The 104413-nt window shown below is 18.9% G+C and overlaps 14 protein-coding genes across 14 annotated transcripts; 3 read left to right on the top strand and 11 right to left on the bottom strand.

The window, feature by feature from the left end:
• Window positions 1-10626: 10626 nt before the first annotated feature.
• MKS88_003485 (uncharacterized protein) lies at window positions 10627-11445 on the top strand (the record flags this gene model as incomplete). Its single annotated transcript, XM_067216580.1, has 2 exons — window positions 10627-10695; window positions 10828-11445. 2 exons carry the CDS (start codon window positions 10627-10629, stop codon window positions 11443-11445), a joined length of 687 nt encoding a protein of 228 aa, XP_067073213.1.
• Window positions 11446-16569: 5124 nt separating this feature from the next.
• On the top strand, window positions 16570-18425 carry MKS88_003484 (PIR protein; the record flags this gene model as incomplete). Its single annotated transcript, XM_067216578.1, has 3 exons — window positions 16570-16578; window positions 16740-18056; window positions 18225-18425. 3 exons carry the CDS (start codon window positions 16570-16572, stop codon window positions 18423-18425), a joined length of 1527 nt encoding a protein of 508 aa, XP_067073212.1.
• A 7585-nt stretch (window positions 18426-26010) lies between these two features.
• MKS88_003483 (uncharacterized protein) lies at window positions 26011-26878 on the top strand (the record flags this gene model as incomplete). Its single annotated transcript, XM_067216577.1, has 2 exons — window positions 26011-26097; window positions 26225-26878. 2 exons carry the CDS (start codon window positions 26011-26013, stop codon window positions 26876-26878), a joined length of 741 nt encoding a protein of 246 aa, XP_067073211.1.
• Window positions 26879-31213: 4335 nt separating this feature from the next.
• On the bottom strand, window positions 31214-32055 carry MKS88_003482 (uncharacterized protein; the record flags this gene model as incomplete). The annotated part of the gene is made up of 2 exons (XM_067216576.1): window positions 31214-31843; window positions 31969-32055. 2 exons carry the CDS (start codon window positions 32053-32055, stop codon window positions 31214-31216), a joined length of 717 nt encoding a protein of 238 aa, XP_067073210.1.
• A 3554-nt stretch (window positions 32056-35609) lies between these two features.
• MKS88_003481 (uncharacterized protein) lies at window positions 35610-36474 on the bottom strand (the record flags this gene model as incomplete). Its single annotated transcript, XM_067216575.1, has 2 exons — window positions 35610-36263; window positions 36388-36474. 2 exons carry the CDS (start codon window positions 36472-36474, stop codon window positions 35610-35612), a joined length of 741 nt encoding a protein of 246 aa, XP_067073209.1.
• Window positions 36475-39983: 3509 nt separating this feature from the next.
• MKS88_003480 (uncharacterized protein) lies at window positions 39984-40996 on the bottom strand (the record flags this gene model as incomplete). Its single annotated transcript, XM_067216574.1, has 2 exons — window positions 39984-40781; window positions 40910-40996. 2 exons carry the CDS (start codon window positions 40994-40996, stop codon window positions 39984-39986), a joined length of 885 nt encoding a protein of 294 aa, XP_067073208.1.
• An 11103-nt stretch (window positions 40997-52099) lies between these two features.
• Window positions 52100-52973, bottom strand: MKS88_003479 (uncharacterized protein; the record flags this gene model as incomplete). The annotated part of the gene is made up of 2 exons (XM_067216573.1): window positions 52100-52771; window positions 52899-52973. 2 exons carry the CDS (start codon window positions 52971-52973, stop codon window positions 52100-52102), a joined length of 747 nt encoding a protein of 248 aa, XP_067073207.1.
• Window positions 52974-56425: 3452 nt separating this feature from the next.
• MKS88_003478 (uncharacterized protein) lies at window positions 56426-57486 on the bottom strand (the record flags this gene model as incomplete). Its single annotated transcript, XM_067216572.1, has 2 exons — window positions 56426-57277; window positions 57439-57486. The coding sequence occupies 2 exons, from the start codon at window positions 57484-57486 to the stop codon at window positions 56426-56428; spliced, it is 900 nt and encodes a 299-aa protein (XP_067073206.1).
• Window positions 57487-68611: 11125 nt separating this feature from the next.
• On the bottom strand, window positions 68612-69511 carry MKS88_003477 (uncharacterized protein; the record flags this gene model as incomplete). The annotated part of the gene is made up of 2 exons (XM_067216571.1): window positions 68612-69289; window positions 69425-69511. 2 exons carry the CDS (start codon window positions 69509-69511, stop codon window positions 68612-68614), a joined length of 765 nt encoding a protein of 254 aa, XP_067073205.1.
• Window positions 69512-72226: 2715 nt separating this feature from the next.
• On the bottom strand, window positions 72227-73245 carry MKS88_003476 (uncharacterized protein; the record flags this gene model as incomplete). The annotated part of the gene is made up of 2 exons (XM_067216570.1): window positions 72227-73030; window positions 73159-73245. 2 exons carry the CDS (start codon window positions 73243-73245, stop codon window positions 72227-72229), a joined length of 891 nt encoding a protein of 296 aa, XP_067073204.1.
• Window positions 73246-84987: 11742 nt separating this feature from the next.
• Window positions 84988-85873, bottom strand: MKS88_003475 (uncharacterized protein; the record flags this gene model as incomplete). The annotated part of the gene is made up of 2 exons (XM_067216569.1): window positions 84988-85665; window positions 85787-85873. The coding sequence occupies 2 exons, from the start codon at window positions 85871-85873 to the stop codon at window positions 84988-84990; spliced, it is 765 nt and encodes a 254-aa protein (XP_067073203.1).
• Window positions 85874-88571: 2698 nt separating this feature from the next.
• Window positions 88572-89529, bottom strand: MKS88_003474 (uncharacterized protein; the record flags this gene model as incomplete). Its single annotated transcript, XM_067216567.1, has 2 exons — window positions 88572-89318; window positions 89443-89529. 2 exons carry the CDS (start codon window positions 89527-89529, stop codon window positions 88572-88574), a joined length of 834 nt encoding a protein of 277 aa, XP_067073202.1.
• Window positions 89530-99032: 9503 nt separating this feature from the next.
• MKS88_003473 (uncharacterized protein) lies at window positions 99033-100012 on the bottom strand (the record flags this gene model as incomplete). Its single annotated transcript, XM_067216566.1, has 2 exons — window positions 99033-99800; window positions 99926-100012. 2 exons carry the CDS (start codon window positions 100010-100012, stop codon window positions 99033-99035), a joined length of 855 nt encoding a protein of 284 aa, XP_067073201.1.
• Window positions 100013-102583: 2571 nt separating this feature from the next.
• MKS88_003472 (uncharacterized protein) lies at window positions 102584-103449 on the bottom strand (the record flags this gene model as incomplete). Its single annotated transcript, XM_067216565.1, has 2 exons — window positions 102584-103231; window positions 103363-103449. The coding sequence occupies 2 exons, from the start codon at window positions 103447-103449 to the stop codon at window positions 102584-102586; spliced, it is 735 nt and encodes a 244-aa protein (XP_067073200.1).
• Between the last annotated feature and the right edge of the window lie 964 nt (window positions 103450-104413).

Genomic DNA, 104413 nt, shown 5'->3' with positions numbered 1-104413 from the left:
AATAAAAAAAATGATCATTTGTGTATTTTGTTATATAATAGATATTTTTAAAGTTGTAAAAGCTTATATAATATTTTAGTAGATATATTTAATATTTTTCAAAAAAAATAAGTACATGAATAACTTAGAACTTGACTCAATTATTTTATATATTGTCTATACAACAATTCTTTAAATTTTTTTTAAAATAAATATAAATGTAGTATTTAATGAAGTACAATAAAAAAGTTATAATTAAAAAAAATATTTTCGTAAAAGCTATAATTAAAATACTATTAATTAATATTATTCAAATAAAACAAATAAAAAACTATTTAATGAGCACGTTACGGAAATAATTGTGTTAATATTATAATTCACCATACAAAATTTCATTTCGAAAAAAAATTATATATTTATATACATAATATATATTGATAAAATATTGCTTTAATGAGGATATAATACAACAAAAAAATTCTAGAAATAAAATATGTATTAGAATATATTCAGAAAATATTCTTAGAACAGTTATATTTAGAAGTATTGTTAAAATATATACTGTAATATTTTTTTAGAAATTATCTACTATCTTGTAATTATTTTTGAAAATATTTTTTATAAAAATTATTAATTAAAAGAGAGAAGGAATATATAAAGCAGTAACAAAATTATATTATATTATACATACATTTATATTATATATAGTATTATATTTTGATATAATTTGATATAGCATAATTATTAAATGTTTAGTTTATAAAAAATATTATTATTTTACATATACATAGTTATATTTTCATATTATATAAGATATATGAAAATTTTATTTATTATAATATCTTCAATCTTGATGTAATATATGCGGATAATGTACATTTATATTTTAAATCAATAATTCCAGTAATATAGTTATAAAAATGTATATTAAAACAATAATATTTGAGAGGTTATTATACTTTATTTTATAAAAGTTTCAATAATAAATTATATATGATAAATTAAAAACGATAACAATTAAATTAAAATTTGATTATTAAAAGTATACATTTTAATTTTTAACATTTTACTAGTATTATTTGCGTACATTATTTTTTTTTATTTCAAGCTGTTTTTTTTTATGCACTAAAGTTATTTGTTTTCTTTTAATTAATATTATATTTATTTTTTCATTTCGAAGACTACATTCAAAAATATTGGTAAAGTGCCATATTGTTTAAATGTATTACAGCAAAATCTTTGAACAATGATTTTTTATTAGATAAGATAAAATTAGCTGAAAAAAAAAAAAAAGAGTAATAATGAAAGTGTTTTATTTTGGATTTATATGAAGTATTTTATTTATTTATTATTATTTGTTTTTAGCTTTTGATATATGTTTACTACTCAAAAGCTAATTGCAATAAATGTTACTTTTTCTACAAATAATATTATTTCAAATATTTATTAAAACAATTTTAAGATAATCTTTTCCTTTATAAAGATTATATTTGTACTTAATTTCTGAATTTAATTACTTTTTTGATATGAAAAAAAAAAAAAAATCTATAACTTAAATGACAGAGTATTTTTATTATTACTTATGAAAATTTGATGAATTTATTACTATCATAAAGGAAATATAAAATTAAATAATTGCAACATTAATCGAAAAATGAAGATTTTTATTTTAGTTAAAACTTCTATATTTCTTTTATATAGTTGATGATATACTAATTACTATAATGTGGTATAATAATATCACTCAAGAAAGTTAGTTTAATATTCATTAGTGCTTCATATTAAGTATATATTTATATATATATACATATTATAGATAATAATAATAGCATCATAATAAGTAAATAATATCATTATATCTAAATAATTAGAAATATAATAGTTATTGCTGTGTAAGATAATCTTTAGGCAATATTTCAATAATGTACATAGAGGAATTTATTCGTAAACTGATATGTTTGTCAGAGATGCCAATAATTAAAACAATTCAGAAATAAAAGATATATTATTTTAAATGGATATTATGATTCATGAAATGAGGACTATAAATATGAATCAAAATTTGATAGAAAATAAGAATCTATGAATAATGATAATACAAGAATATCACCCAAACGTTTTATTAAGTAATTCAAATTAATTATATGCAATCCATTTTGCGGAGGTAGATTATTTCTTTGAAAAAATATTATATAGAGAATTTAGTCCTATATATAAAAAAAAAAGATGTACAAAATCTACCCAGAAAAAAGTTCTAAATCATTCATCATGCACTAGTACATCTTTGATATTCGTTTTATCTATATAAATTTTTTTTTTAATGGTATTTCTATTATCCATTTTATTAACTTAATTTGTATATATTATTTCGGCCTGTAACGATTCTAGGTTTATAACTGAAAATATGTTATTGTTATTTATGTAGCATAATGGACGTATACTTGGATTATCATCATCTATAATAATTATATCTACAGTTACTTATATCCTAATAAAATTATTAAAATATGTAATTGATAATTGAGGAAATGAATATAAAGTCTAGTTGTAATGAATACATCGATTAAGGAAAACATATTTCTCATATAACTACTAATATAATGCATTATTTTAATGATATTATTTTCGTAAAAAAATTCCGTTTTACATTAATATAAGTTATATTATGTATCACATATAATATACACATATGTATTTACACGGAAAAGTATAAAAATATATATTAAATATTTATTACAGTTCGTATAATTATATTTTTGTTTTAATAATATACTATATTCTTATAGGGTAATTTATGATTTTCAATTATTATATATATTAATATGTATTTTTTGTTTTATTTTAATACTAAATACGTATAGCTAAATATTCGTAACAAATGTGGGAGCTATTTTTGAGAAAATTATGTGTATGTAAATCTTTATGTAAATTTTTATCATAAAATATATGAACTCATTTAATTTGTTATACAAAATTGCAATTAATACAAATCCTCTTTGTTAATTAGACAATTTATGTTTATAATAACATTAAATTTTTTTTTATTTTATTATGGTTATAAATGACTATTTAAAGAATAACTTAGGTAGAAGTTTATTATAAAATAATTTTAATTTAAATGTGCATTGTTATTTTTCATTTAATAAAATTAAGGCTCTCTTTATTTTTTTTTTGTCAGCATGCATGTTTTATAGAAATAATAACAAATATTCTTTGGAAATAAATTATTATGAATGGTGTGTTTCAAATCTGATTGAATATAAAAATATTTTTAATGAATGTTTCTATTCTATGAATACTTTGAACTATAATAAAAAAATTTCTTAATAAAAAGATATTGTATTTTTTTGTTTATGTTAGTAATTAGAGAATTTTTTGTGAACGAATATTAATCAGGTGTTCGTGTATTTCATAGAAATGTTTTTTTTTTTTTGCTGTGTTATAAACAGTAAGTACTTTATAAAAGTAAATTATATAGATATAATGAAATTTAATTAATTATTAAACAATATGTAAATAAATTTTAGGGTAAATAAATTTTTTTCTCAATATTATTATATATAGATAATTATTGATATATTTGTAGTACTCTGAAATTTTTTTTTCTATACATTTTTTTACACCAGAATACGTAGGTTCTTAAATATGTACAAGAATATAAGAATTTTACATCAATGACTAGGAAATTTATTAGATATTTTTAATATATTTTTTAATAATTTAACATTTAGTAAAAGAAAATCTAAGTTATATATATGTTCAAGTTAATAAAAAAATAATTATGCTTTTATTAAAACTATAATCTGCATTATATTTTAATTAAAATATTAAAATATATTTTGAATAAAAAGCTTAATTATATAAGGATAGTATATATGATTTTTTGTTAAATTTATATTTGAGTATTTCACATGATATAACCGTAATTTTTTTAAAAGTACTATTATGTAAATTTAAATACTACCCAAACGTTAATATAAGAAGTTTTTTGTTTATTGTAGATATGTATATTTATAAATGTATTACTTACGATGTAAGATAGTTTATGTATTACTATTTTTCGCTTATATATATTTGAATCTAGATATTTTGGTATAACACGTAGATAAAGATGAATAAAAATGTACAACAACCTGATGAAAAAAATTTTATTAAGTTCTTTTATTTATCTTTATTTTATTATATTGTATTTCTTTTAAATATTTATGTTTAACTAAAAAAAAAAATTATTTCAAAAATTTAAGAATACTTTATTTCCAATAAATTATTTAATTTAAACTTAAAAAAAAAAAAATAATTTTCATAAATTGTTATAAAACAATAAAAAATTAGTCATTATTTTACGTTAAAATATTTATTTCTTCGTAGATTAGATAGAGTATAATTAATTTTATTTTTTTGTATATCTTATATACTATAAAATACTGTTTGAGATTAGGTTGTAACTAAATAATATGTTGTAATAGATATAACGTATAATGTTGTTTTTTCATTTATTACAACAGTTTTTTTAATTATATTATTAATATTTTTAATAATAACAATACGCTCTTCTAATATATAATGTTTATAAAATTCGACTTATTAATAGGATAACATCCTTAAAACTCATATTTATTGTTGTAATATCTAGAGAAATGTATTATATATACATTTTATCCTACTAAATATTCTATATAAGCTCAATAATTATAAATATTAACGGAACATATATTTTTCTTTTTAATTTATAGTGAAAAGGATTAAATAAAAAATTATTTAATCGATGTATCAAGTTGAATAATTAAATAATATAATCTGAATTATTGTGAATGTATTCAAGTTATTTTATATAAATGTACATTTATTTTTATTTTTAATAACTTTAACATAAAAATTTTGTAGAACAATGTTTTGATTATTTCTTTTTGTAAATATAATATTCATTATAGTTATACATATTTGATTAAGTATTCACATAGTATTAAAAAAAAGTTTTTTCAACAAATACAGCATACTTTATATTTGCAGATATATTATAATATTATTGTTTTTTTCTTTAATATATAAAATAAATAATAATAATGTATATCTTGGAACGAAAAATTAAGATAATAGTACTTATTAAAATTGTTATGTTTATCCTTTTAACAAGGATTTGTCATATTAAGAGTGATGTAGTATGATAATATTATTTAAGGATATTTGTATTATTTCTATTATTTGTATTTTATTTTTATTAGTACTTCTTTTAGTGTGAGATTATTCATTTGATCAATTGATAAATTTTTTTTTTGTTTTTTTAGAGTACGCACAACAAAGATCTGATCCGTGCGTTTATATGGTGTGTGCCAGTGAACGATAATTTCTTGAGCATAATTTTTTACTATGATTGTATAAATTATCCAAAGATTTGTTGTGCGTACTCTAAAAAAACAAAAAAAAAATTTATCAATTGATCAAATGAATAATCTCACACTAAAAGAAGTACTAATAAAAATAAAATACAAATAATAGAAATAATACAAATATCCTTAAATAATATTATCATACTACATCACTCTTAATATGACAAATCCTTGTTAAAAGGATAAACATAACAATTTTAATAAGTACTATTATCTTAATTTTTCGTTCCAAGATATACATTATTATTATTTATTTTATATATTAAAGAAAAAAACAATAATATTATAATATATCTGCAAATATAAAGTATGCTGTATTTGTTGAAAAAACTTTTTTTTAATACTATGTGAATACTTAATCAAATATGTATAACTATAATGAATATTATATTTACAAAAAGAAATAATCAAAACATTGTTCTACAAAATTTTTATGTTAAAGTTATTAAAAATAAAAATAAATGTACATTTATATAAAATAACTTGAATACATTCACAATAATTCAGATTATATTATTTAATTATTCAACTTGATACATCGATTAAATAATTTTTTATTTAATCCTTTTCACTATAAATTAAAAAGAAAAATATATGTTCCGTTAATATTTATAATTATTGAGCTTATATAGAATATTTAGTAGGATAAAATGTATATATAATACATTTCTCTAGATATTACAACAATAAATATGAGTTTTAAGGATGTTATCCTATTAATAAGTCGAATTTTATAAACATTATATATTAGAAGAGCGTATTGTTATTATTAAAAATATTAATAATATAATTAAAAAAACTGTTGTAATAAATGAAAAAACAACATTATACGTTATATCTATTACAACATATTATTTAGTTACAACCTAATCTCAAACAGTATTTTATAGTATATAAGATATACAAAAAAATAAAATTAATTATACTCTATCTAATCTACGAAGAAATAAATATTTTAACGTAAAATAATGACTAATTTTTTATTGTTTTATAACAATTTATGAAAATTATTTTTTTTTTTTTAAGTTTAAATTAAATAATTTATTGGAAATAAAGTATTCTTAAATTTTTGAAATAATTTTTTTTTTTAGTTAAACATAAATATTTAAAAGAAATACAATATAATAAAATAAAGATAAATAAAAGAACTTAATAAAATTTTTTTCATCAGGTTGTTGTACATTTTTATTCATCTTTATCTACGTGTTATACCAAAATATCTAGATTCAAATATATATAAGCGAAAAATAGTAATACATAAACTATCTTACATCGTAAGTAATACATTTATAAATATACATATCTACAATAAACAAAAAACTTCTTATATTAACGTTTGGGTAGTATTTAAATTTACATAATAGTACTTTTAAAAAAATTACGGTTATATCATGTGAAATACTCAAATATAAATTTAACAAAAAATCATATATACTATCCTTATATAATTAAGCTTTTTATTCAAAATATATTTTAATATTTTAATTAAAATATAATGCAGATTATAGTTTTAATAAAAGCATAATTATTTTTTTATTAACTTGAACATATATATAACTTAGATTTTCTTTTACTAAATGTTAAATTATTAAAAAATATATTAAAAATATCTAATAAATTTCCTAGTCATTGATGTAAAATTCTTATATTCTTGTACATATTTAAGAACCTACGTATTCTGGTGTAAAAAAATGTATAGAAAAAAAAATTTCAGAGTACTACAAATATATCAATAATTATCTATATATAATAATATTGAGAAAAAAATTTATTTACCCTAAAATTTATTTACATATTGTTTAATAATTAATTAAATTTCATTATATCTATATAATTTACTTTTATAAAGTACTTACTGTTTATAACACAGCAAAAAAAAAAAAACATTTCTATGAAATACACGAACACCTGATTAATATTCGTTCACAAAAAATTCTCTAATTACTAACATAAACAAAAAAATACAATATCTTTTTATTAAGAAATTTTTTTATTATAGTTCAAAGTATTCATAGAATAGAAACATTCATTAAAAATATTTTTATATTCAATCAGATTTGAAACACACCATTCATAATAATTTATTTCCAAAGAATATTTGTTATTATTTCTATAAAACATGCATGCTGACAAAAAAAAAATAAAGAGAGCCTTAATTTTATTAAATGAAAAATAACAATGCACATTTAAATTAAAATTATTTTATAATAAACTTCTACCTAAGTTATTCTTTAAATAGTCATTTATAACCATAATAAAATAAAAAAAAATTTAATGTTATTATAAACATAAATTGTCTAATTAACAAAGAGGATTTGTATTAATTGCAATTTTGTATAACAAATTAAATGAGTTCATATATTTTATGATAAAAATTTACATAAAGATTTACATACACATAATTTTCTCAAAAATAGCTCCCACATTTGTTACGAATATTTAGCTATACGTATTTAGTATTAAAATAAAACAAAAAATACATATTAATATATATAATAATTGAAAATCATAAATTACCCTATAAGAATATAGTATATTATTAAAACAAAAATATAATTATACGAACTGTAATAAATATTTAATATATATTTTTATACTTTTCCGTGTAAATACATATGTGTATATTATATGTGATACATAATATAACTTATATTAATGTAAAACGGAATTTTTTTACGAAAATAATATCATTAAAATAATGCATTATATTAGTAGTTATATGAGAAATATGTTTTCCTTAATCGATGTATTCATTACAACTAGACTTTATATTCATTTCCTCAATTATCAATTACATATTTTAATAATTTTATTAGGATATAAGTAACTGTAGATATAATTATTATAGATGATGATAATCCAAGTATACGTCCATTATGCTACATAAATAACAATAACATATTTTCAGTTATAAACCTAGAATCGTTACAGGCCGAAATAATATATACAAATTAAGTTAATAAAATGGATAATAGAAATACCATTAAAAAAAAAATTTATATAGATAAAACGAATATCAAAGATGTACTAGTGCATGATGAATGATTTAGAACTTTTTTCTGGGTAGATTTTGTACATCTTTTTTTTTTATATATAGGACTAAATTCTCTATATAATATTTTTTCAAAGAAATAATCTACCTCCGCAAAATGGATTGCATATAATTAATTTGAATTACTTAATAAAACGTTTGGGTGATATTCTTGTATTATCATTATTCATAGATTCTTATTTTCTATCAAATTTTGATTCATATATATAGTCCTCATTTCATGAATCCTAATATCCATTTAAAATAATATATCTTTTATTTCTGAATTGTTTTAATACTTGGCATCCTCTGACAATACAATATCAGTTTACGAATATATTCCTCTATGTACATTATTAATATTGCCTAAAGATTTATTACACAGCAATAAACTATTATATTTTAATTATTTACGATATAATGTACTTATTTACTTATTATGATGCTATTATTATTATTATTATTATTATTATATATATATATATATATATAATATGAAGCAACTAAGAATATTAAACTAACTTTCTTGAGGGATATTATTATACGACATTATAGTAATTAGTATATCATCAACTATATAAAAGAAATATAGAAGTTTTAACTAAAATAAAAATCTTCATTTTTCGATTAATGTTCCAATTATTTAATTTTATATTTCCTTTATGATAGTAATAAATTCATCAAATTTTCATAAGTACTAATAAAAATATTCTGTCATTTAAGTTATAGATTTTTTTTTTTTCATATCAAAAAAGTAATTAAATTCATAAATTAAGTAAAATATAATCTTTATAAAAGAGAAGATTATCTTAAAATTGTTTTAATAAATATTTGGAATAATAACATTTGTAGAAAAAGTAACATTTATTGCAATTAGCTTTTGTGTAGTAAACATATATCAAAAGCTAAAAACAAATAATAATAAATAAATAAAATACTTCATAGAAATCCAAAATAAAACACTTTCATTATACTCTTTTTTTTTTTTCTGTTAATTTTCATGTTATCTAATAAAAAATCACTATTCAAAGATTTTGTTGTAATACATTTAAACAATATGGCACTTTACCAATATTTTTGAATGTAGTCGTCGAAATGAAAATATAAATATAATATTAATTAAAAGAAAACAAATAACTTTAGTGCATAAAAAAAAACAGCTTGAAATAAAAAAAAATAATGTACGCAAATAATACTAGTAAAATGTTAAAAATTAAAATGTATACTTTTAATAATCAAATTTTAATTTAATTGTTATTGTTTTTAATTTATCATGTATAATTTATTATTGAAACTTTTATAAAATAAAGTATAATAACCTCTCAAATATTATTGTTTTAATATACATTTTTATAACTATATTACTGGAATTATTGATTTAAAATATAAATGTACATTATCCGCATATATTACAGCAAGATTGAAGATATTATAATAAATAAAATTTTCATATATCTTATATAATATAAAAATATAACTATGTATATGTAAAATATTAATATTTTTTATAAACTAAACATTTTATAATTATGCTATATCAAATTATATCAAAATATAATACTATATATAATATAAATGTAAGTATAATATATTATAATTTTGTTACTGCTATATATATTCCTTCTATCTTTTAATTAATAATTTTTATAAAAAATATTTTCAAAAATAATTACAAGATAGTAGATAATTTCTAAAAATATATTACAGTATATTTTTTAACAATAGATCTAAATATAACTTTTTTGAAAATATTTTCTGAATATATTCTAATACATATTTTATTTCTAGAATTTTTTCTCGTATTATATCCTCATTAAAGCAATATTTTATCAATATATATTATGTATATAAATATATAATTGTTTTTCGAAATGAAATTTTGTATGGTAAATTATAATATTAACACAATTATTTCCGTAACGTGCTCATTAAATCCTTTTTTATTTGATTTATTTGAACAATATTAATTAATAGTATTTTAATTATAGCTTTTACGAAAATATTTTTATTAATTATAACTTTTTTTATTGTACTTCATTATGTACTACATTTATATTTATATTAAAAACAAATATAAAGAATTGTTATATCGGCAAAATAGAAAATAATTGAGTCAAGTTCTAAGTTATTCATTTACTTATTTTTTTTGAAAAATATTAAATATATCTACTAAAATATTATATAAGCTTTTACAACTTTAAAATATCCATTATAAAACAAAATACACAAATGATCATTATTTTTATTAGAGCCTTTATTTTTTCCTGTCTAATATGGATATTCAAATATTCTGACGAGGTATCATAGTTATTATACTTAATTTTTTCCTTTTTCTTTTTTATTTTATGTTTTTACATGAGAGGAATATTTTATTCATATAATATATAAATATACATTTTTTTAATATTCAATATGAACTTATTCTTATAGTCAAATATCTGCGATAAATCTCGGAACAAGGAATTGAACATAAATAACATATTAAATATTAAATATAGCAGATTATTAAGCAGTGAAATAAGAGCATCGCTGGAGGATAAACATAAATGTTTAAAAGAAAAAATATATGATTTAAAAGGAAAAAGTACTGCATCATTTGAAAAAAAACCATATGCATTAAAGCAAAATAACTTTTTTCAAGAAGAAGATAATGAATCAATATACAATGATACGTATCAAGAAGAATTGAATTATTTTATGCCACGTAAAAAACCTCAAAAACATGGAGCTTCTAACGTTAAGAATAATATAAAAGAAAAATCTTCTACATTAAAACATTATAATAATATTCAGAACAATAAAAACCTACACAAATCTTTAAAAAAGTTATACTCAGGGAATGATTCATCTTTAGACCACATCAACTCAAGTAATAAACGTAATTGTATTATTAATGAAGATAAAATTAATGCTATTATAAACTATCAGAAAAAACATCCAGTAATATCTCCAATTTTGTTTTTCTTTACTATGATGATAACAATTCCGTTTTTTCCTTTAATTCTGATTTTTGTTTTGTATTTTGATATCCGAAAATGCCTAAAATAATTATGTCTCTTATTATTTCATATGATAATCCATTATATATTTGTATTACTAGTAATATTGTTTTCATATTTTATTCTGCTTCCTTGGAGAATACAACTGTTTTAAATTAATATACATATAACTATCTCGTAAATTAATCTAAGTCTAGTAAAAAGTGATAAACAATTATTTATTTCAAAAATTTAATTCTATAAATTTATTTTAGTAATCTGAAATAAAATATAATTTTATATATTCAGTTGTAAAAAAATGTATGCCACCAATACAATTATCTAATATATATGAATTTTTTATATTTTTTTCCACTTATTATTAAAAAATTGTCTTTATATAATTTTATATTTCTTGTAATATAAATATATATTCTGTACTTTAATTTTTAGTTTAAATTATTAAAGATTTGAAATATAATTAAAAATTTACTTTCTGGCGATATATATATATATACTTTAATAAATTTTGCTTATTTTTCATATTATGTCGTTTACATATTTAATATATACAATTAAAAATATTTATATAAAAAATAATATTACATTTCAAAATATTATAATCATATTTATACAAGTTAAATAGTAAAATATTTACAAATTATGTAATATTCACTTTAATAATCAATTTTTATATAATTCAGTATATCGTTTATATGGAGATAGCTATAATTTTTCTATTTATAACTATCTGTTTTGCTTTAAAATAAAAAAAACTTAAAATATTTCCCTTTCTTATTTCTAATATTAATTAGAGAAGGCGTAAGTAGAACATATATTTATAGGGATTCGCATCACTAGTGAAATTCCAGTACTTTTCAAAGAATTATTTTATAGTTATTCACTGGTCTAAAATGTTCTGTTAAATATGTATATGTAACACATTAGGTGTTAATGTTCATATACTGTTGTATCAGTTGTATATTTGTTCTACATATATTTAAGTTATTCACTGCATAGACGATAGAATAGTTAAGGAACGACATATATATATATATATATGTATTTACATTAAAGCGTTTAAGCAAAAGCTATATAATAGGTATATACAAACTGAATAATTTAAATATATTTTCTATGTATTTAAATATTATTAATTAATATTTGCTTAAATACCGGAAAGCATATTTTTTATATACTCCTAAGAACTGTGCTACTCTTTTGATACTTCACTAATAGTATCATTAAATATGTTGAATATTTCATGCAATTTGCCATGATTATAGAATTAGCAACAATAAAAGCCTTATTTTGTTAATAATATGTGTTAGTTTTTTTATTGTATAAGGAGTATCCTTATTTTTTTTTAAATTAATTTTTGGATAGAGTTATTTCTTTACCTCTTTCTAGTGAGTGTAATGTATATATATTAGCATCGTTTAAATAAACATATTAGAGAATTTTAATTATGAGAATGATTAATGGACTATTAGTTAATTATTCTTCAAGTGTTTTGACTTTTGTATTTATCCTTACATACAGAATTTTTCATTCCATCTGTACATACACAAAAAATTAGTTAATAAGCATGATGTAATATATCCCCTGTATTGTTTATCAATTTGCTTGTCCAATATTCTATAGAATTTTAAATATAGGATAATAACATATATATATATATATATATATGTATTTTAAATTAATATTTTTTTGTGAATAAATATTTCGCAAAAAATGTATGGATGTCCATTGTGCGCTTTGTATTCCCTGTATGGTATTAATAAGTAAAATACATTATATATATTATTAGTGATATTCTAAAATATAAGAAGTTAATAAACTAATAAATTTAACACTTTTGTGATAATTTATATGTTTCATGAGTATATATAATGTAATAGTACTAGTCTTTTTATCATCATATCTATTACGTATTTACAAAAGGTTATTACTACGATTAAACTTTGAAATAATATTTCTTATACCTCTAACGAACTACTAAAAATTTCGCAATAGGTGAAAAGGTGAAGTAAAATAATATATTTTATTAATATATCTTTAGTAGAGGATATATAGGAATATAAAGTATTTATTAATAGATGTTATATAATTGTGGTACATTGGTGTTTTATTCGATTATCCATTCATTTGACCAAATGAATATGCATATAATTTTATATATCTATTTATTGAATTAGTAAATATATAACAAATAAATGAAGTATTTAAGTCTTTTTTACACATTATTGTATACACTGATATAGATTATAATACCACATAATATAATTTGAAACAGTAAATTTAAATGAATGAATTATATGGAAAATATACTCCTTTAACACAATCATTCAATTAAAGAAAACGTTACATGAAACGTATTTTCTAATTTAATAAATTCATAAATTAATTTTTTTTTTTTTTTATACTTTTTAAAATTAATGTTCGAAGAAAATGTATATAAAACAATATTATTAATGGTATATCTAATATTTCACTAAATATATCTGTTATTTTATCTGCTGAGTAATATTATAATTTGGTGACCCCAAGAGTATATCAATATTTACATTTAAACTGAACTTACAAAATAGCTAACAAAAATGGATACTTTTTCTTTTTAAATATTTTATTTTTAAACAAATAGATAATAAGTAATACTATATTATATAAGATCAGCAGAAATAAATTTTTTGGAAAAAATATTAAATTTGGGTATTTTTCGAATGTATTACTTTTTTCATATAATATTATATTCTTTAGAACATAAAAAATGTGAAGTAATTAATAATTGTTTGCACATTTTTCTAAAAATAAATTCTGTATATAACTACGTACATTCGAGAATAAAGAAAATGTTATCATTGTCCTTTCAAGTTAACTTTAAACTAAAAAGTAGAGCAAAAACAGGAATAAGACTGAGAAGAATTTTTAACTTAAATATTAATAAATTAATGGATTAATTGGTTCATTTGATATACTTAATATATTGAAGCATAACATATTTAAAGTAATAAACAAAAATAAGCCAGGATTATAAAAATAATTTATATATCTAATGGTAATTGTATGATGACTATGATTAGAAATTATGAAGCATATAATTTATGGAATTTAACATATGGAGATTATCGAAATCTAAAATAAATAATCTAACATAATAAGAAAAAATTTTTAAAAAAGGATTTAAGGAAGATATATTTCAATAAAAATAATTAAAGCATTTTATTTACATTATGCAATGTCCACTATTGTATTATTAGGTAATTCTGTGTAATCTCATGAGTGACAATAAGGTAATCTTACAGCTGTTAATACCTCTAACCAAAAAAAGTATATAACATAATAAGTAAATTATGAGAACAAAATAAATAAAAATTAACATATGATACCTTTTGAAAATATATGCAATACTATTATTTTTTTTTATTCAATGTATAAGGAAGTATTATTATAAGTTTTATTTTTTTTTCTAAAGAAACTTCATTAAGAAAACATACTTTTATTCGCATTTTTATTTTGCACTTAAACAAGTTATATTAATATTAGCATAATAAAATAATTTATTTATGTAGCAAAACAAAGGCATAGTATGCGAACCAGCAAGTTATGCAAGCAAAAAAACAAAAAATAAAATGAAATTATATAAAATATAAATGTAATATGTAACATAAAAAATATTTATTTTCTCTTATGCATAAAATTGACAGAAAATAAATCTTCTTTCCATGTATATTAATATATACAATATAGTTTGTAATGTTATTTTCTTAATTTTCATGTGTTATGATTTTATTAAAACATGGTAATAATCGACTAATTCCCGAATTGCAATATTTTATACGTTTTTATTTTTAAAACACAGAATGTTTTATCTATATATATATTATATATATTTAAAAAAATAAGAAGACATTCTCTAATATTTTCTTAATTTACTGATATAATAAATTATATTTTAGTTTATTTATCATTAAACAAAAGAAAATGTATAAAAAGGATTAAATAATCCATACAAATTCTGCCTCATAATAGTGTTCCTCTTAAATATTTTTTTGGTTTCTATGAAAAATTAAATAAATGTTGCAAATATATTTCCCAAATTTAATATTATTCTATATTTGAATTATGCTAATTCCCTTTTAGTCATATTCAAAAAAAAAATTTTTTTACGCGAGATAAATAAAAATGCTTTTATTCATTTTTTTAAGGGAATAAATATTTTAAAGTTTTTAATAAAAATGTTTAATCTGATTAGTTTATTTTATTTATACACATACTGATGTACAACATAATATACACTATGTGAACTGTAATAATGAATCAAAAAAAAATATATCGACTTACAATTTATTGTGGTTATTAATAGAAATGAATAATTTGTACTATAGTTATATATACATAGGGTATCTAAAAATTAATGACATTAAAAATAAAATAAATATATTCCAAGTAAAATTTTTTATCATGTTAAAAATAATTTTTTGGTTTATATTTCATTTATTCTTTTTTTTAAATATTCTTCTTTTTATATACATATTTATAATTTTTGTAATATGCGCTTAGTTAACTATAGTAATGCGCGTATAATATTATAGAGTATTGCATATAATACGGTAAAAGATAAAGTATTAATGAAATGATATTACGCTTATTTATGGAACAAAATTTTCAAAAAAGTAAATTTCGTAATTTTACAGAGATACCATATTAAGATATATACAAATACTTAAAAGTACAAAAGTGCTTGAAAATAAATATTTGCACGGAATTACAATTTTTAATTTTTTATATTAAAAATTATATGTTCTATTAAAGAAAATAGGATAATAATAATTAATTACGTACGTACATATATATATATTTATGCATATTAGTATACAGAATAAAGTTTTGCTATAAATGGATTCCTTCTTTTTTACTATTTACTGTTATACTGTATTAGCATTAAGGTTATTTCTGTTTTAATTATCCATATTTATATGATAAAATAAATACAGTTATAATTTATTTTTTAGAATGAATTAGTGCCATATTTCTTTAAGAAATATGTAAATAGATGTAATTACTAATGAAAAGTATAAAACGCTCGAAATGAACCAATTGTATATATGTAGTCATTCTTTTTATTTAAATATTATTATATATACAGTTTTAATTATTTCATACAGTAAATACATAAAAATAATGAAAAATTATGGAAATGGTAAAAGAAGTTTATGGATACTTTCATTTTTCATAGCAATAATAATATACATACTCATTTATTAAAATGCCATTTCTAACATAGATTAACAGTATATATGTTATTATATATAATAAGTACTTAAGTATTTGCAAAATTCTTTTTATAAATTTAATTTTCAGGATAAAATTTTAGAAGAGTTATATCCATACAGTATATACAAAGAATTCAATGATGAATTGGTAAATGCAACAGATGAAACATACTGTAATGAATTTAAAACAATAAAACAAGATTACAAAGAAAAATCCTTTGAACTTTGTAAAAAAGTCACAAAACTTTTAGAATTTGTATTTAAAAAGCATACATCAGCGAAATATAAGGACTACTGTTCGCATTATAAAAACTGGGTATATCAAGAAATATGGAAATTGTTTAATGAACACACATCAAATAGTGATATCGACGATGTTATTAAGAAATTTTATAAATTGCAACGTAATCTTTTCAATGTTCACAACAAGAATGATTGTTCTTATAGATTTGATTTTAATACCTTTGAGGGATTGTATTATAAAATAGAAGAGAAATCTTTGTATGATTATTTTAAAAACTATAACACTATTAAAACTAGTGAAACTTGTAATAAATGTGAGAATGGTAAATATAAAGAATACCTTGAATCTATCAATGATATGTATAACAATTGGAAGGATCCTTGTTGTTCGTATGGGAAATCAGTATGTGACAATTATTTTTTAAGTTGTAAAGATGAGTTTGATCCGAGTGAACTATTATCTGCATTTCTTTCTAAAGGTAGTGATAGTTGTGATGGACTAAATAGAATTACAGCGAATTTTGATGAGGAAAAATTAAATTCTAAGGTATCAGAACCAGAAATTTTGAGCTCAATTACTTATGGTACATGCTTTAATCTAGAAAATGGAAGACTTACATCAGATATAAAGAGACATCCACATTGTAGTTTATTCGCAACATCTGTGACGTTAACTAGAAGTGTTCCTACAGCTGAATATGGTGGAACAAAAGTGACTGATAGTGGATCCCCTCCAGGTAGTACGAATTTAGATTCTAGGTCAAATCAAGCAGAAGTAGATGCATCACGAAGAGGTCAACCTGATGCAAAAGGAAAAAGAGGGGATTTTGGTGATAGCGGAGTAAAAATAGAAGCTGTACCTCCTGTGAAAGACGCAGCTGGTCCTATTAGATGGAAATTTGACGAGAGAGGAACACTGCAGTGTCCATCTAAAAGTATAAATAAATATGAAGAACTACTTTGCGAGTATATGGATGTATTAGTTGAAGGAAATTTTGCTACACAAATAGAAGGTACTGGGAGGTACAAAGTGAAGGTTGGAACTAAATGGACAGAAGCTGATTTAAAACTAGCACGCGAAAGAGTGAGGAAAAGAAGATCAGCTAATGAATCAAATATATTAAACAACATTTTTGTCCGTATTTCTACTGGAGTTACTCTAGTAATGGGAATTATTTTTATATTTTACCTTTTTTTTAAAGTAAATACAAAATTATTTTTTTCTGTATGCATACATTATTAGTTACCATTTATAACATATTTTTCTTAAAATGCTGTAACTATGAAATAAACATATTATACATGTTTTTTACTTTCATATATATATTAGTTTACTCCCTTCGGATCACGTTTACGTAGACATAGAAAAAGGAAACAAAGGTATAGGTTTGATTTTACCGATTTATGTACACGCAAACGACCAAGGCGCTTCTTAAAACGTACTTATAGACATTCTGACAGGAGGAGATTTAACGTAGTAAATATAGATGATGAGCTTCATTCATCAAATGATTTACAAAATATCAACTGATATATATCAAAGATATTAAGAAGCCAACAAAATTGGATTATATAAACATTTCTATTAAGTAGAAATGATAAAGATCAAAGAATAAAAAGAGGAGCATAAATAAAATATAGACACTTTTATTTTTAACTTTTTATATATATTTTTTTATTTGTCCTTTTATAATAATTTATTTTTTCTAACTTTTTGTCAAATACTTTTTTTGTATTTATTTAATTTTTTTTTAATGTATTTAATTTGAACTTGCAATAATATTTGTTTTATATATAAAAAAAAGAACTAAAATATTCTTATCTAATAATAGTTTAAGATTCTAATGTTCCAAAATTAAAAAACATATATTGGTGAGGCATTTTTATTTTATTTAATTATACTCATGAAATTGTACCCTGACTTCTTATTATGTGTTCTTGAAGCATAACACATATGAGATATATTATAGTTATATTTAAAGTAAAAATAAATTTGAATTTATTAAATTTATTTGGAACTATTAATTTAGCCCCTAAATTAGCACAATGTATCGTTAGTAAAAAAAATTGATGTAACTCGTGAAATAAAAATCTACTGTTTTTTTTTTATTTTTTTTTTTACAAAAAAATATACTTATAAAATTATGATTAAATATTATATAATAATCAGTACTGAAACTATTCGGTTTTTCAAAATAAGTATATATTCATATTTGACCAAATCTTTTGGATTAAATAACATTGCATCTGTATAACACAGTTTTTATATATATAATGCAAATATTACGTACATAGCGCATAAGGCATGTTAAACGTATTTCTAGATTTTTTTATTGGAAATATATATTAAATATTAGAGTAGTATATAGAAACTCTATAAGAATAAACTAAAAAAAGTTCATAATTATAAATTTTAATACAATTATTTGTATCAAATAAAACGAAAAAAAAAGCAAATATGATAATTTAAAATTTAATCCAAGGTATCCAAAAAAATATGTAATATATACTTTCTTGATATTTACGTAAGTACAATTTTAGGTTCAGTTCCATTAGAAATTACAATAAAAACAATTTTATCGTCTAAACTTCAGATATTCAGAGAAAGGAATTTTAACTCATATTGGCACATAAAAAAAACATATATAAAATAATAAGCAAAAACGAAAGAATAAAAGAAGAAAAAAAAATATTATTAACCCTCTTATATTTTGACAATACAAAAAGTGTATAATAATAATATATTACAAATATATATATTTCTTATATATTTTTCCTAACTTAGAAAATTGTTTCCCATGGATAAATTATAAAACCATAAATGTATGTTAATTTAGGATCCTCCTATATACAACTATAAAAATAAGTAGAACAATACATCCATTGCATATGTCTACAAACATACCAGTAATTGTATCCTTCTATTAAAATATATATTTAATTTTTCCTAAAGACGTCAGTATGATTAAGCTACGGTAGAGCAATTATTTTGTGTACATAGAACATATAGCACGGAAAAAGTTTTAATAGTTTCAAATGCAATCTTGTATAAGGAAAGTAAAATAAGAATTACTTTTTATAACTTTTCTTATTTTTTTCTTAAAAAATTTATTTCGATTAGTATCGCGGTAGCTACAATAGAAATAAATGATACGTGCAAATATATACAACATAAATATGCTTTAATAATTTAGGATTTATTTTTATTACTCAATATAGGAAAAACGAAAAATCGTGTTTAAATGTATTTTCATATAATAATTTACTTCTATAGATTACTCCATTTTTATATTATTTATAATAGGAAATATATTTTTAGCGTGTTAAAAAATTAAAATAACATTTGATTTCCTTTTATTGCAATTTTTTAAAACAATTCGGCTCAACCATTTTGGTAACATTATTTTTTTGGAAACATTTCATAGTATACTTTTCAATCAAATAAATAAATGTATATATATATATATATACATATATGTATGTGCGTATCCCTTTATTTATTTTGAACTCTGCTTCCATCCTATAATACTACGGAGAAAGAAACATGACAATATTGAAAGATGTAAAGAGTGAACTCGGTCGTGAACATAAGAACTCACATATATCAATCCGAAACATAGGCTATTACATATATCCTGTGATTATTGATTATCAGTTTAAAATTAAAATAAGATTTAACTGAAAATTAGTTATAATATAACAATAATCAAACGTGCAAATTGTGTCATATCTGTACGTGAGATTAATGAAGAAAAACAGGAAAAGTGACACATAAAGGGCACAAAAAAGAAAAAAATATATATGGCATAATTAATAATTAAGAAGTTATTAAAATGTATAATTTATATAGCTTTAAATATATCGACTATATTGTAAAAGGAACAGTATTTAAAAATAAGAATTTCTTAAAAAATTTCATACAATAACATTTATAAATATATATATTAAGTCTAGTGTCATTCTTTGAAATATAAAAAATGTTGAAATATATATATAATAGTAAGCATTTAAGATATACTGCACAACGAAGGAATAAGAGGCATATGTGTATTAAGTATCACCACCTAAAAAGATAGAATGCCCTAAATTGACTAAAATTCTAGGAATAATTCAAAAAATATTATAAAGAAATAAAGATAAGAATATGAGCAAAAAGAACTTGTGCAAAAGCTTAACAAAATAATTAAGAGGAAGAGAAAGGTTAAAATATGTAATACAATAATATTGTAAAGTAAATATCAGTTTCATATGATCTTTCTTTATTGATCACCCAAATACATAAAAAAAAAAAAATTGTTTACTCACCTATACTTATATACAATTATGTATAAATGTACAGCAAAAATAAACCTAGTAATGTATGATTTTAATAATTTTAATTAATGCATAATGGAAGAATTTAAATTATTTATTATTTATCCCTTTATAAGGTCAAAATGATTTATTAAGGAGTAATACATTTTTATTATTTTAGGAAATTTTTATTATCTTATAATAAATAAATAATCAAAGAAAAAATTGTTTATTTTAATACTATATTGCAAAAATGATGTATATAATTTTATATAATAATTTATTTATTATTCGTAAAGCTTACTCATTTTTTTTTTTTTTTTTTGTTAGTTAATAATCTAAATATGATAGTTCTAATATATTTAAGAGTACCCATTTTTCTATCATAATACAGGTTAATTTCTTATATAATGTAAAATAACTAATAATTCGATCATAAAGTATTTTTAGAGTGTCATTAAATTATGTATGTATAATTTTTTATAACAATTTTAAAATATATAAAATTATTATTTTTTATTAATTTATCATTTTTTTTTTTAATTATATCATCCTATTTCTAATCGCTTGAATAAAGAAAAAAAATTTTTATATGTTCAAATTTTTATTTTTAATACTATTTCTTATATTACTAAAAATTTTGAACTGCTGTTAAATGCAATTAAATCTAAAATCATATAGTAAAATTACGTATAATATTGCTAAAAAAAGTATAAGATTAATTTATCTTATATAAGATAATAAAAGTAAACTATCTTAAGTTGTATATTTTTGATCTCAAACAAAAAATTAAGCACTTTTGATTAAAAAATATACATTTATAATATTGCATTACTACATTTAAATTAAATTCTATTAAATCATTATTATTATTTATATTTTTTGTTATATTAATGTATTGCTCATTGTCAAACATTTATACTATAATTACTCTTTTAGTTTGAACAATTATTTTTATTCTGTTGTAAAATGTATACCGTTGTAACTATTCTAAAATAATTATTCAAGCCTTATATAAATTATTTATTTTCACAGTACCATTAACCTAATGCCCATAGTATAAGTAAAAATTTTTATAAATAAAAGAAAAAAATTATTTAAAAGTAAATGAAATACTCAAAAGTTAAAAGTTATTTTGCCACATAAATAATATCTTTATTCAATAATTCCACTTAATTATAAATTTCCTATTTTAAAAATAGTTTACACCTCATCATTCCTAAATTGCTTCCTATACGTCATTATATTATAACCAGAAAAATATTAAAATTCTATGTTATGCAGTTTACTCATCTCCATACAGGGTGTACTAACTTCTTAATTATTTTTTTTAAAATATATACAAAAAAAAAGAAAAGAAATATAAAGACAGAATCTAAAAGAAAAATTATAAAGAATTATACGCGGCACATACTAGAAAATCAAACAGGAATACGCAGAATTTAATATATATCATTACTAAATCCTTCATCTTTAGAATATAAATAGGAATTAGAAGAAAACCATATAAAATATATAAATCTACACCAAGGGATTTACCCAAAAGTAATTATGATTTCTATTCCATATTAAACAACCAATACATACGATTCTACTAATATGTGTGCTTATGCCACAACAGTTCGTGCGAAAAAGAAAAAGTAAGACACAAAAAAAAAAAAAAAAATACAACTTAAAATGAGAAAAAATGTAAAAGTAAAATAAAAGCATCGAATGAAGATTCATCAAAGAATACGCAATATAATAAACAAGGTAAGTAATATAATTCTTATATATTTGAAACAAAAAAATATTCATGTTTGGAAAAAAAAATATTCAAATAATTTAATTATCTAGGTTTTCTCAAGGAATATATGGCAATTAGTAACAAGACTTACAAAAAAATAATACTTAAAAAATACGGATTAAGAATTATTTTACTTGTATTATTGTTCTTGTTTTTATTAATAATATCCACAATAGAGTTAACATCACATTTCATATATAAGAAAATGTGATTGTTGAATTTTAATTGGTCTAATACTCAAATAGAAGAATTAGATAAGAGAATATTGTCAACCGCATTAGAAAAGTTAAAAGATAGTTTCCCATGGATATGAAGGTCTTAGATGCAGATCCCACTAACGCCCAAATTTCTTTTCTAGGACAATCATTTGGTCTAATAATATATATCTTTTCTTTCACTGTATTAGGTATCATACTTATATTAAAGTTTTTTTACGATCATATGTTAAAAATATAAAAAAATTAAGTTCACTAAAAGATAATATACATAGTAAGGAATATATATATATTCCTAAAGATTTTCCAAATATATAGTAATAGATATAATATTTTTATTCTTAATAAACATAATCATAATTTCTTAAATTCTCTATATATCCCAATATATATATGGCATTTTTGACACACAGCAATGAAACAATATATTCTTAGTTTTTTCGTGAATTTGAACGTTTTAATGTCCTTTAATTTGTAATATAAAAAATTGTTTCAACTTGACTAAATATTAGCAATTCGTACACACATATTTTTAAGCATAGTTCCATTTAAAAAACACACATATATATATATATATGCGCTAAATTAGCATATGACATCACACAACATATATAATTATTAAAGTAAAATATATATATTCTAACAAAAAATTGTTTTTTTTCTTTTTTGTCTTATTACTGTCTAAAATGATAATTTGTTTAGTCTATTAAGAAAATATATTATTAGTTCTGAATCAAAAATAAACGTATCTTGTTTTGTATTCAATGAAAACAAGTGAATATACATTGTTATATAGATATGTATATATATATATATATTTTAGTTATATATTAAATTTAATATTCTATAAGTTGTACTCTATGTGGAACATGATATAAGGTGTATTAATTTAAATACCTTTTTCACGGACATCCCTACTTTTGTATATGATATAAGTATATATAAATGCATATTAATAAATTATTCTTATTAATTATTAATTATTTATAATTCTTATATGAATTATGAATTATATATCCTTACAAACATTTAAGATTTCAAATAAATAACTACTTAATTATTCATATTAATTGTGTTGTAAATTAAATTTTTAATAAACGAATTAAATATATATAATAACGTAAGCATATAAATACAAGAAATACAGACATTTTATTCTTTTAAAGATTAAATTAACAAATAAAATACGGTTATATATTAAAAAATAATTTGTTTTAATTGTTTTCTCTTTTTGGTTCAGTTTATTTCATAATGATATATTGCTGAAGTTGTATTATGTAACTATAAATATAAAATTTTTCATTTAACATATTATTAAAAAGTCATTTTTTTCTGAAATAATACAATGATAAACAGATAATTATTTCTTTATATATTGTACTTTTAGTTTTTCCATAAATATATTGCGTAATATCTTAAAATTTTAAAGATATGCAAAAATATATGTTGTTTGTATTAAGCATTAGTAATTATCTATATCTAATAATAAATAAAAAAAAAATAAAATACGTGAAAAAAAGAATTATCTTTTTGTGGATAATATATAAATACTTATCATTTTTTTTCTTTTGGATAAGTATAATTTATTTTTAAAAAGTAAATATTTTTTTAAATGATTAATTAAATAAATATAATTTGTAAGTTTTTGTCTACAGCATTTTATTGAGTAGTTTTCAAATATTAAATATTATTTTTCATAGATTCAAATGAAAATTATAATTTGAATATAAGTTTTAGTTATTACATTTACATACTCTTTAAATATAATCATTAAATAGGTGAAATAACGTATCCATATTTTTTCCTTTGCAACTTTCCACATATGATATACAGAAAATGAGGCAGGTACATATGAACATATCAGCATATAAAAATTAAAAATATTTCTAATTAGAATATTAATAGTACATTTAAAATTATTCTTACTATTCATATGTCTTCTGAATATATATTATTAATTTAAAAAAATAAATTAATTGAATATGAGTATTTTTCTTATAGAAATAGCATTATAAATTAAACTTAATTTAGAATTATAATTTTTAAAAATCATAGCAGAAAAATAAAAAGTTAAATATTATGCATCTTTACATTATATATTATTTTTATAGATTAAATAATATGCTAAAATTTTAATTTTTCAAAATTATATTATATCCTATATAAAAATACACATGTTTACGCAATAAGTAATGTAACTGCTATATATAACAGAACAAAATGCACAAAAAAAATTTTTTTCATCTATTAATATATTACAATTATTAATATATTTTATAAATATTATCTTTTTGTAAAAAATATCTTTATAAAATTAGTATGCTTTATAGGATAACATTTTAAAAATTAGTAATTATATTTTTAATATGAAGAGCAATATATAATATATATATTCTCAACATTCTACATAGCATGTAAACTGGATATTTTCGTATAATAATAAATCATTTATTTTTTTTTTTTTGTATTTTATGAAAAAAAATTAATACATATATTATTTAACCAGTTATTTAGAGTAAATAATTACATAATATTATTTCAATATTTATAAATAAACATATATTATTTTATTTTAATGAATGTTAGTTATTTTTTTTTTTTTATATCATTAACGATAAAAACTTTTTAAATATTTTTAAAGATTTATTCCTTGTATATACAGTAAAATACATAGTAATTATATATATTTTATTAAATATTCATGAAGTAATAAAAACAAATTGTTTTAAAAATAAATATAGCATCCCCCATAATAAGCAGTAAAATAAATAGTTATTAATTTTTCCCTTGCTGAATATATATGTATATTAATAAACTATACAATGGAACAAAAAATTTATACCACCTTATTTTTCAAAATTTCTGCGTTTATGATTTTAAGTTGGATATGTCATTTTTGTTGTGATACAGTATGATAATGTTATGTATGGATTTCTGTAAATTTTATATTTTTTATGTTTTATTTTTTTTAATAATTTTTATTATTATTAGATTATTTATTGTGTGAAATAACGTATATTAACATAATTTTTTTAGAGAACTAATGAAAAATTGTTGATTGAGAATTGGACACCATGTAGAAGATTAAATACAAGAAGTTATCGTTTACTAGCAAAATATAAAAAGAATAAAGATTCAAATAATTTAGATCTTAAAGAGGATAAACCATTCAATGGAGAGATTAACAAAGGAAAAAACAGACAGTCTAATAGAAGTTTATTAAATAAGGCGCAGTACTATACAGAAGTTATAGATTATGATAATGGGATATTTGATGGTAAATACTTCCATTTTGAAAAAAAATTAATTAATAAAAATGACTATGATGATTTACTTGAAAAAAAAAGGAGAATTTGTGATATAGATTTAAAAAAAATAAAATTCAGAAAATACAGATATGGAGCTTTTATGACTTTCCTTTTTTTCTTGTTCGCAATTGGATTGCCAATATTACAATATTTTGACTACTTGAAAACTGCAGAAGATAAACTTAAGGATGCACTAAATTTGTGTGGCGCATGGAAAGCAGTAGAAAATGTCTTGAAAGGAGCAAAAGAATATTTTTTCTTAATATCATTTGGGATATTAATGGTTATATTATCTGTCATACTTCTAATAGCGTTATATAAGCTCTTAATAAATAATGAAAAATATAATAAAATTAAGTTAATGTCTGAATTAAATGAATAATTAGAAATAAACATTTTTATGTAAGGAAGTTATCAACAATAACTAATATATATATAATATTTTTACGGAATACATTCTTATAAAACATACTTATAACTGTTATTATTTTATAATACATGTATGTATAATTTTTCTTTTTAATACAGAAGAAAAAAAAAGTTAAATTAATCATTTTTTCATTAATATGAATGTTATTATATTTTTAAAATTTTATTTTATATTATTTTTTCACTTTAATTGCATATTATGGTTTAATATATATAATATTCCTATTTCAATAGGATCTTATAAAAAATATAGTTTTGTGAACTAAAATTAATATATAAAAGGACAATACAAATCATTGTATACGAATAATGCCTTATCTATATTCGAACTAAAAATAGTACTTCATGTTTTTATATTTTTGTAGAATGCAAGTATTTTATTGGTTCAACTTATGGTAAAAATTCTAATTATCTTTAAAATGATAATAAATGTAAATTTTTTAGATTTCAATTAAACAAAGTAAACGCATATTATTTATTTGACATATAAAAACAAATTTTATTTACCTTAAAAAATAACTGTTAATATATATTTTATAAAATAATAATTATGAGAAATATATTATAATCTATATATGTTGTAACATACATTATAATATATACTTATTTCTTTTTTTTGAAAATCATATATCATATTTTATAAATATATCAAAAAATAATGTCTCTATAAAATGTGTATTATTTATAATTTTTTGATAAATTAATACTACAAAGTCATCAGAACTAAATTAATAATTGAAGCCATTAAATGTTTTATTAATATTCATAATTACGCCGCTAATTTCATAGTGAATATTTAAAAATGTACTATATATATATTTTTTTTTTTTTTTAGTTCATTAAAAGTATAAAATAATGAATTAAATATTATCACATATATGTAGAAATAATATATTTAAAATTCTTCTTTTTTTATCTTAGTTTTTTCAAAATAGTTCAGTTCTAAGAACGTGTTATATATATATAAATATAAAAATTTTCTTTTAAGGTAGTAAAATTACATATAACTTTTCATAAAATTATGTAAATATATATATGCATATATTTATATATATGTTATAATTTTTCCTAAGGTTTATATATATATTATATAGAGTGTTAATACCTTTTTTATGATATATAAATATATTTATAGTTTATAATGACAGAAAATAATATCTTAAAAAATAAATCTTATTTTTAAAACAGAATAAAAATGAAAAAATGGATTATTTTTTTATAGATAATTTATAAGTGCGTAACATTCATTTTATATTTTAAGCATGTTTTAATAATATATATTTAAAAAGTTAATCTATTTTTTTTTTTTTTTTACAATATTTAATTAAATAAATATAAGACATTACACATTCAAACTTTTTGCACCTAATTTTTATTCAATAAATTTGAATTTTCATAGATTTTGATGGAAATTGTAGAGAAATATTAATATATTTTTTATTTCTAATTACTTCATATATTTCAAAATGTACTGTTTAAACCATTGTATAAAAAATTCGTATATTTTTCCTTGTAAATGTATACATGGGATCTACATAAAATGAGACGAACACCTGTGGACAATTCTGTATGGAAAATTAAAAATGTTAAAATTAGAATTTTAATAAGATAATTAATTATTTTCATTATTTTATTTTCTAATTTTTCTTTTTGTTTGTATTATATATAACTATTATTTGTTAAAATACATATTTTCTTGTAAACAATTTTCTTGTGCATAGATGTACAATGTAATCCTATTGTGATAATATATATATATATGTATATATTTTCTTTTTTACATTTAAAATTATAATAAAAATAAAATAATCATTTCTAAAAACAAGATATAAATGGTATTAATATTTTAATTTGAAGTCATCTAAAGTTTTAAGATACCCGTACATAATTATCTAAAATTTTGAAACAAATATTGCAATAAAAATTATTACAAAGTTTTTGTTTCCTATACACCATATTATAACTATCCTTATTTTTATTTTTATATTATTCATAGTAAGACTGAATATACATACTTTAATGATTTAAATTTTTTCCTCATAAAAACGGGGTTAACACATGAAAATTCGTAACTAATCTGTTTATTAGTTATATTATGAAATAAATTACAAAACTGTAAAAAAACAATTTATTTATAATAATTAAATTAATTCAAACTTTCAAAAATCCTTCAGAATACATATTTTTTTTTAAAATGTTCTTTATATCCCTATACATTTAATAGAAATATTTATAGTTTTATGCGTTTAATTTTGCCAAGAATAAAGATAGAAATCTTTTTTTGCCATCAATATATTTTATGATAAGTATATAAATATATTTTTATAAAACATAATTGAATCAAAATTAAATAAGTATAATAATAAAAGGATAAAAATAAGAATCCTATAGTTTATTGAAAGAATGTAGTAATGTGTAAAATTAAAAAACGTCTACAAATAATTATATAACATCAATATGTACTCTATATTTTTTATAGAACTAATCTAATATCTAAGCTTTGAAATAGTTAATTTTGCCTTGATTAAATGTATAAAACATAAGTATATCTCATTATTAAAGGTATATATATATATATTAACATTTTTCTTTCTTCTAGATATATTATCACTTATAATACTCATTTATCCTGAACATAAATTCTATAATAATTGATTATTCTCCTTCCAATCAATTATGTGATTAACGTTATATAGCTATAGTGTATATAACATTTTTTATCACATTGTATTGTTTAAAAATAAAAGATAATATACTGCATACATTTTCAGACAAAATTTTATTTTCCCTTTGTTTCACTAATTAACCGTTGTACATTGACATTAACAAGTTTATTAATTCTTCTTAACTATTCTAGTAAAGCTAATAGAATCACAAAAATATATATTCTAATGAATAAAGAAAATGAGTGAAATTTCGATTCTCATCTAATATTTTTTTACAAAAATATTTTTCTTATTTTACTATAGTACTTTATTAATATTAATTTATATTTTTATTAATCTATTATATTAAAAAGTTATTTAACATATTTATATAGTATGAACATTTACCTACATTTGATAAATAAAAAATTAAAAAAAAAAAAACAAAAAAAATAAAGAAATGAATAAAGTTAAGTTAATGCTCCTTTTAGAAAACATATAATTCAATAAATATACGAAGAAAATATAAAACAAACATAAATTAAATGACCAATTTGAATTATTAATTATTTATTCTTTTTATTATACATAAATATTAGTAAGGTATATCCTTCTAAAACAATTAAAAAAAATATATATAATATTCCATATTACATTAAACAGTTGAACCTATTGTTAACCAAAAACTGTAAAGTAAAATGTGTAAACATAATTATATTTGTAATTCAAAATAAGCATCTTTCTGAATAAAATTATTAAAATAAACAAAAAAAAGCTTATCAATTATACTATTTAAACACCATAAATATGATATATATTTTTTTGCCTTACAAAGAAAATTATATTATTGATTAAACAAATTACATTATAATAGTAAAATAACAATTAATCAAAATAAAATTAAAATTAGTTATTTCATAAATTACATGAAGTTACATTTATGATCTTATTTATTAGGTTTCATTGATTTTCTATTTTTTAAATTTAATCCTAGCTATTATAAAATAAATTTATATTTTAAGCAAAAAAAAAATGTATTGTAATAATATTTATTCAGCTCATAATATATTTTTTATTTATATACAAATAAAAAAAATTATAAAAAAAGAATACATATATATATATATATATAACCATACAACTACATACATTCACTTCGTTTCTCCGTACTAATAGCAAGACACGTTTATTCTTAATTAAAAAAACTCATAAATTTTTTATGTATTCTAGATAATACAAATTTATTACTAAAATAAGTTAAGAAATAATCCATACTGTCTTTTTATATATTTACAAAAATAAATTGATACATATGACAATAAAATTATATAAGCTTTTATATATATATATATATCAAGTTATATATATTTTTCAAAAACATTTTCTTGTTACATACGGAATTATATATATAAATTTCAATATTGTTGTAAAATAAAAAGATATTTTAATATAAAATGTGAATAAGAATAAAGCATTCAAATTTACAAAAAATTAAAAATGTAACATTTTACAGTTCCTGATAAAAAAAAAACTTTCACCTACAGGTCTACATATTAAACCTATTAAATTATAATTACTTTTGTTATTTTTGCATATCAATTAAGATATTATAGTTCTTTATAATTATAAAATACTATTTTACTTTAAGAAAGATGCTTCGTATAATACATATCACTCTTTATACGTAATAACTTTCCATATTTTATAGATTTTATGCAGATGTAAAAAAACCCTACTAAAATAATAATCCATAATATATATATTGGTACAATATTTCTAATAATCTGCTTTTCACCTGCCTTAGCATACTTAAATAAACCAAATAATAGTGCATATATTACTCCAACTATTAAATGGACAATAAATAAAACAAAAAATTCACTATCTTTTCTTTGTATATATTTTTTTATAAACTTAAAATCAGAATTTGTACAATACCTAAGTACATTTTTATAATATATTTTGTCTAACGTTCTTTTCCCAGAATAGTTATTTAATTTATTGTTTACTGAAGATTTATTTTCCCCAACTTGATTATAGCCTACTGAATTAATTGAGGTACATTCTCTTGGCAGTTTAATTTTTCCTTTGGACACTCTTTCATTCTTATTTATATGTTTCTTTTCGTATTCTCCATTATATCGAATACCTTTTTTTTCATGTGCGATATTTAAACACTTTTCCTTTTTATACTTTGCTAGTAAGCGATAATTTTTTGTACATAATTTTTCATCAATAACGTCCTTCTCATACAAATATTTACAAATGTTACTCTAAAATAACAAAAGAAATATTCAAAATATAGAAAAATAAATAAATCGTAATATGAAATATCAATAGAAATATAAAAAACACAAAAATGAACAACAAAGGTAACTTTAATTAAAATATGTCATACGACTTCACTATTAAAAAGATATATCCATGTTAAAATGATAAATGTCTCGATTTTAATAAATAATAGTAGCTTATATTTCACTTTCATACTGTATATTTTTAATATAGTATTAGGTCTTGCTAATAACAAATTATTGACAATAAATATATTTTCATTCAAAAGGGACACTATATTTTTTTTAATAAAAAAATAATAATACGCATATAATAAGTATAATACAGATTACAACATGGAAAATGTAACGGAACTCTAAAATTGTATTAACATATTTTAACCTTAATATTATTCACAAAAGGCAAACACTAATTTAATAACATAATTTTAATGTATTAATAATTATATAAAATACTTAATTTTGTTATTTAGTGCAGTAAAATAACTAAATAAATATTATACCAATCCTTTTCAAAATAAATTAAAAAAAAATATATGAGTTCTCAATAATTGAAAACATTCATTTTATAAAAAGTATACAATGTATAAAATGTACATTATACAATTTTCTGTATATTAAGAGAATAAATGCTAATTATAATTATATTTCCTTACTAATAATTACTTTTAGATAAACATTATATTTTGGAACAAAAGTTTATTATTTTAAAAAATACATATCATAATATAATAATAGTAATAATGAACTAAAATAGAAACATTTTTACAAATATTTTATAATTATAATTTTAAAAATCGTAATTTTTACGGTTTTATTTATATTAGAAATATCAATATCATATGATACCTATGTACTAAAAAAATATGAATTTTAAAATCATTTAAAAAAAATAGAGTTCTTATATTTGTATAATAAATTTTATAAATTATAATTTATAACTATGTTTAATTCATTCCATTACTTCTAAATGAAAATTTAAAAAAATTTCCTTTTTATATATTTTTTTTTAATAAAAAGTATACTTTCTTAAGAAATATTAATAAAATTTAAAGAAAAATAAAAAAAAATGGAGATTAAAATTAAAATTGGTGTAAAATTCGTGTATGCAATAAAACAAAGTAATAGATATTTCTAACGAAATATATTTACCATTTGAATATTATATACACGTTTTTAAATGTACATAATAATAAAAAAATAACATAGTAATTTTGTAAAATGTATGATTTCGTAATTTTACTGCTAATAATATTTGAACAAATAAATAATTTTTAGTTAATTCATTTACATATATATTATATTAAAAACAGTTTTTAAAAATACAAATTAATGAACATAATAATATATATTGATAAATATATCTATAACAGCAAAATTATTCTCTATTAACATATTTATTTTTCTATATATTTTGGAGAAAGAAAAATTATAAAATACAAAAATATTATATAATTAATAATTTAATATAGATCATCTAATATAAAACTCAATTTTTTTCTCTTAAAATGTTTCTCTTTTAAGGAATAACATAAACAATAAAAAAAAAAAAAAAATATACTTAAAAAAATTAAAATTATTCTATATATATTTTTTTCAGTTAAATTCATTATCAGACGGACATTTGTGAAATAACTTATTTAGTTTCTTTTAGGTTTTCGTGGATATGTGGTATGCTACTTTTTTACACAGTCAATAATTTAATATATAGCATAACATAAACCAATTAAAATTTTATAATAACCTATATGGTAATATTATTAAATAATTTATGAAAAATAATTGCATATTTTATAAAATCATGGTAAATATTTTCATATAAACACAACTTTTTCCTCATAGTAACACTCGTGGTTGTAATCATATTTATTAGTATTTTTCTTAAAAAATAACTATTTATTTGTATGAATTATTTATTTTATTTCTAAATTAAAAAAAAACACACAAATACTCTAACTTTCTAGTAACACTTTAAATTTTCTTCTTATTAATTATACATACTAGTAGACAATTATGCTGTTATATATATATATATATATGCATAATATAACTCAATAAAGTACACATATATTTGACATTATAACTTCTTTATATTTAATAAAAAAATTATATTGAATAATAATAAAACAAGTTAAATATAAAGCAATAATAAATTTCAATTTTCAAGATATTATTTCCATGTTTATACTAGCTATACTTTATTAAAGATAAAAAATATTAATTTAAATATTAAATTTTTATTTAATTTAATAAATTTTATATTTTCAATATAATTCATATAGTGAAACGTGCGTTTTCCTCTTCTACAATAAAACAAAAAATACTTAAATTGATTTCCTTTTTTATAATTTGTTATATAAGCTATATGTTTTAAAATTTCGAAAAATCTACACTTATACAGTTCACACATAATATCTTCTCACCTGTAATAAAACAAGTTATTGTTTATAAAACAGTCATATATATAAATGTATCTTGAAAAATGGCAATAATACTTTTATGCAAATGCAAAACATTAAAATTGAACATGTTACTTATAAAATACTTATGATTAAGTGACAAAGTATACCATTTTAACAATTTGTTAATAATGAACGTAAGACCCTTACATAAATAGATCCAGGTTTATGTAATAAATTAATTAGGTAATCACAACCATTAGAAAAAAAACTACACATGTTAAAAGACATGAAATTATTTATTAATTTCCAATAATTACATTAATAACTAGTATAGCATTTTTCTTATTTTCTGTTTTGCTAACACTATAAATTATTCCAATTAAAATAATGAATGAACTTCCATAATCTCTCTAATTTACTGGGATATAAAATTACTACTGTAGTAGTAATGTATTTACTAATATGTAATTTTTTTGTAAACTACTCCACCTCATTTGGAAAATTATGTTGTATTCATTAAGAACAAAAGTAAATTCGCTGAAATATATAGATGAATAAAATAACCGCATAGAGACAAGTAGTTCTGAAAAAGATATATTATTGCGGAATCAGGTATTATATAACATATCATACTTAGAATTTTATTTAGAAATGCTATTATTTTATTATATATTTATAATTCCCCACATACACTGTAAAAAAAAAGACATTTTTTTAAAAATGTTAAGTAATAAATATATTTTATAATATTTTTCTAATAAAAATTATTTTATATAATAAATATTACCTTTTTTCTTTTGAGTAAAATATATATAACATAATACATTCACTTCGTTTGATTAAATACAAAAAAGGACATTTTTATTTTTAACACAAATTCAACCATGCATGTATCATTCTTATTACGTCTAACAATAATCATTTTAGAATTGAAGAAAGTAAAAAATAGAATATAGGTATTTTTCAATTAAAATATAAATTCTAATATAGAATCAAAAAAATTATATTAATTTTAAATTATATATTAATTTTGATTCAATACATACAATTTTAATAACAGTATAATTTTACACACAAATATATATATTATGCATTAATATTTAATTATTCTGCAACAATAAGTTATAATACAAAATGAAAACCACTAAAATATTCAAATCCACAAAAAAGCGAAAAACATAATTTATTATTGTTCGTATAAAAATAATGCCTTATACATATGTATATTTATAAAATTATATCAATCATAAGTATGACTATAAAGTACACAACAATAAAGATATTACATATAATGCTTCTTACTAATAATTAATTTATATAAAAATACAAATATCTTATTGTTTATTTCACTCTGTCATAAACTTAAATTTTTGATATTTTTCTTTATTTCTTAAGATCTTATAAATAGCTATTATAATTAAGATTGATAACATAATGAAAGTTACTGCAAATAATAATATAAAAGCATGTCCTTTATCATTTAAATCTAGTATTGTTTTAAGGAATTCTAAAATCTTAGTATCTACTCCAGAAGACGACACGAATTTATATGATATGGGTAATCCTATTCCCAAAAGGAAAAAAAAAAAGAGCATAAAAGCCGCATATCTGTATTTTCTAAATCTTATTTTTTTTAAAGCTATATTACAAATTCTCCTTTTTTTTTCAAGAAAAGTATCATAATTTTTTTTTTTTATCCATTTCTTTTGAAAATGGAAATGTTTTCCATCAAATATTCCATTATTATAATCTATAACTTCTGTATAGTATTGCTCCTTATTTAATATACTTCTGTTTGATTGTATGTTCTTTCGTTTTCTGCACATTTCATTTTTATATATTTCTTTTTGATTATTTCCTACATTATTTGTAAACGTTTCTTTTGAATACACATTATTTGAATCATTATGCTGTTTATATTTTGCCAGTATTCGATAACATCTTGTTTCTAATTTTTCACTACGATTATAGTTTTTATCAACAGATTTGTTGAACGTACACTAAAATAAAAAAGATATATTTGTTGTATAAAAGATAAAAAATTCACTCTACGTAAAATTATTAATAAAAATAAAACATTAAAAATATAAATAACGTAAATATCTATAAATTATATAATTGTACCAGTTCACTGTTAAAATGGTATATCCATGTTAAAAGTATAAATGTAAAAATTATTATAAAAAAGAGCAACTTAATTTTGTGAACCATTATATAGATATTAAATATTTTTATTAATTCAAAATAAAAAAAAATAAATAAAAATATAAAATGTGCCTAGTGACAAAAGATACTATATTAATTTAAAAAATTTTATTTATTAGTGATTCATAAATATATAATAAAAAGTATATATCTATAATTAATTTTACCACATAAAACATAATATAACTTTAAAAATATAATACATTATTTTTATCATAATATTATTTAGAAAAATAGAACATTTATGAAAATGTGGTAATTCTAATATATTCATAAATGTTTAAAATTTATAATTTAATTAATGTATAGCACTAATTAATATATACTTTTTTTAATCAATTTCAGCATAAACAAGTATATATGTGATTTCTTATTATATGTAAATATTGAATTCATTTACAGAATGTAGAGAATATGTATATATTTTATCTCTCTGTATGTTAAAATAATAATTACTGATTTAAGGATATTATCCTATTAATAATTCAAAATTTTCAAACATTGTATTTTGGAAAAAATACTTATTTTAAATAAAACATTATTATAATAATAATATTATTTAATGAAAGAAACATTTTTTATTGCGTTAATTATAACAAGTGCATTAGATTCCAATAAACAACTATATTTTATTTTGTATGATATTTTTTAAAATGTTAAATATATACAGTACTTTATATATAAAGATATATGTATTCTAAAAGCAAATAATGATTGATTTTTTATTTTTATAAAAAATTTTTGAATATTACAATTTTTAAATAAGATCAAACTGTGACACTATATTTAAACTAGAACTCTTTATATTTATGTACTTAGTTTTATAATTTTTTTTAAATTATGTATATAATTATTGGTAGTATTAATATAATAATGTAAAGTAAAAGAAAAAAAATTGCCTAATGAAAAAATTGTTACAAAGGTATTACTTTATTAACATTAAATTAAGGATACTACAAATGAAATAAATTTACAAATAAAAATAATATATATAGTCTACTATTTCTACATAACAAATAAGAAAGTATAGCACTGTAATTTATTTAAATGTATGATTTAGTAATTTTTCTATTTTTAACTTTAGACGGATATTTTTATATTTTATATATTTTTTATAGATACATTATGTCAAGAACAAATTTTAAACGGTCAATATAATAAATAGGCATAAATATACAAACAGTAAATGCTTTATTGAAAATATATTTACCAATAAAGAAATATTATAGTCCAATATATATATTCCGTAAGTACTAAAAACATAACAGTGATAATTATGAAAACATGATATGCACAGATAATTAATGTAATTATCTGATATATAATATTTTATTATTGTTCTCTTTAAAAACTTTTATTCCTACAATTGAATAATTAAATAACTAAAATATGTTGAATATACTACAAATACTAATACTACTATATTTTTATAATTTTACATTATTAATGCATTCGTAGTGCAATTTATTAAGACTTATATATAACTAGTTTATATGTTTCCATACATTTATCGTCTAACGTTTTTTCTAATAGATAATATTTTCATGTAAAATATAAAGAAACTAAGTTTTTAAATGTAATATAATAATTATATGTAAATATATTACAAAATTAATTACGAAATATAAGCACAGTAAAACATATAATTCTGCTAAAAATTTATTAAAAATACAATTTTTCTGTTTGAGCAACATTTACGATAACTAAATATTTTTGCTCCTATTTTTTTTAAAATATTTTATATTTTTCTATATTATTTGTGTTTTTACTAAATTAAGTAATAACATATAAATAGATTAATATCCTTATATAATATTTAATTTTATACTTCTATAATGTGCAAACCATAAATGAAATGCTCTCTTATATATATATATTTATATTAACGTTTTATTATTATTTCATTTACTTGTAGATTCAATATTGTTTTTTGCAAAATTAACTTCTGAATTTATTATTTTTACTAATGCATTGTGTTTTTAGTCATAATTTTCAAATATATAAGCATTTAAAATAATTCTTTTTTTTCCCCTCATTATTATAGTATAAAAGGAAATTAACATATTTTTACATTTACAATAGTAATTTTACAACATTTTATTATTTTTTAACGATTACAAATTCTTCATATACTTAATAATAAATCATTACACTTATTTAATTAAAACATCTACCAAAATATATGGAAATTTTTCTAACAGACTTAGTTAAAACCTATGTAACCAAAAAGAAAATAAATGTACATATGTATTATTTAAAAAAAAATAATTTTTTTTTTAATTTTATGTTATTTAAAAAAAGAAGTGTTACCAATACAAATTAATTAGTAATTTTCAATATAATCTACATATATTTTTATGCTTCTATAATATAATATTAACTATTTACATAACATATTATTAGACATAAGAAAATGAGGAAATATAAATAAAAAACACAGTTTATTATATAAAAGTAGAAATAATATATACTTTTTTATTACCCCTAATGATAATTTATCTTTTTCTATAGATATGAATGCATATAAAATTTTAATAATATTAAAAAAAAAAAAGTATTTATGCGTATTATTTGTTAATATTTGATTACATTTAATTCATTAATTTAAACTTATAATATTGTAAAAATTGTAAAATATATATGGTATATTTATAAATTTAACATATAATTTATATTTAATTAATTTTTTAGATATGAAATTAACTTTACAATTAAGATAAATAATAAAATGTTAAATAGTAGTCATTTTCATTTAATTGTGTACATTTAGAAATAATAAGTTATTGAACTATTATAAGTACCTGAAAATTAATAAAGATATTATATTGTAAATTTATATTTTATTTTTTATATCAAAAAAATAAAAAATAATAATCCGTTGAAAGGGAATTTACAATGTAAATTTTTTACAGTTTATTAATCATAAAACTTATTTTATATAGTGAATGCTATGTTTGCTTTTATAATATATATATATGTGCTACAATTAAACAAAATACATCTTCATCGTGTCAATAAAAATAAATCAAGACATATATTTTTTTATATTAATTGTAATCAAATATTTTTCAAATTATGTCAACAAATATTCATTTAAAACTAAAGAAAAATGAAAACATATAAAAAAGTATTTTTATAGTCAAAATATAAATTAACACAAGCAATAAATAAAATTATATAAATTGTCCCACTTAATATTAATTATAACACACAAAAACATATTTTTCATACAAATATATGAAAATATACAAATATATCCAATAATTCAAAATATTAAATTTGGAAGAAACAATACGTTAAATTACAAACTAAAAAATATTATATATTAGAATTCACAAAAAAAATAAGATTTTTTTTTACTGGTGTGTATTCTTTAGAACAGGTATATGTATTTACACTTATAATCTTTATTTCACTATGAGTATTCATATTATGAATACAATTCAAGATATTACAGTTAAATGTTCATATTGAGTATTTCATTACACATAAAAAAATATTACTTATTATTCATTTTACTTTTTCCTGAACTTAATTTTTTCGAACTTTTTAACTTTTTTATGATAATAAAAAACCGCTGATATAAGTATGATACCTAATATGAATAAAGGCACAAAATATATTAGAAATCCCAAAAAATATGGTACACAATGATTTTCCCATATATTTGTAGTTCCTTCCTTTTTTACCAAAACTTGTGTGAACCATTTTAGAGATGGTTTATTCAAAAAATCATATAAATCTTTTATGGCCGGAGACATATTTATTATCTTCTTAGGTAAAATAGTTATTTTTTCAACAGGTGAAAAATAAATTATTACATTATACAAAGCAGATGTAAGCCCATATCCACAAAATTTATCTAATATAAATGATATTGCTAACACCAAAAATAGTAATAAAGGTAAAGCAAGTCGTAATCCGCATTTTTTAAGTATTATTTTTTTATAAATTTTATCACTAATTGTCCTGTTGTTTTTAAGAAAATCTGCATAATCAAGTTCTTTGAATATTTTTTTTTCTAAACGGGAATATTTTTTTGTTTCATATATACAAGATTTGCTTTTTGTATCTTTTCTATGACTTTTTGCACTAGTTGATAAAGTTCTATTTGAATGTTTTTTGTTTCTTTCAGCATATTTTTCTTTACTAATTATATCAATTTTATTGTTCACTCCGTTCGGTAACTGTTCATTAATACATGTAATACTTGAATGATTATACTGTTTATAATTTGCCATTGAACGATAATTTCTTGTATATAATTCTCTATGATGATTGTAGTTAATATCAAAAAGTTTGTTCAATGCCATCTAAAAAAAATAATAACAATAATTATTATATATACGATTAAATAATATCATTCTAAAAAACAGCATTAAATAAAACACAACACAAAAAATATAAATAATACAAATTTCCTGAAGTAATATTAATATACCATATATATGTAAAAATGGCATATCCAACATAAAAAGCTAAATGTAAAAATTTTAATAAATAACAGTGACTTAATTTGTTGTTCCATAATATAGATTATTTATATTATACAATATACTGAAAAGGTATATAATTAATAATAATATAATATACTTTTAATGATAAGGGGCACTATTATTATTTATTTAACTTCTTTTTTTATTATACTTTCATAAAACAATATTAAATGTATTCGCCTATAAATTCTTTTACGACAGAGATAAAGAAAAGTAACCTTAAAAATATATACAAAAATTATTATATTAATATTATTTATAAAAGTGTAACTTTACATAATATAATATAAAATGAATTCGGTAATAAATAATCAAAATATGAAAATTATTTATTCAAAAGAGTGAATTAATTAAATTACCATTTTTTTAATTTTTTAAAAAAAATGATATATATATATGATTTCATAATATTTCCAAGTAGGGTATATACATAGAATATAGAATGTAGAGAATATAGAAAAAAGATAATTATCTACATTAAGTGAAGAATTACTCATTTAATTAATTTTTCCTTATTAATTATTATAACAGTATAATAATAAGGAAAAATAAGAATAAGTTATACAATTTTATTTTATTTTCTTTGTCCTCATGTCACTAGTTACCCCATAAATATATTCTTTATTATATGATTTATAATATATTTATAACATCAAATTTTTAGCGTATGACTTAATAAGTATATATTTAAAAGGTATATAAAAGCTTATCATTTACTTCTTAAAAATAACTGTTGAAGGTTATTGTATCTAACTAGATATAATTTATACTATTTTATATAAAAGTATAGTCTGTAAGATTATCTACTTTTTTTATATTACCTTTTATTTTTGTAATGTTATATATATATTTATAAGAAATACAGAAAAAAAGAAATAAATATTTATAGAGTCATTTTGTACAAAGTATATAACATAATAATGTTATAGAAAATATACTTTAGTTATTTAATTCGATGATAAAATGAATATTTTTTTTTGTCAATATATATTTCATATATATTTAAATAATTTTTTTAAAAAGTTTTTAACTCCAAAAATTACATAAGATAAAAACTAATCTGAAAAACGTTTAATCCCGTCATTTATAAATAATAATTCAAGAATTTTTAAATAGATAATGTTCCGTTAATAATTGATACATTAATGTAGAATTATGTCTTTATTTATTAATAATTTCATACTTGAAAAATATAAAAAATCTACTGAAACAAACTTTACATCAAATAAGTTATGAAATCTGTATTTCACATAATGTTTTTATATAAATATGACTTGTTATATTTATTTCTAAATAAAAAATATATATAAACACAAAAAATAATATGGTTTTGTTTTATCTATATGAAAAAAGCGTAATTTATGGAAATTAAAATTAATGTATAACGAATTTTTTTAAAAGTTCATAAAAATAATCACTTAACACCATAAAAAAAATAAAAATAAATAATTTTTAAAAATATAAATTACTTAATTAGATTAGTGAATCTATATTATCTGTAATCCTACATATTAAATTAAACGATCACATATTTATCATAATGTAAATCTACATGATACATATTGTATATATAATTTATGCTTATTAAGCACATATTTATATTGTTAATATAGAGAAATATCAATTTCACATTTGTATGTTGAGAAAGATATATATTTACATAAAATGAACAAACGTATTAAATTACACCAAAATAATTAATTATTATAATAAATCTAAGGTAAAAACACGCGAACTGTTAAAAATATTTAATATATTTTTCTTTACTTTTGTGCAGTAATATATATTTGTTTATTATCGAGGAGGCATAAAAAAATAGTTTAAATTATACAACAATTGTTTTATGTGAGATTATAATTTCATTAAGCGTAAAGCGAAATTTTATTCGATTCATGAAAAATATTATTTCTGAAAACAATGTATGAAATGTATATAGGATATAATTTCAGTTCTTCATACTGCAACTGTTTATTTTAAAAATTTTACAAAAACATAAATAAACACTAAAATACATAATAAAGAAATGAAATACAATACAGTTATGGTTCTCTCACTAGATTATAATAATCGTCTTTGTAATTCATTCTATAATAGACAATAAATTTTTTAATGGAATAAAATATAGAAAAAAATAACAAAAACATTATATATGAATGTTTTTGTATAGAGTAAATAATAAAGAGATAATCATACAAGCCGAATATTTTATACTTTGGGCGTAATTTATATATTTCCTACAATATATATAATAAAATTATCTATATAATAGATTTCCAAAAAAAAAAAAATATATTTATCACTTCAAATGGAATATATATAGAAGATTCTCATTTATTGATTAATGTTCTTGCTGAACTAGTTGAATTATCTATAACTTTACACTAACCTTTTACACCATATGCTGATTTAATATGATCGATTTCATTATCGGAATCATCTTATCTAATTCCATATAATATATCCTTAATCGTGTATTACCCGTTACTTTCTTATTTTCTGACAATGAAAAATCATTTGTAGCATATAAGGTTCTATCATTACTGTTTTAATTATATAAAGATTTATCTAAAGTACATCATAATGAAAAAATAATATTTTTATTATATATTTTATTATGAATCTACTTATAATGAAAATTTTCACATAAGTACATATAATATCAGTTATCAAAAAATATAAGGCAAGTTTTCAGCGATGTCATCGTTATACAGTATAGTATAAATTAGAACAGCCCCAAATAAGAAATATAATTATAAGAGTTTTTACTAAAATAAAAAAGTACCTTTTTTCTTTCATATTATAACTGTTTATCCACTAGATAGTAATGAAAAGGTATATTTATTTTCATTGTTATTATATTTTTTAAAAGAGCAAAACACTTCATAAATAAAATACGTGTACAGAGTATATTAAAGCAAATAAAATTTTAAATATATTTTGTAAATATTTCTAAGAAAGTTATTATGAAAAAGGTAACATAAATAAATAACTTTCTGTAAATGTAATATTATTCATAAGTTCTCAAAAAAAATATATATATATTAATACTCTAACAGAACAATTATAAGTGTTTATTATCAGTAATTTCCATAACAACATTAAAATAAAATGGATTTTTTAGTTCATAAGAATTTTATTTTACAGCTAAAACAAAAAAAATATATGCGGTAAGAATAGATACTTTAGCTTATACTAGTAATATAGTCATTAATTTGTTGTTTAGAAACTTAAGAATGAGCTTACTTCTTTATATAGTTTATGCTTTTAAAACATTATATTATAATAGAAAAACACAAATTATTCTATAGTATACAAAAGTATTAATAGGAATGAAAGAGAAAAAAAAATAAAAAAAGACAAATTTATTATATGGCACATGTTACTCTACAATATATTTTATAAACCTACTACATGTACAGCATTTATACTGTAATCATATAAAAATTACATTCTAAGATTTAAATAAAGTACAAATTTTTATTACAAAATACTATCCAATTTAACAGTTTAATATATTTTTACCATTGTGTTATAAACGATATGCTATAATTTTTATATAATTTAAAATAATACATTTTTTTTACAATAACTAAGGTGAAATTTATTACATTTAAAAATAAAACAATTTATATTTTTTTATTATTTTATTTTTAAAAAAAAAAATTATAAATTTATAAGTTCTATAGAAATGATAATATTAAAAAAGAAGAAGAATTTAATAAAATAATATTTTAGTAAATATGTTACTTAAAAAAAAAAATTCTAATAAATAACCACTGCAAATAAAATAATTTACAACAAAAAATAACTTTGTTTATAAATGCAAAAATATAATATATAAAAAATCAAATAATAAAATTTTGGAGAATATTTAATGCCTACTTTATAATTTAACATTTTTATGGATCAGATAAAAACTTATATATTTTTCATTGATTTACATATAAATATTACTGAGAACCATATTTTAAATTTCATATATTAACTTAAAATAAATTAAATATTTTATGAAAAATACCTATAAAAAAAGAAATAGTTATATTCATTAGTTTTTGTTTAATAGAGTGAATGTGAATAATTATAAAGCACAATGTATTATTTTGATAGTATAATTATAAATTGATCAGAATATTCGCAAGTAAATTACATCTCTACAAAAAATACATAATTAAAAAAAAATATAAAAAAACTTTAAATTTATAATAGGCTATATAACACGTATTACATTATAATATTTCGCACAGATAAGAAAATAATCTTCTTTATTTCAATTTTTTATATATATGCAGTATATATTATATAGATGTTTATATATATAAAAAGATTAATTGTTCAAGACCTTTAAATGATTCTTTCATTTAGATGTCCTCTTGTCAAAATTTACAAATTTGTGTTTATATAAATATATAGAAAAAATTATCTTAATAATTAAAACCATCTAATAATAATAATATATTATGATACAAATTACATGAATTTATAAGCTCCATTTTTATGATTCCTTTCTAGATATTTGTGTAACTAATACAGTTAATAATATTTAAAAATATAATTTTTGCCTAAATTATTTTATACATGTTGAAACTATTAAAAATATCCAGATTAATTTAAATTAAATAATTGCATATATTCAGAAAAATGAGTGAACATTCAATAAATAATTTTTATTTTTTTTGAAATACTTTAGTTCTGAGTGAACAAATACTATATGAGAGTGTAGATGTATTAAATATATATATGTGTTTCATATATGCATATTTATTAACTCATATATACTTAAATTAATCCATGAATACTTTTTAAATTATTGTATATATAATGTCAATTTTAAATATAATTTCTCATAAATATAACTTTTGTTATATTATATTAAGTTTCTTTTAATTTAGCATGTACTTAATGTCATAATAAAGCATATGACTTTTTTTATTTTAATATTTCGTTCAAAAAATAATATGTGCTATACATATTTTTAGGGAAATTATTATTTTATAATTATTTCATTACGTAATATTTTTAAATAATACATATTATACAACTATTAAATCTTATCTACAATTCTAATATTACTATGACCTCTATTGAAGTATGTTCACATAAACGTTTATATATTAATATATTCTATAACATTAGGACCATTATGAGTTTTATATATATGTATTTCATTCTACTCTAGAACTTTACAGATATTTATTTTTTCTAATAATGTTTTTGTTAAAAATATATCTAAGACATTCTTGTTACAAACGAGATAACTTATATATATATATATATATATAATGTAATTATTATAAAAAAAAACAAAAAAAATTAAATTATAAGTTTTCCTTTTTTTATGTTACAAATAAATTCATGTATTACATTCATATTTGTATACATAATTACCTTATTCATATTTTTTATTACTACACATGTATCTTATATTAAATACTTGTTTTACTTTTGTGAAAATAATGAACATATCCATCAACATAGTACATTGTATGTATATGTACACTTAGTTACATATATGAAATGTTTTCTATTATACTACAATGAACTAATAGATTTTGGATTTTTGGTTATACCATTGCCTCTAATATATTTGTATTTTTTATATCCTTTTTTTTGTATTCTCCATGTTTACAATGAATACATTAATTGATTTCCATATAAAGATATTTAATAGAGGTAATCAGAAGTACGCTAACATTTCTAATGTAACATAAAATAGGCTACAGTTAAACGAATTTCCTTTCCAAATAATATATTTGACCAGCTCACTGTTCAAGTGAGTTACAATATATATGTTTTCTTATCCCTTTTCTTTGTTAACATCCTTAAGGTAAGTAACTCTTTTAGCGAATTCATGCATTGTCCTTATATTTTCTTGTTATTTATCTTAATTTTATCATTCGTTCCATTCTCTTTTAAGTACATGTACTTATTCCAAATTTTTCAGATGTATAAAAAATAAACATAAATTGGTAATATCTGTAAAGTAATGTAAATTAATTTCCAATATTTAAAAGTCTGTATACATATACATGTGTACACATGTTTTCCCTTTTATAACTTTTCATTATAAATAATCTAAAACATACAATGGTAGAGAGTATAAATAAGCATATATATATGCTTGCTTGTCATGTGCTAACAAATGCATCTAATAATGAATAATGCTATTCTACTAACGTGTATAGGTATGAACTCAATTATATCCTAAAATTGATTCAGTTAATGACATAAAATTGTTCTCCCATAATGAATTTCTTATTCTATTTATCTTTATTTTAATAAATTAAATGAGCATTAGTAACTTTATGAAAGTATTATTCCCATGGATTCCTTTATTCATGTTACACATGCATGGTACAACAACATAATAAAAAAATGTATACATATATGTACGAATCTCAGAAATAATAACGAATTTCTATAATGATAGCATAAAATGAAATAGATAAATCAAGCTGTAAAAAATGCATCCTATTTGTTTTATTAGATATTATTGCTTTTATGTAGGAAAACATGCTTCCATAAATCATGTTAATAACATAGAAAATAATTCAATATAATTTTTGACGTTTAAACATAAAGGTGCTTTTTTTAAAATATAAGAAAGTATATGTCTTTAAATATATAAATTCGTATTTTACATTATGTAAGTATACATATGTACATGTACACACACTCCTATATGCATTTACATACACACATGTTCTTATGTACATGTAAATATACACGAATGTATGCCCATACATATGTATACATTATAGCAGCATGATTCACACATATAAATTCTTTAAAAATAATTTTAACTCTTATGTCACCGATTCCCAAGAAACTACATAATTATATGTTTAGTTTTTCGAAATTTTGCACTTTCATACATGCATTGGAAAGAAAAAATAAATTAGAAAAATTGTGTAGAAAAATACACTAACATTTTTTGTTTGTCCTTTTTGAATAACACATTTATGTGTATATGCAACTTTGTTTTCAAAAAAACTTCGTAAGATCTGTTTGAACAATGAATAAAATAGGGACATAAAATGTTTTCTTAAAATACCCAATTATACACATGTTTTTGTACCAATATCAATCATGTTTTATGTTATTTACCTTTTTTTTATATTCTTAGAGTTTTGCATGACCTTGTCCGAAAATGATTTTCTTCTTCTACATTCTCTCCTTTTTCAACATAACCTGCATTCTGGATAAATAAGACATCTTGATAGTAGTGAAGGGAACCTAAAAAAAGAAAGCGTACATCTCGTTAATATAATACTTAAAATCTTTACATATACATAATATTCATTTACTTAATTTTCTTATTTTATATTTATTAAGGTACTCGTGCGTGCAATACGTTAATTCTTATAGATATAATGAAAATTGATACCCTAAGTACAGAAAATAAAAAAAAATTTCCATTTTTAATTGCGCATATAAAAAAAATTATTATATAAGTTCAAAGTTATTTACACAATTCGGTGACATTACCATAACTATAAAACTCAAATTTAGCTCTACACTATTTTTAAAAATTCGTGCTTGAATTCCATTAAAGTTTAATAATTTCGTATTTAATAATTTTAATTTTTCAAAAATTAATTACAAAAAAAAAAAAGAAAAAACAAATGAGGTAGAAGGAATAAATAAAAATGTGAAATAATAGGGAAATATTAATATGTTAAGTAAAGAACTTTTAAGGAATATATATATACATATAATAAATGTTATTCACACATATAAACATGTAAATACTTAAAATCCATTAAAATGTAAGTTAATAAAAAATATATATATTTTAGAGGGTAATAATGGCATATAAAAATTAAAAACATAATATCCAGAAGATCCATAAAAGAGCATTTTCTTTTATTTTTTGGGAGAATAATTTAACTTTTTTAAGATATTAAATTTATACCTTCTAATATATATAATTATCTTTCCCTTTGGTGGCTTTAGCAAAAATTAAATTTGTTGTTTGTAATTAACTTAATGTATTCTATAAAAATACAAATAAATTAAGAGCTAATAGCACTAAGGAACAATCATAAATATATAAAAACAATTTTTTTCAATTTTATAAAAATTTTATTATCATATTTACTATTTGGTTTATGCAGTTTTTATATAAATAATTTTTATTCCTTATACAAAAGAATATTTCTGTAATATTTTTCATTATGTTAATCTGTAAGAATGTTCTTCAATTTTGTTGTATTTTTATAATTCTATATAATGCATGCATTTGTATTATTAATATTTTTAAATATTTCCATACAAATAAAAAAAATTAAAACAACGTAATTTTAGTCTAATTTATTTTCAAAAACAAGAAATAATTATTTATCTATAAACTCTAAATAACAAAAATTTATTAAAATATGATTACATTTTGAATAAAGCGACAATTAATACATAACAATTAATATAAAGGTAACGATATGAAGTAACTATCAGTATTGTTCTAATATTAACTAAACATTTACTTATTTTAGTTTTCTTATATATATAAATCTGTAATATTATGATATAATGAAATTAATTATTTTTTTATTTGTATATCTCATTTCTTTTCTATTTTTTTAGAAATTTAACTATATAAATATTATTCTACACAAAAAAAAAAAAAAAAAAAGTACACATAACAATTCCAAAACTCACGGATGCGATGAAATTAATACATTTATAAGTATCCTCAATTTACGTTAAAAATTTTAGTCAAAAAAATCTTATAGCATGTTTTTTTTTTTTTATACATCAAAAATAAAAAATTAGGAAACGTTACAAATCTTTATGAAATATTATACGTAAACAACAAAGATATATATATTTTTTAAACTTTTTAATGCTTACTGGTATGTTTTTCATGTATATAATTTTTTTTTCACATATTGTACTATAACATTTTCTCATAAAAATATTGCCATTACTACAAACTCAAAGTATTTTTAATACTTGATTAATTATATTAATATATAATAGGAGCAACTTATTATAACTATATGCATATATAGGTGAGTACTCAATATAAAATATTTAATTATAAACAATATTTTGTAAAAGTTAGAACTTCATATTATCATCATGAAATACTCCTATTGCATTGTTAGCAGATTGTAAAAATATATATATTTTATTGTATATTCGAAATTTTTTACAGTAAACTAAAAGAAACCATAAAATTTTTTCATCTTCTACACACAATAAAAATAATATAATTATGTATACTCAAAAAAATTTAAATACCTCATTTTTAGAAGAACTACCATGACATAAACATAAGGATTATTAATATAATTTTTCCTTGAGTTATCTACATTCAGAAGAATGAACTCATTTTTAAATTCATATATTTTACATACTCCAAGATACACAAATGTATAATTTTCTACTATACAGAAAAAAAAATAAAACAAATTACTAAAAAGAAATATCATAAAGAATTTATAAATAATGGCATTGTATTAATACATAATGTTAAAGAAAGTACATAATATATGATGACCGCTGCACTACCATATTCCGAGGTAGAAACAAAAATAAAATTATAAAGCCTTATAATTTATTATTGAACTCATAAAAAATTCCAAAAATAATGAAAAGGAATATTTAAAAAATACTTTAAATAAAGTATTCATACATAAGACTATAGAAATATGAAATTTTTAATAACGCGAAAATTATGATTTATGTATATAGGAGTAACTTTTCTACTGTACAGTTTGCAAGGAAAATATTAAATACCTCATTCAAAAATTAAGTAAAAAAGATGGAATTTTAATTCATATAAAATCGAAAAATATATAAAATTTAATTTTAAAATATTTAAAATATGAATTTAGTGCTCCATGAGTAAAATTACTAATATTTTCGCATACTTAAAAAAAAAATATTTTGTAGATATAAAATTATTTAATAACTGCAAACTATGATGTTAAATTTTCAATAAACACCTTTTCGCTAGAAAGAAGAGTTTTGTTTTATGTAAGTAAAAAACAACTGCCTAGTTTTTATTTATTTATTCTCAATATACTATATCAAAAGTTATCTAATATTTTTTGAGAAATAATTAATGAAAACTATAGATATTTAAAATTAGTACCAACTAGTAAAATAAGAAGATATATGTTATAAAAAGTAGACATAAATTTTATAAATAATATTTAAAAAAAAAAAAAGAATTTCAATATATGATTTATGAATATATAATTAAAATTAATTCATTAGATTAATAACAGAGCAACATGAAAAATAAGAAATACGTGCTCTATATTTAATTATAAATGCTCAACATAATTTATATATAAATATTTTGCACAAACTCCAGTTAGCGCAACAGCTAGGAACCATAATAATATAACAAATGGTTTTAAAAATTCATTTATACTTAGTGATTGATAATCTGAAATTTAATATGATATTATAGTTATTCTATAATTAAAAAATATATTATTAAATTATATATCTATATTTTGACATTTTCTCGAAATAAAATAAGCTAAAAGTCTGTTAAACATATTTTTTCAATATATTAGTTTTATAATATGTTTTACATGGGCACATTTTATGCAAAAAATATTCAGTTCTGTCCTAAGAGAAAAACAAAAATATATATACATGTATTAGTATAACGAAATACATATGCTTTTTTACATTAAATACAAAACAACACACATTCATTGTTAATTTAAAAATAAAAACTTTTCTTAATTACTTGAACAAATAATAATTTTAGATTGCACTGAGATTCAACAAAGAAATCAAAATTGATTAGTATACTTCTAAATTAAGAAACTTCTATATAATTATGTGAATCGTACTATTATACATTCAAATTAAGGCACAACCAAATATATTTCTTAGACATATATTTATACTCATAAATATATGTGCTACACCATAATATTTAAGCTATAATAATAATTTAAAATGAAAATTCAAAAACATTAATACATTAAAATTGACAAAAAAAGAAGATTATATATTTCTGTTTCTTTGTATCAAAGAGACTAGATATACGTGTAGCTTTATAATACTTTAGAAAATATATATATTCATATTAAGTATATCAATATAGTTGTTTAATTTACTACTTCATATTAAAGTTTTTAGTGATAGACAAACATTCATTTTTATTCATTTTACTCCGTCATTAACTTAATTCTATTATATTTTTCATTATTCCTTAAAATCCTATAAACTACTATTATAACTACTACCGATAATACAACCACAATTACACTAAATAATGCTATATAAATATAGAACATCCCTGTTTTTCCTGCCTGTTCTAGAGAACTATACAAACTTTTCAATAATTCATCACTTTTTATCCAATCATCTACAGTTTTCATAAATGGTAATCCCGGTAATACGGATAATCCTATTCCCAAAAAGAAAAAAAGTAAAAATAGAGCAACTCCAAATTTATATTTTCTAAGTTTTATTTTTCTTAAGGATATATCACAAATTCTTCTTTTTTTTTCAAGAAAATGTTCATAATCTTTTTTTTTAATCCATTTTCTTTCAAAATGGAAATGCTTCCCATCAAATATTCCATCATTGTAATCTGTAACTTGAGTATAATAATGAGCCATATTCAATAAATTTCTATTAGATTCTTTTTTTGCCGTCCATTTTTCATTATTACATATATTTTTTTTTTCGTATTTTACATTATGTGGTACATCCTTTTTTAAATATACAATTTTTGAATCTTTGAGCTTTTCATATTCTCCTAGTAATCTATAAGTTCTTGCATCTAATTTATTATTATGGTAATAATTGTCTTCCAAAAATTTACTAAAATATCTCTAAATGAACAAGGTAGATATTTATTATTTAAATATATAAATAAACTATTATTACAAAATATTATTAATAAATATAAAACATAAAAGTTAAGAATAATACAAAAATATTTAAATAACGTTATCATACCACATCAATGTTAAAATGATATATCCAAGTTAAAAGAATAAACGAACCAATATTAGTAAATATAATTATCTTCATATTCAGTCTCAATATATATATTTTAAATATTCCAATATATTAAGTAAAGAAAAAATTAATAATATTATTATATTCTTCTAGTGATATGAAAATCTATATTTATTAAAAAAATTATTTTTTCGTAAACATATACTAAATATACATGAATATAATGTTCTTTTCCACATATTCAACGTAAAATAACTTTAAAAATAGATTATGAGATTTTTAATTTAATTCTAATACAATAAAAAAAACTTTCATTAAAATAAAAAAATTTGAATTGATTCATAAATATATGCAATATATAATTTATTTATATAATGTAGTGCACTAATTAAACGATTCTTTTATTAATAACTTTCAGAATATATAGAAAAATAAATATGCGTTTTCTTATTTTATGTAAATATTAAGTTTATCTATTATACAGAATGTAGAGAATATATAAAATATATTTCTCGACATAATAGGACAACAATTATCAATTTTAAGTATGGTATCCTAATAATAATTCAAATTTTGTAAACACATTTTTTAAAAACTAATTAAGTATAATTATAATAAAATTAATTATAAAAGAAAAAAATAACATATGAAATGTTAATTATAACACTTCCATTAATTAGTACTCAAGCACATAAAATTTTTTAGTGTTTCTATTTTTTTAAAAAATCATACTTATAAGATCTACATAATCTACGAAGTACTGTCAATTCTTAAAGAAAATACAAACTAATTTTTTTTTTTTTTGTAGCATAAATTTTAAAAGTTACACTTTTTAATTTATTCAATTATTTTCTAAATGAAAATTTTGAATATTCATATATCTAAAACTTTAATTTCTTTTTAATTAATTATATGCTCATAGAAGATATACTAATATATTAAAAAAAGAAAAAGAAAAATATATGTTAAGGGAAAAACCTCTACAGAAATATCATTTGCACTAGCATTAATTTAAGGATATTTCAAAAAAAGTAAATTTAAAAATAAGGATAATATATATTGTGTATATTATACATATAACAAATGATAAAGAATAAAAATACAATTTATTAAAATGTACTTTTTAGTATTTTTCTGCTGCAGTTTTTAACTGACAAGTCATTTTTCATTTATTCCGTTGTAAATATATAAGATCACGAACATATCTTAAAGTTACAACATAGTAAATCCACATGAATATATAAATAATATTGTTTTAAAAATGTATTTAATAAAAATATTTTATAATATCGAAATATTTATTCATCTTATGTATTAGAACACTAGGAATTATAATTATTAAAATAATATGGCTATAATAATTTATTGTAATTATCTGAAATATAGCATAATATTATTGATGTTAGAAAGTATGATTTTCTCAAGATAATAATTAAAAAATTAGAAAAAAGATATTACTAAAATTGTCATTAAAATTTCATAGATTTACACAATATATACATTTATTGTATCATTTATGAAGACTCTTATTAATTTACGTTAAACTGATACTATGAGTTAATGGTTCAACATTTTTTCTCATATAAGATATTAATAAATAATTTGTAAAACCGTCCATATATAAATTCTAAAATTATTAAAAATAAGTTTTTTATTTTAATTTTTTTAAACAATTATTTATGAATAACTTTTTCTATTTTAGAAATATTCATCATTTCTGAAGATTTTTTGAGCATTTATTTTTAAAATAATCTATAATTTTCCATATTATTTATGTTTTCGCTATATTAAGTAATAAAATACAAATAGATTAATTGTCTTATAAAATATTTATTCTTAACCTTTTATAATACATAAACATTAAGTGAACTGTTTTATTAATATATATATATATATATATATATATATTCGTATTAACGTTTTATTATTATTTCAATAATTTGTTGATTAAATATTATTTTTTTCAAGCTTATCTTATAAATCTATTATTTATATCAATATATTATACTTTTAGTTGATGATGTTTTCAAATATATGAGTACTGATAGTAATTAAATTTTTTTCTTTTTTTAATATCTTATAAAATAAAATTAATATATATTTACATTTACAATGGAAATATTACTGTATTTTTATATTTTTTAATGCTTATTAATTCTTCAATATACATAATATAAAACTACTACCCTTATTTAAAACTTCTACAAAAAAACGTCAAAATTTTTTTAATAGACTTATTTAAAACTCATTTTATCACAAAGAACAGAGTAATATACCTATGAATTATTTATAGAAAAATAATTTTTTTTCTTAATTAGATTTTATTTAAAAAAAAAAACATTATTAATATAAATTAATTAGCAATATTCAATATAAACTATATATATATCTATACATATTTAAAATAATATTAACCATATACATAATATATTAATAAACATAAAAAAAATAATATCACGTTATTATATGAATGAGAAAAATCTTATATTTTTTTATTACCCCTAAAGATAATTTATCTTTTTACGTAGATACATAAGCCTTAAATATTTTACTATTATATTAAAAAAATGTATTTATGAATATTATTTATTAATAACTCCTTACTTTTAATTCATTAATTTAAACTTTAAATATTGTAAAAAATATAAAATATATATTCTACATTTATAAATTTTTAATATAATATATATTTAATTAATTTTTACCATATAGAGTTAACACTTGAATTCACCAGAATAAAAAAATAAAAAATCTTGGAACTCTCCATTTAATTGTGAATTCTTAGAATTATTCAGTTATTGAACAATTATAAGTATCCTAAATGTAATAAAATATTCTATTATTTATTTATATTTTGTTCTTTTTATAATTCAAAAAAAACAAAATAAAAAACCTTTAAAACATTATTTACAATGAAATTGTTCGATATCGTATTTTTCATAAAATCTATTTTATGTAATAAATATTATGTTTTCTTTTATGTATTATATGTATCTACATAAATACAACAAAATAAATTTACTTCCAGTCACCTAAAACAAAAAATAATAAATATTTTTAATTTTAAATATTATCAAACATTTTTTAGAATAAGTCAAAAATTATTCATTTTATAATAGAACAAATAAAAAATATAAAGTATTGTTCATAGTTAAAATATAAATTAACACGAGTCATAAATAAAATTATATAAAATGTCTTACTATATGTTAATTATAAGCAGAATTATATCTTTTTCTTAAAAAAATTTTGCAAATATACGAATATACACAATAATCCAGAATATTCAATTTATATGAAACGATACCTTAAACTATATGATAAAATAGATTAAAACATTCAAATTCACAACAAATAAAAATATATGATTTTACTGCTGCGTATGAATTAAACCAGTTATATTAACATACATTTATAAAATTTAAGCAATTATAGGTATATATATTATGAATACTATTCAAAATATTTAGTATATTATATTTATGGTTTAATTATATATAGGAAAATATTACATACTATACATTTTACCTTTTCCTGAGTTTAATTTTATCAAATTTTTTAACTTTTTTATGATAATAAACAAGTCCTGATATAAGAATTATACTTAATATGAATATGGGCACAAAATATATAAGAAATCCCAAAAAACCTGACACACAGTAGTTTCTCACCTTCTTTACACTATTACTTGTGGTTTCCACCAAAGCTTGGGTGAACGGATTTAGAGATGGCTTCGTCAAAAAGGCATATAAGTATGCAAATGCGGAAGAGATTTCATCCTTTTCAAATACCTCTGATAATGGTTTAATTCTTGTAATATGAGAAAAAAATGGATTATTTTTAAGTATATCAACCTCTACAACAGGTGAACTATGTATTATTAATTTTAACAAACCACGTGTAAGTCCACATCCACAAAAATTATCTAATATGAATGATACTGTTAACACTAAAAAAAGTAATAAAGGTAAAGCTACTCGTAATCCGCATTTTTTAAGTATTATTTTTTTGTAAATCTTATCACTAATTGTCCTGTTGTTTTTTAGAAAATCTACATAATCTAGTTCTTTGAATATTTTTTTTTCTAAATGAGAATATTTTTTCGTTTCAAATATACAAGATTTATTCTTCATATTTTTTTTATGTACTCTTTTATTTCTTTGTGAACTTCCATTTGATTGTTTCGTTTTTCCTGAGGTACATTTTTCATTATTAAATATATCTTTTATATAATTTACTCCATTTGGTATTTCTTCTTTTAAATACAAAATACTTGAATCCTTATCCTGCTTATTTTTTGCCATTAAACGGTAATTTCTTCCGTATAACTTTCTACGTTTGTTGTAGCATTCAACCAAAGATTTACTTCGCCTACTCTAAAAATGTAAAAAAAAATTATTATTTATTCTAATGAATAAATTCTAGCAAAAAAAAATTACTAACCAAAATAAAACTCGAAAAAAATAAATATTATATATGCACTTAAAATTATAATAATCATATAAATGTAAAAATGGTATACATAACTTAAGAGGACAAATGCAGTAATTTTAACAAATAATAGTAACATTGTTTTTCTTTCCATGTTAAAAAACTATAATACAATAATATACTGATCAGATATATAATTAACAATAATATGTTTTTTTAAACATAAAAGACATTATTATGATTTATTTTTTTTTTATTATTTTATCATAAAAGAAATTAAAAATATGTTTTTACAATTTCTCTCACAATAGAGAAAAAAATATAACTTCAAAAACATATACTGAAATTTTAATATTAATATTGTTTATAAGAATATAACTTTACATAATATAATATAAATTGAATTCAGTAAGAAATATTCAAAATATAAAAATTATTTATTCAATATAGAGAATTAATTAAATTGTTATTTTTTTAATTTTCAAAATAAAACAATATATATATATATTATTTCATAATATTTCGAAATATTGTGTATATATATGGAATTTAGAACGTAGAGAATATAGATAATATATTTTTGTGTATATTAAGTGAAGTATTTCTCATTAAATTTACGTTAACTTGTTAATTATTATAATTTTTTAACATTTATATTAGAGAAAAACAGGTTATTAACATAATATTATTAATAATTATAACAGTATAATAATAAATGAAGAAAACAATTTTGTTTTACAACCTTTTGTTTTATTTTTTTTTGTAGTATGCTCATTAGTTCTTTTTTAAGTGTATGCCTTATTTTATGATTTATAATGTATTTATAACATCAAATTTATAGTATATGACTTACTGAAAAAGTATATATTTAAAAGGTAAATAAAAGCTGATCCATTACTTTTTTAGTATAATTGTTGAAGCTTATAGTATTTAACTAGATATAATATATGCTATTCTATGTAAAAGGAAAGTTTATAAATATATCAAATTTTTTTATATTACTTTTTATTTTTTTAAAGTTATATATATATATATATATATATATATAAAATATGATAAAAAAAAAATAAATATTTATAGAGTAATTTTGTACAAAGTACATTACATAATAATATTATAGGTAATATAACATAGTTACTTATGTCGATAGTAAAATGAATAAGAATTTTTGTTATCAATATATATTTCACATATGTTTAAGTAATTTCTAAAAAACTTTGTGAGCTTCAAAAATTACATGAAACAAAAAATAATATTAGGAAACTTTAAGCACCCTATATAAAAATAATGATTCAAAAATTCTTATATCCATAATATTTCATTAATAATTAATACATTAAACGAAAATTATACGATTATTTATTCATAACTTCAAATTTGAAAAATAAAAAAAAATATTATATAAAACTTTACCTCAAATGAGTTATTAAACATATAATATGCATAATCATTTTTTTATAAATATGACTTACTAGACTTACATTAAAATAAAAAATACATATAAGCACAAAAAAATATATCCTTTTGATCTTAATATATGAAGAACAACGTAATATATTGAAAATAAATTTAATGTATATAAAATGTTTTTAAAAGATAATTCAAATAAACATTTAAAACCATAAAAAAAATATATATAATTTTTAAATATATAAATCACCTCACTAGATTCGCAAAGTTATATTCATTGTGATTTTACATATTAAATTAAAAGGTCAAATATTTATCATAATACAATCCTACATGATATATATTGTACATATAATTTTTGCTTAAAATTCCCATATTTATATTGTAAATATTGAGAAATATCAATTTTATATTTATATATTTAAAATAAAATATATTTATGTACAATCCATAAAAATATTAAATTACGTCAATAAAATTCATTATTATAATAAAGATAATTTAGAGACATGTGAAATTCTAAAAATATTTATAATATTTTCCCTTACTTTGTGTATCAATATATATTTCTATAATATCCAGGGCGCATAAGAATAAAATTATAATTATACATTAATTTTTTTTATTAAGAATATAATTTCATTAAGTATAAAGAAAAAATTCATTAGATTCATGAATAATGTTATTTCTGAAAACAATATATGAAATGTAAATAGGATACAATTTAATTTTTTCAAATTCCAACGATTTATTTTAAAAAGTTTACTAGTTCATAAATAGCCAATAAATTACAAAATAAAGTAATTATCTAAATTTCAGTTATATATTCCTTATTAAAGTAAAATAATTTTCTTTGTAACACAATCCCTATTAAACAATAAATTTATTAATGAAATAAGAAATAAAAAATTAACAAAAATGTTATAAATGAAAGTATTCCCATAGAATAAATAGTAAAGAGATAAAGATACATGACGATTATTTAAAACATTTTTTCTACGTAGTATTGATATATATCAGGCATTCATATATGGAACTAAATCCTTTAAATAATAGTTTTTCAAAAACAAAAATATATTTATCACTGAAAATACCTCACATATAATACACATATATTTTTTGATTAATTTATATTCTGTAGAATTTAAATTAAGTTTAAAATTACACTAACCTTTTCAACCATAAGCCTATTCAACATAATCACCTTTATTTTTTGTATCATCTTATCCAATTTCAAATAATATATCTTTAATAGTATATTATTTGTATCTTTCTCATTTTCAAATAATAATATATATCAGTTGTTGAATCTAAGGTTCCATTTTCGCTTCTCCATTGATCTAAAGATTTATCTAAGGTACACTACAATGATAAAAAAAATATTTTTAGTATTTATGGTAAGATAAATTTACTTACGTATGACGAAAATTTACTTATAAATATATTTAAGGTGAGTTATCAAAAAATATAAGGCAAATTCTCATCTATACTATCATTACACCTCATTACATAAATTAGAACACCTCCAAATAAAAAATATAAGGTAAAGATTATATGTCTTCTTTCATATTAGTATTATTTAACGCTATAATATTTTTAATTAAGTAAAATAATAACATTTTATATACAAGATAGCTCTAAAAATGTATATGTATATGCATTGTTATTTTATATTTTAAAAAGGAATAAGATTACATAAATAGAATACAAATATAGAGCATAAAAAGTGAAACATAATTTTAAATACATTTTTGTAAATATTTTCAAAAAAGTTATAAAAAAAAAGGCATAAAATAAATCATTTTTTGTAAATCTAATATTAATCATAAATTCTCAAAAAAAAAAAAAAAAAAAAAAATATATATATATATATATATTAATGGTTTAACAGAACAATTCTAAATTTTTATTATCAATAATTTTCATAAGAAAATTAAAATAAAATAATTATTTTAGTTCATAAGTACTTTATTTTATAATTAGAATAAAATAAATATATGCGGTGAGAATGAGTACATTATATTATACTAGGAATATATTCATTAAATTTTTCATTAGCGTCCTAAGAATTATCTTATTCATTATATATATTATGCCTCTTAAACATCGTCTTATAATTGAAAAACATAAATTGTTGCACAGAACTCTATAGTATTAATAGGACCTAACGAAAACAAAGAATAAAAAATAACAAATTTTTTTTAGGGCATATATTTAATATAGCATGAGTCATAAAACTACGACATGTAGAGCATTTATACTGTAATTATATAAGAACTATATTCTATGATTTAATTAACGTACAAACATTTTTATTTTAAAAATTATTATCCAATTTAACACTCTTATATATATCTACCATCTTATTATAAATGACATATTATAACAGTTATATAATTTAAAATAATACATTTTATTTATCATGACTAAAGTGAAATTTATTAAATCTACGAATTAAATAATTTATATTTTTTATTATTTTATTTTAACAAAAAAAAATATAATTTTATAGGTTCTATAGAAATGATAAAATTAAAAAAAAAAAAGAAAAATGTAATAATATAATACTATTAATAAATGATACTTTAAAAAATAATTCCACTAAAAAATAATTGTAAAATAAATAACGATAAGAAATAGAAAGAGATAATATATAAAAAAATTTAGAAAAATATTTAATACATTACTTTAAATTTTGACATTTTTACGGAGGAGATAAAAACTTATATGTTTTTTATTTATTTATTAATAAATATAACCAAGGATCATACACTAAACTACATATATTGACTTAATAAATTAGGTTGTTTATGAAATGTATCCTTAAAAGAAGAAATATTTATATTCCATAATATTATTTTAATATAGTAAACTTATGTAATTATAAAAACATTATGTATAATTACATTATTTTGATGGTATAATAATAAATTTAACCAAATGTGAGTAAACAAATTTCTTTACTAAAAAAATAATTAAGAAACAATATATAAAATCTTTAAATTTATAATAGACTATATAATACGTATTAACGTTTAACATTGCAAAAATATAAGATAGTAATCTTTTTTATTTGATGTTTTCATATTTATGTAGTATATATATTCATATGTATAGATATAATTACATTTAAAAAGATTAATTCTTCTATATCTTTAGATAATTCTTTCATCTGGATTTCCACTTATCAAAATTTGCAAATTTGTGTTTATATAAAAATGTATAACTTCTCAACTTAATAATTAATGCTATCTATTACAGAGAATATATAATTATAAAAATTACATAAAATTATAAGATTCATTTTTATAATTATTTCCTAAATATTAATGTAACTAATATAGTTGATAAATTTTAAGACGATCGTTTTTTTCCTAATTTTTTTATGCATGTTGGAATTATTAAAAATATTCACATCAATTTAAATTAAATGATTACTCATATTGAGCAAAATTAAAGAATGTTCAATATACCGTTGTTACTTTTTTTGAAATATATTAGTTCCTATGTGAACTTATAGGACGTGAAGGAGTAGAACTATTAAATATAAATATTTATTTCATATATTTATATCTGTTAATTCATATATATTATATTAATACCTTAATATTTTTTAAATTTTGGTAGATAAAATGTCATTTTTGATAATCATTTATCATATATATAATGTTTGATATAATGGATTAGGTTTCTTTTAATTTAACGTGTTATTAATATTATAATAATGAGACATACGACATTTTTTATTTTAATATATTATTTAAAAATTAATTTATTCGTGCTATGTATATTTCCAGTGAAATTATTATTTTCACATAATTTCATTAGGCAATATTTTTGCAATAACACGCATGATATAACTATTAAGTCTTATCAATAATACTAATACACTTTGATTTTTATTAAAGTAAGTCCTCACAAACATACATGTATTAAAATAATCAATAAATTAGAACCTTTATGAGTTTCATTCATGTATGTTTTATATTACTCTATAATTTTACAAGCATTTATTTTTTCTAATTAATTCATTTTTTTCAAAACATATTAAATAATTTTTTACTATAAATTAGTTCCCATACTTATATCTAATGTAATTCTTCCAAGAAAAAAAAAATATTAATGTATAATTTTTTCCTTTTTCTCTGTTTCATATGAATTCATTCATTACATTCAAATTTGAATACGTAATTTTCTTGTGCATATTTTTTATTATTAGATGTGTTTACTTTTTTTATATTTTTGTTTATCTATGGTGAAAATTATGAACATATACATCAGCATATAATTACAGTTCATGTGCATGCATACTTATTTACATATATTAAATCTTTTCTATCATACTACAAAGAACTAATAACCTTCGAGTTTTTGCTTATAACTTTATTCCTTATGCTTTTGCACTTTTTATATTTTTACTTTTTGTTTTTTCCATGCTTATGCTGAATGCATTAATTATTATCCTTATAAAGATCTTTAATAGAAATAATTAAATGAACTTTCACACTTTTGACGTAATATAAAATAGGCTACAGCAAAGCAATTTTTCTTTCGAAATTGTTAATTTGAATAGATCACTGTTCAGGTGACCTATCTATTTTTTTTTTCCCTTTTTCTTATTAACGACCGCACCAGAAGTAATTGTTTCAACGAACTTCATACATTCTTATTTTTCTCCGATGTTATCTGAATTTTATCATCCGTATCATCCTCTCTTATATACATGAACTTACTATAAATTGTTCACATTTATAAATGATGAGCATAAGACGGCAAGGTCAGTAAGGTCATGTAAATAAATATCTAATACACAAATGTTTGTATACATATATATATGTACAGATGATTTCCTTTTTCTGACTTTTCAATAAAAACGATCTAAAATACACAAGGCAAGATAGTTTAAAAAAACATATGTATATTCTTGCATATAGTACGCATAGATAACTAATTGTGAATAATGCCATCCTATCAACATGCATAGATATGACCTCAGTTGTGTCTTCAAATTGTTTCAATTACTAACATAAAATTGAATTCCTAGTATAAATGTCTAATTCTATTTATTTTGCTTTAAACAGGTTACATGGCCATTAGTGTCTTCATAAATGTATTCTTCCAATGAGCTCCTTTATTCGTATGACATATGCACGGAACAACATAAAAAAAATTTACATATATATATAAGAATCTCAGACAAAATATTGAATTACTGTAATGGTTTCATAAGAACAAATAGATATATCTAGATGTAAAAAATATATCTCATTTGTTTTAATAGCTATAATTATATTTATGCATTCTACTTTTATGCTGGAAAACATTTTTGCATCAACCCTCTTAATAATATAGATAAATGATTCAATGTATTGTTTCAAGTTTAAATGAAATATTTGTTCTTTGAAATATAGGAAAGTATATATATTAAAATATGTACATGAATATCTTATATTATGTAAGTATACGTATGTACACGTATACGTGCTCCTTTATTCATTTACATGCATACATGTACATATACACAAATGTATGCACACGTATATGTACACGCTTTATAAGCATGATTGACAAATATATATTTTTCAAACAATTTTTGTCAACTTTTATATCCCCAATTCCCAAGAAACTACATAATTAAAGGCTTATTTTATTGAATTTTTCCTCTTTTATAAATGCTATGGAAAGAAAAAATAAACTACAAAAATCATATAAAAAGATAAACCAAAATTTTTTTTGTCTCTTTTGAATAAAATATTCACATGTATATCATCGTCTTCAGAAAAACTCTGTAATATATGTCTGAACAATTAAAAGAATAAGTAAAGAAAAAGTTTTCTTAAAATTCAAAGTTATACATATACTATTTGTATCAATATTAATCACGTTTTATGTTATTATATTTTTTTTTATATTCTTAGAGTTTTGTACAAACTTATCATATAATGTATTTCTTCTCCTCCATTCTCTCCTTTTTCAACATAACTTTCTTTCTGGATAAATAAGACATCTTGATAGTAGTGAAGGTATCCTAAAAAAATAAAGCGTACTTCTCATGAATATAATACTCATATCTCTTACATATACATAATGTTCATTCACTTAGTTCTCTTATATTATATTTACTAAGGTACGCGCACGTATACTCCATTAATACTTATAGATACAATGAAAAATGATACCCTAAGTACAGAAAATAAAAAAAAATTTCCATTTTTAATTGCGCATATCATAACAATTATTATATAAGTTAAACATTATTCACACATTTCGGTGACTTTTATACAACTGTAAAATTCAAATTTAGCCCTACAGTATTTTTAAAAATTCATGCATGAATACCATTAACGTTTAATAATTTCTTATTTTTTGATTTTAATTTTTCAGAAATTAATTAGAAACAAAAGAAAAGCAGAATAAAACGATGTAAAAGAGAAAAATAAAAATGTGAGATAAGAGATAGATATGAATACATGTACGAAAGAACTTTTAAGGAATATGTGCCCACATGTAAATACTTAAAATACATTAAAAATTGAGGAGAAGAAAAAAAATATATTTTAAAAAACAATAATATCATATAAAAATTAAAAACATAATATGCGAAGATTCAAAAAAAATCATTTTCTTTAATTTTTTGGGTGAATAATTTAACTTTTTTAAGGTATTAAAGTTATACCTGTCAAAAATATATAATTACCTTTTCTTTTGGTGGCTTCTAGTAAAAAAGAAATTTGTTGTCATGTAATTAACTTTATTTATTTTATAAATATACAAATAAACGACGAGCTAATAGCACCATGGAATAAGAATAATTACTTAAAAACAAGATTTTCAGTTGTATAAAAATTCTTTTATCATATTTGTTTTTCCGTTTATGCAGTTTTTATATAAATAATTTTTATTCCTTATACAAAAGAATATTTCTGTAATATTTTTCTTTATGTTATCCTATAAGAGTGTTCTTCAGTTTTGTTGTATTTTGTAATTCTATATAATACTTGAATTTGAATTATTAATATTTTTAAATATTTCCATACAAATAAACAAAATTAGAACAATGTAATTTTAGTATAATTTATTTTCAAAAACAAGAAATAATTAATTATCTATAAATTCTAAATAACAAAAATTTATTAAAATATTATGACATTTTGAATAAAGCGACAATTAATACATAACAATATAAAGGTAATGATATGAAGTAACTATCAGTATTCTTCGAATATTAAGATGAACATTTACTTATTTTAGTTTTCCTACATGTATATATGTATAATATTATGATCTAATGAAATTAATTATTTTTGTATTTTTATATCTCATTTCTTTTCTATTTCTTAGTACTTTAACTATATGAAAATTACTCTACACAAAAAAAAAGAAAAAATGTGTACATAACAATTCGAAAACTCACGATGCGATGAAATTAATACATTTATAAGTATCCTCAATTTACTTTAAAAATTTTAGTCAAGAAAATCTTATGGCATGTTTTTTTTTTATGCATCAAAAATAAAAAATTAGGAAACGTTACGAACCTTTATGAAATATTATACGTAAACAACAAAGATATATAATTTTTTTAAACTTTTTAATGCTTACTGGTATGTATTTCATGTATATAATTTTTTCTTCACGTATTTTACTATAACATTTTCTCATAAAAATACTACCATTATGACAAACTCAAAGTAAGTACTTGTAATACTTGATTAATTATATTAATATATAATAGGAGCAAATTATTATAATTGTATGCATATTTAGGTGAGTATTCAATATAAAATATTTATTGATTAAGAATATTATGTAAAAGTTAGAACTTCATATTATCATCATGGGATACTCATATTTTGTCGTTAATATATTGTAAAAATTTATATGTTTTATTGCATATTCCAAATGTTTTACAGTAAACTAGAAAAAACAATAAAATATTTTCATCTTGTAGAAACACTAAAAATAATATAATTATGTATTCTCAAAAAATTTGAACTACCTCATTTTCATAAGATGTACCACTATATAAATCAAAGAATTATTAATATGATTTTTGCTTAAATTAGCTACATTCAGAAGAATGAACTCATTTTTAAATTTATATATTTTGCATACTGTAAGATACATAAAAGTATAATTTTTTACTATACACACAAAAAATAAAACTAATTACTAAATAAAATATTATGAAGAATTTATAAATAATAGGTTTATATTAATACTCAATGTTATAGAAATTACCTATTAAATGATGTTCCTTGGACTATTATATTCTGAGGTAGCAACAAAAATAAAAATATAAAGCTTGGTAATTAATTAGAGAACTTACGAAAAAAAAAAATGCAAAATTTCAAAAATATGTAAAGTGCCTATTCATAATATTAAAGATATGTGTTCTTAATAATACTAATATTATTATTAAACTAAATAGTAGCAGTCATTCTAATTTATATAATACAAAGCTAACAGTAATTAACTTATTCGAAGAGCTACAAAAACTACATAATTAAAAAAGTACCCATTATGCTAATATAAAATGAAAAAAAAAGAAATTCACTTTTAAAAGATCAAAATGTGAACTTAGTACTGAACGAGAATAATTACTAATATTTTTGCATAATTAAAAGGGAAATATTTTTTATCATTAAAATTATTTAAACATCGTAATAAAGGATGTTAAGTTTTCAACAAATGTGTTTTCGTTAAAAAATAAAATGTTTCTCATGTCAAAACAAATAACCATAAATATTTTATTTATATGTAATATTCTATCTCATGTTATATAATTTTTTCAGAGTAACAATCATTCTAAACCATGGATAATTTAAAATTCGTACCACATATTGAAATAGTAACTTAAATTAAAACAAAGAGATTTTATATATTATATAAATAATATTTAAAAATAAATTAAATAAAAATTACAAAAGATGACTTATTAAAATCTAATTAAAATTAATTCATTAATTTAGTAAGAGAACGATATAATATAATAAAAAGCACATATATTATATTTATCTATAAATTGCCTATATAATTTATATATAAATATTTTATGCAGAATATAATTAACACATTAGTAACAACAATAGTATAAGAGATGGTTTTAAAATTTCATATAGTTGTAATAATTTATAAATTCTAATTAAGCAATTATATATAATTATCATTTAAAAATGATATTATTACATTATATTATTATAGTTTTGCATTTACTCTATAAAAAATTAACTAAAATTCTGATAAAAATATTTTTATAATTAATATATTTTGTAATATGCTTCTTATAAAGAATATCATATAGAACAAATATTAAATACATTCCTAACTAAAAATAATATATATATATTGATATATTGAAATATGTTTATTTCTTTTCATAAATACAAAAAAAGACATCCTTATGGTTAAATTAATAATAATACATTTTCTTAATAAGATGTAAAAATAATAATTTTAGAATGAAAGAGAATTTAATATATAAAAAAAAAACATTAGTAAAAATTTAAATTATCACAATTCTTTAAAACTACTTATTTTTCTATTATATATTTACTCTAAAGAAAAAACTTATATATTCATAGAAATATATTTAAATATACAAATATATATATTATGCCAAAAAAAATTATGCATAAATAATAGTTTAAAACTAAAATTCTAAAACATTAAAACATATAAATTCACAAGTATGTAAAAAATATTTTTTTTTATTGCTTTTTATAAAAGAGAATACTTATACACATGGGCGGTTCCAATGCTTTAGCAATTATATGTTTTCTTATTAAGTATATCTCTAAGGATATTACATTTATTACTTCATATAAAAAAGAACATTACAGATATATATACATATTTTATTATTTATTTTACTCCAATATTAACTTCATTTTTGTATATTTTTCATTATTTCGTAAGATCCTATAAATCGCTATTATAAGAATAACAGATAATATAACGATAAATATTGTGAATAATATTATAAAAGCATAGTCTCCTAAGCTTTTTGCGAAACCATCTATAGCTTTTTTCCAATTTCCCCATGATTTACTTTCACCGAGTGACTCCCACGCTTCTTTCAAAGGTGTTATTGCTGGTAATATGGGTATTCCAATTCCCATTAAGAAAAAAAGAAAAAATAAAGCAACTCCAATACCATACTTTCTAAATCTTATTTTTCTTAAAGATATATCACGAATTCTCCTATTTTTTTCAAGAAAATTATCATAATCTTTTTTTTTAATCCATTTTTTTTCAAAATGGAAATGTTTTCCATCAAATATTCCATTATTATAATCTATAACTTCGGTATAATATTGTGCCTTATTAAATGAACATTTATTAGATTTTTTGATTTTACTTTTGTCTCCTTTTTCATTAATAGCTATATCCTTTTTTTTGCACTTTGTATTGTTTTGTATATTCTGTTTTAACCCTAAAATATTTGAATCCTTATTCTGCTTACATTTTGCCAGTAATCTAAAAGTTTTTATATCTAATTTTCTGCCAAGCGTGTAGTCTTCATTTATGGATTTATTAAACGTGTTCTAAAAATAAAAAAATATATAAAGTATGTATTTGTTATATAATAGGTAAATAATTAATTATATGAAACATTATTAATAATAATAGAACCAGTACAGTATGAATAATGTAAATACCCTTAAATGATAATATCATACCACATCATTTTTAAAATGACATATACCAGTTAAAAGGATAAACGCAGAAATTTTAATAAATAAGATTGACTTAGCTATTCGTTCCATTATATATATATTTAATGTTCTAATATATTAAGAAAACAATTAATAACAATATAACATACTTCTAATAACAAGGGATGCTATATTTATTTTACAAATATTTTTTTGTTATTGATTTGTAAAAAATTAATAAAAATTATATAACTATAACACATGCTACAACATATACAGTAAAAAAATTTTAAATACATATTCTAAAATTTTAATTTTAATTTTATTTATAAAAAATTAACTCTCGTCAATATAAGATAATATAATTTTATTCATAATTATTCAAATACTATAGTTTTATTATTTAATGTAGTACACTAATTAAGTAATTTTTTTTATTAAATTTTTCCAAAAGAAAATAGCAAACAAAAATATAAATGATTTCAAAATATATCTAAATGTTATGTTTATATAGAATATATAACGTAGAGAATATAGATAATATAATTCTCTATATATGAATACTATAAGTACAATTTTTATGGATGCTATAATAATAATAATAAGAGTATAAGCATTTTATTTTAGAAGGATCTCTCATTTCTCTTAAAAAACATATATTATTTTAACAGTATATCAATGGTAATAATATAATGATAGAATTATATTTTGTTTTATAATAATAAAAACAGAAGCTTTAGATAATACCTCAACCCATACAATCCTTTATAGTATTAAATATATAAACTACAAACTCATATAAGCAGAAACATATATTATAAATACAAATAAAAATTGATTTTTTAATATTCTACCATAATTTTTGAATATTATTTTTAATTATGTTTAATATATACCACTATTAATTAAAGAAAAATATTTATATTAAACTACTTAATTTTTTATATATTTTTTTTAATTAATTTTTTCTTACATAGAATATATATTAAATAGGAAGAAAAAAAATAAATAAAATAAACATTGTCAAAATAGTAGTATTTGTCTTTTCTGTGCATATATTTATTATATAAATGGACTAAAATAGTTTAATAAAATTTTATTAATATTAATTAATAAAAAAAATATATATATGTACTTATTAAAATTTTTATTATCTATATATTTATTTTCACCATACTATATTCCCATACATATTAGCCTAATTTTCTATAGGTCCTATGTATACTTTTACAAAGAAAAATATATACTTTGGTCAATATATTGACTAAAAAATACTTTTCAAAAAATATATAAATTGGATAATTAATATATATATTAATATTTTAATATTATTTTCATTTGAATCTATAAGAAATCTTATATAAATAGTAACATATAACCATATAAATTACTTGGGAAAATGTTACATGGAAATTCTTATAAATTAGTATTATTTAGGCAAAACTTTATTACAAAAATTGTGTCCTCATTTTGATATAATTTAATAATATTTATTAAAAGAATAAAAAAATATTATCTATTTATAAATCATTTATATAAAAATATATTTTTTTTCATTTTTATTTTGTTTATAAAATTTATATTATTAATATGAAAAAATTACTAATGGTTAATATAGACTATGTAAACATATGTACATCTATGAAATTATATTAATTTTCAAATTAATATATTTAAATACAATCATATAGAATAAAATTCTTATATAAATATTTATCTACTTGTGATTATTTTAGTGAAAAAAAGAATGCATTTATGTTTTTTACCCTTAGTAGAAATTTTTATTTTTATAGAGATATATAGTACATTCTTAGATGTCTACAATTATGGAAAAACAATAATGAAACGAAAACCATTTCAATGTACTATTTATTGATATATAATTACATTTAATTCAGTAAGGTTGTCCATTAACGATGTAAAAAATAATGAAATATATACAGTATATTTATTTATAAATTTTCAATATAAATTAAATTTAATTATTTTTTTAAAAATTGAATTAACTCCTAAATTATGAACAATAATAAAATAACAAATGGTTTTAGCAGTTCACTTAAATAAAAAAAATCACAAATTCAATGTTTTTAAGCAAATAATTGATAACCCATACACAATAAAGTTATTATTTTTTTATATATTTATTTTTTCCATTTCAAACTAGGAACAAATAGTTAAACAATTAATAAAAGCACTATTAAAATATGTATTATTTATAACACATGTCTCATAAAACCCAATTTATAGAATAATTAATATGTATTTTTAAGTAAATATATATATATATTTCAATGCAACGAAATGAATGAACTTCATGTAATTACTCACAAAGTAAGTCCCGTTAATTTTTCATTTTAAAGTAGTGAAGCATATTTTTTAAATTATATCAACATATAATAATTTTAAATTAGAAAAAGTGAAAAATTAAAAAATATTTTTTCATATAGTTCAAATATAAAATAATATACGGTTTAAATGAAACAATAAAAATTGTACTATAATAAATTCATTTTAAGACGCATATATATATTTTCTATGAAGGTATATATAAATACACAAATATATATTTTAAGTCATAATATGTATTGAAATGAAATAATAAATTAAAATACATTTTGAAGAAAAATAATAGGTTCAAATTCAAAAAAATCTAAGAATATATTTTTCTATTGTTGTATATCAAAAATTCTTTGTTCATGTAGGTGCACTTAAATAAAAGTAATCAATTATAAGAATGTTTAATAGATATATACCTAAATATAGAAATTTTATTACATCACATTAATCATTTCCATATAGAAAGGTTCGTATTACTTATTGTTCTTTTTACCTTTTTTTGAACTTAATTTTCTCATATTTTTTAACTTTTTTATGATAGTAAAAAACCCCTAATATACAGGTGACACCTATTATAAAGAGGGGTATAAAATATATCAGAAAACCAAAGAAACCGGTTATATAATAATGTTTGTCTATTAAGCTATCAGTACTACTTGTTACATTAACAGCACATTCGAAGAAAGAACTAAAAGGGGATTTTTTCAACCATTCATGCAGAGGTCTCAACATTACTTGTACCGCTTTCACATTTCCATAATCTTCGTATCCCAGAGGTTTAGAGATAATATTCAAAACCTTAAACAAACCATTTATAAGTCCATAACCCACGAATAAATCTAGTAAAAGTAATATGGATAACAAAAAAACAAAAAATATAGGTAAACCTAATCGAAATCTGTACTTTTTACGTATTATTTTTTGGTAAATCCTATTACTAATCCCCCTGTTGTTTTTAAGAAAGTTAGAATAATCAAGTTCTTTGAATATCTTTTTTTCGATACGGGAATATTGTTCTGTTTCAAATATACGAGAATTATTTTTCTTATCTTTTTTATGCCTTTCTATATTCCTTGATAAACTTCTATTTGATTGTCTATTTAATTGTGCAAATATGTTTTCATTATAAGATATATCTTTTCTTTCTTTCATATCATTATTTGGTATCCCTTCTTTTAACCCCATAGTACATGAATCCTTATTATGTTTACATTTTGCTAACAATCGATAATTCTTTGTATTTAATTTTTTGTCATTTATATAGTTTTCACCCAAAGATCCATAAAATGTCCTCTAAAACAATAAAGTAAAAATTTATAATTAAAAAGAATCAATAATATTATGCTAAAAAAAAGTATTAATAAATATACAGCACAAGAAAAAGAAATATTTGCAAATATCATTAAATAATATTATCATACAGTTTCATTACTAAAATGGCATATCCATGTTAAAGGTATAAAAGTAGCAATATTAATAAATAAGAGTAACATAATTTTTTTTTCCATTATATAAAATATATATGTTGTAGTATGTTCAATTAAAAAAAAATTATATTTATGTAATATACATTTAATAGTGACACTACATCTATTTTTTTAATTTTTTATTATTCTGTTCTCATAAAAAAATTATGTAACAAAAATATCAATAATACATTTTATAAAACAGAAATAAAAAAATAAATGTTATAAATTATTTTAAAATTTATATTTTAATTTTATTTTCTAAAATCTAATTTAATTAAAATAATTATAATTTATTTAAATTCATACGTATTTAGAATATAAAATTTTGTTACCTAGTATAGTAAATGAATAAATGTTATTATTCTTTTCAAAAAAAAAAAATATGTTTTTTTTTTTTTTGCTATTTGTAAATATTAAATTTATCTATAGTATAGTATATAGAGAATATAGATATAATCTATTGTTATAATTATTGTTACATTAATTACTGATATTACCAAATTTGCTATTTTACTATATATATTATTATAATTTCATAAACATCATATATTCCAAAAATTGGACATTGATATAAAATAATAATTGTTCGAACAATATTATAATAGTAGCAATAAATTAGAAGAGTAATAATTTGTAAAAAGGTTTCATTCAATGTTTGATACATACTTTAGTTACTCTTTAAACACATACATTCTTTTATATACTATAACATATTTAAAAAAATTAACAACGTCCTACATAACATATGAACATTGTATATTTTAAAGGTAAATACAGGATTATTTTTTATTCGTGTACTGCAATTTTTTAAAATTATAATTATTAACTTCATTTTATATCATAATTCTTTATGTTATTTTTTAAATTCATTTATATAATATATTTTATTATTCTTAAATATATATATTTAGTAGAAATATTAATATAGATAAAACAAAAAAAAAAAAAAATGAAAATTGTTTTGTAATTTTTATTAGAATTTGATCAAATTCTTATGTGCATCCTTCCAAATATTAATATATATTCGTCCATTTACAACTATATTTATGCAATAAATATCAAATACTTTGTATTCTTCATGATTTAATAAATATATTTTAAAGAGTACATGCCTTATGATTAAAAAACAAATATAAATCTTAATTGGACGATTCAAATGTAAATTAAAAAATAGTATTTTTAAAAAACATAAGACATAATCACTTGTAAGGCACTTAAATAAAACCTATTAAAAAATTGTATAATTTATAATTAATAATTTCATACGCATTATAGTTAATCCTTAAATTTAAATACATAAGAAATTATATTTTTTATAAAAGCAATATAACATTTATATGAGTTGACTTATACATATATGCTGATCAACTTTTATTTAACATTATATAATTAGAATAAAGATTCAAAAAAATTTCAAAATTTTTTGAATTTATTAATGAAAACTATTTACACTTATGCACGTATTTAATGTCATATAACTACTTTGGAAATCGCATGTATAGACAAAAAATGAAAAGTAACACAAATTCATAATTTTTATTCATATGTACTTTTGTTATGGAAAAATATTTATTTAACTTTAAAAGTGAAACATATATTATTTAATTGTTAAATGAATTTCATTGAAAATACATTAATAACATATATTATGCATTAATTCTTTAAGACTTAACCAAAACAATCATTTTTTTATTGTCATAATATAACGCCAAATTAACAAAGATACAAAATATAATCTTTTAATGTATTTCCAAAAAAATATATATATTGTTTTTTTATGCACATTTTTTTTAATATAGAAATTTAGATAATTTTTATGAGATTTAATTCCAACAACTAATTAAATTCAAAAATAATACGACAAAAATATCATAATTCAATTAATTATAAAGCATTATAAATTTTAAAATTAATAAAGTTCTATTAATAATTTATTCTTAAAATCAAAATAATATTAGTGTCTTTTAACAATATCATAAATAGGATAAATATATAATACTTTAATAAAAACATTATTATATTAAGTTTTAAAATATATATTTCTCATGTTCTTTTACATAAATTATCTATTATATGTATATTTAAATAAGAAATACATGTTAATTAAATAAAACACAAACATTTAGTTTTATTAAATGAAGAATAAAGTGAAACATCTATATTAAAACTAATATACAATATGTTACTTTGAAAATTTTTTAATATACTTAAATTATTAAAATAGAAAAAAGAAAAAATATGATTGTTAAATATTTAAACTACCTCACTAGCTCGAGTGACATATTGAATGTTACTATATATATTAAATTTAATGAATACATAATTCTTATTATAAAAATTTAGATTAAACATATATACACATATTTTCTTCCTATAAAGAACTCATATTGCTATGAATACTAAAAAATATCAATTTCTCAGTTATATTAAACACAATATTACATACATATATATAATGTTAAGTCACGTTAATAAATAAATTCAAAATATTACATCACAATAGGAAAAGATATATAAAAACATTCTACTTTTATAAATATTTAGTACATATACTTTTATCCTTATTTATAAATATATATGCGTGTATTATATTTTTACTTAGATAAAATCTACGTGGATCTAATAAGGAAATAATTTGAAAATATTATATTATACAAAATATTATATACTTTTTTTATTTGCAAGATAAACATTTTCCTTCACAGCAATGTTTTTACACATATGCTTTAATTAAATTTCCTTTAACTTCAAATGCGTACAATAAGAGTTTAACCAATACATGAATAACCATAGAAATACCTAATATAACTAGGAATAACGAAAAACATGTAAATTTATCATAGATTTCTATGAATAAAAGTAATAAAATTCTTATTATCAAATGTTTTACTGGTGCAAAAAATGTTAAAAAGTTTCTTTCACAAACTACATGTATTAAAATTTTTTTCCAAGTAGAACAGGTACATTTTTTGTATTATATATAAAAGAATAAATTCCTTATAGTGTGGTTTTTTAAAAAATATTCTACTGTTGAAAAATATTTATATATGACAAAAGGGTACTTGAATAAATCTTTTTGATTCAGTACTTGAATTATCTTTATTTGACGATTAACTTTTCCTATCATACTCTGATTCTCAATTAACGTATTAATTTCTTTAATGATCGTATCTCTTTTTAAGTACCATTTTTTAAAGCCACGATTTTGGTTTCGATAGAATTTTCTAGTAATAATATAGTTGTTCTTGAATTGAATGTTTCATCTTCACTGTTTTTATTATCTAAATATTAATTACATATACTTTACAAATAAAAGAATATATTTTTAATATTCATAATTTGATAAATTTATTTAAGCATTAAGTAGAACTTTTTTATTAGCATATATATATATATAATATGAGTTAATATATAAAGAGAACTTTATTCAATTCTATAATTATAGTGCATCGTTGTAATAATAACATATCCAAATAAAAAGCATATATAAAGGAGTTTTAAATTATATATTTAATTTTTCTTTTCGAGTTGGTATAGATTAATTTTATAATATTTTTAATTATGTGTACAAACTTTTATATTATTACAAGATATTCTTAGAAAAATAGAACTAATGTAGTTCATATTTTACATTATTATGCGTTTTAGAAAAATGCTATAATGCATAAATAAAATACATATATTAGGTTCGTCAAAAAAAAAAGTTAATTTTAAAAATGTTTTAGTAAATATTTTCAATAAAACTATTTAAAACAAGTGCAAAATAAAATAAAATAGTTATTGGAGAAACTAATTTATTAATGAATTCCCATATATATATAAATTATAACAGTATAACAGAACAATTATAAAATCTTGTTGTAAATATTTTCCATTACGAAAATAAAATAAAAAGGATCTTTTAGTGAATAAATATTTTATTTTACAATTATAATAGAAAAATTAGTTTCCGTGAAAACATATATATTAGCATAAATTAGCAATAATAATTATTAATTTTATTCTAATCTTCCTCATAATAAGATCAGCTATTTGTACATATTATAACATAAAAACATAATTTTAAAGTTGAAAAACATTAATTATGGTGTAACTTATAATGTTCATACAATAAAAAATATTAAATAAAAAAGAAAAAAAATGTTTTAAATACAATTTAAAATCTAACACTCGCCATATACCTGCAGCATGTAGAATGTTCATATACGCATAATTTTATAATCAGATTTTAGCAATTAGTTTACCTACAAAATTGTAATCTTATAAAATTTACTATTTACATTAACTCATTTGTATATATGTACTTATGATTATGAACGGAATACAACAAGTTTTATATAATTTATAATAATGCATTTTATTTATTATAAACAAAAAAAAAACTAAGTATATTTAGTGTATAGGTAATTTATTTACTATTTTGTTTTTTTTTCATAAGAAAAATTATCATATTTATTACATAATATAAGAATAATAATATTTAAAAAAGAGAGAAGTATAGTTAGAGGAACTGCAGTAAAAATAAATTTTTAGTAGGATAATTAAAAATAAATTATAAAAATATAATTAATTTTAAAAAAAATAATTAATAATGAATATAATGAACCTTTAAATTGTTTTATATCCTATATAATATATATTGATTATAGTATTTCACAAAAATAAGATAATTATAATTTTATTGCGAGTTTCTATAAGCATATATTATATACAGAGTTATAAACATAGTTAAAAGCGATTCTGGGTTTGAGTTCTTTAAATATTTCTTTTGTTTTGATGTCCCTTATTTTGTTAAAATTTAAATTTTACATATACTTAAAAAATTGCAAGGGCTCATGTTAGTAATTAATACTATCTATTATTAAGAATATATAATGCTAAAAATTATATAAACATATTAGCTTCTATTTCTTAAACTTTTTTCTAAATTTTCATGTAATATATTTATAAGGTAATGTTTGGAGAATTTAGGTTTATTTATTTCGTTCTGTTCACTACATATTTACTGAAAATATTCAAGTTTATTTATAATAATTAATTATTTATATTCAGAAAAATTAAAGAATCATCTACAAATAATTTCCATTTTTTGTTGAAATATTTCACTAGTACCTAAGTATATTTATTTAATGTAATTTTGTAGTATTAATAAATGTTAATATATTTTTTTTATATATGTATATCTATTTATTAATATATACATATATTTATATTAATATCTTAATGCTTATTGATTCCTTTAAACACAAGGTCCCTTCTAATAATAATTCTTCATAGATATGCCATTTATACAAATAATATATATTTCACATAATTAGAGATGTTATTAATGTTATAAAAATAACGTAATATATGACTCTTTTAATTTCAATATTTTATTTAAAAATAAATTAATGTGGGCTATAAATATCTTCCATGAAATTATTACATTCCTATTTTGGGATTAAGTAGGAATTCTAAAATATTCCTTATTATAAAACGAATAAATCTTTTCTACAATAATATTACTAATATGTGTTTTATGAGGTATATTCACATATATATGTAAGATAAAATAATTTCAAAAATGAGCATAATTACAATTTATATCTAAATGTATTTCATTCTACGCAAACACTTTTTTGACATTTACTTATTCCATAATATATTTAGCACCTTTATATTAAAAATAAGTTTACGTATACTTTTCTAAATTATGTTTTACAAAAAAAATGAAACAAAGACTAAAAAAAAAATATATTTTTTTTTTTTTTAAAGATTCAAATTAATAAATTCAATACATACAAATATGCACTATTAAACTGTCTGTTCACAATCTTTATTATTATTTGTTTTCAATTCCTTATATACATGTTTATATATCGTGAATATTATAAACATGTGCATCCACTCGTAAGACTATCTTACATACATATACATCCATGCATATATTTAATATTTGTAGTATAAAACTACAATAATTTATCCTTTTTTGCTTTATAGTTTTCCACTTTATATATATCCACTTTCTACAAATCTAATTGTACATTCTTAATATTTACAATGAATTCACTGATTAAATCATTGTATAGTAATATTTAGTATATATAATTAAAAGTATATTTATAATTTTGATGTAAAATAAAATGGAACTCCTGTCAAACGAATTCCTTACGCATCTAATTATTTCAAACAACTCCACGTTTAGGAGCCTTAGAAGGTATATTATTTCTTCTTCTTTTTCTTAATATCTTAAAGAGAAATATGGCCTATAGTGAACTTTAAGGATTAGTGATATTCTCCCTTGTCATATATGAATGTTCTATCATTTGTCTCATTTTTTCTTATGCACATGTACTTACTCTTAAATGGACATAACTACGACGGGTTAACATAAGGTGGTAATATGAATCACAATGTGTAAATAAATTATTATCATGAGAGAGTTTACATATGCATTAATAATCGCTTGTTTAGGACTATTAATTATTAACGACCTATTACATATAAGAAAATCTAGTACATGTAATATATATATATATGCATACATACCTGTTATATGCATAAATTAACATGCGCCCATGATTAATGCTATCGCAAGAATGCAATAATACATGCACTGAATTTTGCACTCAAATAATTTCATCTAATTATATACTTAAAATTATATTCCGACAATAAATAACATTTTTTATTTATCTTATTTTAAATGATTTATGTACACATTAGTGTCTCTATAATAGTGTTTTTCTAATAGGATTTCTTCTTTAGTATCACATTCATTGGGAATAACAAATAAAAAAATATATATATATATATATATATATACGTACTAAAATCGGTAATGATAAAAAATTTGCTGGAATTTTATAATGGGATAAGGAAAAGAATGCCATAAAATATTCATTTCGTTTCGTTTCTTTTATTTTAAATTGTTAGTTTTCTATTCGTTTGTGAACGGAAAATAATTCCATTAATCCTTTTAATATCATTATAAAAATGTAAAAAACACTTTACTAGGTACAAAAACATATATTCATCTCAAGAATTATAGATAATGCATATGTTGAAAAATGTAAGTAGGCATATCAACTTATGGAATGTATACATATATATTCACATATACTCATGTACATATGCATATATTTATTCACATATATATGTGATATCATGATAGACGATATATAATAATTTTTCCAAAAGAACCGTATTAATTAATTTAATACCGAACTTCGCAGTGAGTGCATAGTTATAGGAATAATTTTGTGATTTTTTGGCTTCCCGTGAAAAATAACAGAAAAGAAATTAAATCATAAAATTTTGTATAGAGTTGAACTTCTCTTTTATTTTTTTTCTTAATGTCTTTTTGCATTAAATAATTATATATATATCCATATAACACTTTTAAAAAAACATTGTAGTTGCACTCAGAACATAAAAAAAATTAGAAGTGGTAATAGTTTTAAAATTTTCATTAAACATATATGTTTTCTATCATGTATAATCAAATTCTATATTGATTTTTTTTTTTTTTCTTTTACTTGTTTTCATTGGTTTTGGCGACACATTGACATGATCGTTTCGTACATACTTATGTTTCCTTTCTATTCTCTCCTATTCCAGTTTATTTACCTTTAAGATGATGAGGTTATTCTGATAGAGATATACATAAAATAAAATAAATAGATGTTTTTGACATTTCTAATATTTATATACTTACAATGTGCACATTCATAAGTTTCACAACTCTCAATTTTGAATTATTAAAATTTCTTCATAAACACTACATTAATATTTAAAGTTACAATAAAAAGTAGTAAACTAAGCTTAAAAAATATAATATGTTTCACAAATGTATATTTTAATACATATATTATATTCACACCTGAGAGACTTAATCATGATGGTAATTAGGCAAATTTTTCTATTCCGTATTTTTTGAAAATTCTTACACGAGTAGGTTTCGTTAAAACTTAATAATTTTGTATTTTTCAAATTTTTAAAAATTAACCGAACAAAAAAAAGAGGATAAGATAAAAGGGAGAAGTAAAAAAGTAAGACAAAAGAAATAAGTGAAAATCCGTAATAAGAATGTTATAGGTATAATAATAAATTTTTAATTCATAAATCTTACTCGTGTATACATGTACACATTTTAAAAGAATTAATAAAAAGTTAAAAAAAAAAATAATTAAAATATGTCTACATTTTTAACATGGATGCCAACGGATACATATTCATCAATATGTAACTAATGATATAAAGTTCATAATAATCCTCACTGAATTAGATTTAATAACTTACTCATTTTAATTTCCTTATATATCTAATTATGTCACATTATGACATGATAGTATTTACTATTTTTCTATATTATTATCAGAATTATTTTTTACATTTTCGAGATAAAAAGAAAAATTAAATAATTATTTTATTCCATAAAAAATTAAAAATAAATTTATTAATATATAATAGAAACTTAATAACATGAAAAAAAGTGCATAGAGTTTAATAAAATCCATATGAAATAAATACAACAATATACATAAAAGAAGTACAAAAAGAACAGCTATTCGCAAAAAATAATCGAACGCTTTTACTAAATTCTTGTACTAAAATATATAAAATCAAAAACCTGTAAACATTTTTAAGCACGTAGCGTTACCGGATTCATCGTCTGAAAATTATTATTGTATATATTCATTGAAGAAATTAATTATAACGTTAAAATATTGCTGTAAGTATAATTCTTGTTTTTTCATTTTTTGTATAACTTAATCCTTTCATTAAATGAAAAAACTTATATATTATTATTTAATAAAATACTTTTTTAAAGGATATTCTAGTAACATTAATGTATATCTTTCCTTTAAACAAAGTAAAAAAAAAGCATTTATATATTAAAAAAGCAACAAATTATGAATTAAAACAATGTATAATGTTTTAATAACTATACATATATTGTTTACTCACTGAAATATATATTTATTTATTTATTTATCTATTACTTTGTATAAATATTTTTTTCTTAATTCACTTTTCTGTAAATTATATTCAGCTATAAATAAATATACAAAAAGTTTAGTTTAAATAATTTTTTTCCTGTTTTCTAATTAATATATTTTACACTTATAAATTAATATATTATTTTTTATAAAACACAAAATATAATATTACCTACACTCAGAAAAACTTATGATTTTTATATAATTATTATTTTTAATTTTATATATATTTATTACAAACATGAATACAATAAAATTATTGATTTCCGTAATAATCCTCTCGCATGATATAAAATAAATAATAATTAATATCCTATAACTGTTTTTGATAATGCATAAATAACAGTCATAACCATATATAATATTACATTAATTTAAAGCATTATAATGACATTGTAATTATACTATTTCTAGAATTATATATTCTGTAACTTCCTTGAAGTATTAAAAAGGTAAAACAAAAATTACTTCATTTGTAATGATTCATTTACATCAAATTATTCTAAGATAAAACTAAAAATATCATTTATTAACAACCTAAAATTAATTAAAAATTATTTTTTAATTATGCTTAATTAGAAGAATATATATTCTTGTACTTATATAAATTCTTCAATATTTAGTTTTTAATTGTAATTGTGGAATCAATTTTTGATAAAATATAAATATGATCAATGTAAAGTTTTTTGAAAAATATTTAAAAATTCATAAAGGATTTTAATCATAATATATAGTTAAAAGTATGTTAAAAATCCGCGCAAGCATTTACAAAGGCGTATTTCAACTTTCTACTATTAGCATAAGAGTATATATAATATAACAAATAGAAAACAAAACCAAAGTAATAAATTTCATTGGATTATTTTTTCACAAATTTAAAATAAATATTGATATTTTCAATATTCCTTTTGTATCTAATTAAAAATATATCAGATAAAATAGTTTTGCTTCTTTTCCAAAAATTATATTTTGTTATTATATTTTGAAATAATAAAAGTAAAACATTTGTTATGGTAATAGAATTACATATTAAATATTCATATACCTATTATATCTATATAAGAATATATTTTAATTAAATAAAATAATATATAATATAAATAAAAATAATATATATATATATATACTTTTTATTAAGATTTTTAGAAGTAATGTTCTAACACTTTCCGTACAAAAATGTATATATATGCTAATTTAATTTTCTCTCGGATTTATGTGTGCATATACAAAGAAAAATTTATTCATATAATAATTAATTCACTAAACAATACCATTTAAAAAGGATGCAGTTAAGGCTATTAAAAAATATATTAATATTATAAATAGCATTAGAACATATGAAAACTCAAATTTAGCGAATGAATTTTTTTGCTAAATTTACGCATAAAACTTCCGTATAAGTAACTCTATGAATTAAACTTAATTAAATTATATAAACTAAATATTGTAATTTTATTAATTAACCTTATTATAACATATATCACAAATAAAAATTATCCTACTTATGTGTTATCTATTAAAAAAAAAATTTTTTTTTCATATATATTTTTTTAAAAATTAATCATAATTTTTTCTAAGAAATTACTAATTTATAATATAAACTATATATGATTTTATATATTCTTAAATAATATTGATAGTTCAATATATAAATGTACATTTTAGTGCTTAATAGAACATAAATTTAAATATTTATTTATACATCATTATAATATATTATAAAACAATATATTTTTTTTTATTACCATTAATAATAATATTTTCATATTTTTTTTGACGCAATTTTAAACGTCTAAGATCATGAAAAAACAAAGATAAAAAAAATGAATTAAATTAATATATATTTCTATTAATATACGTGATTACCTTTAATTCATTATGTTTATCCTTCAATAGTAAAAAAAATTACAAAATATATATACGGCATATTTATTTATTCATGTTCCATATAATATATGTTTAATTGAATATTTCAAAATATAATTAACATTACAGTTAAGAATAACAATAAAATAATTAATAGTTTTAATTTGTAATTTAATTGAGGAAAGTATTTGTAATTCTTCAAGTAGCAAACTATTATAAATAACCTCAAATTAATAAATGTATTTTTTAATTATATATTTATATTTTCTTTTTTAAACCATACATAAACAACTAAAATTGTTTAAATAGTACTTTTACAATAAATGTAATTTATATTAGATTTTATGTAAAACATATTTTACAGAATAGAGATTAAGTTTTTTCTATGAAAAAAAAATATATATAATAGTGCAAGAAAACGCTTTATTTAGATTCATTTAATACAAAAAAAAAATTCATACATAATTAAAAACTTATTATTCATATTTTTAACTGGGTTATAATATTATATTCTAAGCTTTGAACAAGTTCAAAATATAAAGTACAATTTCTTATAGCTCAAAAAATCAACATACGAGTTCAACAAAATTACACTATTTCCCCATTTATATATAAATTTTAAGGCCCAAAAATATTATTTTAACAGATATCTATTTAATAATGAAATATGTTTATTGAACCATAATATCTAATTAATCTAAATCTATATATAAATATACACTTATAAAATAAATGAAAACTTCAAATTCTCGAAAACATTGAGAGCACATAAATTTACTGTTCTGTATAAAAAATAACTAAATATGCACAAGCGTATTTACAAAATTATTTCACTTATAGATACACTTATTAGGAATATATAGCTAAAGATATCAAAGATATTACTTCATATTAAAAACTCATAAAAAATAAATATTCGCTATTATCTATTTTAATTAGATAACAACTTAATTTTTTTGTATTTCTCATTATTTCTTAAGATTTTGGGGATTGTAATTATAATTATGACAGCTAGCACTAAAATGCAGAAGCTAAATAATATTCCATAAAAATATTCTACTCCTAAACATTCTATTTGTTGTCCTAGATATCCTTTTATAAGATTCCACAAACTACTAAATGATTCAAATATTGGTTTCTTACCCATATCTAATGCACGTAATATAGGCAACCCTATTCCTAACAAGCAAAAAAGTATAAATATAATAACTCCAAAACTATAACTTCTAAATTTTATTTTTTTTAAATCTATGTCATGGAGTCTTCTGCTTTTTTGAAGAAAATCATCATAATCTTTTTTTCTGATAAATTTTTTTTCAAAATGAAAATGCTTTCCATCAAACATTCCATTATTATAATCCATAACTTCTGTGTAGAATTGTGCCTTATTTAATGAGCTTTTATAGTATTCTTTGTTTTTTCTTTTGGTTCCTTCTTTATTATTAGATATATTTTTTTTTTCGTATTCAGCTCTATTTGGCATAACATCCTTTAGCTCTACAATATATGAATCCCTATTCTGCTTATACTTTGCCAGTAATCGATGTATTCTTGCATCTAATATTCTTCTAATTTTACTGTTAACACTGAATGATTCTGTGAACTTGTTCTAAAAAAAAAATAGTAAATATTATTATTAAGAGCAATTAACAATTTCATCATTATAAAAGAATTAATATAAAACACGAAAAAAGAAATAATACAAATAACAGTAAATATTATTGTAATACCACTTCACAAATAATATAACATATCCAAGTTAAAAAAATAAATGCAGAAAATTTAATGAATACGATGGAGTATGATTTTTGTTCCATGATACGATATATAAAATTTTTATACATCAACTAAAAACAATGTTAATAATAACATAATTATAATTATTAAAAATTCTGTAATTCCTCTGAAATAACTTTATTATTATGGATTCACATAAATTAATAAAATTTGCTGAACTATTATTCATTTATAACATGTACAAAGAAATGTAACATAAATATTATATTATAAAATTTTTATATTTATATTATCTTTTAAAAAATAATATGCGTTAAAAACAAATATTTAATTTATTTATAAATATTCAAAATATACATTTAATTATTTAATGAAGTGCACTAATTAAATCATTTTTTTTTATTCCTTTAATAAATACAATCAAAATATAAAAATATACTATTTCATAATATTTCGAAATATAGAAAATATATAGAATATACAACTTGGAGAATGTAGATAATTCCATGTTCTATATATTAATACAATAAGTAAAAATAATAAGGATTTTATTCTAATTACAGTTCTAAATTCATAAACATTATATTGTAGAAGAACCACTTCTTATACTTAAAACATTTTTATTATTAAAACAATATTATAATAGTAACAATATATTTAAAAAATTATATTTTACGCTATTTTAATGATAACAGACAATATAGGTAATTCCTGAATATATACAATTTTTTATAGTATATAATATATTTAAAAAATAGAATTTATATGCTACTACCTTATCTATAAATTAACATATATTTTAATGATTAATGACTGATTTTTCTATATTTCTCCAACAATATTTGCATATTATAAGTTTCAATTATTTTTGCTTTATAGCATTAGTTGTAAATAAAAAATATTTAAATTCATCCATATATAATTCTGTTTTGTTTTATTGATTAAATATATATATTTAGAAGAAACATCAATATAAGAAAAACAAAAAAAGGAATTCTCAAAATTAAATAATTCCATATACTTATATATATAATATTTAAATCGAATATAATATTTTAACAAATTGTAATAATAATTAATATTAAAAAAAATATATATACTTTTTTTTAAAATTGTTTCTACGAACATATTTAATTGTTCCATATTGTGTTCCCATATATTCTAGTATAATATAATTCCTAAATATTCTCTTACTATATTAAAATATTTATTGAATATTTCATTGACTAAACAGTACTTTTTAATGATTATGTAAAAAAGTTAATTAAATCATTTATTGAATATATATTATAATTTTGATATGAATCTATAAAAATATAAATATAATAAATTAAAATTTCTTTCAAAATGATTGTATAGATAATATTGTAATTTATACTTATTTAATTAAGCATTATAAAAATAAAATATCTAATAACCTAATAAATATGTATTATTAATACGTTTCAAAAAAAAAAAAAAATTTTTTATATATTTATACAATATGGATAAAAATATAACCCTCTTTTTTAATAATTATTGTGTTTATAATATTATCATTATTATTATTTTGAAGAAACTAATAATGGTTAATGCATACTATATATATATATGTAATATTCCTTCAAAATAAAAGTGACATTTTACTTAATATAATTACCTTTATGTATGAAAAAAAGAACATATTTATTACGATTCATCTATATATAATTATATTATCATAGTAAGAACTGTATTTATTTTCATTATGCTTTCTGAATATTTTTATTTTTATAGATATATTACATGTTTTTAGAAGTTCATTTTTATGAAAAACTAAAAAGCAAAAAATAAAGAAATTTCAATATATTATTAATTAATATATGAATACGCGCTTAATTAATGAATTTTATCCTCTAATATAGTAAAACATAAAAAATATGTATAGTATGCTAATATATTACTCTTCAAAATAATATATATATAATTAATATATTTTAGAAAATTGTATTAATATGTAACTTTGAACAATAATAAAAGTATTTCTAATTCTTTTTATTATAAAAACTAGTATTACAAAAGTTATTGAACTATAATAAATAATTAATACTTAAAAATTGAGTTATTTTACTGTATATGTATTCACATTTATTCACTGCAAAAAAAAAAAAAGTAAACGTAAATTAAAAAATTTATTACGATGAATATGTTTTATGGTATATTCTCCATAAAACCTGTTTTATAGAATGAATATTATGTTTTTTTTAAATCAAAAGATATATATATATCTATGCAAAAAACATATTCGCTTTGTTTTGTTGCATATAAAACAAAGACACATCCTTTATTTAGAACTAATAATTCATTTTTTCAATATCATCATCAAATCATAATTTTCGAATGTAACATTTAAAAAATAGTAAGTATTATCGTATATAGTTCTAATATATATTAACAAACAACTTAAATAAAATTATACTAATTTTCCCATTATATATTAATTTTAACGCAAAAAAATATTTTTCATAAGAATCAATTGAAATACAAATATATATAAACATATATTAAGTTATATTTAATTATGTTTAAGAAAGTTCCTTAAAATAATAATTGAAAAACATTAAACCACCTGAATTCACTAAAAAGAACTTAACATAATTTTGTGCTATTATACATTAAAAGCAGAAATTATACATGGGGATATTTATAAAATTATGTAAACCTATATATGCATATTAAGCATATCTCTAAACATATTACATATATTACCTCATATTAAAGGCTTCCTTATATAAAGAATCAAGTGCTTTGTTATATATTTTACTTTTTTCTGAACTTAATTTTTTCATACTTTTTAACTTTTTTATGGTAATATACAATTCCTAACATAATTGTGATACCCAATACAAAGAAAGATAAGAAATATATTATAGTACTAAAGAATTTTAAAATGAGAATGGAATCCTTCTTATTAGTTAGTGTAATAACACCCTCAAACATTTTCTTAAAAGGGGAACCTCGTATTCCATTACTTAAGGTCTCAATCCATCCATCTTTATAACTCACAATGATTATTTGATACAGCTCATTAACAATACCACAACCCACAAATAAATCTAATATAAGCGATATTGATAACAGAAAGAGCAATAATAAAGGTAAAGAAAGTTTTATTCCGCATTTTTTAAGTACTATATTTTTATAAACCTTATCACTAATTGTCCTGTTGTTTTTAAGAAAATCTACATAATCAAGTTCTTTGAATATTTTTTTTTCTATATGAGAATATTTCTTTGTTTCAAATATGCAATATTTATTTTTTATATCTTTTTTATTGCCTCTAGCATTTCTTGGAAAACTTCCATTTGATTCTTCATTTTTTCTTGCTCCACAATTTTCATTATTATATATATATATTTTATCGTTCACTCCATTTGATATCTTTTGTTTTAAACATATATTACTTAAATCATTATCTTCCATATATTTTTCCAATAAACGATAATATCTTGTATATAATTTTTTACGATTATTGTAGCATTCATTCAAAGATTTCTCGTGCGTACTCTAAAAAAACAAAAATAAAATTATTATATAATCAAATAAATAATATTATACTAAACAAAAATTATTAATATAAAACTCTAAAAATATAAATAATACATTTATATCTATATAAAATTATTATAACCACACAAGTCTCAAAATGAAATATCCAACTTAAAAGGACAAACGTAACAAATTTAATAAATGACAGTGATTTAATTTTTTGCTCCATTATATAGATCATTAATATTTAAATATACCAAACAATGATTCATTTGACTACAATAAAATATTCTTTTAGTAATAAAGAACACTATTATTTATTATTTAATTCTTTTTTATTTTATTTTCCCGTAAAAAATAAAAATTTTATAACTACAATTACTTATACAACAGAAACAAAAAATAATGACTTCGAAAATGAACTATAAATGTTTTATAAAAATGCTATTTTTAAAACATTATCTTTAATTAAAATAATATAAATTTAAATCATTAAGATATATGAAAAATACATGAATTTTTTTATTTAATGCAGTGAAGTAATTAAATAATTTCTTTATCAGCTTTTATCAAAAACCTTATATATATTCTTTCATAATATTTATATGTATTGAGTATATAGAAATTATAGAATGTAGAGAATATAGATGATTATTACTTCTAGATATTAGGAGAAGTATCTCTTATTTAAATGACGTTTTCCTTATAATAATTATAACATATTGAAAATCATATTTTGTACCAATTTTTTTCTTATTTGTGGCAGTGGCACCATTTACTTTATAAACATATGCATTTATTTATGCTATACAACATATTTAAAATATTAAATATATGACGTATCACTTAATATAGTAAAAAACAATAAATTGAAAAGGTAAATAAATACCGATCTTTTATTTTTGTAATATCATTTTTCAAGGGTATAGTATTTAATTAGTTATATTTTGTAATAATATTTATAAATGTAAAATTGTTAAATTTGTGGATTAAATAATAGATATATTCTTTTAGCTAATATATACATTCAGAAGAAATATATTAAATAAAAATTGAGTAATAGTTGTATAAAGTATATTCACAAAAAAAAAAATGCTGATAGAATAATGCACTTGTTTAATTGTGTCAAATGTATTCATGAACATAATATTTTGTTATTAATATATTATATCATAGTTATTTAAGCAATTCTTATACACAAGTATTATATCCCGTAATTATATAGGATAAAAAGTAAATCACAATTTTTAATAGAAATCCTAATTTAATTATAAAACTTCATATATTCTCAAATTCATAATGTTCTATTAATAGTTAATTTTTAAATGAGAATTATATCATTAATTAGTTATAATTTAATACTTGAACTATAAAAAAATTTAGATATTTATTAATACATTCTTATTTCATATAACTTATTAAATATATAATTTTCAAAATAAGTTTTTTATGAAGATGTTTTGTTATGTTTGCATTTAAATAAAAAGTACAACTTAGCACAAAAAATAAAATAATTCTGATTTTACTAAATAAAAAAGTAATCATATATTAAAATTAAAAGCAATATAACATATATTTATTAATAGGATCAAAAATGAAAACATACAACCTTTAAAAAAATAAGAATAGAAATGGTTAAATATATAAATTACTTTATTTAATGAGTTAAAATACACTGATTACGATATAATATAATAGCTTAGATGTCACATATATATTATAATAAAAACCCAAATGAAACAATTACATATGTAATTTTTGCAAATTAGGTATATATCTTTATTCTGATTATTGAACAATTTGAATTTCACATTTTAATGAATCAAGAAAATATTATTACATATATATATATATATGTAAAGAATAATTAATTGTAATACAAAAAAAAAAATATAGAAACATGAAGACTCTTAATATTATTTAACATATATCTTATTACTTTTTTGTGTAAACATGTACCTGTACAATATCAACGTTTCATAAAAAAAAATTTATATTTATACGACAGTTAATTTTTGCTAACATATTTTCATTAATCATAAAAGAAAAATCTATTAGATACAAGGAAAAAGGTATTTTTTAAAACTATCTATCAATTGTAAATATGCTTTAATTTTATCTTTTTCAACTTCAGCGATACATTTTAGAATTTTAATAGTATATAAAGAATTAAAATGCATAAAACGTAACTAATAACCATACAATTGTAACACTTTATTGAGAATTAAATAATCTCGTTAGTACATGTCACCCTAATATATATTACAAATTTACTAATGAAATATGAAATAAAAATATAATAAAAATACGATAGAAAATGTATTCAATATAGTAAATTCTAAAATATTACTCATATATTCTGAAAGCTTTAAACTTTTTTTCTTGGTAATACAGACATATTTTGTGTTATAATATATATGAATAAATGCTCTGTATAGTTTTTTTTTAATGATATATCTCTCACTATATATGCCTTGAATATAATGGATATGCATTTCATGAATATTTTTTTGGATGCAGTTCTTGAAGTATCATCATCTTTACATTAATACATTCGATGATCTTTTAATTCAACATTACCTCTTTGTATTAGGAATTATCATATACATTATGTTGTAATATATCTTTAATTATATATTATTTCTTCCTTTCTAATTTTCTGAAAATATTATAACAGTTATAGAAACTAATAATCCATTTCCACTGTTCTAATTATGTAAATGATTATGAAAGTTTTATTACAATGAAAGGAAGATATTTTTATTATTTACAAGGTGATAAAGTTCTTTACTCATAATAATAATTATCTTATAGGTGTATATTTGAGCATACAATATGCAGGAACAAAAATTTAAGACAAATTTTATGTTAGCTTATTATACTGCACCAATGAATTGCGGACATGTACTTCTAAAAGGGATAGATTTAAGTGATTTTGCTAATATAAAACATTAATTGTTTCCATTGAAGATGGATTTATTTATTTTTATAATACATGAATTTTGTTAAAAATTCTACATTATATTCACATGTTACTAACATAAGCGTATAGTAATTTCCATAGTTATTTTATTTTTTTAAAAATTAGAAAATTCCATGAATAGTGTACAAGATATAAAAAACTATGATAATCTAAAAAATATTTTTTTATATATTTCCAATAAATTTATTATTAAAAAAAGAAGCATTAAAATGATATTTCAGAAAACTAATTTTCTTAATGATTGATCAAAAAACATATTTATTTTAATAACCTGACAGAACAGATCTAAATTTTTGTTATTAATACTTTTCAGAAAAATTACAAAATGGCTTTTTTGATACACAAAAATTTTATTTTATAATTAGCATAAAAAAATCAGATATTCTTTGAGAATGATAATATTAGCATATATTAGGAATATAGTTATTATATTTTTAAAGAAATTCCATATAATAAGCTTAATTATTTATACATGTCACACTTTTTAAACACTATTTTACAAACGAAAAATAAAAATAGTTGTGTAAGATAAAAGAGTATCCATAAGATGGAAACGAAATATAAAAAATGTTATTTTTTATAGCTAAAATTATAACCTAATATGTACCATATATATACGACATGTAAAATATTTGTAGAAGAATAATTTTAAAAGTATATTCTAGAATTTAATTCAAATAAAAAATTATAATATTTTAAAGAGCTTTATTCAATTTAGCACTTTTATACAATTGTATATTATTATTATAAATAGAATATAATAATTTCTATATAATTAAAAAACAAGTATTTTATTTATTATAACTAAAATAAAATTTATTTAATTTATTAATTAATTAATATTATTTTTTTTCTTTTTGGTTAAAATATATGTTATTTTATAATATATAGAGAAATAGTAATATTAAAAAAACATAAGAATGATGCACAATTATATGTAATAAGAAATATTTTTTTAGTAATTATGATTAATAAAGGGAAAATTATTATAAACAAATTATATCAAATAAAATAATTTACAACGGAAAATAATATAATTAAGAAATAGAAAAAGATAATATATAGTATAACATATTATAAAATTTAGAAAAACTTTTGACGCATTATATATCCTTTTAACACTTTTATGGTCGATATTGTAATGTACATAATTTTTGTTGGCATGTAAATAAATATTACTTAAAATAACATATTATATTAAAACTACTATGTGACATACTCAAATAAATTAAATTGGGCTTTTAATGAAATATATCTATAAAAGCAAAACTATTTATATTTCATACAGTTTGTTTAATATAATAAACGTAGATAATTATAAAAATGTAATATAAAAAATATATTATGTTTATTATATAATAACAGATGCTAATTTGTGTATGTAAACAAGTTAAACATAATTAATTAAAAATAAATATAAAATATTCTTAAATTTACATATGCTACATAATATACATTACACTGGACCATTATAGAAAAATAACATAATTATTATTTTATTTCGTGTTTTTGTAAATATATGCACTATATAAATTTATATATTTATATATATATATATTTGTCAAGATACTTGGTTAAAGACATTTATATGATACTTTCATTTGGATAACAACTTGTCAAAATTTACAAATTTGTATTGATGTAAAAAAGTATAACACAACTTAATAATTAAAACTTCCTATTATGAAAATTATATAATTATAAAAATTACATGAATATAATAAGCATTTTTTTAGTTATTATTTTCTAAGCTTTCATGCAACTAATTCAATTGATATTTTTTAGCAGCTTTCGTATTTTATTTTTTAATTACTATATGCATGCTATATTAATTAATTATATTAACGTCCAATTAAATTAAATAATTAGGTGCATTCATAAAAATGAAAGAATTATCAATAAATAACTTCCTTTTTATTTGAAATATCTAATTAGTTACTTAGTAATTGTATACGACATTAATCAATAGTATTATTAAATATAAATATTCATTTTATAAATGTACATATATGAGTTCTCATATATATGTATTAATATTAATATTAGTCCCTTAATTTTTATTGACTTTTTGTAGATTTAGTGTAATTTGTAATAATAATTTTTCACAAATATTTCTTTTATATAAATAATTTATGTTTCTTCTAATTAGAGATATTACTAATGATGTAATAATAATGACAAATATGACTTTTTTAATTTCAATATTTTATATAGATATAAATTAATGTAATTTATATATATTTCCAGTGAAATTATTAATCTCTCATTGTTTCATTCAGTAATAATTTTTATTGTAGAATATACCTCTCCTACAATACTATTACAACTATAAATTCTATGAGATATGTTCGGGCAAACATATATTTGATAATGTGATCACTGAAATAAGGATTATTCTAATTTTTATCTATATGTATTTCATTCTTCTAAAGAGCTTTCTGACATCTATTTATTCTAATTAATTTTTTTGTTTCAAAACCTACTTAATCTTTTCTTATTACCAATAAATTTATTTATATTAAACTAATGAGATGTTTAAAAAAAAAAAAAAAAAACAATAACTATAGTTAAAATTGATTTTTTTTTAGTATCAAATTAATAAATTCATTATATTCATACATGTATAAGTAATTTGCTTGTACAATATTTTTTATTATTACTTCTGTGTTCATCCTTATATACGTGTTTAAATGTGATGCATATTATAAGCACATGCATCCATTCGTAAGACCATCCTATGCATTTATGTATATGTAAATTGTTTTCATAGAACTTTAAAAAACTAATAATTTGTACCTTTCCATTTTTTACTTTTCCCATTTTTACTTTTAAATTGGTTCTTTCTGAATTCTTATAACAATTATGCTAATTAAAAACCTTTATAAGAATCTTTAATAAAAGTAATCACATGTAAATTTACAAATGTGACTTATTATAAAATAGAGCTATTGTTAAACGAATTATCTATACAACTAATTAATTTAATCAACAACACGTTTATTTTACCTTAACATCTATATACTTTATTCTTCCTTTTGTTAACAACATTAAGAGAAATATACTTTTTAATGAATTTCATACTGTGGTGATATTAGCTTGTCATATATTAGAGTACTATCATTCGTCTCATTCTATCTTATATGCATGAACACTTACATGGGTCCATGTACATCAGGAGAGCATAAGGGGTAATGTGAAAAAAAACATCTAAATAAATTTCCAGCATACAAATATTTATATGTACATATATATGTATATGCATACGTTTACAACTTAAAAATGTAAACAAGCTAAAACGTCAAAAGAAGAATAGTACAAAAAAAAATATATATATTCATAAGTGCTATATGTATAAATACGCATTCAATCATGAATAATACAATCTTATGTATCCATACAATTATGCATACACTTGTATACACAAACCATTTCATTTATTTATGTACGCAATATTAACTTTCGATAAAAAATGTATTATTAGTTATATTTTTTTTTAAAAGTTTAAGTACACATTAGAGCCTCTATAAATATATTTTACAGATGGAGTCAACATATAAAAAATGTACGTATATATAAGCAAAACATTGTCACAAAAAGAAATTCCTCAAAAAATATCATAAGGCTGAATATGTAAAACATGCAATATAAAATGCATTTTATTTTTTCTATTTTAATTTTTACATATGCACTCTGTGGAAGAGAAAGTGATTAAATAAACTTTTTTAATTATGCGGAAGAATAATTCAAAGTACTTAACTACGTATAAAAGTATATATGCATTTATTAAACATAAAACGGTACATATGATGAAATATGTAAATTGATATATCACATTATGAGATACACGTATGTTCAAGTGGATGTACATATACTTATACATATGCATGTATATATGTATTAGCTTTAGAAACATGTGTAACAAATATAAATTCTTTAATATATATGATTTCATTTTTTATATTCCCAATTTCCAAATACATAATTAGAAGCTAATTTTCTCAGTTTTTCTCCTTTTTATGAGAATAAAGGGAAAAACAAATATTTTGGTAAAATATTTTATTTAAATTATCTTCCTTTTTTCTCTGACTTATTCATTAAACACATACGTTTATATCCATCTTTGTTTTTAGAAAAATATCTTTGTAACTGTTGTCTTAACGTATAAATAAAAGGAAAATATAATGGTTTTAAAATTAGCAGTTATAAATTCATATTTGGTTTCATAAGAAATAACAATTTATATGATTTACTGTTTTTTTTTTTCTTATTTTTTTTTTTGGAATTTCTCCTGTCCATCCTTTCTATGTTTGGTTTCTCTTCTTCTCCATCCTCTCTTTTTCCTGCGTAACTTTCTCGTTGAATAAATGATTTTCATAGTTATATATGCAATCCAAAAAATAGTTTTTATTATTCATATCTATCATATTCTTAATGCTTACATACATATAATATTTATTCGCGAAATTCTACTTTATTATTTTTATTAATATTTATGAACATATACTCCATGAATATTTATTGATACAATGAAATAAAGCATACACTGTGTGCAAAATAAAAGAAAATTTACAATTATTACTACATATATCACAACAATTATTATATCAGTTTATATTATATCCACGATTCATTGACTTCGTCACAATAGTAGAACACCAATTCTACTTTTTCTTAAATATAATAATTTTTATACCTTGTAATTCCATTAAAATTTAATAAGATTTTATTTTCTAATTTTAATTTTTCAAGTATTAAATGCAAAAAAAGTAGAAACAAAAAAATGAGATAAAAGTTAGAAGTATAAATCTGCAATAAAAACAAAAAATCGAGAATATGAAGAACTTATTACAAGTATATGTGCATATGTAATTTATATTCAATATTCATATACACATATAAATATTTTAAAATTATTCAAAAATTACTAAAAAACAAAAAACAAAAAAAAACATATGCATATATATATATCGTAATATACTTATTTTACATGCATATATATATAATACCCACAGAAGAAAATATTTTAATAATATATAGTAATACTTCATATTATATAACAAAAAACACATAAATATTTTATATTAAATTCTTATTAGCATTTTTTTCGCTTTCATTACTCATTAATGTTTGTATATATAGGTTTCAAAATTCATATCACTTTAGTATATTGTTCCAAAGAAAAAAATATCTACATGTTATATCATTAACTAAATAATTCTTCTTAATTTTTTTTTTGTAAATATAATAACTATAATATATATTAACATTATCTAATATTTTTCATTAGAAACTCTAAAAAAGTATATTTAATATATTAATATTAGTTACCAATATTACGAGAAAAACATTATTATTCTAAAATAAAATACATTATACTTAATTAACTCTTATACAAAAAATATACAATATTTTAATAATAGAACTAACTAAAACTTACATGACTAAAAAAACAAGGTTATGTACCAGAAAATTATCTAAAATAAAATTAAAAGAAAATTTTAATTATATTTTATTCAGAAAAGTAGATTTATAAATATAAAGGAATTATTAGTTATCAATAGAAATTATGCGTATTTATATACATCTCAAAATGCATATAAACACTTTATTTAATATATTTGTATATATGGAAAATAGGAAATATATTTATAAATATATATACGCATTATTATATTAATTCAGAAAAACATATATTGTTTCAATATTTTTAAAGACTACATAGATTTTTACCTATATATATATATATATATATATATACATACTTAAAATTTTACAATTAAAAAAAAAAAAAAATTGTACATACTGTCTATTTATATATGTAAACATTTAATTTATTAATATAATATTTTGATAATGTAAAAAATAAAAAATATATATCTTCTATTTATTTATAAATTTTGAATATAATATTTATTTAATTCGCTTTTATAAATTTAGTTAACACCAAATTTAAATTTTATAATGAATGATACTAAATATTCATTTTAATTATAACCTTACACACTGTATTACCTGGATGATATATATAAATAATCAACATTTAATAAAGATATTTTTTCATCATATATATTTATATCCTCAAATTTATATCATGTAAAAAGTACTAAAATTAAATTAAAATGGTTTCTACAATAATTATACCTTATGATATATTTTTCATGAAGCATATTTTATAGGATTAATATTACATTTTGTAATTAGTAATAGATATATATATATACATATCTTCACAATAAAATATATTTATATTCTTCAGTTATATACAAAACAATACACGTATATTGCTAATTTAAATCTAAAAATAAAAATTCTTTGTAACATGATAAAACAACCATTTTGGACTAGAATAACATATAAAATAAAAAGCAACGCATTTTATATGAAATGTAAATTATTACAAGAATTCTATAAAATAATAATAGTTGCTGAATTATATATTAATTTTAATGTACATGTATATTATTTTTATAAAAATATATTTAAATAAAAAATAAATATAATTGTGACAAATACATTTTATTAATATGAACAAATTTTTTATAATACGAATTGAAAAATAATAAAAATTTGAAATAAACTAATAAACGAAAAACGTATTTTACTTATGTATAATGAAGGCCGCGTATGTGAATATTTATAAAATTTATGCAATTGTAGTTATTTTTATTAGGAAATCACTAAAGATATTACAGATAATATTTATTATTAAAAACTTATTTTAAAAGAAAGCATATTACTTACTCTACATTTTACATTTTTCTAAACTTAATTTTTTCATATTTTTTAACCTTTTTATGGTAAAAAATAATCCATGATATAAATGTAACACCCATTATAATGAAAGGTACGAAATAAATTACAGTACCAAAGAAATTACAAAATACATGGGGTTTCGTCGTATTGTCTCCAAATGCAGGTATAAAAAATGGTTTTAAGTATGTAGCCCAAGAATTCCCTATAAGATTATTAAAATTTGGTCCAAGTTGTTTCATCCACTCTTGAGCTCCCGAAATATATAATACCTTACGCAACATATTTTGAAGTCCAAATTCTCCAGATAAATCTAAAATGAGCGATAATAATAATAACAGAAACAACAATAAAGGCAGCGCAAGTCGTAATCCATATTTTTTGAGTATAATTTTTTTGTATAATTTATCACTAATTGTCCTGTTTTTTTTAAGAAAATCCTCATAGTCAAGTTCTTTGAATATTTTTTTTTCAAAACGGGAATAATTTTTAGTTTCGAAAATAAATGAATTATAGTTCTTATCTTGTTTATGATTTCCCGCTTTATTTAATGAACTTCTCTTTGTTGATTTCGTTCTTACTTTTTTGTCATTTTCATTACTACACACACTTTTTTTGTTATTTTCTTCATTATACGGTAAATCATCCTTTATTCCTACAATATTTGAATATATATCCTGTTTATATTTTGAGAGTAATCGACGAACTCTTGTATCTAATTTTCTATGAAAACTGTACATCTCATTCAGAGAGTTGTTGAACAAACTCTAAAAAACAAAGTAAACATTTGTTATTTAAAGAATATAAAATTTTATTACAAGATGTCTTATCAATAAAAACAAAACTTGAAAAATAGCAATAAACCAAATATTTTCTAATAGAATTTTCATACTATATCATTGTTAAAATATAATCTCCAAGGTAAAAAGTTAAAGGCAAAAGTGTTAACAAGTAAAAGTATTATAATTTTAATTTCCATTATATAGAATTTTAATGCTGTAAATTAATTTGGAAATAATAAATTTACAATGATATAATATTCTTTTAATAATAAAAAATTATTCATTATTTATTTAATATGATTTTCTATTATCCTTTATTGCTTCTTAAAATAATAAAATAAAAAAGGTATATATAATATCTTTAACAGTAGACACAAAGAAAAGTATGATTAAGAATATATAATAGAATTCCTACGTTTATATAACGTTTAAAAAACTAATTTTTATTAAAAAAAAAATAATATTAATTCATATATAAATATTTAAAATATATAATATATTTATTTAATATGGTAGGGTAATTAAATAATTTTTTATTATTCTGTTATGAATAAATTAAAATAAAAATACAAAATTGCTTATTATATCCGAATACATAGTTTAAGTAGAATATAGAATGTAGAGAATATAGGTAATACATTTTCCCTATATTGAGATAATAACTAATTTTAGCAATATTTTTATAATATTAATTCTAATTTAATGAACATTCTGTTTTTGAAAAGTTGAAATTGATGTTATGTAATATTAATTTTCATAATAATCTAATAAGAACAATGCTAAATGAAGCATAAATCATATAATATTTTATATTATATTAATTACACCACTTTAATTTTTTAATGAGCAATAATATATTTAAAAAAATCTAGTTTTCTGGATTATACAAAATCTATAATGTAATATATATTTATAAGTTAAATAAATGATAATTTATTATTTTTTTTATAACAATCTTTGTAAAATACAATTTTAAATTACGTTTAATTCATATTGCTTGTAAACGAATTGTTATTATATCCTTGCACTTAATTTATTATATATTACTTTTTATTAATAAATAATTATATATTTTTTTAGAAGAAATATTAATGCTATAGAATAAAGTAAAAAAAAAGTATATATATTAATACTTATACCTACTATTATTGCGATATCCATGGTTCAATATTTTATTTTTTTCATGTGTTCATAAATAAAAACGCATATATTTTTTTCTTATTGCTTTATTATATTATGCAAACGAAAGTAATATATATAAAATAAAATTAAATAAAAAATACAAAAGTGTAATAAAAAAATAATAAAAGTATTTGTCACCTTATATGCTATAACACCAATGAAATACTCAATATTAATAATTACATATATACAATTTATACTAAAACTAAAAATTCCCTTATAAGATTTTACTAATCCTTAGAAATAACCTTAATACTATCCCTCGAACTCTGACCTAAAACCTACATCTGTATTTATAAATTGTGTATAAAAAAAAATTCTTATTTTTTTAGTTTTATTTTATTTAACAAATTAGCAGTATAAATAAGAAAGTGTTGTTATTGGTCAATATATATAATATTAATTAATATATATTCTTAAATTAATATTAAATAATTACTTATATATTTATATACACTTTAATGTAGCATAAATATATAAATAAATTCATATATATGAAGAAATTATTATACAAAATATATATTTACTTTTATTACTTTCTATGATAATTTAGATTATTACAGATATATAATAAATTTTTAGAAATACAATTCTATCACAAGTAAACAAAAGTATTTGTACATATTATAAATTAATATATATATAAATTTTACTAATTAATTAAATTATTGTATTGCATAAAAAATAAAAACAACATAATGCCTTTATTTATGGATTTTCAATTTAATATACATTCAATTAATATCTGCAAAATTTTATTAACACTAGAATTAAGCACAATAATAAAATGACAATTTTTTTTAAAACTTTATTTAATATGATATGGAATCACAGTTTTACTAGACAATTATAAATAATCGAAATTTATCAAGAATATTTTTTCATTATATATTTATTATTTCACGTTTATGTGAATCAAATAATATTAATATATACTGTGAGAGAGAAATTTACAAGTTGTACATTATATAAAATATTTTACATAAAATATATCATATAAAATAAATAATAATTTTTTCTGTAAAATAAAAAAAAAATATATATATACATATCAGTATCAATAAATATATATCATTTATTTCATAAAATATAAAAAAAGTAAAATTTGTACTAACTAAAGATTATACTACTTTTTGTTAATAACCAGAACAACTGACGGTTCTAGACGAGAATGGGTTATAAGATATATAGTAGTACATATTATTTAAAATATAGTTATCACAAGAATTCAATAAAAATATGTATATTTCGATAATACTTATTTATTTTAAAGCATAAATGTGTATTTTTCATGCAAATTTATATAAATACACAAATATATATATTATGCCATATGTATTTATTATAAATTAATTAATACGCTAAGAAGTATACTATAAAACAATTTTACATCTTAGTTCACAACAAAATTAAGAACATAATTTTTTACTATGGTGAATAAAATATGCTATGTGTACACACGATTATTTATCATTTTGTAAAGTTTAAAATTACATTTATTATGAATATACCACTACAAATATCACAGAAATTACATCGTATTTATAAGCGGCGTGCAGAAAACTATATAGTCAAAATTATTTATTTCACTCTGTCATATACTTAATTTTTTTATATTTTTCATTATTTTTTAAGATCTTAGGAATTGCTACTAAAATCATAATAGATAATATAATGATTAGTATGCCGAATAATATTAGAAAAGAGTACTTTTTTGCTTCCCCTTCAGCTGATTCTAGAACACCCTCCAAAGGTGACAACACATCCTTTAAGTACTCTAATCCGTGTAATATTGGTAATCCTATTCCAAACAAGAAAAAGAGAAAAAATATAACAATTCCGAATCCGTAACTTCTAAATTTTATTTTTTTTAATTTTATGTCTCTAATTCTCTTGTTATTTTCAAGAAAATTATCATAATCTTTTTTCTTGATCCATTTCTTTTCAAAATGAAAATATTTTCCATCAAAAATTCCATTGTTATAATTCATAACTTCTGTGTAGTATTGCGCCTTATTTAATGGATATATAGATGGTTTCTTTAGTTTTGTGAACACATTTTCATTATTATATGTTGTTTTCTTCTCGCACTCTTCGTTATCTGCTATATCTTCATTTAACGATACAATATTTAAATCCTTTTTCTTCTTACATTTTGCTAGTAATCTGTAATTTCTTATATCTAATTTTCTATTAACTTTTAAGTTATAATACAAAGATTTATTTAAGGATCTCTAAAATAAAAAAATGTTAGTATTATATTTTTAACTGAATTAAAGATATAAATGTAAAAAAAAAAATATTATTATAATTAAAATTAGAATAATATGAATAAAACAAATATACTCCAATAATTTTATAATACCGCATCATTCCATAAATTACATATCCATGTTAAAAGCATAAACAGAAAATATTTAATTAATAAAAGTAACATAATTCTCTGATCCATGAGCTAATGTTTTTAATAATCCGATATATTCTCTAAGGAAAAAATTAATAATAATAAAATATACTTCTAATAATAAAAAACGATATATGTATTTCAAAAGTTATTTTTGAGACTTTTTATTCTTTCATAAGAATATTATGTATTATATCTTATTCTAATTTATTAAACGATATTTTCAAGGAAAAATGAAATTAAAAATACATCACATAATTTTTATCTTAAAGTTTTTTTAAGAAAAAAGCTAATTATTATTAAAATGAAATAAAATGATTTCATTCCTATATTATATATATATACATTTTAATATATTACACTAAGTATATTACATATTTTTTTAATATTTTAAAAAAAAAAAAAAAATATATAATTTCTTAATATTGAATTTATTTATCTAGAAAGTGGAATTCATCGTATAGATCGTATAAAATATATATATTATATTGTTCTATATATAAAGGTAATAATAATTATCAACGAAGTTTTCCTATTATGAATTATGATTTTTAAACTCTTTCTTTTTTTTTTAAACTATTTATTATTGTTAAATGATGTTAATTATATAAAACTATAATAAAAGTTATAATTAATAAAGAAAACATTATTTTTTTTAATATGTTTTTTTATATGTTTGTGCTATGTTCAATCTTCCACGGAATACTGTACATATGAAAAAAAATATTTATAAAATATTACGTAATCTATGAATAAATATTTATTTTATAAATAAAATAGAACAGCACATCATTTTTGTAATATATATGTTTAAGGTTATAATATCTAATTAAGTATAATATATATGAATATTTCTAAATAATAATTTTTAAATGTATCGATTTCAATTTATTCTTTATTTTTTAAATAAATATATATTTTTAAAAAGAATTTGATAAAAAATAAAAATAAATAATATATAGAGTAGATATTGATTAAAGGTTTTAAAATACAAATAATCTAGATTGTATAA

The sequence above is a fragment of the Plasmodium brasilianum genome, chromosome 10 (genome assembly GCF_023973825.1).
Source record: "Plasmodium brasilianum strain Bolivian I chromosome 10, whole genome shotgun sequence".
Classification (NCBI taxonomy): domain Eukaryota; phylum Apicomplexa; class Aconoidasida; order Haemosporida; family Plasmodiidae; genus Plasmodium; species Plasmodium brasilianum.
The sequence above is the reverse complement of the archived record's forward strand: the minus strand, read 5'-3'. Positions and strand labels throughout refer to the sequence as shown.